Source organism: Phasianus colchicus, chromosome 3 (genome assembly GCF_987193195.1).
Source record: "Phasianus colchicus chromosome 3, bPhaCol1.hap1.1, whole genome shotgun sequence".
NCBI lineage: Eukaryota > Metazoa > Chordata > Aves > Galliformes > Phasianidae > Phasianus > Phasianus colchicus.
Window position 1 is genome coordinate 10,096,263 of NC_143438.1, and position 144,179 is coordinate 10,240,441.

General features: G+C 41.6%; 1 protein-coding gene across 6 annotated transcripts; it reads right to left on the minus strand.

Moving 5' to 3' along the window:
- Positions 1–4,148: 4,148 nt before the first annotated feature.
- Positions 4,149–120,862, minus strand: HIVEP1 (HIVEP zinc finger 1). 6 transcript variants are annotated; one of them, XR_016464973.1, is made up of 10 exons: positions 84,804–85,092; positions 58,160–58,213; positions 34,983–40,918; positions 28,310–28,443; positions 26,833–27,008; positions 24,311–24,415; positions 14,769–15,286; positions 10,057–12,012; positions 8,110–8,218; positions 4,149–4,854 (listed from the first exon to the last, which is right to left on the minus strand). XR_016464973.1 is itself a non-coding variant. In XM_031589365.2 (9 exons), the coding sequence occupies exons 2-9, from the start codon at positions 118,490–118,492 to the stop codon at positions 10,843–10,845; spliced, it is 8,133 nt and encodes a 2,710-aa protein (XP_031445225.2). In that variant the 5' UTR covers positions 118,493–118,599; positions 120,775–120,862; the 3' UTR covers positions 9,654–10,842. The 6 variants fall into 6 exon arrangements, 5 of the variants coding, with proteins under 5 accessions (XP_089993063.1, XP_089993064.1, XP_031445225.2 ...); XM_031589365.2 differs by lacking the exons at positions 4,149–4,854; positions 8,110–8,218; positions 84,804–85,092 and adding exons at positions 118,453–118,599; positions 120,775–120,862 and having other exon boundaries at positions 9,654–12,012; XM_031589366.2 differs by lacking the exons at positions 4,149–4,854; positions 8,110–8,218; positions 84,804–85,092 and adding exons at positions 118,453–118,599; positions 120,028–120,208 and having other exon boundaries at positions 9,654–12,012.
- Positions 120,863–144,179: the final 23,317 nt, after the last annotated feature.

A 144,179-nucleotide genomic window follows, 5' to 3' on the forward strand; every position in this document is an offset into this window, starting at 1 on the left:
GTTAAGAGAATGCAGCACCAGTGACTGCCCAGGTCCAGCAGGGCCCAACAGTATCTTCCCCCCTGTACTTGTTCTGATCCTTATAGGCCTTGAAACTTCATAAACTTACTCATGTTGCTGAGCTTTGATCATAACAGCAGTGACTTGTCCCTTCGACTTGACATACGCTTGATTTTATGGTTTGTGATTGACTTGGTGACCATCCCCCAGTCTTGCAGTGACACCATTTGTAGAGTGTCAATGACATAAATCATTGCAGGTTTCAGGCCTGGGCTTTAGGATGCAAAATGTCCCCTTAAAAGTGTGTTGAAAATACTCGGCCAGGGATGCTTTTGAGAGGTGGAGTGCCGTGAGAGCAGTAACAGTTTGATGTGCAACACATCCACCTCTAGGTGGTACCTGTTCTTCCCCCAGGACAGGCAACCAGCCATAAGCTCTGGTCTTACAATGAAAGGAAGCTCCAGTCCCATAAATTCATATGAACATCAATTTTGCAGCTATGGGGACAATTTAGACTCTCTCCTGTCTTTTGTTTAATACAGACCGAAAAGTCTCATTCAATAAATTCTGTGTTGAGCTCAAAGTACTGCCTGAGCCATGGAGAAAAGTATCCAAATATTGACATAAGACTGAAAGGAAGGGGGAACATCCCACATGAAACTGTTCACATGTCAACTACATATCCTCATTTGCCTTCTGTCTTTACAACAACACACATGTCTAACAAACTTCCAGCTTTTGCATTTTGCTTCTTTGCTCAATGAAATTGCTCTTTCCTTTCTGAAACTGATATAATTTATTCAAAGAGGGAGCTAGTCACCTCTTAAGCATCTCCTGGAAAAACAACAACAAACTGATCCACCCTCATTTGGGCTCTTCTAGATCATTTCAATAATAGTTTGGTATTCAGTGCTGCTGGCCATAAACAACGAGGATTTGAACACAAAGGCAGAGATTTCCATGGCATCTTCTTTTAACTTTACTGCAGCTGGTGACAGGAACAGAAACCTGGATTAAAAATGCCATTTCATCAACATTGGCAATCCAAAGCAGAACAGAAAGAAGGTGGCAATGAAACCATTAGAGAAATAGCTGGCAGATTTATTTTGGGTTGGTTATAGCTCATCCCACGTGTTATGAAAGTTCTGGCAGATCTGTTTAGAAGACTAGAGGCACCCCAAAAATCAAGGCTGGGGTCTTGCTGTTGCAATTGCTGCCTTTGAAGAAGAAGAACTCTTCGGGAAGAAGAGAGAGAAAATGGTTCTGAGGGAGGAATGTCCTGTACAGAAAGGGACAGAAGAAAACCCAGAGGTACCATTTGCTGTATGACAGGCAGCTGTGGGATCCTCTAAGTAGGTAACAGCAGTAGGAAGGTCCTCTCCTTGAGACACAGCTAATCTGGCCAGCAAACACTGTGAGGAAGAGTTGGCAATCTGGTAGGTGTCATAGCCATCAGGAATATCCTGGGCAGCCCCAAGTTTACCCAAATCTACCAACAGTAGAAATCTCATTCCTGGATAGCAGCACTTCCAAACTCCAGAATAAGGAACAGAGAGCTAACCTGACATTTATGGCCAGTAAATATTAAATGTGAAACTGAAGGTATAAAGCAAGCAGCTGGAGTCAGGATGGTGCTTCTGAGCATCACTACGTGTTGTGCCAAAGCAACATGGCTGCGTGAGCCTCTCTCCAGCTCCTTCCTCCCACAGCTCTGTGCTAACAGGGCTTACCCAAGAAAGAGCAGCCTGCAGTCTCCCTCCCCATACTGTGCTCGGTGCTTAATAGCCTGTCACACAGTCCACTCATTTCCAGATCTCTGAGCCCAGCTCAGATCTGATTTCCAGGCTTCTTGCCTTTTGCAGGCTGCATCCCATCAACACTGGGGTAAATCCTCTCCACGCTGTTCACACCTCCCACTGCTCCTCTCAGGGATGAGGTGACAAGCGTGCCCTCCCTGCTGCCAGCCCCCTCCTCCCCTTGCAGACATGGCTCACTCCACATGGTGCTGCTCTCCGCGGGCCTGAGATTCTCTCTCCAATGACCGGAGAAGAAGGCTGTGCAGACTCCTTCTGACTCACATAAACCAAAAGGACACCCTGCTGATTTTTAAAATACAGTTAGCAGTTTTGCATGCAGTCACCCTGCCTGAATTAATGAGTCGTTCCCTCCAAATACCTCGCATTAATGCGTTTCCGTGTTTGCCTGGCTGGGCTCCCTCCGGAGCTGCTGTGGGTTCGGGTGCTCACAGCAGACCACGCTCTGGCAGGTTGCAGGAAGGAAGGAAGCCCTCTGCTCCTTGCAGCTGTGTCCCCACAGCGAGCCAACCTTGTCTTACCAGAAAAGAGACGTCCCATTTCATTTCTTGACTCTAATCGCAGAATCATAGAACATGAGAATCATTAAGACTTGTATGCTCATCTAGTCCAACCCATTCCCACCATGCCCACTAACCTCACTGCCACATCCACACAGTTCCTGAGCACCTCAGGAATGATGATTCCACCACCTCCCTGGGCAGCCCGTTCCAGTGCCTCACTATGATATCAGGCTCATCTCTGAGATTGCTGCTGGGAGATCTGCACATGGGAGGCTCTTCCTCACTCTTTCATCCCTGTGCCAGGTAAACTTGAGTTTCAGTGCTGGATGAGCAGCAGTGGATACGCAGGCAGGGAAAGTCTGCTCATCTCCTGTACCTTCATTATTGGAAGCTTGCCGTGAAATTGGATTAGCACTTAAACATTGTGTGACAAAGCTTCATGTCCCAGGTTTTGTAAATGCTCTCAAGATTAAAAAAAAAAAAACCACTTGTCAAACTCTTTCTGTATCATTTGGGGACAATTATGGTACTGCCGGATTAATTACAGTGTTTCTACACTGCTTTCCTCTGATTCTACTATTAAAACACAGCAGAAATCAGAGTCTGTTGTGACCTTTATTCAGAACCTCCTGTTAAAGTGACTTTCACAACAGAACCCAATTTGTCACATTTTATTTGTACTTTAATTTTATTATTAACAGATTAATGAAGCCGGTAATGGGTTTCCCGATGCTCCCTTTGGAAACGTGAACTGTGTCCCTTCCTTACATCAATCTGCTGTCAGCAGATGAAGCGCCTTTGCAGAATGCTATTAACTGTTACCAGAAGCAATTAGTCAAAATAGCAAGTCAGCTCCAAACCGAGAGAATCCAAATTCCCTCAGTGTGTTAAGAACGTGAGAGAGCAGGATTTAGCCTTGCCAGCAGACACAAGCTTGTAGGGCCTGCAGTATGCATCTGGGTTAATGACACGTAGAAATGCAAATGTATCAGATGTTAATTTGCTTGAAGGAGCAATGCCAGGCTTAAAAAAAAAGAAAAAAAATCACTTCCCTGTGTCATTAACAGCAATCCCCATTGTGCCAGAAATAGCCACGTTCTGTGCTTGGATAACCTCCCTGCTTCAGCCTTTGAGATCCATGAGTGAAATCCTGGCCACCCTGCAGGCAGAAGGACACTGCTCCCCACCACACCAAGGTCATGCTCTGAAAATGAATTATTTCAGAAGTATTCAACCTCCTCCTCCAAAGCATCGAATTCCAGCATCATCCCAGATCCCATTCCTTTTTTGTTGGTACCAGAAGCTCAAAAGGTACTCAAAAGGGATATGGGAAAGCAGGCTTCAGCTCAATTGCCCATGTTTGGCACCACCATTGTGCAGACAGCTTTACTGGAAAACCAGCCATTGCCCCTCTTTCTCTCCAGCACTGTAAAGTGATGTGATCAGGCACTACTTCTGGTGCACTGATGATTGGAGTAAGTTACTTAGTTGGAGTAAGACTGACGCAGCCTTTTGTCCACCATTTGGCTATTTGCACTCACTGGAGGAACAGCTTCTTGAAAAATCACACTGGATCGTCCAACACTCCCACAAAAATGGGCTCTCATTATCCAAACACATCGTCCGCTGTCCCAAATCAAACACAGCTCTTGTTCTTAAATAATAAGGATCAAAAGGCACACATTAAAAGTTTAGAATTCTATTGGAAAAAAACCCCACAAAACAGGAACCACGTTCAGAATCTTAACAGAATAATTATTTGTGCAGACTTCAAGATCAAACACTGCTGAAATAAAGACTTAACCGACTTAGCCCAAACCTGTGTTCAGACACTGCAGGGGGAGAAGGGGTGATTAAGATAATCAATGTTGACCTGGTGACCCCAAGCTTTGGCATTTCACCCGTATGGCATTTTCTCAGTTGTTCATATCACTAAATGGACCATCGAATAAAACCACCAAGAACACAATGAAACGCATACACTTGAAAGAGGCAGACCACGTGCTTTCATGTTCCTTTAATTGTGTGTTTGCAGGCAAGGCTCAACACTGAGACCAGCACCACCAAGGCCTGCGCTGATGCTGTGATCTCTGCTGACGCTCACAGGTGTCCTCCATCAGATGACAAGTTCCTAAGTGCAAGGAAGAACAAAGTACAAAATGCAAATACTTAGAAAAGCTAATTTGTAGCAGGCTCTGGGTAAACTACATAATTTCCAAAGTCTCTCTCTTTTTTTTTTTTTCTTCTTTTTTTTTCCCTGTCTGCTGTTTCTATGTTGCAAATGCTTTGCGCTGTGCCCATTTTCAGCAGGACGCAAGAGAGAAGCTGGGATGCATTTCTTTGCGTGTGCTTTTTCTAATCTGCTTGAGCTGTCTGATGCCTTCATACCTAATATATTCTGCGTCTTTGATCTGAGCTGGAGGATGTATTGAGGAGGAACAGTGATTCACAGGAGAACAGGATATCCACAGTGAAGCCAGGTACCCAGTCCAGCAGAATTCATCAGCACTAGGTGTGGGAGCTCTTGCTCTGAAACACTGTAAATAAGAGAGAGTCAGAGGATATTATAAGGATGGGGATAAACAAAGAAACATGATTTAAACCTCCAAGCGTCAAAAATGGTTTCTGAACGCCCACTGGATCTGTTGGCAAAGCAAACTCTGATGTCCAGAAGAAAACATCAATATCTACATTGCAAAGAGCCTCTGTTTCAACATTTGCTTCTGTTTTGATTTCTGGATTGTTTTTCCAAACTGGGGACACACCTAGCATTGGCCAACGGGGCTGAAACACAGGATGCTGCCCTCCTGTGCCCAAGCACCCCAGCGACTTGGTCATCCCCAACCCTCAGCATGGAGCACTGCCTGCAGGGTGCCTGGCAGCCCTGTGCTCCTGGCAGGTGGGTGGATGTGAGCAGCAACACTCCCTGCCATGAACATCCTTCTAATAAAAATAAGAGAGATGCTATCTATTGGATGCAACTGGCACCTCTGCTAAATTCGTTTTTGTTTTTCAGGAGGAGGTATTTGGTGTCGACACTGAAGAACCTTGCTCACAAATGCCTGCAGTTGGCTTAGGGGTGGAACTCCTAAAGCACAAGGAGGATGTTTTAAGCACCTAACTTAACAAACAGAGGACATGGTGGATATACTGGAACTCACAAACAGCCTTCAGCTGGCCTATTTCCAGCATCAATGCCTCGTGCATGGTAATGGATTTCAAATTCACTAAGAGAACACAGCTACAAAACCAAACAGGCCTTAACATTTGACCTTCTTAGGGAAAACAAGCCTCCTCTTACCAAAGAAAACTAAGGATGCCTGGCTAATTTACTGATCTTAGGGCAAGTTTTCTTTCCATGACAGAACCTGAGGAATGTGAAGCCTGCTCATCTTTCAGCTAGCATGGTTTCCTTTGCTCTCACATGGAGTATCTGCAAATCACCATTCATCTCCTAACACATGAAGGTGTCCTGTCTGTGTGGAGGGGAGAAGCGGACAGGCAAACATAATGCCAGCAACATGTTTGCCATAAGGCTTTTTTATGATTCAGCATTTCTGGAACAAAACACGAACATCAAATCAAATAATTACATGCTGTTACATCCTTGTTGCTGTTTGCTCATCCACCCACAGCCATTCCACTTAAGATTATCTAATAAACAATCTGAAGTATTTTAGAGTAGCCTGTTTTTATCCTCAGCCAAGAATAGAGTTAGCAATCCAGTGCTATGCTAACAATTGCAGGTCTATGACAGCGGTCTGACCCTCGACACAAAAGCCATTAATGGTTTCTATGTGACCTAAGGCTCTAATATTTTCTATATCATTAAAGATGGCCATCCATAGGTGTGGAGAGCCAGACTAGGCAAAGGAGAATTTCTCAAGGCGTGGAAGGACGATTCCAGCCACATGCTTTTTTAAGACATTCCTAATTTAACATTCACAACTACAGACTGGCCATGACACTTAGTCTACGATGGCTGACACCTGGTGTTCATCTTACAAAGCTTGACAGCAAGGTAAGGATTCCCTGCTAGGGGATGTCTCGAACTTTCACATGCAACAGAAGTAGGGGCCCTGCAGATGAATCAGCTGAAGGCTGTCCCAAGCAAGCACTCTTCATTGTAGATTACTTGGTTTCCCTGGCTTTTGGCAAGCCAGTCACACCAAACCCGATCTTTTTAGGTTTTGATTTTGAGGAAACCAGCCCCATGCTAAGAGCATCTTTGAAGGGCTGTTCATGGTTTTAAACTGAAGTGTTGATAAAAGGTTGGTGAGGATTATCTTGCAGAAATGAGGGCTTCTGGAAAAAGTATCATGAGAGTCGTTTTGTGTTCTGTTTAACGTACGTGTCAGTACACTGAAGGCAAGATAGATCTGCTATTGCTACATTAAGAAGCCATTCAGAACTTTTAGTTGAATGTAAAGCAAAATAAGTCTTTGTTTTAAAGTATATGTTTGTTTTTGTGTGACCCAGGCTGTGTTCAGCCAACGAATGCAGTCTGAAATAAAGCACATTCAATGTGTGTTTCAATTTGTGTGTATGCAAAATGCTTCTGTCAGGCATGGGGTTGTAATGCTACAGATAGAGAGGCCTCAAGCTGACTACAGCAGTAGTGGCTGCTGGTGTTCTAGGTCTTGTACTAAGAAGGAACAGGTAGGTTATGATGTAGCTTATTAACCCCAAATACAGAATACAGTCACATTATTTTAATAGAGTCCTAAAACCAATATTGTCACATGGACTGCAAGAGAACAAACTGTCTTCAAAATCTGATATCCACCTTACCAGCGAACACCACGTCCTGCAATGAGAAATCAATTGCAGTCCAAGCTGAAAGGAGAGCTCCAGGCAACCGCTCGATTCTTTTTCTAGGGGGGGGCTCCTGGCACTTAACAGGGAAGCATCTGCATGTCTTTCACAGAAGCTGACCATGTCATGTCCTTACTGTAGCTGTATTTGTGCCCAGTCTTTAGCCAGCACCTGTTTGCACCCTGTTGATGGGAATAGGTTGTGTGAAGATGCCAGACTGTGCCTGGGTGCACAGAGAAGCACTCACCCTGGCCTTTTCATGTTTGAACAGCTGTCCTGGATTTGCCAGCGGATATCTGACAGTCGTTAAAAATTGATCCCTGAGTAAACAACCCAATGCTATTTACTCCAATTCAGCTGTGATAATTTACACCATCCGAAGACTGCCAGTGCCTAATCCTGAACTGGCAAATCTCTGTGATGTTTGCTACTAACTTAAACAGAGGGATCCCTGTGGCACGGGGAGTGCAATTGTGCACTACTACTGCAGTGCACTGCTATTGATTTGAAAGAAGAAAATGCAGTTAAAAATAGAAAAAGAATTCAGATTGAAAATATAATTGCTAGCAGGTTTGTGCAAATGCAGGACACCTGTGTGCAGGTGTACAGTATAGATATTGGTTACATCCATGATAAAAATGGAACTGATAGGCACTGACAGAGGAGAGGTAGGGAGTGTAACCTTCTCTCTGCTCTGGTCATTTTCCTAGGATTTTTTTCCCTTTGCCCAGTGCTATAGAAGTACCTCAACGAAAACTCATTTTGAAACATTTTAGAGAGAAGGAAAACAGTACAGCCATCAGGGTGGCAAATACCACTTCTAGAAAAGTGTGATGTCCTCCCAACTCCATTTGAACAAAGTCAGATATATCAGAGATCCTGCTTCAAATGAATACTTCCTCATCTGCTTTATAGGGTGAAGTGTGGTGACTGCTGTCTATTGGTCCTTTTCCTCTATTTTACTGCTGTCGACTTACCAAATGACAGACATCCTAACTTTCCTCATTATGACATTATCTGTTGCCTAGTCGTTCCTACTCTTCAAGATACCACTTCCATCTCTTGACCTTGTTGTCTTCAAAACACCTGGAACAGAAAAGAGACACATGTAGACAATCTGATTCACCAGGATGAGTTTTGTGTTAAACTGGTGACTGCTTCTCTGTGCCAGTACAGTATTTCCTGGTATTAATTCTCAGAACAAGAGCACAGAAAAATTGCAAGTTAAATAACTATTTAAGATACGTCTATGGTAAATCTCTGGAGTTTCTAAATGTTTAGTTGAATCAGGACTTCAGGGCATGTGGAACAGCTACTTCTTAATGCTTCCTGATAAAATTCAGAGAAACACTAATACTTGCAATAGCCATCAAAATGTTGGTGATAGGCTTGCATTGCTGTAAATCTGTGTGATCCAGTCATCTTTTTGTCACGCTATAAGAAAATAGGCTCAAATTAATCAGCACAGTTCTAGTTTTCTGGTATATGCTCACTCTGAAGAAGTTAAAACTAATGCAAAGTTTCTAGGGTTGATTAACAACAAACCTTCCCCTGGTTCCAGTAGCAAGGCTCTCAAATCATATGTAATGCAGCAATGGTTTTGGGCTGGTTGAGGTAATTTCACGTTTGGTATAAATGATAATGATGTAAGTAAGACACACTGACATCACTACACGCTTATAAAAAGAACATACAAAAGCACAGTGACACTTTACACGTGGCTGCACACAAGACGCTCACAACTCTGAAGTCCGACGCTGCGGAGTGCTGAGAACTCTTAACTCTCATTAACTTCAATGTGAGTTGAGAGTGCTTCATGGTTTGGGTGCTCAGCCCTCAGGGGAGGCTCCACACAATCAGAAATGTGACGAACGTTCATGTCTGATCCGATTTCTCATTTCTAGCATGTGCGTTTCTAATCGCTGGATTAGTAAAACTGGCAGATGATCACAGTAATACAAATGATCTGTTGGTTCTGAAGTGCTCTGAAAGTTAATAAAGCTCACTCAACATCGCCTACAGATTCACAACACACCTTCATGGAGTAATGTAACGAGCACAACGCAAGCACAGTACGGAAGCTGAAGAAAGGCTAAGAAGGGATCTTGAATACTGCCGTTCCTGAATACGAGCACTACAAGGTGTGATTTACTTCTCTGAGCTGGATGCAGGAGTTGGTCTGTGAACTACACAGCTCAGCTCTCATTCAGCTTTGCTCCTGATGTTTTTACGCTTTGCTTCCCACCCTTTTCCTCCAGCTGCTTTGTGTGCCCTCATCCTGGTTATTTTTATTATAGGCAATCCTGCTTCTGATTGACATCCTCCAGTTTTTGACTGGAATTAGTTTGTTAAAATAGTTTTATAAACTTTTTATCACTGCAAGAATGTGATGTAAGGGCACAGCATAAAAAACAGCTCTTTGAAGATCACAGGTCAGCTTGAAACTTTCACAAATGCATTTCCTTAAAGCATGCAAGGCTTCTTTCCTCAAGTAGCTGAACACATGAAAATTTTCACAGCACCCTTGAACTGTATTCACTGTGTGCAAACACAATTTTTATTCAGTTGCAGGACTCTGGGATCCATCCATGTCTTGTATGCCCATGAGTTTGTCAATATAAGGGCACATGAATTGTATGTGTAAAACCTGTTTCCTTTTTTTTTTTTTAAATCCTGAATGAGTAAGGCAAAGTCAAATTTAGGGAACAATTAACTTTGTCTCGTTTTACCAACTGCTAGGCAGATTTTGCAATTAAAAACAGACATAGGACTATTCCTTTCTTGTTTAACAATATTTTAATTTCAATAAAAAGTGGCTTTATAGTTCAACATTACAAAAATATGTCATCTTGACCCTCTTCCCTCAGGGAAGCTTTCAAATTTAAGGTATGAAGAGGAAAAAAATTGGGCTGCTGGATGCTTACTGTAAAAAAATCTTGAGGGACTCCCTCCCTGCTTCATCATCGCCAGATGTTTTGCAGTGGAAGCTTTTGTTCCAAATGCCTAAAGGTACCCTTTCTCTTACAGCAGGTGAAATCACGTGGGCATATGCCATCACCAAATCCTTTTAAGCTGAAAGCAATTGGAAAGACACTAAAATGACTGAGTCGAGCACTTCTCCAACTTTGCATCAAGAAGGTACAACGTAAGCAATGATAAAGTCAGTAAACAAAATTTTACTGTAATATTTCGTAACACAGATACTGTATTTCTCTTTGAAGTGTAAAGCTACCGTCTTACACAAGAAAGATGGACAGACCCTTTTCCAAGACTAATATGGATACAATAAATATGGAGTTTTACATACTAGATCTGTACACAGAAACTTTGTCCCACAGCCATAAAAATTTACATTTAACAGTGCAACATATAATTTAATCATTTATTTATCTGACATAAGATGTTTACTTACTAAACACAAGCAACTACCTGGGTTTAATATACATATTTTATATATATATATTTTATATATATATATTCAACAATCTGTACAGGTTTCTAAACATAAAACTCCAAAAAGGCACAATCGTCTATACAACATGTACAAAAATGGCTGGAGCTGACAAGAAACAACAATTATTGGTCAAGAGTTCATGATTGCACAAAGATTAGTAATGGGTTTGTGTCAGAAAAATGTGCTTTAAGGAAAGGAAGGTTTGCAAAGAAACCTGTAAGTGTTATAAAAAAATAAACACAATGGAAAACAAAAACTAGGTTGCTATTATGAGTCTATCCTCATCGTCACTGCTGCCATCACTAAACTGCACCGTATTTTGCCTCCGGGGCAATGCTGCTGGCCTGTGTACCTGTCTATCCGGAGAGACAGTTCGATGGACCGGGGACTTGGTTAAAATGTCAGAATTCACCTTTGAGCGGGGCTGTACCGGGGAAGCCCTTTTGACCTGAACCGAAGAGACGTCGCACTTTGGCTTATTGTGGTCGGCGAGGTCAGTCTTTTCAGCATCACCCTTCCCCGGCCCATCCAGTCTTTCATAGTCACTCGCAGGGGCAGGCTCTGCAAGGCTCTTCACGCTGTACCGCTGGCCGCCGGCAACCACCTGAGGAGAAGCAGCCCTGGCCACGTGGCCCACGTCGGGGAAGCTGGCAGGAGCTGGCTCTTGCTGGACGTCACCAGCTTTGCTGCCTGAAGCTGGTGGTTCGGAGGCTCCTTGCCCATCCGCGCTGACCGGGCTGATGGAGGGGATGAGGGTGGGCAAGGCAATGTTCAGTATCTGCAAGCCCGGGATGTGCGCCTGAGGGCTGGGCTTGCCCTGGGGGGCAGCGCTGGCAGTCAGCACCTGGAGGCCCACGGCATTCAGAGTGATTCCAGGCGGGCGCATCTGTGGGGCTATGTTCGTGTTTGTCAGACCTAAGATGTTCACCGTCTCCATGCCGAGGGGTGGGAGAGGCTGCAAGCTGGGCGTGCTGAGACCTTGGATGCCTGGCACGTTGATCTGGCCAATGGGAATACACGGTACCACGCTGTTCACTTCGGCAACCCCGATGGGATTCGTGGCGGCACCTGAGGCGGTGCAACCCACCTCGCCGAGGCCACTCGTAGTTCTGTGGATGACGCCAACGGCGGGAATGGTGAGTTGCACCGGGCCCGCTTGAATGGGCACAAAGGTGGAGTAGGTGGCCAGGCCGGCAGGGACCACTTGAAGCCCCCCTACTGGCACCATGCTGTAGGGTGCCTTGGCCTGCTGCTGAGAATGCAGCGGAAGGTGGCTGAAGAGGTGCGTCTGGCTTGGCCTCAACTCGGCGGAGCGCAGTGGGGCGCCGGGCAGCTTCTCCTCCTGGATTTCAGTGTAGGGCGATGCCGTCGTGGTCCGCAGGCTCTGGTCCGCGGGTGAGGAGGGAGAGCTGGCAGAGGGCGTGCTCTGGGAGAGAACGAGAGAGAGGGACGTGTTAACAGGATGGCTGCTGTCGCCCCCAGGTTATGTAGAATCTCGAGGTTGCTTGGCATGCTGCCCACCCTCTCACACTTCGTTTTAGATGAAAACAACAACAGACTGGTTCACGGTAAATGCTGCCCAGCTTGAACAATGAACTGATTTCCTTCCTTTCTTTTCCAACTCCTTCCTCTCCCACTAATTGAATTTTCCTCTCATGATTATCCTTGCTCGTTTCTCTGGAGCACTAGTACTCAAAAACACTGCTGAATATCCTCTGTACATGGCTGTTTTTTTCTAAAGGAGGAAGGCAGCTTTGGAGAGCTGTTTATTGTGAAAATCACCTCAGGCAAAAATGTTAAATAAGCCGGCACTTCTGATACACCAGATCCACTTACCAGAGGCACTGCAGCCTCAGGAAGGCAGGGATAACATCACAACCGTTTGTCCATTTATTACCCTAGCCCAGAAAATGGGTGACAAGAGAAAGATAATAACTGCAGCACCCACTGAGGCTGAGGTGATGGATGGACACTGGAATGAGGTGTGAGACCCACATCCCACAGCTGCCCCATCTTGCCTTGGTTTGGTACACAGACCTGGACAAACAACTGTATTATATACTCTCTTTTCTTCTCATATAGACTCGACTACTGGCCAAGGCTGGCAACTCCTTTCCTAAAAACACCTAAATCAAGAAGTCTTAAACTGCAGTTGAAGTTAATTTTTAATTTTAGGCCTGTCTGTAGTACACAAAGAACAGCACAACTTTATTTAATTTACAGAGTTCTAAACTGTTATTCAGTGACTTTGACCAAATTCTCAAAAAATCCCTGGAGCAGGCACAAAAACAAATTACTAACAGAAATGTTTCTGAAAACAGCTAGTAGGAAATGTACTGGTTAAAGGTGAATAGAATTTATTGACCATGCAGTGTCATCTATTCTAAATGGGAAGACGTGTGTCAGAAGGAAGTGAAAGTCCTTCTCAGGACTAAGTGGTGTCTGACATTTCACTAGAAATCTTGATAAGCTGCTACAGATACTTTTGAAAGAACATACAGCCTTCCTAAACTTTCTCGATCCCTTGTCTCAATGGCAAGAAGTTGGATCCACAAACATGCACGCTGGGAACAGACTGCACATTAAACACTAGAACCACAGCTACCACTTCATCTGACTGGGAAAGGAGGTGGCAGTCTGGCATGGAATTACTGCCTTTTATTACTTACATGCCTTTTTCATATTAATGTGGAAAACTGTTACATATAAATTTAAGAACTTTTCATGATTTTATCTGTGTGAATATTTTCTTGAGCCTTCAGTGGTTCTGTTTGATTAAGAGAGTAAAATCAGTCAAATGTCTTCTTGGCATCTCTGGATAACAACTGAACACACAACACAAATATTATGGTCCTACCTTTTGTGACAGATGTCTGCAGCGACCAGAGACCACTACATCTTATTCCCTGTCATACTACAAAATCGCTCCAACTCATACCTGCCACACGGCCCTCACAGTCCTTACAAGCAGGAATGACAGTACGTCAAACAATGAAATGCGGCAATAATTTTTACTGGTTTTCCTTGCCAACAGTTCATTATCTGAACTCTTTTAAAAAACAAATTTGGTAGTAGAGATTTTCAAAGAACAAGTCACTAAGTACTTGAACTATAATCAAATCTTTACTCGCTGTTTATGATTTTGAAAATTTCCTGCCGCTTATTTTTCTGTAACTGCATGCATCTATGCTGAAGTCATCACAGAGAGGGAGGTAATTACTACCCTACTTAAAACTATGCAATATTTTGCATCATATTTTTCTGGGCATTACTTTGGGAAGCCCTATTGCCCTCATGGTCACAGTAAGAATTCAAAACTTTCAAGAGATATCATTAGGGTCAATGAAGTATATGATTTATGCTGTCCCCATTAAACTCCATTAGAATACTGCTGGACTGTAAAATGCTTAACACCTGCTGGCTCCCCTGTTGCTTTACAAGCACTGGTTGCAAACGTTACTGAACGCAACTGCAGTCTTGCACATAGACTGACTTCATCTTTCCACATGTCTGTCTGCCCAGAATAGGCATGGGCAAAAGTGATCCTTTTCCTATCAAAATGCTCCTTCATTTGGAGAAAAACTGGGAGCAGAGGAAACTCAGGTCTCAGATCTGTGCTTCTATCTCCTTTTGTTATTCTGCAGAGGCAATCCCTAGATTCCTTGAACATATGGTGCTCATTCTAAATTTACTGCTAAACATATTTGGGGAGAGATAAGCAACTGCCCAATTTTTTTTTACAGCAATAAGGCAAAAACCTTTGGGACTACATTAGTCTTTCTTGGGAGTTACCAATGATTCCACCGTTGTATTTCAGAGTAAAATGACTTCTGAATTGTATCACTTTCCACTGAAAACTTCATGACCCTGCCATACGTCCACTCTACATATCTGTAATATCCAATCTCATTTGCAATACATTATTCCAGCCCCAAACTTCATCTGAAATGACCACATTACAATTAATCCTTTCAGAAACGATGCAGACAGAATTACAGCTGTAGTTAAAAAGTAGTGCCACTACAACACTGTTGTCTCTGCAGTCCTACACATTTGTGCTTCAACTATTTTCAACTCTTCTAAAGCATGAGCCAACAATTCTAAGAATGAAGGGCAAGGCCTCTGAAAAATCACCAACACGATCTTTAAATAACACTCTCACCCCCAGAACTGGACCCCTACCTTTGTAAGGATTGTGGTTGCTACTGAGGAGTGGGCCACAGTTGTTTCTGGATCGGGGTAATCCACAGACATATGGCGACCTGGAGATGCAGGAGCAGAGTCCACCAGTGTAGTACCCGCACTGTGGGGACCAGCTCCTCTCTCCTGGCCTTTGTCTTCGTTTTCTTCCTGGTGGGTAAACTCTGCTGGTGACCTGGAGGTCCTGCTAACTGACTGCGCTGCGCTAAGGACAGTCATCTTTGTGAGCAGTGCTTTTGGGAGACCATCCATGGAGTCCGTGTGAATCCCACCAAAGCAGTCCGGCAGTCTGCTGTCCTCATCAGCACTTGTGGCATCCTGCAGGCCGTGTCGAGAGGGGTGATGCTGGGGGCTGGCTGTCACTGAAGGGGTTGTGGATAGGACTGACTCAGCTTGGCTGTCTTCATCATCGTCTTCATTGTCATTTTCATCTTCATCTGCACCATCAGATTCCTCCGCATCAAACCCTGACCGATCACAGCCTAATCTTTGCTTCTCACCTGCAAAAGCAAGAATCAGAAGTTAAGCCAATGAAGGTTCCAGATTGATTAGGAAAGAGGTGGGAGGGAGCGATTAGAAACGCCAAAAAAACGCATGCCATGTGCATCTTTCAGCTTCTTCCCATGTCATCAAAGCAACAAGGAAGATTTTTACTTTTGTTTTCCAGTATACATATTAAGTTATGCAGTTACATAATCTTTCATCTCTCGTTTCCCTGTTGTTTTCCACCTTCTGGGTTTGGTTGTTCTTTTAAGCCATTTATAGCCTTTTGCTCAAAGTCACCCTTCGCTCTTTCGCTCGGGGAGAAGTGAGCAGATTCCTGCTTCATTAAGTTGCTAGTGACGACATGCGAAGCTCGTCTGCCAACCTTCACAGTGGGATACTCTCTAGCTGGTTCTGACTCATAAGTGGGTGTCCTTGTACCCAATATGAATCACTGCTGCAAAGGGTTTTGAAAGATACAAACAGAAAAGACTGGAGGCTGTTAGTCAGGAATCTGTCTCGTTAGCAGGCAAAAGAGACCAAATTAGACCTTACCAGATTTCTCACTTTGTTCACGTTTTGAAAGAATTATGAGCAAGTCACCCGAGATGTCCTAGGAGACAAGAAAGCCCTAATCCTATAAAAACTTATTTATGCATGAAATTTTACTCCTAAGAAGAAGCCTTCCTGACTTCAACTCTTAAAGATACTTTGTGCTGTCTATCGGTAAATTTTTCTACGTAATATAGCCCTACTGCAGCTTTTCTCCTTCTTTTATACCACAACTTGGAAAGAAAAAAATCTTCTTTAGTGAAGAGACAAAATCCCATCTGCTGTATCTGATTCCAAGCCAGACTGTCTGGGATCACATTTTATAAAAAGACAAAATGCTTTGGATGCACTAATATTTCATACTTGATTAAAGGTCTGTCTGCTGAGCTCCCAGAAAAATATCAGCATAAAAATCATTTGGCTCTGCAAAAGCAGGGATGGCTGGTTAGCTGAAAATTTAGAGATTCTGTTCTGGGGAAATCTGCACAGCAACTTACTATCAAAATGAACGACTCTGGGAAAAAAAAAGAAAAAAAGAAACCTTTTCAAGAAGTAGAATGCATTACAAATACATTAGGCTGCTAAGTTACCAAAACGAAAATAAGCATCTTGAGCTGTAGGTAAAATAAATGGGTTTAATTGAGCTACCTCTCAACAAGCTACCTACCATTATAAGCCTTTATGGTTTCAAATGAGCAGTGCAATTAGGAACAAGACTAATAGCTTCTTTGAAAAAATCCCTCTGTAATGATTTTGCCCCTCTCTTGCCTACACAGTAATTTGTACATTAACTAAATATGGAAAATATAGATTTTCTACATTTTCTACAGCAGGCATGAAACCAAAATGTTATTAAAAAATACGTTAAACCCTCCAGATCATTGGAATAATGCTAACAAAAATATGGTTTAGGATTTTATCCAGTCTTCATTTTTAACTGTCATCTACAAAATCATTCAAAGAAGAAAATACATTATTTGTTCAACAGCATTTTGTCTTCATTTCTGTCATTTCCATTCCTCATTTCTTGCTATTCAATACTTCTTAATAATTAATATGCAAAGCAAAACAATCTATGAAGTTAGAATGCTCACATATGTTTGAGTTTTGAATGGAAATAAATTCCCTCAATGCCTCTGTGACAGATGTCACAAACTGCTCCATGTTTTACATCTAACGGGTGACCTGTGCATTTCTTTCATCTTTTTAAATACTGCACGGGGCATTGCAAAGTCTTGGGTTTCGTGCTGTAGTTTTTATTGGATCTCTTTGTAGGGTACCTTACTGACACCACGCGTCTATCTCCTCTGAGAAACTGTACTGCTTCTTTTCTTTTTTTCTCCTTCTCTCTAAATGAATCACCTTTTCGATCAAGTTGGACGGCCATCACAAATGACTGTTTCCATTGGCAAAAGAAACTACTTGAAGCAATTAGACTGACACCACATTTTTAAAACAGGCAAAATATATGCTCGAGCATGCCCCGACTTAAAGTAAGAAACCTAATTTTCAAATCAGCATTTAGAAACACTACAAGATTTACTATAAAACCCTGCTTGTGCAGAGCGTTTTCTGCATTCTAGAAGCCTTCTGGAAGGAAAACATGGAAAGGGAGAAGGGGAACTATGCGTGGGACACAGACTCCTTAAATGCAGTGCTCTGTGGGATATAATTTCCCTCTATTGTTTCTCTGTTTACCTCCACCCCTTATGAGTTTGCCAGCTTCTATTTAAAAGTGGTTACCTGGGGCCAGAGCCTGCAATGTAGGCGAGGTGACAGCAGTGAATACAGCTCCCTTACTCCCACACTGCTTTGAAACATCAGATGTGAAAAACAAAGCATTCCCGACTTGCTTGCTCTGGCAATGTGAAAAGGACTGCTCTGCCTTCTAAACCTGTGTGTGGATCCACTGAAACAAGAGGTGCCCAAGCTTTTGTAATCAGTCATCCCTTTAAGCATCACTGTACATCAGTGGAGTTGTGAGAGGACCTGAATCTGGAGTTTAAGGAGCTGGCAAAACCAGGCATGGTCTACTTGAAAGTGGTACCAAGGCTGTGACCACTCATGGTGAAAGATTCTTCCTAAGTACCATCTTGTTAACCTAGGACTGGTGGCCCAGCTCCATTTTGATAATTCCACTCTGCCTACAAGTTACCTTGTTTTAATTAGGCTTTAATTTTTTTAAATTAGGCTTTTAAGTTTTAATTAGGAAAAAAATAATTCTTTGCTTCCTGTCTTAAACTATGCACAATTACAACTGTATGATTATGTAGCTGAAATATACAACTACAACTCAGTTCAACTTTGTATGAAGTTGTGGGATGTGCCATGAATTCAAGGGTCACTGGCATTTGAGGAAATGGCTTTTGGTGTGAAAAGTCCCTGATTTTTCTGAAAAAAACAAAATCAAAACCGAACAGCAACAGCAACAATAATTAAAAACAGGAAAAAAAAATAAGGTCAGAAAAACACTTAATAAGGAAGAATGCTTTTCTTTCCTTCAATGCATGCCTGATCCAAAGCCTCTTCAAGTCATTCTATACATACCCTTCAGCATGGACGAAGCAGCTGCCATCAGCAAAGCACGCTCCCAGTGGGGCTCCCAAAACACTTTCCTGGCCGTGCTGCACTTCTCTCATTCCTACCCTTTGCTTTGAGAGCTTGCAAACATTACTGAAAATGCATATCCAAAGCCCTATGTGATCTCAACCTGTAATTCTCATGTCTCAGAAACACCCAAAAGCTGTTGTGCTTTATGAAGGCTACTTCTCTTTCAAATTTTAGCATTTAAACAGAAAAGCCATTCAAGACAGCCTCAATCTTTGATAAAGAATGTTTTTGAAAAAAGAGGGAATGTCTCCCATTCTCTGTCAGCTGCAAGGTTTCTTTAAAACCTTTAGAAAGACTTCTTCTAGGACTTCACAGGAGAATTTGGTACTTTTAGCTTCAGATATTAACTCTGCAAAAATTAGGCACTACTGGAAACAAAGTTGTACTAGAAAGCCTGACAACTTTTGATCAGAGATTTTGCAAGCATTCCAACTGTAATTATACTTAGTAAAATTGGTGTTCTAATCCAGTGCAGTGGTGTAAATGCATGAAGATCATAGGCAGAAATCTTATTTCTTTATTTCTTTAGCCTTTAGTCCTCAGTTTGTTAACCAGCTCAGTATTTTGTTTCTGTCTGCAAAAACACTTTTATACTGATATTTACCCCAAAGCAAGAAAGAAAAATGTTGAAGTTCTTTAGCATGATAGCATTAGTTGGAATTATCATCATCCTAACATGTCCATTAGCAAACTGCTTTTTAAGTCCATGCACTGCTTTTTCTGTGATGCTATTAGGTAACTGATACAGGGGTCTCTATACAATTTAAAGTTCTTTTTTTTCCCTACAGTAATGGTTATTGCACATGCTTTTACCAACAGTCATCTTGTCACTGCTATACCACAAAGTACCAATCAGACAGGTTCTTCAGAATCTAAACTTACAGCTTGTAATTTTAATAGAGATATTCATATATTAGTCCATCACATGACCCGACTCATCAGGCCCTACAGACGAGCCATTTCTGCACTAGTTACAATGACATTAAGTTCAATGGCTTTTAACTTGATCATAATCAGGTAGATTTTCTGAAGAAAATAAAGTGTGCATTCTTGTTCTTTCACTGCCAGGAAGACCTGGAAACACACGTCCAGATTACTTAAGTTTTACAAGTATATACATAAATGGAAACAAGTATATAGACTAATTATAGGTATCACTATTAGCTCTGTTTATACAGATTAAAGATATATCTTATTACATATCCGTTTGTCTGTCCACTAGCTATTTCCATGATTGATTATACTAAATTTGATGGCTTTTAGCACCAGAGTAATTCAAAGCAGGACTTACCAGATAAAATTGTGTAGTTATCTTCAGTTAGGGATTAACACAAAATTTATATACTCTATGAGCATATATAGTAGCTAGTAACGCATGCATTTGTTCTCTTTCTGTGTATGTTCTTCATCAGATGTAATAAAATACATATACACTAGGGCAATGAAGGCAGAAATATTTTGAGTATGGCATCATATTATTGTGAACTTGAAAATAAGGTCTGTATGTCCTCAACACACACTCTGTTTTGCTAAAGAAATACAAGCTCAGACTTGCCTTCTGCCTATTGTATTAGTCTTATAGTGGACAGTTTCACAACCATTCCAACAAATTTAAAAAGAAGTAAGGGTAAACGAAGTACTGTTGGGTGAAACAACATTAGCACCCACATCCAAGTTCTCCATCTACTTGACTTTTCAACTGTGCTCATTGGTTTTCATTGCCTGATTTCAGTCTTGCTTCAGCTGCTGTCCACTGCTCATCACCACCACACAGGACTCACAGTGACATCTACTGGGTTAAATTCAGACTGGTAATAGCCACTGCTTCTCAGAGAAGAGAGAAGAAAAAAAAAGTGGGCTTCTGACTTTCATTCCTAAGAGTATGGAAAATAACTAGGCAAAACTAAACTAAAAAAATAAGAGCAACCTCTGTTGCTTCAAAGAGATTATTTATCCCTAAGTGCTCCTGGGTATCCTATATATTGTAAAGCCACCCTAGAATTAGTTAGTCTACTCACAGGCTGTAAGTGTAAGGCTCCAGCATATTTAATGTATATCTAGTTGAAGACAAGGCAGTGCTATTAAAAATTTTTTAAAAAAAAGTCACGTGAGTTACATAGACCCAGCCTTCCATTCTACTTGCAAAAGGAGGATATCACTGTAAGAATTTCCATTTATTTTTACTTCTTATACGCAGGTGCAGTGCAAACACAGACTGAGTCATGATTAAGTTAATGAAGAGCCATGGAAACTAATTTAAAATCTGCTATGATAAGTAAGGTATAGCTAATTAACTTCGAAACACTGTGTCTTTAGAAGGGTCTATTTAATACTGAAAATGAAAGTTTAAATATATATGTGGTTTTATATATGTAATATATGTATGCATATATATATGATACGCATCTGAAACTTAAAATTAGGATTTTTTTACAGGTAAAGTACTGATTATTTCTAGATAACTTTTTTTTTTTTTTTTTTTTTTCCCAGAGACCACTTAAACAACTTCTCCACATCTATAGATTTCATTGTTAAATAACTCTACTATTTACATTCATTCAGACATACTCTACCATTCACTTTTCACATTCATATTAGCTTACATGTGAAACATAATGGTTTCAAACTTAAGAACTATTTTAATTTGAAGACAAATTGTTGTTTTTAAGACTGAATAGCAAAACGTCCAGTCAGCATGGCAGAAGAGGATATCCCCAGTTGCAGTCCGTCACACTAAATAGTTCACCTCGCCTGACAATTTAATTCAGATATTAACATTCCTTACATTGTAACCCTGTATTCTGGTGACAAGAACATTCCACAGAGCAGAAGATGAAAGATAAATGGATGAGGGAATGGTTTCGAATACAAAAACCCAGGCCAGAAAGTATTTACTAATACCCAAATGATGACAAGTCCAAACACAAAGAATGCTATGTTAAAAGCTCTGATCACATATATTCTCAGACAGCTAGAGAGCATCTCTTTATTTTTCCCTCGATGTGACAGCACAACAAAATTTCAGCTTCTCAAATTACTGAAAAAGCAGGCTCTGTGTTTACATGCCTGTGTTCAGGATCGTGCACTATTTTGCACTCCTTACTCAATATGCTGATGTTATTGATCTGAATTACAATCAGGTCAAAGCTATCTTCTGATGTCAATCTATCTGAAAAATGATATATTCCAATCATGACAGCCTGTGCTTAAAAAGAACGTACAAAATACTTGCAGAACTGCTGAATTCCTTAGTAAATAAAAGGCCGGTGGCTTTGTTACATTTATGGCCAACTTTCCAAAATTAATTCTTTAATTCCACATCTGCTAGAAGAAATACAACTTATTTATTTGAAGAAAAGTTGTAGAAACTACTATTGCCATCAGAGAATAATCAGTATTTGGGTAAAAAAAATAGAGACAGACATTCTGTGGGTCAGGAAACCAGACAAACTTGCACAGCTTATGGGAAAGAAGAAATTTGATTTCTGAGGTCAGAATTATTTCCTATTACATTTTCTGACATTCCTCCACATAATCTCCTGTTGCCTTTCAACTAGGAAAAGCCATCAGACCCAGCTGACTCTGGCTGCCAGGGCAAGCTCCTTTCCCAAGGCCAGCCCTACTGCCAGAATGGGGCTGCCTGGGTAAGGGGACCAAGGGATGGTGAAAGGTATTGTATGCAAGAAGATTACCTACATGCCTCAAAACAACCCCCACTCACTTGTATTCAAATGTGGCCAAAAATTTAGTATTTCAGAGAGCACAGCAGAACCACCTACATTTACAAAGCTCACATGGAAATAATTCACACTTCTTTTTTTCCCTCCTCTTTGCCTTAAAGATGGGCCAACAAGCAAGTATCTGAGTTACACAGAGAAACACCCTCCAGCATGGCTGGGTGAGGTGACAGATTCAATCATATTTTTTAAATGTTGAGCTACTCACTGAATGTCCATGGATAATTGCAAATGCACTGTGTGGTAACTGGCGAGGCTGGATGGTCCAGCTGGGGCAGATGTGTTTACCATGAGCTTAATTACCCTGCCTCTTGGATGGGACTTTTAGTGCCAAGCCTTGTCCTGAACAGCTGGTTTTCCTGTGGGTATCCGAGTTGGATCATTTAGAGAAGACAGGGACTTTATCACTAAATTGGTTTTTGTTTCTGAGTTCTTAGTTAAAAACAAGAGACCAAAAAGGAAGTGTTACCTGTTTTGTTCTGAAAAAAAAATGCACTGCAGCCTTACAATTCGATATCTGGAAGACCTTCATGGATTTACATGGCAAACCCCAGTAATTGTTTGCCTTGTTTTGTGGCTTTTATTTATTTCTCCTCAAAAAATTCTAACTTATTAATTACTGCGCTGAAACAAAAATTATATGTCAGGGAATGTAGTTTTTTTTATAGGATAGTTACACACACCTGTAAAAAACCATTACACTATATGTAAGGACTCTTTGTCTTTCAGTTATGTAGTCCTATTATGTCAATTGGGAATATCAACTTATCAATCAATAAAATGGTTTCATTTCCTAGGAAAAAGATAGACCTGTTGTTATTTAAAACCAAATTAAACACAGCTACAGAACAGTGCTTACAGGAGTCGCAACAATTTTTCTGTCATGTGAAGGCTGAAAATGTTAATGAACACTGTTTGTGTTTGAAGGAATGATCACAAGTTGTTTACTGTTGCTTATCTTCTGTGTTATTCTTTTTGGTACCTCAATTGCAAAGGAGGATATGTTTTTAGCTTACCAAAAAAGAATATATCTAACAATGCTAAAAAAGGAAAAGGCAGATTTCTTGGTACCTAGTGCACTACTGAATCACACCAGTTGAGTCATATTCCCAGAATTATTTAGAATTAGATTCAAGCCAATTCGCTTATTCTGCTAGCAGTTGTCATATGGGAGCAAGTGCATTCATCTTTCTTGCCCTTTATTGTTTAAATGAAGATCGCCACCGCTTTCTTTTCTCAAAACCTCATCCGCAATCTAATAAACTATTCCACTTCAAGAAGAAAAATACAATGCAAAGCTCGCACTGCTGCTGAAAAGCAGGAGCCTGTAGAAAATGCCACTGCTGCACCGAGACATGTCAAGACTCCCAAAGAGTGCTAAGCACACAGTCCTGTCATGCATCTCACGGCATCTGCTACAGATACACATTTCTTAACATGCTGAGCAAAACCCATGTGAACCCAGCGTGGCCCTCCTCAACTCTTCTCAACCTCACCTCCATTTCAGTGGAGCTGTTTTGGTATGTAGGACGTACAGAATTTCAATTATTAGCAAATAATTTTGATAACACTAAGAATATCAATGGATGAGTAGAACAGATCCAGATGAAAATCTTTTGTTTCTACTTACTGATTTATGCCCATTCATATTTGTGAAGAAGGTCAGCACTCTGCATCAGAAGACCATCAGCCTCCCTGAAAAGCCTATGCAAAGCACTCAGCAAATATTTATAGTCCTGGGTGGTGAGTCAGTAATACAATTTACAAAACATGTATTCAAAAATTTGACAATTTTATGCAAAGCTATTTTAAAAAAATCCTACATTTTACTATTTTTTTCCTAGCCAAACAGCTGTTTTTCTGGTATTTTCAATCTTCTCAGATTTGTCTGTGAAACTGATAAAGTTAAACTGCATAACACTTTGTGAAAAATTCAGCAGCAACATATCTTTAGCATATGCTCATCATTTCTTTTGGTGAAGGTTTTTCCAGTATTTTTTGCTCCCTCTGACTACTGTCTTAAATTTTCCTCCCTGTATCTTTTTCCTGTACATTAATTTAAAAACTTTGGAAAAAAGGGTAATAAAGAGTGACATTAAAATAAATCTAATAATGCAGCAAAGAAAAGATTTAAATTCTTACCAAATTCTTCTTCTCCATCCTGGTCATCTATTAAGCCTACTGAGACTCCCAAATCCATGCACTTCTTGCTATGCGCCTTTGACTTCATATGTTTTGTCAAATTTCCTTAAGAAACAAATAAAAGCAAAAATGAACTGCTCTTTGACTACACAAATGTATGGTGACAGAAACACAGCATGTCCAGATCTCATTCAGCTACATTTACAACCACATGTACAATTTGATTTCACATCTGGCACAGCCTTGCCCTTCAATGTAAGTTGACAAGGGCTACAGCAGGTTCATCATCCTGAATGCTACTAGCCTCTGGCTCAGCTCTTCACCAAGATAAAATAGAATAAAATGGAAATCATAGAAGATTATGCGTTTTGCATATGTGTAAAAAAGTCATTTGTTTCTGGCAAATATGAAAGACGGATCCAGTCTTCAAAATAATATTGACAGAAAACGACTATGTGGAACTAAAGTTCATATCTTGCAATTTTTTTAATATTGTATGGATTCTATTTCAGTGCAATTATTTCCACTGCCAACTTAGACAAACACATTAATTTTATTCAAAACATGAGCCTGAAAATGTTTGCTCTGAATTTCGAAAGTGAATGCATAACTCTTGGGAAGCTTCATGAGCTGCCATTCCCTCTTCCTCTAGAAAGAAAGTATGGCAAATATCATCATGAAGAAGTTAAAAGTAGATCACAGTTTTAAATGATGAATATGTGATATATATATAAGGGCCACTCCAAAAGTAACGCCTCCTATTTTATTCTGTTGGCCCACAACATCCCAGACAGATATTGGTGGTACAGCAGTAGAATGTGAACCAGAATTCCCACCGATATCCCATTACATTTTCCTGCCACGTGACAGATGGCAGCCAAGGGGCAGCCTGACAAAATGACAACTGACATGGAAGTGCAGGTGAAGCAAAGGCATGTCAATGAATTCCTCCATGAGGAAGAAATGGCACCCGCCAACATTCTTCAATGCTTGGTGAAACTTTATGGAAATGAAATGGTGACGTGTTTCAGCAGTGGTGACAGAGATCATTACGAGTGGCGTGCAGGCTCTTGTTGGTCACTGGTGACAATACATAGCTAATAGTGATGACTAGTTGAAAAACTGAGAATTTGCTCTACCAAGTAGTGTGACCGTGCTCTTTGTATCTGTTGTAGTTTCCACGGAAATGAACAGGAGGCATTACTTTCAGGGCAATCTATGTATATTATTAGAAGTAACAGTCTATTTCAGACTTAACATTATCTTACAAAATCCAGTTTCTTTGAGGTATTCAAATGGAAGAAATTATAGTGGGTGAAATGCTTCCATAGCTGTGGAATATTTAATTCCTACTTTGAAAGAAGACTAGGATTTCACTCCAAATTTTGAAATGATTGTTATGAAGCTATGTGGTATTGCTATTGGCTCACAAATAGCAAAATTCTTGGTCTTACATGCTGTGTGAAATTATTGCCTACACTGGCTTTTCATGAGGGGTAGTTTAACAAACTTCAAGCATCCAGGCATAGGCCCAACTCTGTAAGCAGTTGCAGTAGTCATGGTTATCAACTGCAGAACATTAAGGAAATACAAATACCTTCTACACCTGAAGCATAAGAGAATTTTAAATGGGCAGAGCTTAATTAACAGAATTGGGCCAGCAAGCCTACCATGCAAAAATCCTCATCAGAATTTGTTGGGTTAAATCCATATTAAATCCAGAATTTAATTTTAAAGATGGTGCAACAAAGCAACGTGATGCCCTAAGGTGTAAGGAGGCAATGTTAATTCATCACACATCTGAAGACTATCAATCCTATTTTTTGCAGTCCTGTGAAGCTTTCCTCCTAAATGCTGAGTAGTCTCAAACCCACTGTAAGTACAAATGTTCCTGAGGTTATAGCTGGGGAGATTATATCTGAATGATGTTCAAAGCTGAAAAAAATGTGACTGTTTAGAACTTTTCACTAAAGGTCTTTTGACTGTGAACATACCCTAGCTCTTCTACTTACTTATTACAAGTCCTGGATCTACCATTGTTTAATATACATATTTAAATTTGGATGTAAATCTGTAAACAGACTTTAAACACCATCTTTGGGTTACAAGACTAAGGAGGAAAATGAACTCCATTCTTCCAGGGTCTAAAAACCATTTTAATACAGTAATTTGTTGAGTGCTAAGAGCAGCACAAAATATGCCCATGTCATATGTTCAAATAATCAGTGGGGACTTAAAACTGTGTTCTATCTTTGCTTAGGATGAGACCTAGCTTTCACCATACTCCCATATTTTCCTTTTCCATTTCAGTTTCTAACCTAGATGAGATGCCACAGTTTGTTCATATAAATACACGATTATCTGAACAAGCAGACAGAAGGGACTGCAGACACTGGAAAACATTAGACAATAAAACTCCACAGCAAGGTAACTTCTTTAGCATGTGGGCAGCCAGATTTGAGAACTGTGCTTTAATACAGAAGGAAAAGAGGGAAAAAATGTACACAAAGAAGTGCTTCTACCTTTAGTTTTGAAGGAGAAGTTGCAGTAATTGCAATGGTAAGGACGGACATCTGTATGCGTGCGAATGTGCTTCTTCAGCATACTGGGTTTCTTGCAACGTATTCCACATTCTTCACAGATATATTTCCCTCTTCCTCTCCCCCGGACATACACATAGTCTTCATTTGATTTGTACCTAGTAGCAGCACCATAAGAATAAGGCAATTGTAGTAGGGGGAAAAAAAATCTAGTTAGAAACCATAATCTATCAAATTTGAAAAAGCTATAAAAAACATAAAAACAACCTGTGCATGTATTTGTTAAACTTACAATCATGAACATGCTAAGAATCGATGGTGTATCTTTTAAAATAAAGGTACCATTTGAGACTAACCATTTCAAGATTTCAAATTTTATCTTCACAACACAGAATCATACTTTAAAGAGTCAGCTCTTGGAAATAAGTTTGAGGACCACGAGAGAGCATTAAAGGAGCATCTTTGAGGCTTCACGATGGATACAGAGAAGGAACAACATCAGTTATGACAGTGGGAAAGTCTTTCAAAAACTCTGTTAATGCGCTTCATGCTCAGCTTACAGGGACTGTCTCTTGATGGAAAAAGTCCCTGATGGAATCCCAGCATTCATCTCTTTGCTCAAGGATGCCAAATGTTTAGCTTTTGCAACGTGTTCCCTGTAACATTTGGGGCTGTGCAGAGGCACATAGTGATGCTCTACCAGAGTGGCTGGCAATAGCCTACTTGCTGGCCAGGACTGGGCTCAAACTATAAACCTGTAAATGCAAAGCCCTATAGACTGTTACCAATTACTAGAACAATAAAATATGCACCATTTGTGCCCGAACTTTTACAAGTGTTATTGGCACATTCTTCTACTATAAATCCTGTTTTATAAGACGCTGTACACGGCACAACATTGTGGCTAAAGCTAAAACAACTGTTATTCAGATCAGGCAACTGATTTAAAACTATTGCAGTGCGTGGACTAAGACTCAGTAAATATTTCCATGGCACTTTTCAAATCAGGGCTTCTGCAGCCGGTATATACCCCAGCAAACTGCCAGACAGCAAGGGAACTGCAGTCTGTTGCTGAGCCCTGGATTGTGTCCTCTCTGGCTACAATTACACTAGCTTACTGTAGAATACACATTATTTATCACAGAAGAGAAATACAGGAAAAGAATTTACATCTATGGCTGTATCTAGCTGCCTTTACTGCTGATTAATGTTTGCCCTTTGGAAAAAAATGAATCATGCTGCCTATTGTTCTCTATTTCATTACTTTCTCCCAACTCTCATGGCTCCATGCTTCTGATGAATTTCCATTTTTCACAGAAGCATAAACCAACTTTCACAGAGCACAGAATGGGAACTGTTGTTTAAAATAAATCTAACAGGAAGCAACGTCTCTGCAAGGTCTAAAATCAAGATAAAATATCTTCCCAGCAATATCTAATATGTGAAGTACAATACTTGCCCTCCATCAAAGATTTTCACCCTTCTTGGTTCGCTTTTGATAAAGGAATTTTCTTTATCATGCTCAGTGCTCGATTCGGAGCTTTCCTTATTGCTGAATTCAGATGCAGTTATTTTTTTCCTATTTAACGCTCGCTGAAAGAAAATGAGATATTCATACATTTATCATTAAAATTAGTATCTTTCATACACCATTCAAATATGTAAAGCATTAGGAATAAATGCATAACTCCTTTCACAAACCACCATTATAATAACTGATTATTTTAACATATTTTAAGATACAAGACTCAAAAAATATCTTTAACTAAATTTCTTTTCTACTACACGCTGACTATTAATGGAGTGGCAAATCTATATGGAGATTCAGCTGGAAAACTGAAATGCTTTGAATCTTCAACAGGAGTTGCCTCTTCTGTCCTTTGGGAAGGTACAGGTGACCTTTTTTAGCTCACAGCCAATTAGTGATGCTTTCTCTTCAAGGCTCAAGTCCCATGACATCTCACTAGCACCCTCCCAGCTCCAGCTGCCCATTGCCTACGAGGGACATGGAAAGAGAAGGAAGCCCATCACTGAGGAACTAATTTCCTGTGGCCCAGCAAAGAAGAAAAAGGGAAAACTAATGGGAGGTACTAATTAGTAACATGTTTGTTTTCTAGTATTTTTCACAATATATTCCTGTTGTGTGGGTACTGTCTGTTCTGTTTGGCAAGGTTAATAATGGACAAGCAGAACCCTTCCAGAGCAGGACTCCATGGCTAATCCTCACTGCTAGACCAAATTGTAAGAGAAAGTGTAGCAGTGGTCTAGCAGAACAAAAACATGTTTCTCAATTATTAATGAACTTTTTTCCCCTCAAATATAAAAAAAAAATTAAAAATTGCCAAATAACATCTACTCCTTCCAGAGTCTAGGATATTTATAAAATGGGCAACAATGAAAGAAAGATCCAATTAGGCAGCAATTATTACTGTTGTATTTATAAACTGTTCTACCCACATAGCTGGCATACTCACCACATTTGCTCATATTGATAAGTGAATAAAATGATGGGAGAAAAAAGACTGGCCTTATGTTTTCTACTCATTATAAAATCTAATGCTGCAAGCTTGAGAATTCTTGCCAAGAGGAATGGCTTTGCTGGCTGACTTGAAATGACTGATGCATTACAAGCATTGAAGAGTGATGCTGTTCTGAGACCCGGTCCCTGCTCATCATCCACCCCAGGATCTCAGCATCCATCTTCCCTTCTGAGGTGGACCATGGCCGACAAGGAATTAACACAAATCAGAGGAAAAGCGACTGCCTATCAGATTCAAAGACCTAGGAATATGCACAGGCTTGCATGCACAGCTCCAAGCCATATGCGTTCATGTGGTTCTGACATTGATTTGGGCTGGATTTTCAAGCATATGAGCAGTCCTACCAAAGCATAAATGACAACCAGGCCTGTGTGTAGGAAGAAAGAAATTTCACCCTACGTGTTTTAGCAGTATTCATACAAAGTTGAGGGAGGTGATGTTTAGGATAGGAAATATCAGAAGATGAGCTTACTCTACCAGTTGCAACTCAACTATGTAATAGTTCCTGTAATACTTTCTAGCACATGAATTGCTTTTGTTTCCACTGCAAACAAAGAGTAACCAGGTGACATTTATAATTTAATAAGGAAAAGAGTAGTGTAAAAAACAAAACATATGCAATAAATCCAATACCACATAAATATTCTCTGCAGCTGGAATAACACAATCATTAAGTAACTGATCAAGGATAAATACAAAACATTTTTTCCACATTTCAATTTCAGTAATAATAAGACAAAGAAAAAAAATAAAGATTCCAAATGTATTTGGTCCGTGTCACTATATAAATTATGGTGAAATGCTGTTATAATATATTATATATTCACAAAACTACTTAGAGTGCAAAAGCTAACACCAGGCTAAATACCTCTGGGATTTTCCCCTCCTCTTCACCCACTTTTTTTTTTTTTTTTTTTAATACACACAATTATGTACAGAGATAAGACAAGCTAACATGTTCAAATTACTATCTACCTCCCACTGATGTACTTTAATTTACTGGTTATATGCTACTTTTAGCAGCTGTTTCAGTGTCTTTAACATGCAAAATACTGCCTTCCCAGAAATGCTCTGATAGAAACACTGAGTTTGCCAAAGAAATCTGCAGAGGTCCTCACAGGTAATGAAGAAAACATGCTTAATTTTTATGAAAACTTACACGTTGAAGAGGATTTGCCCCCCCTGTAAATCTCTAAGTGCAATCAGTTTGTAAGCTGCATGGGTTTCCTGCATGAAAATTCTTTACCATACCTCACCTAAAACCTAGGAACACCCCACACATGCCAGTGGGAAGGGCAGAAAAATGGCCATGTTGTAAAATGTTCCTCTCCTCTCCACAATTGTTTACAGCTTCCATTTCTAGCAGTTTTCTCTCCTACCATAGAGACAAAGACCATGATTCATTTCTACTTTATTCGTTTTGATCCAATTTCACCCCACAGTCTCCAATTACTGGTATAAAACTGGAAAAAACCTGCAGTTAGGGCTGCCCAGAGACCAGAGTTCAATAGATACTTCTGGTACTTTAAAACATAACTTGGAAAAAAAAAAAAACAACAACAAAAAACCCAAACATGCTTGGAGCCTGAATCATTGAAGTTATAAATTTCAGATTATAGTATTTACTAAACATTTTTCCCACTGGCACAAAGCCACTAGAGGGAAATGTTTTTAATATCTTTAAACTTTTACTAGTTCACACATAAAAATCTTCTGCATTTAACTACTTTCCAGCGGTGAGTTGGACTGTTGTGGCTCATTATCCAAGAAAGGAAACCTTTCCAGTCAGTAGAAACTTTCCATTCTTCAGCCTATTTACACTGGGAGATCTTCACGTTGGCATACTTCAAACTTTACTGACTCATCTCAGAGAGGGAAGCCAAAATCAATGCAGCACAGAATAGAGAAAGAGCCCCTGATACAACACCAGTGATTTCAGGCAACAAAACCATTCAGAAAAGAAGAAAAAAACAAACACAAGGAGATGAAACAAGCCTTTTCCATACAGGTGAACCTCATGTTATATTTTAACATGCTGCATTCATTCCAGAAACTTCTTTCACAGTACCATTTTGTGCTTTGTTCTTTGAACCACTGGAACGTGGCAACTTTACCTATTGCCTCTGAGCACTGAATTGTGAAGAGCAAACAACCTGCTGGGGTTCCTCCTTGTTTGCATTTTGCTCACATGGCTCTTCGTTCCCCAATGCTGAAAGAACTGCCTTCTTTGTGGCAGTGATTAGTAGTGGTGCAGCAACGTGAGCTCTCATTAAACACAACCAGGTTCTGGGGGCAAAACCAGGGGTTGCTCATGAAGTCGCTTTATCTTTGTAAGATTTGCAGACACAGCCACCCCCAGCAGAATGCTGTACATTGCTCCGAAAAGAGTTGTGACTGTGTGAGAAGAGGTGAGGGATAATAGCACCATTTTTCTGCTATTACTTATAAACTGCATTGTCATCATACTTGGAGCCGTCTGGGTTAAAATTGCAAACCATCTGATAAAACATCTCCTGAATGATGGTCACAAACCCCAGAAAACTGGCAGCCCAAACTGTGGTTCTCCAAGGATCTTGGTACACTGCCAAGCTTTTAAGCAAGAAATCAATCACATTCTTCTTTCTTTTCTTTTCTTTTCTTTTCTTTTCTTTTCTTTTCTTTTCTTTTCTTTTCTTTTCTTTTCTTTTCTTTTCTTTTCTTTTCTTTTCTTTTCTTTTCTTTTCTTTTCTTTTCTTTTCTTTTCTTTTCTTTTCTTTTCTTTTCTTTTCCTCCTCTCCTCTCCTCTCCTCTCCTCTCCTCTCCTCTCCTCTCCTCTCCTCTCCTCTCCTCTCCTCTCCTCTCCTCTCCTCTCCTCTCCTCTCCTCTCCTCTCCTCTCCTCTCCTCTCCTCTCCTCTCCTCTCCTCTCCTCTCCTCTCCTCTCCTCTCCTCTCCTCTCCTCTCCTCTCCTCCTCTCCTCTTCTTTTTTGAGCTAACAAGAGAATTACTTTGTTAATTTGTTTTCTTTTCCAATTCTCATTTAAAATGGAATATTAACTTCCCAAAGGACTGTCAATGTTCTCTACTAGAAAAGCCACTGAGAGAATTAATGGGCATGAACAGGATGGGGAAGTTAGTTTTTGTTTTCATCCAGGACAGCTTCTATGATGACACTAACTAGACTCTTCCTTCAAGGCACCAGCCATTCCATTACCAGGTCAAACTGGAGATTAGTAACACAGAGCTGTCTTCTGACAGCATCCTCATCATCGTGGTAAATGGCTGAAATGCTACTCCCTGAGTCACTGAAATAAAATGAGGCAAACTCTGGAGGTCTTAGGTCATAGTACCTATCAAGCCTTTCATTTCTTTTTTCCTGCCTTCTAAACCTTGCTCGTACAATCTGAGATGCCATTTAAACTTTAATTGGTCATTTCTCTCTGTACATTCTTCCTATGTAACAACCCTGAGGGAAACCTGTAAATCAGCCCCAAGCAGAGCTTCAAAACTCTTCATCTTCACCGTGCCAGCACACTTCATTCAAAACGTCAGCAAGAAAGAATGAAGCAAAATTGATAACTATGGTTCTTTTGTGGAAGAAGCAGTATAAATGTATCTGACAGCTGCCTATTACAGCATTTAAGAACTCCTAAAGTGTTTAAAAGGGTGCTGTCAAAATATTTTTCAGAATATTGTTATCTATTACTTATATTCTAAACAGAATTTGTTTGTTGACAGAATTTATTCTTCATGAAGCACACAACAGCTCTGTTATCAGAGCATTTCTACTAATAGGCCATCCTTTAAAAATAAATGTGAGTCAATGACAAAACGAAAGAGAGACTTGACTCACCTTCCTCAGAACAAAATGCTCAACTATACACAATTCTTTTTAATAATTAAGCATTATTTAAGTACATCTCATAGAACACATGAGGAAGCAGGCTGAAAAAGTTAATACGAGTTCAAATAAAAGGAGACATGCTAACATGGAACCAGTACTTCAGTCCACTTACAGCACTAGCACCAAGTCAGCAGTCTATTTATCTGTAACGTGTTATACAGAAAATAATGTTTTGAGCTCCAATATGAATGTTAGTGAAATCTCTCACTGATATCAAGATGTACCAGATTTAACTCTAATGCTCTTTTGGCCGGAAGAGTTTCTGGATATCATCTCAAATCTTCCTGTAATTCTGAAACTATTTCTTCTTCTTACACGCAGTTTCTCATTTTGCAGCTCTTTTCCCCACTGACAACTCTGTATTTTAGCAAAACATTTAGCAAACACAGGAACATCCTGCTGTGACCTTTAACAGCATTGGTCTTCATCACTCAACATCACCAGGACTATACATCTTTTCCCAAGGCTGTGGTATGCTTCCTCTAGAGTGACTACATGCCCTATGGGTCTTGATTCCCAGCCTGATGCCCAGAAAGATTTTCTGAGAGCAGACTGCAAGATTAGGGCAAGCAATAATTGTGATTACTCTTACATCCCAAATGGTTTATACATGGTTTGTATGAAATAGGCAGCCTCTGAGTGATTCTGGAGGAACAGCGCTCCATGGCCTATCCTCAATTTTTGCAGGTTCAGAAGAGAAGCATAGAAAGAAGTATACCCAATGCATGGCAGAGAAAGAAGAGCACAAAACCACACTGCAGACCAAGGCTCTCCTTTGAGCTTTATGGCTTTGATAGGTGAGCCATCGCAGGCTAGCGCTTGATCCATTAGACACTGACACCCATTGCCATACTACAGGGCCAAGTGTTGCATTTACCAATTCACAGAGGCATATCAATTATGCAGGAAAGTCAAATTCAACACAAATCACCATATGGTCCAGTAATGAAATCCTGCTGATATCTGTGCAGCCCTAAGGTGGTTAATGAAATAAACTACATTTGACTCTGGAATTACATAGTGTTTTATGTACATCACAAACATTGCCCTGAATATATTCCAGTGCACAAGATTTAATAGCATTTTTGGATTCATATTGATCTAAGAAGTTGTCAGTATTTAAATGGAATTTAATGCAATTCTGTTTTAAACTTCATTATTTTTGGCATTATTTCACGCTGTCAACTAACCTAGGTGGGAAAAAGGGAAGTGGTATGCTGTTCCTCCCACACTAAATGATCAGCAATGGTGAAAAATATCTTTACTACGTATCCATGGACACCTGTTCACTCTAAGCACTCTCTTATAACAGAAAATACCAGCAGATTTTTAAGGCAAAATATGCAATCATGATCTGAAACTAACCTGTTTTAAGTTGTGAGTGTTTAAAAAAATACTTATAACAGAACTACTTTTATTATATCCTTTGTACTTAAAAAATAGCCAAACGCATTTCTGCCATAACAAATACTTCACATACAAATTTAAATCCAGGAACTAATTTCCATGAAAAGAGATCAATGTTTATGAAGAGGTTTCTTAATGGAATTACTTTGGATCTCTTTAGCGGTTTGATCCAGCATAACTGAAATAAATAAGCACATATATTATACATGTCAGGCATATTGCATTCTCCAAAATATGAAGTAGCATGATTTCCAAAGCAAATCCTCTGTAAATGATAAATATACATCAAGCATAAATTAAGTACCTTGGTTAAGCTGTTCTTCCACTTGCTTGAATAGACCAGTATATCCGACCTGGGATGAGTAGTTCTTGCTTGGGTGTACAGCGGTTTTTCCACTTTCTGTTTTGAGTTGAGGAGAGAAAGAGCTACCTTTGTTGACAAACCTAGTGGATTGGGATTGCTGGGACTAATGGTCCACGTAGAATAGGCTGAAATCTTCTGATCACTTTGCAGCAGGTGTAATGGTTTCCTCTTCAAGAGATAACACCAGGTAAAACTTGTTGAGGTCTTGAGGCTTGGAAATGACAACCTCTGCATTTCTCCTGCATTCATCACAGCTAGCGTAGTCAGTAGCTTTGCTTGGCCCTGGCTATTGATTAGCTCACTCTCATGACTATTACCTGGGGACCTTCTTTCTTGACTGCTGTTTACTGCCTTTACAATAGAACTCTGACTACTCACTGGAGATGGTTCAGATGGTTTTCTAACTACAAACACGGGTGATGCTGAAGACTTAAGGTCTTCTGCTTCTGATGATTCCTTCAGAGTTTCCGAAACACCAGTTTCAGATGAATGACGGTTAGGCAACAGCAGGTCTGAAGTACTGGCTTTGCTGCTTTTTTCATGCTGTGCAACACCATCAGGATCTAAGAGGTGATTTTCGAGAGGTTCTGTGGTGCAAACCTGTCTCACCAAAACAGGTTTCTTTTGCTTACCGATTGGGTCATTAGATCGAACATTCAGTGGATGCAGTGGCCTAGCTTCTGTCATGCATGCAGCTCCACTTTCATCTTTAACACGTTTTTGCTGTTTTTCCATGGCAATATCTAAACTGTTGGCTGGGGAAAGCATCCGTTTACTTGAAGCCGTAGCTTCTTGTTGAGGGAAGAGTCCACTAACTGGCACTTTCTGAATAATATTCAAAGAGCTTGACAAAGGTGAGTTTCTGGTTCCACTTTCTGGTAGCGGATTTTCAAATTCAAATGAATTTGGCAAAGTCCTCTTATGATCTTTGTGAGATTTTGGCAGCTGCGCTTTGCCTTCAAGTGTTGGCAATGTCACAGCATTTGTTTTGCAAGCAGATTGGCTTACCTGATCCTGAGTCACTAAAATGTGAGGAAGGGGTGTAACAGTTGCAAAGCCATACGATGGCATACTACTGTGAATACGGACAGGAACTACAAAAGGAGGAATCTGATGTAACTGACTGCTGCAGTTGTTAGGGATAATCTGTTTCAGAGGAGGCACAGAGTATGGGTTGGACATACTGTCAGATAGTTTAGCCTGCAGCTCAAAAGAGGGCATGTTCTGATCCACCCCAACGTGACTTGAGACAGACTGACTTGACAGATTACTTTTTAGCAATTTTGAAGAGTACGGCTGACCTATATGTAATGTTTTAACTTGGAGTTGATATTTTGGAGCAAAGCAATCTCTCTTCTCATCAGGATGACAAGACAGTGTGTTCGTATTCACTTGTCCCCCTTGGGCTGATTTTTTGGTAGAGGTCTGGGAAAGCTGATGCACTGAAGATGTTTGTCCTTGATTATTCAAAACATGATCCAGAGGCTGCTGAACCAAAGACATATTACCTGGATTGCAATTCTGAACTGCTGAGTGAGGCCTTGAGTGTGTTTGCGAATGCTGAGTACTTGAAGGAAACTTCACCAAGGATTTGCTGGAGGTCTGCAGCCTGTGAAATGGCACATCAGTAGCATGGGCTGTCTGAAATGAAGAAGTTGATTTAACTGGATGACTTTCTGGAGCAATATTTAAAGATATTTGTCTTACAAATGGCCCCCTCCTCCTTTCTAGCAGAGGCACATGTCCAGTAACTCCGTTTCCAGACGACAGTTTTGGAGCAGCTATCTCTGCGAGTGAAGCAGGTTTTGATGGAGATATGTTTCCACAATCAAAAGACTTACTCCTGTAGTCTACCTCCATTGAGGGCTGCGTGCAGCTGATCTGCTCTGATGCAGCGCGCCTCATTTCCCTGTAATGAGGGCCAGGCACGCCCAGAACGTGAGAGCCAGCAGGTATCATAAGGAATTCTGCTGACTTGTTAACAAGCTCTGTTTTGGAAGGATTGTCCACCTTTGAAATTTCGTCTTTATCTAGTGAAGCTGAAAAACTGGAGGCATGAGACAAACTACTTTCTCGACTCAGACTTCTCGAAAGAGTGGAGTCAACACTGGATTCAGCAGATGAATGCTCCATTTCAGCCAAGCGAATTCTTTTCTTCTTCGGTGGGAGTTTTTCTGTTGGCAGCTTGGACAGCGTTTCACTGCGCTGTGGCCAGTTAAATCTTTCTGTCTTTTCTTGATCGCTGCACTGGTTTTCTTGATCCCTGTCTGGTTCTTCTGTGACCAGTATTTCAGGAACCTGGATGTTATGCTGGCGAACAAGTCTTGATGGCTGCACTGGGATGCTTCTCTCATTAGAAGCTATTTGGCTTCCCTGCACTTCCCCTCTAGCTGCTTCTGATGACAGTGGCTGATGATGCTGGGAAGTATTCAGATGCGAGTGTCTGTCCTCTTGGACTGCAAGTGTGTTCAAAGAGAGCTGTTTTGCAACCTTGTTGGGCTCTTGAGATGAAACTGGTGATACTCTTTCAAAGGATTCAGATTTCTCAAACGAACTATTTCTGCTCAGTGAATTGGTGTGCTGTATTACCGAAATGCCAGTCCCTTGTCTTTTCAATTCCACCTTTTCTTGCATAACTGAGCTTGTCTGCTTTTCAGAGAGCGGAGACATCTTTGTCTCGGCAGTCAGATCTGTGCCTTGAGCCACAAGCTGAATCTGTGAACTCTGAAGTAAAAGGTTGCTTGGTTGTTGCGAACCTAGTACTGTTGCACTGTGTTTTGACAGACTGGAAGAATTTGCTGGCTTACTTTGGCTTTCAGCATTCTTTGATGGCACACTTGTGTCATTCTGCTGTGGGTCATCATCATCTCCGACACTTTTCATTTTCCTTCTTTTCCTTATTTGGGGTGTCTGTTCCCAGACACCAGTTGAAGTAGTAACTCTGTAGTGCAGAATTTGAGGCTGTGTACTATTAGGAACAGTTTTATGCTCAGGCTCTCGGATTGCTGCTTTAGTTTTAGGTCCATGCAACTCTGAGCAGTAAAATTTCTTGTGGTTTTCAAAATTTTCCAGTTTTCTATACCTGTTTCTGCAGGTTTCACACTCAAACATTGTTCCTCGTACCTGAGGGGTCTTCTTTGTTTTTTCTAAATTTGGTGCCTGTGCCAGGGACTTGCTTCTCTGCAATAAAGAGTCGTTTGATAAATTACATCCCAGGTAACTTTCTTCTACAGATCGCGCTGGTCCAAGAACTTGGCTTTCACCAGTAGAAGAATCTTCTATTGCTGCCTGTCTAACGAGAGGCCGAGGATGTCCACCCTGGTTCAGTGGAGCAGCAGGTCCAGATACAAAAACATCATCGTATAAAGAACCAATTTTATCATCAAATGACTGACTTCCTCGAAGTGGATGAGAGGGTGGTATTACATTGGGAGGTACTGCTGAATAACTGGTAGTAGGCATGGAATTACTCCGTGTAATAGGCAAACAGTCAAGAGATGGTACAGAGAGGAGAAAAACTTGCTTTGATTTTTCAGTGGGTGTGAAAGGGGACTTTGGTATATCAGAGCTTGAACTAGTTCTTCTTCCCATGGGCTTTAAATCAAACTGGAAAGAATCTTTAAATATGTAGGATTTCGGTGAATCTATGCTACCTCTTCTTGAAAGAGATGTTCTTCTTGGTTTCACGCTATCTAACTGTTTGTCATCCACAACAGCTTCGTTATCAGAAATCAACTTTGAGATACGCTCCTCGAGGGTTTTTGTTGCCATGGGAGGTCGCATTTGGCCAGAAAGAATTAAATTTTTCTCAGCACAAACGGTTTGCACCACTGATGCTACCACTCCACTTGTTCGTGGCACAGAAGGCAAACTCTTATTTGAGTCCTTCTCAGAGGTCAGCAGTCCTCTTACGAAAGGAGCTGGTGGACTCATTGTTTGATCAGCACTTTCAGAACGAGAGAAATAACCAGAATCAGTACTACCTAAACTTCTAGGGCTCAAAAGACATTTTCCTTGCTGCTCTTGGGAACAATCTGTTGCCTGCTGTCTCTGAAGCTGAGCATGCACTGCTCCTACTGCAGATCCCAGCTGCTCCTCTAATGAGCCCATTTCTGTTTTCTGATGTTGCTTTATGTCACTGTCTTTGAGTGACACTGTATGTGTTAAATTTGACTGAAGATCTGTTGCTTTAAAATCTCCTTTTCTCTGTGTTGCTGCAAGCTCAGGTGCTGGGTCTTTTACTTTGGGGCTATCAGCCCTTAATGGAGAAACACTTACAGGGTGAACTACTACTTTTGGTAAAGCTGCCCTTACTTGTGGTTCTGTATCATGTAATGAAGAATCACCTGGTATACAGTCTGGATTGCTTAGTGGAATAGGGCTTTCTTTCTGTAACATTTCTGCACTTGAAATGACTTTTACTATTTGTGCAGGCTCCAGTTCCTGATCGTCTTGTCTTTCATCAGCAGTGCCTTCATCTTCACTTTCACCACTTTCTTCTACGTCTGAATTAATGCTAAGTGCTTTGTCTGAGTCATGAGATAAGAAGAGACCAGCAGATTCTGGTTGTAGGACAAGTCCAAGTTTGATAGCATGAGCATGAGATTTTTTGTGCTTGTACAGATTGCTTTTGGTTTTAAATGAAAATCCACATGTCACACAAGGATAAGGTCGTTCTCCAGTATGGGATCGGATGTGCTTTTGGAGAACACTGGGCTTGGCACAGGCCCGATTGCAATACTCACAGACATACTTCCCTAGCTTTTTAGGCTTCTGGTCTTTCAGGAGGTTACATATTTGTTCCACGCCATGGTTTACAACTGATGCTATCTGGGCTGAATTATACACGGGACCTATAGACAAATGTGTTGAACTAGACGTGTTTACTGACAAAGGTGAAGATGAACTTGTTACTAACTGGTTTTGAGGAAAAACCTGAGTTACTGTGGAAGATGAGGTGTGAATGCCAGACGAAGTTACTGCTATGCTGTATATCTGCTGGAGCTTGGGGTTTTCTTGGCTCTGCTGTTGCAACACAGATCCAGTGAAACTTGGACACACAACAACCTGGTGATTTTGTTGACTGGTTTTAGTAACAAGATCCTGCGAAGGAGAAATGGTCTGGACCTGTGCTTGTGCACTCTTGGCTGCTGTTGCTACATGCATGTTGTTTAATGTACATGGGAAATAACGAGGTCCAGTTGCAAACTCATTCTGTGATAAAGTGGACTGATTCTGGACGCTCACTGTATTGGACACAAGACTAGCAGAGGTGCTTACAGTTTTATTTGGTCTCAGTTTCTCTACTTGCATCCCATAAGGGGGACCCTCTTGTGCTAAGGTGTTCAGTTCAGGCTCCATAGCTTTTAATAAGACATCAAAAGCAGTACGTGTACATGGGGATGATGTACTACCATCAGCAAAAGTAATACATTCATTACTGTCAGTCTTTGTTTTACTTGATAAAGACTTGGAGAGAGACTTCTTCTCTGGCAAGCTTAACTGGTTCACATCAGAATCCTCCACTGCTTTCTTACTCAAGTCTAAGGACTGAGGTGTTGATGAAAGCTTTGTCCGCATTGGTATCTCAGATTTGGTTGTTTCAGTGCTTATCTCGCTACTAAGCACTCCCCCATTTTGTTTGGTACACTGATTTCCATTTTGCACAGGTAAGTGATCCTGTGCTGTGGCATGTTCTGAGGCATCCTGAAGAACTTTCAGAGGTGAAGGGTCTATACTTTGTTTAACCTTGGCTTCCGTAGGGTTTCTCAAAGGCGATTTTGGTATTTTTTTTAGATGGTTCTCAGTCACAATTTTTTTTCTTTTCACACCCTTAATTGTATCTTGGTTTCCTCTAGTACCAGAATCTGTGATTTCTGTTAAAACACAAAGAGAGTAAGAAAGAATATTAAAATGGAATAATGCAGTTATATTTTTATTTATACCATTTTATCATCTCTAAGCTTCAACTGTAAGAGCAGTTCACAGAGAAAGCCCTGGAACAACAGGACTGTCCAAATATCCTGCCTCCAATATTTCTGTAATTGTAAATGTATCTTACCAAAGGTCTGTTTTGTTTTCATCTAGCAAGTGTAATGTTTATTGATGTTGTAAAACATTACAAAAGTAATTCACTCTAGGATAGGTTTCAAAAATATATAAAAGAAAGGCTACTGAAAGAATATTTTCGTATTCATAGCAATTCTTTTTCAGATGAAGCAAAAAGAAATCTCTCTTCTGCACTTGCTCAAAAATTGAAACCACTGCAAAAAGAAAATGAAGAACCGAGACACAGATCCATTTTCATGTTGTATTTGTCACCTTTTCTGTCTATATGTTGCACTACTCAAGGACTGCAGACATCTTCCTCGTGGTTATATTTGTAAGTAGATTTATCATGGAAATGACACAAACCACCCACACCATCTGTCAGATACTGTATTTCAGACCTCCAGTTACTGAACTTCAGTAGCATTTCAGATGAGCAACTACAGCAGATAAATAAAATCAGTCACACTTCAATGATTTTCTATTTGTGCATCATGAATCAAAATAAGCTAAATTTGAATTATTTCATTACTTGCTACACTTGTTGCTGATCTTAAGCAGGTATGCACAAGGGGCTTCAGGAATGCAGCAAAGAGCAAACAATTTGAAATATTATTCAGCAGAATGATTTTGTAAGGTAGATGTACGCGAAAGAGCCCAAACTCCCTGTAACAAAAAATACACTTAGACTCAATTTCAGAGTTGATTTTTATGAGCTTATTTTTCAGTAGATACCTGGCATTACATACCTCTAAATATGATGCTGCTAAGATAAACAATCTGTCAGTTGATTATGTTTAACCTACTTCCTAGCATACAAACACTTGATCAGAGCCACTGTCTTAGCTAGCATCACTGGCAGTTACTGCAGAAAAAGCTAAATATTAAATGGGTGTAAATCCATTCTATCCAACTTTTATAACTGTTTGGCTGTTAGCCAAAAAACATATTTGTCTGATTGCCAGAGTTCAATGCAAAGTAAGGATCTGATGTGACAAGAAGTCTGATACCTCTGAAATATTCAGCTGCACACAAACTTTGGGAAGTAGTACTGACTCCACGTAGCACGGTTACTTGCACACAGAGGTACTCAGGTACAGAGGTTTATGTACATTCCTAGGTAAGAAAATCCTTACGACTACATACAAGTGGACAGATTCTCACAGTTAACTTCTCAAGCAGATTCACGGAGAAAACTCAAATTTCCCAGTACCGATCCACCCTACAACTCCCTTTCAGTGGCACAGAGTATCCTCCTGCACAAACACCAGCTGGCTTCTATACACGGTGGGAGGAAAGCCAACACACAACGTGCATCTGACAAGAGATACTGGTGCTGATGAATCCAGCATGAAATTCCAGCTCCATTTAAAGAAAGTTCAGGCAATGTCTAAAGCCTGTCTAGGAATGAGAAAAGAAAGTGACCAGCGAGAAATGAAGGATAAGAAGATGTCATGGCTACTTGGTGCAAAAACATAACCCCACTGGATTGTGTGTTAAGGCCAGGGCTTGGGAAGCTCAAAATCTTCTTTTCAACTCATTGCCAACTTAACGCACACATACATTCAGGTAGAGCAAATGACTATTGAGAAGATTTCCCAGCAAACAGAATGATTAATGAATAAACATCATACGTAATGAAATGCACATGTGGAAGTCCTGTGGAACCTGACCTGTTGCTCTCCCAGCCCAAAGAAGAAATTTAACTGTGAAGAGTGAGACAAGGCTTTGTCACATTCTGCCATCGTGTAACAGAGGTGCTAGAATTCCTCTCTAGAAATACTACCTCTGAAATCCTGGCTGTGAGGAATTCACGCTCATCTTGTGCACACAGGAAGAAATTTCCGTACTGACTGTTCATTTAACCACTAAATGAACTTTGCAGTTATTGCTTTAGCACCAGAACTTATGTGTATTAGTCTGGATTTAGCAAATTCAAAGCAAAGCTGTCCTCCATCACAATGTTTTGTATTTTCCGCCACTTTCCAACTAAATGTGTGTCTTGCACTAATATTATTAGTGGCAATTTCTTTAAAATTGCTGATAGTCTACTGCATCTGTTTTTACAATAACAACAAAAACAATTTCACATGAATCAGAGAGAAAACAGCAAGATAATTATGTCAAAAGGTGCTTTTAGCCATGGTTTGGTGATCTCTTAGAAGCATGACCGCATTAACTGACTGTAAGTAATTTGGTTCCTTTTATGCACACACTGCAGCTTTTTATCCAGTCACACTCGCCCCCACAGCCATCATCACATTGCTGGTGTTGGTGCTGGACTGAGCACTCGGGGGAAAGCTGGGAGGATTACATATGACTAGGAAGAGAGAAGTGCCACGAACAGCAAGCATCCAAGTAGACACACACAGAGAGACTAAGGTGTTTTATAATGAAATAATCGAACAATCAAATGATGTGCTCCTCCTCAATGCCTTAGGCTGTTCAATAGCTATCATGCCTGGGCTTCAGTGCTACAGTGCAGAGGAAAAAGCACACTTTAAAAGCACCACGATGGAGACTGGAAGCCAACAACATGGCTGAAGGATGTGGTGTGGCTTGAGAAAGCCTTAAAAACAGTATTAAATCAAAACAAAACAAACAACAACAACCTTCTATCTTCAATCTACCAACTAAGCAATTAAAAACATGAGTCATTATGAAAATAACACCAGCATTTTCTATAATCTATTTACTGCTTTACTTTTAAAAAAAGTATCATTCAATCACACCAACTCATAAAAATTATTTGAAAAAGAAACAAAAAAAAAATATAGGAAAAGGCAAATTATGCATTACATATGGTAATATTCACTTATTTTAGTCTTCATAAATTCATAACTGTGCTCTGTCTATACCTATCAAATTCCAGTCTGTGGAAATGATGAGAATTAGTTTCTTATTTCTACATCTTTTGCAATTCTAGAGATGGGGTCTCATCTTTACTTCATTATGTCTGTCCATAAAATCCTGTTAAATATACTTTCTTTACAATGGCTTTGCAAAACTTAATGATAATGTAAGCACTGTGCTGAACTTTACTTTTGATAGCTTAGAAATACTTATTGTTAAAGGAAATACTCTCTTCATGTTTGCTAGCAATCAAATTTCTAGCATATTTAAAAAAACCAACCAAACAAAACAAACATCTGACAACATATTTTCACCTATTTTTAACTTTTTGTTCCTTATAAGTCGTCTTTTTGTATTCCCTGTTTAAGCTGAAGATATTCCATTATGCACTTGTTAACCTGCAGCTAGATGGCTGCAGAAAGATCAGCTGCATCAGTATTTCTACAGGAGATAAAAGGAGTGGCAGAAAGCACGGGTCCCAGAATGCTGAACGTTCCTGTGCCTTTGGGAGCCACAGGAGGCTGATATCTTGCCAGGCTCACAAACCAACAAGGTGAAACTAAACAAAGGGAATGCAAAACAACCTGATGTGAGGGGGGAAGCTGATTTCCTTTTCTTACTCTTTCCCACTCCATGCTCTGCTTGCCTCCCCGCGCATTCACAAAGCCCTTCAGTTGGAGGTGAAGCTGCTACAGCAATTCTTCTTTTTAGGTGGTGAAGTGGTTTTGTTGCCAAGTGCTGTCACTTCAATCAGATGTCTAAAATGCATCTTATTCATGTCATCAAATAAGATCAGGTCACCCAGTCTAAGAGGAGAGGTAACAATGCCATTATGCATAACATACCACTTTTCAGATACCACAGCATCTCTTTCTCGCACTACCTGGCTCTGCTTTGTTCTGCTTTGCTCTCAGGACTCTTTTAATTAATTTGTTTCAATATCAATTCTGCACTCAAAACATTCCATATTTCTAAACATGACTTTGTTCATCTATAATTTCTTTACTGAACTTTGCTCTGTGCACAGAAAATAGAGCAAAAGAACACAAGTGTGATGGTGTCGATAGCAATTTAGAGAAGTAACTCATGCAGCAAATAAAGGAGAGGTATAATAAAGATCTGAGTTTTTCTTCTCTAGCATTCACTGGTGAAGTAGGCATTGTCTTGACAAAATGTTCTCAATGGTTTTGTTTAAGCAACTTTCAAAAACTGCCTGTCTCAAAGCCTGTAAGTTATTATAACACCCACTCTCTTTCTTTCCCTTCCAGTAGAGTTCTGTGCTTGTACTTAAAGAACTGAAGCAAACCACCAAACTCCCTTTTTTCCCCACCAGAACCCTGTGAAGCGTTTAGCCAGCAACCACTGCATATCCCTACAGCCCAATGAATGGCACAATTTCCATTCTCTTTTGTGTTTACTTAATATTGCAGAATTTTTCAAATAATTGCATACAAAGACTAGATTTTCAATATATGTACCTAAATTTCAGAACCTGACCTGAACTTCAGCTCCCTGGGAACTGCAAGCAAAATCAACTTTTTCAGAATGCGTTTAAATATTAATGAATTAATATTGTATCTTAAACACACAGCCAAAAGGTTACTGACAATTAACAACAGTAGACATTCAAAGATGGAAGGCTCTTCAAAAGAGAGAGACTGTAACTAAGGATCTTATTCTGATTAAAGCTAAGCTTCCCAGTGCTCTAAAATATTCAAAGTATTCTTGTATTTGACATCTGATGCTTATTTAATTTTGATTTCAGTGAAACTATTGCAAAGCAGTCATAAATCACCCCACTGGGCCTGTTTCCATGAATAAGTAAAAGAACATGATTATGAGATAAAGAAATAAGTCTAACCAGCAAATTTAAGGCCACCAGAACTTACATTAAACTCAGCAGGGCATAACTAAGCTTTCATTATGATTTTTTTTATTATTATTAAATGACCTCTTTAGCTTCATACAAGCTAAGTACTGCCACAAGTATTTTTCCTGAAATTACAGTTTGTCCAAAGTGTTTAAAAAAAACCCCCAAACACAACATGATTACATATACTGCACACATAACTATGAAAACATTCTCAGTCAACAGGAAAACGTGAACAAAATTAAGCCTAGTGCAATGCTTAATTTTAAGCACAGAGAGGATCTTAGAGTCAATTTTAAAGTCAATCACAGTTGTACTTCAGGTGGCACACTTCATACTTGTTGGGACAGTCACAGGGCAGTTACTCACCATTTCAGAGGTCAGGGTGCAAGTCAATGAACTTGAAGCACTCAACAGTGACATCTGCAAATCTGCCAGTACGCTTAACCTATGCTAAAGTGCCCTTATGGCTGGGGACATCAGTTCAAGCATATACAGAGCAGAATCTCAAAATCCATTTATTCTGTATGTAAATCATAATTTGACATTAATTCATTTTAAAAAGGGGGGAGGAGAGCTGACATTCAAACACTAAAGTAGTCTGATAGGGACTGGATCAAAGGTTCATCTGTGCTGATGGCTGTCCTTTCGTTCACATCAGCAAATACTGGATCATTCCATACAGGGTAGATAGGTAAAAGTGAGTTGATAGTTTTGTACTATTTGTAAATATATGATTTTTTTTTTCTTGGTGTTTTTAAGAGACAACACTAAACTCTGGGTTGAATTGTGGCCCACCAAAGGTATTACGCTGGCTGTCAGCAAGGAAAAGGTTTCCCAGTCTTCTTTTAAAAGTCATTTCAATCCAAACTTTCATGCAGAAATAAGTCTTTCATTATCCAACACAAGACTCAAGGAAGGTGCAGCTATGCTAATCAGCATTCATTGGAATAGTTCCCTTAAGCACAGTGACAGTATTAATTTCTGCAAAGTCAAATTAAATTTTAGTGCTCCTTTCCATCACAGACTGATAAACTTATAATATCAGTGTCTCTCAAGTTACACCAAGAAACCTAGTGCCTCTACCACTAGAATTTCCTCAAAATTAAAAGCTACTATTTCAGAAGATAATTCAGGCGGGAAGGGACCTCAACAGGTCTGTTATCCAACTTCTCACTCACAGCAAGGCCAGCTCTAGGAGCCAGTTGGGTTGTCAGGGCTTTGTCCAGTTGGATCTTGGAAATCTCCAAGGACAGAGCTAGCACAACATTTGAGAGTAACCTTCAATTCCCTGGGGGGAAAAGGCAGTGATATTCCATGAAACACTCACAGTGTTGGCTACCAAAAGTGAGCAATAGTTAAGAACAGGAAAATATTGTTTAACAATGTTTAGCATAAATTGCAGCATCTCAACTATCCAATCTACTGTTCCCAATAATTCCATATTAATATACAACATTAATACAGAATACTAATTATATCAATATTATTGATATTAATATTATATTAATATGATGTTAATACAGAATTATATTAATATAATAAGCGAATTGTAACTTTGGAGATAACATTAGAGAAAGGGAGACACTTTTCTCACCTTGGAGTAACATCTTCCTGAAATACAAGGCCTGCAAGACTTTAAAATTGCATGAAGGAGAAAAGAGCTGGTGTGGGAGTGCTGAAAGAACTGACCAAATCTAAGCTACGGAGACACAAATGTTCCACTGGGTAACTGAAAACATAAGCATGTCTTCCATGAAAACCAAGAACATATACCAACTGAGCAAAGTGAAGTGAGTGACAGGTTTAAACGTGCAGCCACAGAGGAAGGTGTACTGTGGGCTGCTCTGCACAGACTAAATGAAACACTCTGCAACCATTAGCAAGTGCAGAGTGGATTAGGCTTAGGCATTGAGCAATAATACCTCAGCATAAGGAAAGCAAGACACCTTTGCCTCGGGCACACAACCTGGACTTATCAGGAAGCTCTGCTGTGATATAGTTTCATCCAGCCTGAGAGCCTGCCAACTTTTTTTTTTCCCCCCCTTGGGACAGGTAGACAGTAAATGACATGCTGCAATCCAGGGCTGCCTGTATGACAGCATCTTTTCAAGTCCTGTAGCTACTCGCATCAAGTAAGGCTCGACAGAGGCAGATCTCAGGGGTGTAAGGACTCTATGTAAGGATTCTATACTAATGACACCAAAGTCATCTTCAAAACTTTTGTGCAATTAACTTCTTGGCTTGGGTGAAGAAAATTAACAACCAGTATATATGCTGGATATTTGGAAAGAATTCTTCTCAGAAAGAACAGTAATACATTTGAATAGGCTGCTCAGGGAGGTGGTCACCACCCCTGGGAATGTTCAAGAAACATGTGGATGGGGTCCTGAGCGGCACACTTTAGTGGGCACGATAGTGATAGGTTGGCAGTTGGACTAGATGATCTTAGTGGCCTTTTCCAACCTTAATGATTCTATAATACTGGAAAGAGTCCAGCGGAGGGTCACCAAGGTGATGAAGGGACTGGAGCACCTCTCCTAAGAGGAAAAGCATCAAGAACAAATAGCAATAAACATCTGATCCCTGAGGCAACACAAGAGCTTCAGCTGAGAAAGGCCAACATCCATACAGGAAAAGGAATGAAATGTAGATGTCAGTGCATCTGCGCTCACCTGACTGACCAGTCATCAAAGTGAAAGCACATCATTTTTTTCCTAAAAAAAGTTAATTTCCTGCCCAGCATGAAACACAGTAAATTAAAATGATGCCTGGTATCAGTCGAGACTTCCCAACATTATATGTGTTAAGGGAAAAAAAAAAAAAAAGAGCAGAGATTGAATCACTGTAAAATTTCACTCCAGCACTTCTTTGAAAAACAAACAAAAGGTAACGCAGGAACAGCAATCGCCTACCATACTACCAATGTTTAATGAGTAGCTATGCACACAAAATGTCAACACACAAACACTCAAGAAGGTCATGCACTAGTTTTCATTTAAACATGCTGAAATATTAAAAAAAAAAAAAAAGTGCTATATTTCTAGCCCTATGAAGTTTATATACTGCTCTACATTTCAGCCAATTAACAATTGGACTAAGTTTCCTAAACAGAAGCCTTACTTAACACTGAACTACGGAAACTAATCACCACTTAAATGCTGTTAAGGTAAAGCATATCAACTGCTAGCAGGTGGAGAGGCAATGTTGTGATAGCTAATGTTACCTGCAATTTCAGTCTGAGAAGTTCTTTGCTGGACAAAACAAAGACATGAAAAAAGATAGGATACCACCTCCCAAAGGCAAGTGAATGGGCTCTCAGACAAAGCCTAAGCAGAAGCCAGTTTCACCCAGTTATTCACAGAATAAAAATGTTTAAATATATCTAGTTGGAGAAAGTGTGTTGTTAGAAATGCCTGGGGGAGAGGTATATGCTGGGGGAATATGGAATTTCCTGAAGGATAAACAAAAATTGGATATACAAAAAAACGTTCTTAGAATATTATTCAATGTTATGAACAGCTTTACAAATAAATTAGCAATTTAAGGATTATCAGTTATTACTGATAAGATAGGTTTGGCTAATAAATCATTAGAGCAACTTCTACCCTAGCACATTAAGGCCATTAAAAAAGAATTACAGAGCAGCTCATGAAACGACGACCAACGTATGGGTTATCAGCAAGCAGCCACAGTTAGCTGGTCAGATGAGATATTGAATATAAACTCCCCAAACATGAGTCAGAAGGGAAAAAAACAGAAATGAAAGGAGCAAGATGTTAACTACACTGTCTTTGCGCACAATGATGTTCAAACAGAAAAATTTTCTTAGTCATATTCTATGCATTTCTTTGACATCATCTTCCATTTGAAAAACAGGGATCAAATGAAGAAATTTCCATACTGCCTATAGCAAATAAAACGCAACGAAGAGCAGCAAAGAGCTCAAATCTGACAACAGTACTATCTAAAAATACAGAAAAGAGAAAAGAGTAAGAGCTCTGGCAAAGTGAGTAGAAAAAACCTTACATAACAGACCCTTCTTCTAGAGCTAAATGGTGTTGTGCACTTGACAAAAAAACAAGAAAAGTTGATTAGCTGGAAATGTGGAAACCAGGAATGTCCCAACCATGGAAGCTCATTCTTCTGTGCCAGAAGTGAGAAGGATGATCTTCCTTCCAGGGGGCGTTTGCTTCGGACGTCTTCAATGATCAAGCTCACTGAACTGCTCAAAGCTCCTTCCCCATCCTGGCTTGTCTTTTTCCAAAGATGTGAGAGGGTAAAAAGAGAATATGCACATGTACACACACTTCTAGGAGATACCTATGAAAGACTCCATCGAGTCAGCCTATAGCATACAGCTACCAAAAAGGTATCTAATTCTCTATTCATTTATGTGTTATATTTCTCCTTTAGAAGAAGACTTAAGGAAATTATCAACTCCGTGAACTGAAGGATTACATCTGGAAAGTACCAAAAACACAGTCATTACTCATACACTAGAAAGACTACAAGGAAGCTAACAAGCAAAAAATTTTGCATTTCCACAGCTGGCTTGTTCCTAGTTCACACCAACTAAAATTAGCAACCCTAGAGCTAACAACACACACGTAGGTATGCCACTTGAATTAACTAGTTTGTTAACATCCTCCCACCACAAAAATGAGCTTGTTCTGTCCTCAGATGTTGCAAGAGATCCTTCTATTCACTACGGCCAGGCCAACCTAAAGATGGTAACGGTGTCTGTGTATATAGCTATTAATTTAACAATATACTGTACCTACACTGGATCAACCTCTTCCCATTTACTATCAGGAAGATTCTCTTTTGACAATTGTTTTTGAATAATAATTTCTATAATGCCCCTTTGAAAATGATACTTGCAGGATGGAATTTCTCTTGCTGAAATGTCACTCAAGGGATGTGCTACATTTGTGAAGAAGAGTCAAAATACTATTACTTCAACATCATATTAACATTTTAATTCCCAGTAGCTTCAAAGGATGAACAGTTCAGTTTAAAACAGTAAGTCTGTTTGTCTGTCTGTCAAAACAATACCAGTTCTTGCTGCATCTAGCACCAGCAGTGGACTTAACTGTGTAGATTTCAGCTGCTAGTAGTCTAAACTAAAAGTACTAACAGAACAAAGAATGAGAAATAACAGATAGACATTGACTCACAACCCAGGAGGATTACAGAAGCCAGCAAACTCGCTGGCTTAAGCTCATATTCTCATAATGTTTCTTAGCGTAAAGAATATGTAGACATCTCCATTTTTATCAGTTTTCCTGCACACAGGCACCATGGGGACATTAAAATGTATTTAACTATTGAACACAGAGAGAAATGGGGATAAATGATATCAGAGACTATTTCTGCTCCCACAGAAGTCAGCAGTTTTCTCACTGTCCTTCCTGGGCACAAAACCATGCACTGAATGTGCCTGAAAGAACCTTTGAAGCCGTCCTTGTTACTATTAGCAGAATACAATATTCCCTTAATTTGCAACCATCAGAGATTTTAGGAATGGTGGGACTTCATGAAAATGTGAGATCTTGTATGACATGAGTTACAGACATCAAGAGTTCCCACATTAAGCCAATCACTACTGTCTGAGCTGCTGTAAATATTTGAGGAAGATAATTCAGTCTTGATTTAAAGCTTTACAGTTCAACGTACACAAAACAATTTAAATAAATTACCTCTCAGACACATGTATTGACATATTTTAATGGGGATATAAACACTATGAAATCAGTCATCAAGTAAATGCACAACTGAATTGCATGAAATAGCATTGTTAGCTGTCATCTTGAATCTGGAAAGTAGAAGGTAGGTATGTAGGTAGCTCTAGTGTGCATCAACAGAAAAATAAAAAGGCCACCTAATCCTCTCACCAGCATTAAGTAGCAAACAGGACAGTGCTGTAACCTGCAACTTCTGAAGATTATGTACTTCCATTTAGAGTAACGACATTTCTAGCCTGTGTGGCTGTTGAAGATAACGACAGAAAGATGAAAAGAATCAAATATAACTTTGGATGTCAGTTATATTTCTTGTCCAAAATGTAAGGCTCAGTTTCATACAAATACAAAATGGAAAGAAAATATCTGGGGCTAATCTGGGAAACATCTGGGGAGGATGAAACCACTCTAAGACACTAAATCAAAATGCTTGTTTACTGCCCCATTTCCAGATCTTTTTTTTTTTTTTTTTCAACCTATCCCCTTTTTATTCCATTCCTGGTCTACTATTTAGATATGGAGGTTGGCAGCTCTGCCTGAAATGGGGGGGTTAGAGCTTGATGATCTTCGAGGTCCCTTCCAACCCAAGCCACTCTATGATTCTATCATTTCCCACTTCCCCTGAATACTGGGATGAAAGAATACAACCCTGACCACAGCTGACAAACTGTGAGGCAGGGTACATCACTAGCATGCAGTGTTCCCACCTGCTTTTTGGCATGGAGTGCGGCAGTGGCAGGAAGCAGGATAAGGAGTGCCTGCAGGGATGGGAGAGGAGGGAAGGGACCTGGCTGCTCCTTTGAGGCCAGATGGTAGGCCTATAAGAGTCAGCTGTAAGCTGGGACATGGCTACATAAAAAAGGCACTCAATCTTAAGATGTATGCAGCATTTTGATTAACTAGAGAGAATGCTGGTATATTTTTTTAATCCTGTATTTGAAACTCCCCTTATAATTTTGTCAGTAACACACGCATTTAACAAGAGGGATAAGGAAGGCTTTTGAACGACTCAGAACGTACAAAAATATGACTACAGTCCATCTGCAGCAGAACCTACATTGCTGAACTAATGTCTCCTGCTTCCATTTACAATGCCAAACTTTCTCCCATAAATCTCAGTGCAGTGCAATTTACTAGAAAAAAAAAAACAACATTCTAGTTAAAAAAAAAAATAGCAGATGGGCAAACAAGGTAAAGGGCATTTGATTTCAGTTGCCTCTCCTCCATGCCAATATGCTACTTTGAAGGGGCTGTAAGTGTGGGAGGGGAACATATGTGCAAGTAGATTGTGCATCTCAGAGAATGCTTGCTGCTGCTAAGGAATCTTTCTTTATCCTTTCCTTCCACAGTAGTTCAAATGTACATTTGCACCATGAGTGGTTTCACACTCTAAGTGTGGTCATAAGCCAATAACTGGTGAATTTCATAATCCTGTAAGCTACTACTGACTAAAGAACTGCTACACCAAATGCCAAGTCAGCCTGTTAAGGCTTGAGACTGACTAACACCTATAAAAAGAGTGGACAGAGGCTTCAGGTAGCTTCAAGACAGAAGCTGGAAGTACGGGGTTTTCTGGTTTCCCCCCCCCCCCCCCCCAACATCACCACAGAAATGGCTTGGATTTTGCTGGAGTCCAAACTATGGCTTTGGATGGTTTTATCTAGATAGTTTCTCAGCAAATATAGGTAAGACCCTGCTGCCATTTACACAAGCACTGATCAAAATTAAGCAAAACTCTTGATCTGTCAAGAATGTTTCTATGTCTAAGGATGCAAGTGAAGAGGGTACTACTAACATTGAAGCATGAGGCCCCAAAAAGAGAGCTGATTTGGGTAAAATTCCAATACAACCTTACGAAGAAAGCTGTGGTGACTCTGGAAGGGAACACTATCATCAAGACAGATCTGTCACAACAGTTCGAACTTCTGAATGTGGCAAGGACAACTTCCTAGACCAAGCAGTGAGTAGCAATGCCAAGTATCTGAAAGGGAGGATTCAATGAGAATATACAGCATTGTGTTCAAATTACACTATGAAGCATCTCCAGCAGAAGTAAAAAAAAAAAACTGGAGAAGTTCTCTGAGAAATCAAGTGTGAAAGTAGAGAAATGTGGCTGATTGCTGGTAAAACAGATTGAAAACTACCTTTTCCTTGAAGCTAGACAGAGACATACCTACCAGTACTGGGAAGAGATCAGGAGAGGAGTCTGGCAGACGTCTGCGTGCCATTAGAGGGACTGGAAGTCTGAATCCAGGATGGATTTGTTACACTGCACACAGCTTGCAGTGAGAGTTAATAAACTGTTTACAACTTCATCTGTTGAAGAAACTGGTACTTGAAGTCTACTCACGTCAGAAGAAAGTAAAAAACATGAGTAGAGATTCAAACAAGAACAACAGCTTATCTAAAGGGATGAATTTATACCTGACAAACAACCATGACAGCCTGCAAGTCTAAATTGCAATGAAGCCGAAGAACACACAGACATTCCCAGATCATCCCATATCACCTCTGCCCTTACGCACTGTAAGATACAGCCATCACCACAATGGAGAAGCAGAGTAAGTACACCTATGTTCCCTGTGACACAGCCATTTATCATTGATTCTTTCTTTCAGCAATGCAGCAAGTAGCTATCCAAAATAATACAGCTTAGTCCGGAATCATATTCTTAAAGAGGCAGAGAGCTTGTGGGATCAGTGGGTTTTGTGGAGTATATGCTAGGCTACATCAACTCTGTTGAGTGTCTGTACAGGATCTGCAACCCCTCTTCATGGCAAATCTTGGTGTAGCTGGAGTTTGTCACCAACTTTAGTCCCCTGAAAAGTTTCAGAAGCAGAATGAGAGATTCAGCAGCCTTAGCATCGCTGGTGCCAAGTATCAAGATAACTAGGTTAAGTGCCACTAGCCCTACATTAAAATCCTATGACAGTGCTTGTGGAACTGATGCCCCTAGGATGCAGCCTGTTGTGATAAGCAGAGAACTGCTGCAATGGATAAAGAAGAAAACAAATGCTTACAGTGCTTCATAAAGACCTTCAGTGGCTGAACTGGTTCAGAGGATGACCAAAACAGAAGCCTCTGTGGTAACCACAAGGATGTGAGAGGACTTGACTTTATCAGTCCGGAAGGGAGAAGACAAAGAGACCTTCTTGGGATGGATTTCTTAGGAGGAGGCCAGTAGTAGATCAAAGCCAAAGCAGATTCAGCTAACTGCTTTCCAGACCGTGATACCCAAATGGGTATCATCAGAGAAAGCTTTCATTGCCTTCACAAGGAGAAAGTTTTGGTTTTCCAAGACCACATCCCTTCCAGGTATTAAAGGACAACACACAGACCACTCACGGGAAACAAGACTTTCTCTGCCATGTCAACAACAATCACAGTTGAAGAGATGCTGAGGTTCTCCTACTAAAAATTCACACTGGCAACTGAGCAATTACGAGAAGATGAAATGATGAAAGAATTATCCACCTTACACAATTGATGAGCAGGAAAAGAGGGTGGTCCCTAAAGAATACATTTCTGATATCAACTTGCAGGTCACTTATCTGCAACCTGAATGTCTTTGTGGACTATCACTCAAAATATATGTGTATCTTCCAGTTGCAAATTCATACTATCTGAATTCTGCTAAATTCAACACTACATCTGTTTCTTTACTGCCTTTGTGTTTAATAGAGATCTATTTCAATTTGCACTTAATTGGATTATTACAGCTAATGGCAAAATGCATTAAATACATATCTTTTTGTAGTCAATTAAATTCATCTTAAATCCCACACATGTATAAAGTTATGACTGATCAGTGTACAATACCAGTCAGCAGAAAACCCAGTATGATTGAACTTATGAAGAATTCCTCCCCACAAACATGCTACACCTCTAACAGCTCCAGTACTGACAGGACAGTATTTAATTTGCTATAAAAATATACAACCACTCTTAAGGTGAATCTGTATACACTGCATTGTGATTAAAATACCTTATGTGAGCGTGTTCACATTTTGTTTACTTGTTTACCTCAAAATATACTTTCCTTTTTCTCAGTGGCCTTCAAACAAATCATTTAATTTACTTCATATTACAAACAATAAAAAATAAAAATCTATTTAGACACTTAAGAAAGTGATGAAAATGGCAGAGGACAATTCTCAGTTGAAAAGAGAAGGTACAAAGTCACCGTATTATCCCAGTCATTTCTGTATCAATTTTATACATAATTTTTTTTCAACAACTAGTCATACAAATTTAAATTAGGAGACAAAAATTAAGCCATAATCTTTCTGCCTCCTGAGCCCATGAAAGGCTTGTGCCATCATCATGCAAATCTTTGCAACCCAATCCCTGTCAGAGCACAGTGGAGGTTGCTTCCTTTGTGTGGGATCACAAAGATTGTACTGGTGCACAGCTGAGAAGAAAATCCTGAAAATAGAGGTCAGTTCATCTTCAGCTTGAACGAGTCTACCCAAAAATAAATAAATAAATCCGGAGAAATATTACTTCTTTAGGATCAACATCAACAAGAGCAGACAGTAATACTTTACACACTGAGCTTTTATGTTTGGATGACAATGCTGCTTTCCTATGATACGCTAAACAAAAATACATCACAAGTCTATTCAGTTGAAGGCCTAGCTTGTTGGAAAGTCTCTGTAAATGTTTAGAAGGCTTCTTTTATCCCCCACCCACACATTTTTTTCTCCTTCACCTTTTACAAAGGCATAAAGCAACATCATAGTCTTAGTACCCATTCAAGACAGCCTGTATCAAATCTTCTTTCGAAAAATTAACTCAAACGTGAGTCTGAAGAGAACAAAGCTGAGTGGGATATGGACAAGGCTTATGAAATCACAAAAGCAGCTGGTAAGGTGAAAGCTGAACTCTTATTTAATAAAGCAGACAATGCTTGGACCAAAGGACACCTATTAAAACTAGTAGGAAGTTGGGAGAAAAAAAAGATATAATAATGTACTTTCTTAATGTGATTGGTAGTGAACTTCTGCAATTCATTGCCAGAGAATGCTGAAGGCAAACAGCACTGAAAGAAAAGGATTCATGGTAACAGGTCCTAAAAGGGATGAGGCAGAGATCCCAAGGACAGCCTAAGGGAAACAAGTTGCAGAAAGTGGCCAAGCTGAGGCACTGTCCTCAATCTGCATGTTCTATTGCCTATGCTGTAAGCAGAATGATGGGTCAGATGGGCCCTACTGGGATCCAACAGGTTATTTCTTTTGTTCTGTAATGTTCAGCAAGTTTTTAAATTCACCGTTTGAAAAGGTAAAATGCTTTGAGTCCAGGAGTGAATATCAACAATTTACAGTGCTATTCACAGATGTGTCAGAGGTCAAAAGGACAGGTCACTAACATGAGTGCAATGAGTATCTACCCAGAGCAAGACAAACCAGTGAAGTGTGGTACTGACAGAGGAAAGTACAGCATGCTGGACCCACCAGGCTTAGAAAGGTGAGGCTGTTGCTTCATGACACCAGGTCCGATCACCAGAGAAGCTGAAAATGTATTCCCAGTAGGCACAAACACAAAGAACACACATATGCACCATGTTCATACACATACACAGAGTCACAGAATGGCCAGGGTTGGAAGGGACCTCAAGGATCATGAATCTCCAACCCCCCTGCCACAGGCAGGGCCACCAACCTCCCCATTTAAATACTAGACCACGTTGCCTAGGGCCCCATCCAATCTGGCCTTGACACACAGATCTGAGCCCCCGAGTTGCTTTCCTGCATCCTCTCATGTGTCCCCTTTCAAGTACTACACCTTTAGTCCAAAAGGTGACCCGCTGAGCTACTCCCTATGGCTCGTGGTGATGGGTTTCACATCTGGATGCTGGGGCTGTGGCTCTGCTGCAACGGCCCTGGGAGGGTACTGGACAGAGTCTACTTTCTTCAAGTCTTTCACTGGAGTTCTCACCTACCCTCATACCCCTGTGCTCCTCTGGGCTCGTGGAGAAAAGTCTTCCATGGCTCTGCCCAGGGGAGCCTAGCCAGGGATTATTTGGTCTCCCCCTCCCCATGCTGCTTCTCTGCACTCCTCTGTGGGTGCACAGATGAGCTTTATCACATAAAACCTAACAGGTACTCCTGCAGTCAGCCAGCCTTGAAATACAATGACTTTTCACCAGCTTTCTAAGCCCTAACATACAAGTTTAATCTGTCACAGGTCAACTGTTTCTTAAAATAGCCTATGAGGATCAATCTCCATTCAGCATCTGCTAGAAATCATCACATATTGCTTGTCATAAACCAGATATGGTTATTAACGATTAGGTAAATCATATTATGAACCAAACTGTTAGTACAAGGCTTTAGTCAATAAACTATGCAGTTTCCAGTGCTGTAACTTCAGCAGCCTTATCAAGGTCAATACAGCTACTCAAGTGGTTAGAACAAAGCTTTTGTGTCTCCACAAAATTGGGGTGTTACAGATCACAGCACCTGATCTGCAATACACATACCCTGGGCTTCATCCAATGCCCACAGCCCAGTGGAGCCCAGTTTCACTGATGCAGGAAAGCTTTACATCATCCTGTAGAATCACAATGTGCTTTTTCTATTTCATTTTGATTTGTTTATTACCTCTTTGTTGGTCTTCTTTTCCATTAAGTTGTTTTTGTGCTTCTTCAATTTTGTCTGCAAGAGAAAGAAGTAATTATTAAAATATATTAGAAAAGAAGCAAGTTTTGAGAAAGTCATTTACCAAAGTCTGTCTCAAACTAGCTGTTTATATTTAGGAATAACACCATTCACACGTAAATATGCAGTACATTATGAGTAATACTGTCATATAAAATTTCATCATGTTTTACCAGCACGGCTATTGACATGTTAAATTACACGGAACTGCAGAGAGAAAAGCAATGGCATCAGATCTGCAGTCAACAGCTAATCCCTCTGTAGTTCCATGCCATCTGTAAGAATTTATGCAGTCAGGGGACTCTTCGGAATAGGTATTATCATGCATTACAGAGTATTTTAATATGCACACGGAGTATTTTAATACGATCTTGAAAAATGCTGTTAGAACAAGACAATGCAGCATTAAGCATGGTGATCTAAACAGCAAATGGGATTTGATACACGGAGTGGCCACATGGGAGTGGTGGGGGGATGAGCAGCAGCCCAGCACTCATTCCTCTGCAAAACCACCCATCGTTCATGCACACGCAGCAGGAGCAGAAAGCAGCCTCGAGCCTTTATGCTCACTGTTCTTAGCAAAACGCCTGCTGCCCCCAAATTCATCAGTGCAGGAGAAGGAATTGCGTTCCGGCTGCTGCCGCACAGCAGATCCTGCTGGGAGGAGCAGCTTCCTACTGTGTATGCCTGTGCTTGCGCGTGCAGAGGAAGAAGCAAGGAAAAGTGCAGCTGGAATGAGCAAAAAATTTAAGATCCAGTTCTTTTTGGTAGCACACTGCCCTCTGAGAAGCATCAGGAAAAAGAGCTCATGTTGGTAAGGACGAGGAGCAGCAGCACTATGGTGAGACAGACCAGCTTGCTGAGCTTGGAACGTGGCTTTCACGCATCACTGATATCTCCCAAAATGCCTGTGAAATATTTTTTTTGGGGGGGCTACAGTTTTTATGAAATGAAATGGAAAGAACAGAAGAGAACTGCAATCATCCTAAACTTCTCTGACAGTACTGCTCCAGTTCAGGAGACACTGGGCTTCTCGGCTGCCATAACGAGGAGGATCAGGATGGCTCCACACTGGCCTCTCTACTCTTCACCAGTGGGAGGGCTGTTATTTGATCTGTCCATTTACTCACCATTCCTATGTAATGCAAGGTTACAACCCTTTCTTCCACAGGCTTGAAATAAGTGGTTTTAAATGACTTCTCCAATATTTATGAGCTGAACCACTAAAGGAAGTTGGAACCACTTGTTTTCAGTTAAGGCCCCAAATTGTTTTCCCATTATATTATAAGCAGAACTAAAAAAAAAAATGTAACTAAATCAAACCCTTCTCAGAGGTTTTAAGACTGAGTTCAACACGCTTCAGTTCCATGTTTCTGCCTTTTAAATCTAGCCCCAGGTTCTTTTTCTCACTGAAGCTCAAAAACTTCTCTCCTTTATACAGAGAATGCAACAAACTGACCCACACAAATGGCTGCAGGGCAGACTCCCACAGCTACGAGTGAGCTGAGCTGCTGATAAGAAAGAATACCACCTCAGTTTTAAAAGCCAAACTCCTTCCAGGGCTAGCAATATGTATGTACATACTTAAAGCACAGCTTCTCCTATACATAGCTTCTTCTAAACCTATATACTGGCCACTGAACACAGACACAACTCAAAAAGAAAACCACCTTCTACTAGCTCATTATTAACCTGGTTACACAGATATGCTTTAACCAACGAAGACTTGATATTTAAGGGCTTCCTGGATTAAAGAACAGCTGAAATACTGTATGAATCTATAATTTCATCATTTTATGTAGGCTGCTTCAAAAGTAATGCCTCCTATTCATTTCCATGGGAACTACAACAGATACAAAGAGCACAACAGCACTATTTGATAGAGCAAATTCTCTGCTACAAAACAATAGTTTTCAGGATAGTCACCAGCATGAGCTATGCATTTTCAGCAGTGATGAACAAGAGCTGCATACCATGTTCTGGTATCTGAACCAGTGGAGATGACCCACTGCCACCACTGCTGAAACACACCACCCACTGCCTCCCATTGCTCACATCTACTGTTTGGTCTCCATAACATTCACCAAGCACTGACAAAACAAACAAAGCATCTTTTACATATGTATGTCGCTAACGCTTTATCAAAAAAAAACAAAACAAAATGTGCAGACTGGTTATCAAACTCATTTCCCCTGTTTAGAAACATACCTAATGCACTAGGGAATGCCTAGCTCTTGAGAAGACGTAAAAGATTTGTCACAAAAATGTATATGCAGCTACAAAGACAAATGCAATTTCATTATTAAAAGTATTATCAGCATAGCTCACATAAATGGTACCATAAATCCACGTGTTTAAATTCATAATCATTCTATTTTATACAGATAAAATTATTTACGTATTTTGGAAGCCTGCTACATTAGATTGCCAGAAAGATAAAGTACTTTGAACTCCCAAACTGAATTATCTCTGATTTCAAAAAAGATGAAAAGAAGAGTTTGTATCAGAAACTGCCGATTGCTTCTCTGTCAGATTGATTCCAAACAAAGAACCACAGATAACCAAAACAATAACTAGGTAAGCACATACTCTGTATCTAGCCAAAAAGTCTCCTATACTTTGTGCTTTCCTCAATGAGTAACATCTATTGCATAGATGTTTTCCTACCTGTAGAAGCATCTTTGTGCAGCCACTACCTGCAAACAGCACTACATCCTTGGCAGCCATCTGATAAGGGTCACGACCTTTCTTACCAAGGCACTGAGGCATGTTTCACAACCCAGCTCTAGATTTACGTTGACAACCCACTGCATTTTACAGCTCCAGACGCCATACTGGTGGCCGTCTCCCTCAATGTGTGAAGGTTTAAGCTGAAAGAAGAACTAACTTACCCTGAAACACCACAGAACTGGAAGAAAAGCACACAAGTGAGTGAGCCACTCAATGAAGTTAAATGAACTTCATTTGGTTTTTGCTAGGACAACAGAAAATAATACAACTAATGGAAATTCTTGCTATGCTGCAGTTGCAGGTACCTCTTTATTGCCCATACAATGACAGAACATCCCAGGTGTGAGGCTAGGCTGGACGGGGCCCTGGGCAGCATCATCTGGTGGGTGGCAACCCTGCCCACAGCGGGGGGCTGGAACTGGGTGATCTCTAAGGTCCCTTCCAATCCAAACTATTCTGTGATCCTATGAACAGTGCCTCGATGGACTGGGGTCTTGTAAGATACATTCTAGTGCTGCCAGTAGATGTTCTGCTGGAGTGGTGCACATCTAAAGCAAATGATGAGCGAGAGACACACAAACTCTTATTTAAGGGAGAGGACACTTCTCATGAAGTGCTCACTAGAGAGGAATGATAATGAAGTCATTGTGCATTCGTGATGTGAAGAGACCGAAGATGCCACATCACATAACAATCATGGAGTCAGCTGTTGATTATCAGAGACAGGTGCATACCACAAAATAGTAAACTGTAGGTAACACAGCATAATAGCAATATATATAAAATACAACGACACGACATGAGTACAAAGAGGAGAAAAGAAAAGCCAGTGAGTGCCTATGAGATGTAGCAATTCCCGATTAAGCCTGGCATAGCTGCAGGTGCCCACAAACTGCAGCACTGCACCAACACCTGCACCCACTCCAGCTGTCTGTCTGTCTGTCCTGGCTGCATTCAGCCCATTCCCCTACAGCAAGACAGATCAAGTATCTGCACCAACAGTGCTATATTGCAGTCCAGTTGCCTGAGCTATGAATGCAACCTGCTCAGGACCATCAGTGTCACTGCCATCACGCTCCATCCAAACAAGAAGACTTGTAGTTCTCTTACAGCATTTGCAGCAAAGGAATGGCTTTTCTTTCTCCAGTTTTAAAGGCCTTCATGCTACTGCCCAACACATCCACCAGCAGATGTCCACTGCATAGAATACACAGTTAATTCCTTGGGGTTTTAAATACGTAATGCAACCATGCTTTCTAGGAATGTGAGCATGGAGGCTTACACACAGAAAAAGATGGTTGCTGATTTATATGTCTCCTGCTATAGAAAATCCCTAAGAGGATACCAATAGAGTGAGAGTGAGCTACAGAGGTAGGGCTGTGATGGACGAAAAATAAAAGCAAAAATGAATGAAAACTTTCACCAGCTTTATGTTCTCTATTTCCAGTATTCACTGAGGACATAACCACATGGATTTAAATACATCACAAACAGAATATAGTCTAAAAAGACTTTCAGATTTTTTCAAGACATCAACACCAACAAACAGAAAAGTCATTACACGTGTTAAAATTTTCATTTCACACATGAAAAATTGTGGAGGCACTGTGGTCAACGAAGAAAAATAAATAAAGGTTTGATAAATAAAGGTTTAGGAATTTCAGCAAGTAAAGCAAAACTACTGAAAAGCGTGAGGTTTGCAGAATACGAAACCAGTAACTTCTGTCAACAATTTAAGATGAAGCAAGTGCAATCTTTCATTTGTGGGTCTGATTATGGCTTTGGGTTTGTTGTTTTTAAACAAACTAACAAAGGAAACAATCCTACTTTTAAGCCACCAGGACATTTTACTAGGGAGTAGGAGGTGGTAAATATTCACTGGCATTCACATATAACCTACTTCTCTATGGATAACTGGAGAATTAGCAGTTAATACGGGGCAAATATGTACCAGAACTTAAAAATAAAAAAATCCTTTTTTGCCCAAAAGGTTGGGTTTTTATAATCAAATATTTAACCAAAACAGCTGGAAGGAAAATGTCAGCTTTTTTTTTTTTTCCCTTCAGTTAAAGGCAAGAAGAACTCTCAGACCTTACGCCTGAGTCATCCTAAAAATACCTCCTGCAAAACAACTTCAGATGACAAGTGCTTCGTGCGGCTTTCTAAAGAAAACCCACTCTCTCTTACCTTTCTCCATCAGATGACATTTGAAACATAATTTTAAAAAACGCTTTGCGTGTTTTTCAGTGGACACAATGGAAGATATAAATCCAGTTTTTCTCTGTTGGATCACTGGGAGAGAAGAAAACTGCTAAGACCAAATATTCTTCTGTTGAAGTGCATGAATGTAATCATGCTACGTGCATGTATTGCTGAAATCAGAATGTTAAGTGGGATTTTTGTGGTTTTTAGCAGGGGGAGACACAGCTTGAGAACAGTAAGTGACGTGAGGTTGAGACGCTGTGCAGAAATCTGCATCTTCTGATTATCGAAACTCATCAGACTAAAACCACTACGTCAGTGCTCTGTATTTGACTGTGTAAGAATTGCTTCTATAAGCATTAAGAATACTACCAGGTTAAAAAAAAATAAATTACAATAAAATAAAATACCCAGCTCTGCATGAACCACGCATACTGGCGCTGATAACAGCTCAGACTTTCCATGGAGTGACCATAGCCCATCTCCACACTCACGTGGAGCAACTCTCCACCTCTCCCAAAGAAAACCCTTGTGCTTCAGGAGTTTGCGTCCTAAAGCTCACCCAGGGATGCAGGAGTTGATGGCTGGACTGAGCTTGGATTGTTGCCCCGGGTGATGATTTCACTCCACTCCAGCAGGCCACAGCAGGATGCAGGGGATACCCATGAGCTCTTCCCTCAGCACTGCAGGCATCATTCAGTCCAAATGTTAAGTACATGAATCCTAACTGAGATCAATCCTAAGACTTCCCTGCAGCTAATTGAAAAAAAAAAAAAAAGGAAAAAAAAAAAAAAAGAACAAAGGAAGCGTACGAAAGCAAACACAATAGCAGGCTATGATGGTAGGATGAAGGATGGAGAAAAAAGACAGAGAAAAGAGAAGCCTTCTGGTTTTCCTTCAACTCAGAGGTGCCTGCCAACACCAAAGAAGCCTGCCCTTCACTGAGGGTGAGAAGGAGAGGTGGCAGCAGTGGTGCTGGTGCAGGATGAGCTCATCCCTGAGCAAGCAAAGGTGGGAGACCTGGCAGAACACTATGCCAGTTGTGCCAAAGACTTCTTTGATGGCCCTAAATTCCCACCGTCGCCTTTCTGCTGCAAAATTAAATCCTGCAAAGTTGGCAAACAGCAGCAAAAAGACATTTTGCAAAGCCTATATGACATTCAAATTTAAATCTGCTTCTAATTAAAAACTATTCTTCTGTCCCGAAACGTTTCACTTCCCTCATTTAATGAGGAATGTTCAAGATTAAAAGGGAAAGATCAGATGAAGCAAAAGCAGTCTCTAAATCTTCTCTTTAATTTTACAGTGTGGGAACCTGACATCTTCTGGCGCTTTCTTTGGTTTCTCCTTTCCACTTTGGGGGCTCGGAGAGTCAAAGCCCAGGGCTCAGTAGGTTACCAAACACTGGTATGAGCCTGACAGCTGCTAGCAGGGCTGATCCCAGCCCACCATACATGCAAGGTGAAACAGATTAAATCTCCGTTTGTCAGTCAGCAATAGGTTTGAAGGTTCCTCATGCAGCTGTAAGATACGGGGAAATCGAAAAATCTTCCTAAAAATTAGGAAATGTGAATTTAACACTCTTCGTAATTAGCATGAAGATGCAGGAGCAGTTTTTTGTTTTTTTTTTTTAATACATTTTAAATGAGATTTAAAACATGTTCTTCTAGTCGTGATCATAACCTTGACTGATGACCTATTTTATCAGCTTTTCAGGAAAACTTTATGCATTTTCATTCTAATGTCAACTTTGAATGCTCATCAAGCTCCCTGCCATATATAATTATTTGCATCTAAAAATGAAAAACTGATGACAGATACTTTACGTAACTCCCTTAAAAATAGAATATAAAAATCCCTATTTTTCATATAACAAAAAAAAAAAAGCTTGCTTGCATATTTGAAAACGCAATCTGTACTCTAGACATTAGATTAGTATCAGCAATGTATGGTTATACTGCATATACAATAAAACAGTCAATGCAGAGGTTGTACATAAATTACGTATATAATAGCTCTATCCTTGCCATCACATACATATTACTTAAGCACAGCAATAACTCCTGATGAGACTGACATGCTGTATGTGCATAAATTACATACACACTTAGCTCAGTCTCCATCACAGACGTATGACTGTGGAACCATCAGCTGCTTTGGATACAACTGCTGTTTGTTTTTGTTTGTTTTTTTTTTTTATCATGTAGCGTTTAGACTTATGAAAAGCTGAGCATACAGGGGTTGCAGGGAAGGATTTTTGGATGCCTCCTTCCGGGGCCAGTGCCGGAATACAGGGCACAGTGAGGCACCTATGGGCAGAGGCTGGGTAACCATCTAGCACAAGAACTGACATGCAGGTGAGGCTCTTCGTTGGAATGAGCTCCTGCTCAGCATCTTTCCACGGGCATCTCTTCACCCCTGGAAGCAGCTATGCTTCTGAAGGCCAGTCCCTGCTCCTGTGTTTACTCCCAGGAGAGATATGAGCCTGACACAAGAGATAATTCATTTACACATTGTTTCAAACAAAGCAGGAACACAGGTACTGATTGCATTTACATTTGCATAGCTTCTAATCAACCATCTAGTACAGTAATTACAACATTGCTATGCTGATGTTTAGAGCATTGTCAGCCAGGTTCTACCGGTGTGATTGCTATCACTGCATTTTGCTTAATAATTATTTAAGAGCCTCTTAAAACATTCACTACTCCAGGCTTCATTTTGGCTTTATGATTTTTTCTATACTTACCCCAGTATCGAGTTAAAAGTTAAATTATTAAAGTTGCCCTTAGCTCACTGCCTTCTCTAGGCTGTTGGCACGAGCACCTGCACACCTCCTGTGCTGTCCCAGGGTCCCTTCTCCTTCCTCTACACTGGTCTATTTGCTGTCTTTTGATTTTATGCCCCAAAACTGGAAAGAAAAAATATGTGTTTTTCATTCATTTATTTAAGAACTGACACAGAAATTAAATAACAATACATGGAGTCTAAAAGATTTCTTTAATTTCTATACTGTCTCAAACACAGATTCTATGCCAAGGAGCCAAAGCAGCCACTCCCCAGCCAAACATGGAACAACTTCCATTAATCTTTCTGGTACTCCAAAAGCACTTGTACTTGACTTCAGGTCTGCTGCAGGAAGGCTCACCAAACCCAGCAAGTACCAGAACTGGTTCTGCAAGCAGAGCAACATCAAGAGCCTGTGTTTCATCACTCGAGACAACACGTTGGAGACTTTCTTCAAGTTCTCCGATGAGTCAAACTGCTCTTTAATTTCTCCTTCTATTTCTGGAGTTCCTCAAGCGCAAGGAGTTTATGAGGCAGAAACCATGCAAGCAGACAAACTCAGTATTTAGGAACCTAAAGCACCAGCAATACTATTGAAAACATCTTAATTTTCTTAAGATTGGTATACTTGAACAGTGAACTCTTTATTGAGATCCTAAAATTCTGACTGATGTAAATGGTTGAAATAATCAAATCTTCAGTCGGATGTTAGATACTGAAGTTGTTATAATGATCAGATATTAAGTAAATAAGTGGTATTACTAGCTATGAAAATGACCAAAACACCATTTTGATGAGACTCAAAAAGTAAATAATAAGTACAAAGAAGTCCCCTACAATTAAAGCCCAAAGTCCAGTCCGGTACCTTGCCTCCAGCAGCTGCCAAGAGCTGGAGTCAAGGGAAAAAACAGAGCTGAGCAAGTGGTAAGTCTTGGAATCACTAAGGCTGAAAAAGACCCCCAAGATCATTCAGTCCAACCATCCACCCAGCAACGATATTTTCCCACTAAACCATGCCCCTTACTACAGTATCTAAACATTTCTTGAACACCTCCAGGGACTGTGACTCCACCACCTTCCTGGGCAGCCTGTTCCATTGCCTGATCACTCTTTCAGAGAAGAAATATTTCCTAACATCCAACCTAAACCTCTCTTGGTGCAACTTGAGGCCATTTTCCCTTATCCTACTGCTGTTATCCAAGAGAAGAGGCTGACCCCCACCTCACCACAACCTCCCTTCAGGTAACTGCAGAGAGCAATATGGCCTCTCCTGAGCCTCCTCTTCTCCAGACTGAACAATCCCAGTTCCCTCAGCCACTCCTCGTAAGACTTGTGCTCCAGATCCCTCACAGCTTCATTGCCATTTTTGGAACAATAGCCCTGGACTGTAGAAATGTAGCTGTGGCACAAGCCCCAGAAGCTGTATTTGCATGCAACAGGTCCCACAGATAATTCTTATGCTAATTCTTCCCACTTGTTCTGTGGCAAGGAGCTCCACAGCTAGGTTCCTGCCACAAAGGACTGCCTTTCTGGGCTGGCCTCATCCTGCCACCTCCCACTCCAGAATATCTTTACCTCCAGGGCCTTTGCACAGCTCTGCCACGTCCTGAACCTTCTACCCCTCCACTGCCCATCATCTCTTCTCCAGACCGCAGAGCTGCATGTACTTCATATCCCTTACACAAAGGCCACTCAATAGCCTTTTTCTGCAGTACTATTTTATGTTCTTTGTAGGTGGAAGTGAGGAAGGAGAAGAGAATTAGGAAAAAGATGTCAGAATCAATCCCACTATTCAAGATGAAGGCGCATCACAGATGCATACTGTGACAGATACGTTTTTCCTCTATTTTTCCTCTACAGTTGCCATAAACATTGCTAATGTTTTATTTGCTTTTTGACAGCTACTGAGTATACAGTTGACATCTCCACACAAATATATGACCTAGAGATCTCATGCCTGATTGTTAACTAGCAACTCAATTTAAATGAAAAGTTGGAATTTTTTTTTTCCCCGTGGACATCACTTTGCATTTATCTGCACTGAATTTCATTTGTCATTTTATAATACGGTTGCACAGCAACCTAATTGCATTTTGAAATCCTTTGCATTTCATTTTGCATCTTCATCTTTACTACCATGGCTAAGTGCATCAAATCAGCAACACTGTCACCTCGCTACCGCTGCTCTGCCCCGAATCACTTGGAAGAACTGGAATTGACAGATGCACATTTTTATTAACTGCAAAATGACAGGCAGTGTTTGCCTGCTAAGGAATAGGTATTAACTGCAAAATGTGTAAATATCAGCCACGTGATAAATTTTGTTTTTAGGGGAGAGCTCACTCAATACTCCATCTGCTTTCAAAATCATACTGCACCAAGAGAAGAGTGGCTGGTAGGTCGAGGGAGCTGATCTGACCCCTCCACTCTGCACTGGTGAGACCTCACCTGGAGTACTGCATCCAGATGTGGAGTCCTCAGTACACAAAAATGGTCCAGGGCACAGAACATCTCCCTTATGAGGACACGCTGAGAGAGCTGGGGCTGTTCAGCCTGGAAAAGAGAAGGGTCTGGGGAAATCTGAGAGCCACCTTTCAGTATCTAAAGTAGGGCTGTAAAAAAAGGAAGGGACAGAGTCTCGAGCAGGATACGATAGGACAATTGGGCATAAGAAAAAAACTTTTTACAATAAAGGTGGTGAGGCACTGGAACAGGTTGCCCAGAGAGGTGGTGGAAGCCCCGTTCTTGAAGACATTCAACGTCAGGCTGGACAGGCTCTGAGCAACCTAAAGTAGCTGTAGGTGTCTCCATTTGTTGCAGGGGAGTTGGACTAGATGACCTCTAAATGTCTGCTCCAACTCAAAAGATTCTATGACTCTTACCATTGTCCTTTGTCCCCTCATTCCCAGCCACACAGAACATTCTTCTCACCAGCTCTTACCAGAACCACAGTATCTGCATTAATTGGCCTTATAACTGGGCCCACTCTAGAACAGTCTGAAGTCTTTTCTAGAAGAATGTTCAGTTGTTTCTGCTCCACCTTCTTTTGTGTTTTTTTTCCTGCCTGACCCCTGTACTGATTGGAACACAACATGTCAATAGTTGCTTCTCCAAAAAGTATCTCATTTTTAAATTCCATGCTGTTCAGTAAATCCACTTGGAACACTGCTACACAACCATGTTTATCAAATTTATCTTCAAATTCAATCCCTCTTTAGTAAACTATATACTAAATGAAAATTTAAAGTTTTCCATTATTCAAACTAATGCATCTCATTTTTTGTTAGCTTCTTTTTCCAAGGATTTAACAGGTTACCTGCTGAACCGTGCGAATAAACTCTATCATACGACACTCAGTATGGCATCAGCTGGTCTTACTGCTAAAGAAAACCAAATTACCAAAATCTCACGCTCAAGGTCTTACTCTAGGTCTTCTTCTGTGGACTTTTCAAGTTTATTTTTCTAAAGTAATCCTTTTTTTTCCCCGTCAACCTTTTCTTTAATATCTGAATTAAATGTTACGGGTTGCCGCTTTCTGGAAAAAACAGCGAACAGATACTGGATTGACAGAAAGCAAAATACTTTGAAAAACTGTTGAGGCTACAAGGTGATGTAGGAGCAGGAGCACCCGAAACACAAAAATTAAGCAGAGGCACAACGGAGTGATGTTCTTGTCAGCTGGGAGCTCCAGCCATGAACATGGGATCAGCCATTCAAAGTGGCTTGCAAACATCTCTGACATAAGGAGCACACATTTGCTTCTCTGGGTAAACAGTTAAAATGCAGATGGGAATTCTGAGCATGAAAAAGCGATAGCCTGTTTAGGAATATTGTGTGAGCAGCCTGGGTTTAGGAACACAGACAACAAAGCACCAGGGGCAATATGGAAGTCTGGGCATGGGAATCCCTGCAGACCTGTGAGAAGGATGTGAGGAGCCCACGGTGTCCTGCAGTGCTTTCTGGCAATGCATTTCTAGGGGCAAAACGGCTCCCAGGGGAAAAGTACAACACAGGTAGGAGAAGGATGAGGGAATTAATTGGAGAAAATTAAAATCAGCAGGAAAGTCGTGGGCAGATTGGCTTAAATTGTGCAACTCTACCAGACTCTTCCCAAGCTGCTACTCTGAGAAGAAGGGGGCAATTTAGCAGACAGGCATACATGAAATCAGATGTATCAGGGAGGAGTTCGGTGCGGCCTGATTCAAAGCAGAAAGGAATTAAGAAAGGATTAGATTGTACATTCACCGATACGCTCCCAGCAAACCAGGATGATCTGAAATTACAAGCAATGCTGCAGCTTTTTGTTTCACTACCTTCTAGAGCTTTTAGGAATGAGTTCTAAAGTTACAAAGCCACTAATCACCAATGAAAGCAGAAACTGTACGTTGGTCTTGCAGAGTGCCTGAAACAGATAGCAACAGGTCCTTCAGCACGACCTGGAGTGCCTTTAGAAGGCATTGTTGGTAATACATATTTATACGTGTATAAATGAAAATCCTCTATAGCCTCAATTCTAATCAGCACCAAATCTGAAGGAAAAAAAAAACCCAAAACTTCCAAAAAACCAAAAACCAAAACAAATCAAAAACTGCTTCCTCCGCTTCTCTCCCCAAGAAAAAAAAAGGAAGTAGGCTGAGGAATCTTCTCAGCATTCCTTCTTTGATGATTTCAAAGATATCCCTGAACAACAAACAAGCTCTCAGGGAAAAACATCCTGGAACGCTGACACTGCAAATTTAGTTCATTAGTCTTTTTTGTTTTTTTAGTACAGAAAACTACTTATTACAAGAAACTAGGTTTCACCTAGTAAAGAAAGGAAAAAATGTAGTCATATACATTATAGTCATTTGCATACATGATTAACGTGCTATTTCAAATAGAGATCTCTTTTGAAAAATAAAGCTAAAATTCTACAAAACTACTTGCATTATTTACCTCCTTCACCATTTTAAAAGTCATCCCATACAAAGCACACTTCCTGCTCCCATGCAACAACAAACTACTATGATTTCTTACAAAACAAGAAAAACGTGAACTGAAACAAAAGCTTACTCCTTTCCCAAGCACGCTGCTGAAATTTTCTTTATCTGCTTGCAAGTTTGGAAAGGTAATTAACTCGCTGCTTCTCAGACGCCTACAAACTGATGGCACTCTGCAATCTGAACACCACCCCATGTGTTTTTTCCTTTCTTATTTAGAATTCACGCTCCGTTTTGCGTTGTCTGGTTGAAGATGAGGGGGCGGTGAGGAACGCGTGGCAGAAAGCCATAGCAAGCTGCCGCACACCCAACTCCAAGTCGCATGGGGAAGCGAACAACAAAGCCTGCAGGGAGCTCGCTCCATCAGCCCCATGCCAAAGCGCGCGGCCAGGGATGCAAGTCCTCGAGAGCTTTGTCCTCCAGCAAGAAGATTTTACCCATGCAAACCCTGCGCCACAACAAAGTAGAAAGACTCGCACCCTACTTTGTTAACTCATTTATGGTAAGAATTATTGTTTTTGGAATGATGGCTTCTAAAAAATACGGCGAGTGGGAAGAAGAATTAGAATGTGTCGCTTGACTGGAATAATGAAAATTCAAAAGCAGTACAATGGCCTGGAACTACTTTTTGTGTTTGTTTTTAATATGCCTGCTCAGACATTTCCACGGTTGCACTAAAATTAATCCCTTAAGAAACAGCCTCAAACGCATAATACTATTAAGCTTTTAAATAGCCTTCTTTCCATATATATATATCCCAATCTGTTAATTTCAGGTTTAAATACAAGACATCTTACCTATTTACAGGACCATTTTTTTTTTTTTTAAACAGCTCATAAAATAATTGTCTGCTCAAACTTTTCACATTTCCAATCAGAGGAAGGGCAGTTGAAAGAAAAATTTTGCATTGTAAATAGAAAGAAAAATAACATCGCAAACTTCACATATATGAAGAACAAAAGAGTGAGAGAGGGAGGCCAACCAGACAACACTGTGCTTTTTAAGTTCTCCAAGAAGAATCACACCTGCCAATAAGCAACTGGCTCACCCAAGGCTCCCTGACCTGGAGCTGCTCGTTGATCACAATGGCTCAGGCAACCCCTTCCCTCATCCGGTGGCAGGGCTGGGCCAAATGCACCCCAGGGTATGGTTGTCCCCTTGGGCTGCCAGGGCATGCTGTTTTATCCAAACCTAAGAAGCATTACACCTGGAGAAAGCAAAAAGGTGTTAGGTGAGAGGAAAAAACAGTCCATAGTTGTCAGTTTGCCATTTCTCCCGATGACATGTGGTGATGAAAGACAGAGATGCATCACTTTCCACCGGCGCATGCAGCTGGCCTGGTGGGAGATCTCACTGGAGATGCCTTCTGGCCCTACAGGATGGGTGTTATTCTCCTGGATTTTCTCAACAAACCATTAATGATCACCTGCCAAGGACCTAGTCCTGTTTTCCTAATAATTAGCTGTCTCCGAATAATCTTCTCCCTAATACTTATATCTTCCCCAAATTTGTTCCTATAAGTCCACCACAGATGGCAGTAGGCCAGAGGCTTCTGCTGTCTCTAACACGATATGTAGAGGAGGACCTCGGTTCCTTTTTGTGTTTTCTTAGAACAGCAGGGCAAACACTCTGCTCTGTATTGAAATAGGTGAGAGAAAAGGAGAAAAAACAAAAGCAGGAGAAGAGACAGAAGTACAAAGCTGATAAGTATTGTCTACACAGCAGAAATTGCAATTTTTGCCTCCTCTTAAGAAGATAATAGATTAGCTTACACTTTTATGTCTCTGCTTAGGAAAAGATACAGAAAATAACCACATGATTTCCCTTGGAAATAACCTTTAGACACTATTTTACTGGCAAGCAGTAGTTAACCTGCAGATACACTCTCACAATGGATGCCCTGATGATTTCACACCTTTGGCAGTTCTTCTGTCCAGCTCCTCAATTTCTGTAATTACAATTCATAATCACAAGTCAAACTTAATTGCTTATTACATGACTCAAGATTAAGCAGTTTCATATTTAGACAGGTATTTCACTTCTGGCCTCACACTATAGAATGAATTTTAAGCATCCAATACCTTTCCTCCAAAAATAACCAAACCAAACAATAACAGTACCTCCAAATCAGATCAGTTCATGGTTTGATTGTTTAAATATTATTACTGATAAATAATAGTTCTCATCTGGGTTATCCCATTTAGTGATTGCATCCAACTACATTAAACTCTGTTTTCTTCTTAAGAACCTCCAGAAATTAAGTTTTATTCAAATTAAATACTTAGCAGATATTCATTATGAACTCAAGCCAGAATTCAGTAACAAAATCTGACCTTAACTGCTAATTATCAGCTGGATAAAATTTACACCTTCACACTCCTAAGCAGATAATTTTGAAGATTTTGGTGACAGCAATTTCATTAGCTTACACGTTATGGTAAATGATTGGATATTGTTACTCCAAATGTAGCACAAAAGCAGAGGCAACCCAACTGCATTCATTAAAAAACCTTTAAAAAGCAAGGCTGAAATATGGAAAAATAGATACAATTTTCAAATTATTAACAGAATATACTTCTCAGTATGCAAATAATTTAAGTACCTAACTTAATCCACAATTTAAATACAGTCTATTACATGACACCACAGGAGTCACCTCCTTATAAGACAGCATGAGCAATGCAACCCAACCAGTACATCAGAAGCCTAAATTGTGAATTATAGAAAAATGCTTTTATCTGGAAGGTTGTCTTAAAATTATGCTAAGGGAGTAAAAATAAAAAAAATTAAAAAAAAATGAAAGCACTGAAATAGAGAAGGAAATGAAGATAACGAATCCCTAATCTGTTTCAACTACTCACGTAATTAATTTATAACCTGTTGGTGTATGGCACTGAAAAACTGACCCACTGTTCTTGCCAGCTCTCTGAAAACAGTCATTTAATGCACAAGGTTTGTTGTTGTTTTTGCTTGTTTTTAATAATTTTGGGGCTGTATTAGGAAAAAAACACTGGCAATAATAACAGTAATCCAACTACTGCAGTGCTGTGAGCAAGGCCCACGTTCTATGCTGATTGCCTCATCTTGAAAGGAAAGTACCAGAAACAGAAAAAGTTCAAAGGGCAATAAAATTACTTAGGAGATGGCTGAAGAGTCTGTATGAGAAAAGTCCAAAAGAGCACAGCAGTTTAATTTACAGAGAGGTGGAAAATATTTGACTTAATACAACTATCTAAAATAATAAATGTCTTAGGGAAGGTCAAGCTGAGCACTACTGGAAAAAAAGACCAAATCGAAAACTCATAAATCTTATTTGTAATATCAAGATGTAAGCCTTAGCAGCTGAACTTCCCACAGGCTTTGTTTAACCAATTTATCTCAACTCTCATTTTCCTCCCTGCTATCAGGCAGATATTTATAATATGTGTGTTTTAGATGTAGCTTTCGTACCACAAATGAATTCATTGATCAATTCTGTCTGCTGACATTGAAAAGAAATCCTTTTAAGCACAACAAGGTGTAGGCTCTTGGGCTTTTGTCACACAATACTGAAGGTATGTACAGGAGAATCTTGATGCTCCTATTAATAAAATCAGACCCTGGTAAGGGCAAACAGGCAGCGTTCTTGACAGAGATCAAATGTGATCTTCAGAACACCAACCAGCTACTAATTGCATGGCGTGGAAAGCTAAAAAACAGCAACAGCAAAACAGAAAACAAAATACTCATGGTCTACAGCTGTTTCTTGCAAAGCTGCCCACTGAAACACTTGGTGTTCTCCCTCAGAAACACTTTGCTTAAGTCAAGGATAGGGATAAATCAGTCCGGCTTTGCTCTGAAGAAACAAGGAAAGAGTTAAAAATTATTCTGGCTGCGTTAGACACTGAAATCCTTTGTTTTGCTTCAGATGAAATAACATTACATGCGTGCAATACAGTTTAGACTTGCCACTATTCCAACAACAACTAAAGCTATTCTGAGAAGCTACCACCCAAAAAGAGGTCACTGCAGATTTACAGTAAGTTTGCTGTAGCAAAGTTAGGAGTATGCTCTCTCAGTATTACCAAAAATGCTCAGCTGCATCTGCTTTGGAGCAGACCTGACTGTAACTATCAAAATATAACTCATAGCCCACTGAGTCAAACAAAAAAACCACCGATCAAAATAGCAGTGCAGGCTTTCCTATTTTCAGCAGCAACTCTTCTGTCTCTAGCGGTGGGCTTATCAGAGATCTGCAGTATTTTAGTTTGTATAAACCCATTCACGGGACCGTCCGTGCTGAGCCAGCTCCTGCAATCTTCCAGGAGCCCCATGGACAGCGGATGGCTTGGAGAGAAAGCAAACTTATATGCTGCCACTCAGCCCTGCCTGTGTAAGCAGCAGTCAAGGGACCACACCAGGTAAAACAAGAGTAACTTGGCAAAGCAATATACCGAAATAATTTGGTACAGTGGTGCTTCCTAACATCAATATACAGTAAATGATATGAAATATGTTAGCTTGTCCCTGATTTATGAGTCATAGTTATCTGAACATCCTGGAGACTGTCCTGACTCAAAAGAAAACTAAAAGCAAAACAAAGCTCAACAGCTTGCAAACGAAACTGCCATCTCTCCCTCTGTATACGTGTAGGAATGCACACATTTTTCATGATGCTGAATTAACGGTAAGAAAATAGTTCTCATGGACCAGAAAGCTGCAAGTTTGTTTGTTTTAACCAAAAACTGAATCTCTCACTCCATTTGCACAAATAAAGACACTGAAGTTGCTGACTTCTTACTGAGCAAGACCAGCTACCAAATGTAAATCAATTAAAGCAGTCAAGAAACCTAAAAGTTCTGAAGTTTCTTTAAAATTTCTTACAGATTGCCTTTGTCATTTTGTCATTGCTTTTGTCTGTGGAAACACGTAATACACATACAACAGTTTTTGTTAAGGCCACTTAAAAGCAGAGGAAGAGTATGCAATTTCCAGATAGCATTGCAAGGGTGATTTGGAGGAACTGGAATGGGGGAGTGCGAAGGGGAGCTGGTCTTACTGTTTCAAATTCCCTCCCATCCATGCTGATCAGAGGGCTCTAGATGATCTTTTGTTGGGTTTTCTTTGGCTTTTTCGTTGTTTTTTTTTTTTTTTGCTTCCAAATCTTGCTATGTATTTATAGTCCTAAAGTGACTGGATCTGTGAGAGGCACTACAATCAGACAGATCTAAGATAAAAATAAGACTCATTATCTATAAGGTTGTTCTCAAAAGTCAGCTAACACACTGGCATCATAAGAAAATAATTCATCAGTATATTTCTGACAAGCACAGTGTTTTTCTCTGAAAGGTCATTTTTCTAAATTAAGCAAAGTATTAAATATCTTTGCTGTTCTGCTGCACATCCCAAACTTAACTCATGAAGTGTTTTCACAGTCAAAGCAAATTACATTTGAAATAAATATAAGAAACACATGAAACAGTTCCATATTCATTTAAATCTGCCATATGTAGCACAAGCAACATAAGCAAACAGTTAGGCTCTGCTCATATGTTTCATAAACCACGATAACTGAAAATATTCATACTTCTTAATGTAGCATAGCCTGGAAAATACATATACCTTTTTTGCCCCAAACCCTTCCTTCTTTTAAAACTCCACTAAACCACACTGCTAAGAGTGTAATTTAGAGCTGGATGTTACTGTCCTCTACTTAGAATTCGTGTGGGTTTTCCCTTCTGCCCTGGGAACTGATGCACAGTGCTGTCCCAAGCACTGCCCCTAACCCGGTCCTCGTCCTTCCCCTCTCCTCCTCAGGCAGCACCGGGAAGGCAGCCAGAGCTGCTGCCCAGAATTCCATTCCCAACTACCACCCTGCCTCTGGAAGGACTTTACCTGGGTTCTGGCAGCAGGAGACCGGTGCTGAGCTGCAGAAAATGCCCACCTCCCCCCTTCCGTGATGGAGAAGGAGACAGAGACTCACAACTCCAGCAAGAAGGAGCAGCTCCCCAGGCTAAAAACCGGGACTCCTCCAAAACCAAGCAGAGATGCCAAAGACAACAGCTCTCTCTGACGAAATGCAACACGAGTGCTGGAACTTCCCCATTTTCCAACCTACCAGAGTTCTTTGGCAATGAGTGAGTTTTCTGCTGTGTCTTCCTGCCAGGCTAGGGTTACAGGAGTGTCTTCACTTATGTAACTTCATTTCTTGTGCACACAATTACCCAACACACCCAAAGCACTCCAAGGCACTTTTTTTTTTATTTTTTAAATTTTTTAAAAATATAGTTTGATTCCAGTTGGAACTTCTTTTCAGACATAGGTCTGAAAGCAACGTTAAAGGAGTGCTCTGAACATGGTGGAACCGAGACCCTCAGTACCCCCACAAGTGTGTAAATCAGCTCATCGGCAATGCCTCGACACTCTCAGGAACCTCCTCCATTTTCACCCGTGCACCTTCTTCCTCCTACAGCAGATCATCAAGTTTCGATGGAACATTCTTCTGGAAGCCATATAAAACAGCGAGCTATGCCAGCAAGCCTCACCACCCCTCACCACCCCAAACAAAGGCCCCGTCTGCCATTTCACAGAGAAGAAAACCGCACCAGCTTTCTGACCTATCCCATTTTATATGAAAGCCTTTAACTCACTTTACAAGAGAAAGAAAGTGGCAAAGGGCAGGATACTAAAAAGCCAATGGGACAGAGCGTTTGGGAGGCAGCAGCAGCCAAAACAACGCAGAATATTCAGCTGTAGCAAGATGTAAAAAATTGCACCCTGCATTTAAATAGCTATCAACAAAGTCAAATCGGTGTGGCACCTACACACAGGTCACAAGAGCCTTACTACAAGGATGTGTAGCTCCCCACAGCTTCCTTAAAATACATTCCCCCTTCTGAACAGGTTTTCAGCTGAAGGCCATGCAAAACCTATGGAAACCTTCAATTTGGGTAAATGTCAAGGAAAAACACAACACACGTACTCTGAAGATACATATCACGTCCATCATCAGTAGATCTATGCCATGTAGCATCCAACAGATCTCTGATCACTCTTAAGTAGGAATGAGAGGTGGTGACCTGAGTATTTAAAAGTATGAAGAAACCCAAATCACCCCAATGCTGGTGCACGATTATAATGGAAAGGTCTGGAGACCACAAATGGAAATCACTATTAGTAACACAGCCTGCTAAGCATCAAGACCTTGTTTATTAAGCATGGTACCAAACACTACAAAAGGGGGAGGGGGAAACAAGTTAGCCCGTCTTCTCCCGAGAAGGTTAGATTAAATATACTATCAAAAATAGTTACTTTATTTCATAAGCATTCCATAATCCTGAAATCCATACCTGTGCTCAAGGTCCTACATACCATGACAAAATCATCGTGGCTGAGATACCATTCATTCTTTCATCCAGAACACTATTTTTAGCCATCTTACCCAAAGGCAAACGTTATAAACATCCTATCTTCTAAAGTATTGTAAGGTTTCCTGACTTCATCTCTCAGTTTTCACAGCCAACAGGCCTGGCACAATAGACACAATACATCACTACATCACAGCCTGCTCCTTGCAGCACTCCTCAGCTATTCCATGTTCTGCAGCAGAACGACTTCATTTCCACAAAGACTCAAGAACAGCCATCAGACTGTATGAGAGCTTACAGACCAGTAAAGGAGAAACTGAGGCTAAGAGGTTTCTCCATAGGCTAAAAACAAGCATAAGTGACTGTTCAGGGATTAGTGGCAAAGCACATCCTGATATTTTAATTATGTCTACCTCTTTCCTTCTTTCTAGCCCTGTGGCATGCTGTCCATCACCAGCGACAGCCAGGGCTGCTGCAGGGTTCCTCCTGGCCTCCGAGACACCAGTGGGACCAGCAGGTTGAAGAGACATTGACAAATATTTGTTTTGTCTTTGGCATCGCTTCAAGTGGGAGAAAAACATTCAGTTGTCTGAGGGAAATCAGACAGTTTTATAGGAAGGAGAGTAAATATGAAGTTGTCAGGATTTAAAAATGCAACCTCCAAAAAGTTGTTCACGTTTTGATCTACGTGACCACGAAATACACTCTAAAAATGAACGCGCTGTGTTTCTCTCCAATGCTGCTCAACTTAAGATCTACAGCGAAAAAAAATCAAATTTAAGTAACTCATTAGATTCTTACTATACTACTGATGGCTGAAGACACCAATGGGAAACTGCAACTCTTTATTGCACCATTTAACAAGACTCAGGCAAAGCAAACACAAATTTTATTGGCAATATGTTATTTCCTGTTCAGATTTGAGATGGCTGGCCACATTACATTTACAAAATTTTGCTTTATAAATATATCATGTCTGATTTACATTTTAAAAGTAAAACTCGAAACCGAACAGTCTAACAGTAAAGCTTAATGCCAGAAAAACCCAGAAGGCTGCAGTAAAAAGCACTAATAAACACATTTTGGGAATACCCTGTAGATGCCAATAAGAATTTCTGCGCTGTGTTATCACAGGAGCTTTAAGTACTGTACCACAAACCCTGTGTAACACGAAATAGATGAAGCACATCAAACCATACACTGTCCTTTAAGATTCTTTTATAAGAACTCATTTTCAAAAAGATCAGATTGATATCTTAGTACCGGAGAGTAAAATGCATTATATGGTACATTATCCCCAGAATTATCCCCAAATCAAGGAACACGTGTCCATAAAATGATAGCAAAACAAATTGAAACACGTTATGGTGGGTAAGCACGCTGTTAAGGTACATGCACATCCTGCAACTGAGCATTATGAACACAAGAGTCAATACTCATTCCAGGATTATGGTGTTTCAAAACCCTAAATGAATTTAAATTTTATTTAGTCATCTACTGGTTATTTCTCCTATACTAATATTACCAGAGGGCACTGCTAGCACTGTAGAGTTGTAGTAGGTGGCCAATTTTCTGTAGTTTAGGAAATGGCATAGGCTAGGCTGATGCCCTGCTTCCCCAGGAACACTGTAGGCTGTCATGCTGATAGGAAGAAGCTGTTTTGAGGAAATCTATAAAGAAACACTTTCTGTCAGAAAACACGTTACCAAAATCTAAACTGCTTGTGGAATGCAGGGCTTCTGCAAGTCCTGCATTATGAAGTATTTTTCCAGAACAGTTTCATCGTTTCCCAACTGAAGAAGCAAAAAAAATGTGTCATCCAAAACTTTCTTACATTTGTTTGATTAACTTATGTGAAGAACAGGCCAAGTGGACTTCAAGAAGTGAAATTCAAGTCCAAGTGTTGAAAGTTTATAACAGTTAAATACTCTGCTTTAATACTTATTTTCATCACAAACTGCAGAAGCACGGAATGTTGTTTTCTTTTAAATGTGAAAATTAAAATCACAAATGTTGTAAAGAATAACAAAAACACTTCAAAAAGAAATGTCACCAGTGGACTGTGAACATAATTCCAATGTATTTTAAGTGCAGATACAGAAAGACTCCAAATCTACTACTCCAATCATCTGATATACCAACAAGGAACAGTTTGGCACATGTTTTCCAAGTGTGGATTTAACATCTATTGTTCATTCAATTCAATTAACAGCTATACTGATTTTCAGAGGATTCATTCTGAAAATACTTGGGTTTTAAGTGGTTTAATAGGGCCATGTTTTGCTTTTTGCACAAACAGCACCACATGCATTGCAAACCTACCAACTTGATGGAAGATGCTGAAATTCTGAGCTTTTTCTTTGTTGTATATACACCTTCCAATACGCTTGTATGCAGGTAACTCTATGCTGCATGGAATAAATGAGGTGAAGCTGATATCCCACCCCTAACTCACTTCTAGACACTGCTCCTCCATCAAGATGTTACCAGAGGACCAAGAACAGTGATCCCATGCTTGGAACTGGAGCATCTATAAAGCAGAGGGAATCCTAAGTATCAGAAAATTGTTAACTGTGCTCCTTCACTGAAATTCAGACCGTGCTCAGGCCAGCTGCAATGCTCTGAACAGTTTTAATAGAATGAAGACTTCATCTCACAGTTTTATTAGGAAACCAAACGTCCTGGCACAGCCCCACAATATCCATCCATCTGTGGGAACTCCCTTGTTATTACTTCCATTCCCCTGTGGCAAGCAACTCTGTGAAGCAGCCAAATCTCACACAAAGGTTTGCTTCTTCACAGCTCCTCTGGAATCCCAGGGCATAGATGAAAGCAAGGACTTGGCTGTATTGGAAAGCATCCAGGAATGGAGCAATGAAAACAGGTAGCAATATGCCTACCAGCAGCACAGTGTTCCTTGTCAGACGGAGAACAGGGAAGAGGACACCTGCTTTTGTGCAGTTCGGTGAGAGAAATGAAGAGAACATGCAGGATGAGGCTGGGGAGGTGCATAAGGGAATATTTATGGAGGGAAAATCCTAGTCTCAGAGTTAAGGAACTTGCCTTGGATCAGGCGGGTTCAGTGCTGGCGCCAACCCCAGCCTTCCCGTGCGTCTCGGCTCACAACAGCATTTCCATGCCGCCGTGATTTATTGTAATGATGAGTTATTGGATGTTTCTAAGGAACACATTTGCTGCAGAGATGAAGTCTCATAGAGATATTTAGACAGCTTATTGCCAAGAGCTCACATAAAACATTCTCTCAAGTTAACCCATTATACACCCTCCTTAGCATCTTCTCATTTAGCGCATGACGATTTAAAGGAAGCCTGAGAAGTTACTACTTCATCACATATGGCTGTTGTAACTAAAATGGGGGCATGAACTCCTCCTGCCCTTAAAAACTGGCAGGGCTTGCTAAATAGTTGGGCCAAAGGCTTCCAAAGCAGCTGGTGAGTGAAGGTAAGCAACCACAGTTCTCCTAAAACAGCTTGATTTTCAGCAAAGCGCGTTCTAAGAATCAGATCCTATTAAATTGTTTTCAGTTGGACCCATGCAAAGTAAACTGTCAAAACCTCTTTTGCAAAAATACTTGGCTTCTGTGCGTGCCTCCTAAATACATGTAAGCTAATTATTGCATGCACAGCACAAAATTAGCGTAGTTACAAAACATTCTCTTCTTCTGACCTGCAGCAATTACTTCTACAATCAAAAATCTTGAGTATCTTCAAAATCCTAGTGATGGGCTTTAACTAATTTTCCCAAGTTTTTACAACAGTAAAACACCAATTAAAACAGCAATCATCCATCTCAACTTCAAGGAGCTCCTGATGACTACACTCGTAACTTCCAGGCGTGGTTATAGCCTATTTCAATCTCTCTGAGAGTGATCTTTAAAGATAAAACTTAATTATGAAGTAATAAAAAAGTGCCATTTTAACTCAGTAGCAATAAAGACCTCATACATAAAGGCATGTTCAACCAGAATCAAATCTTACTGTGCTTAAAATGAACTAGTTTGTGATCCAGAGAGTCAAGATCTAAACAGTATGTACGCCCATAAAAAGTCTCAACTGCACAGCTAGACCACACCAAAAGAAGTGGGTGCACTGCTTTAAAGCCAGCCTCCACCAGCCCAGTTAGCAGAATGATGCAAAGAGAAAGCCTAAAAGACTTCTTTCTGCTTCTCAGTCTCCCTGTAGTAACCCACTTCCTAGATTAAAGCTTGTAGATCATATTTGGTAAAACACGCTTCATGAACTTACCCATCAGATTTGATATCACAAAAAGATCTCCAAATATATTAATGGAAGATTTGATGTTGGGTTTTCTTGTGGCTTTTTCCTTAAAATAAATCCCACTGTTGTACTGTAGGCGCCTTCTCAATGTCTTTTCACAATCTGAGCCAGGAACGGATGAGTTGATATTAATAGCTGACTCTCTACATCATACTGTGTCCTGTCATCTGTCATTTCCAGCACCATCAGCACGGCTGGGATTAATAATCAAATCATAATACATAACAGACAAAGGAGAAAAAACTCTTCCTAATTTAAAATGTCATGAACTCCTGTATAATTACATTGACTGTACTAAACAACTGCTGTTTGTAAGTAATGCACAGGCACTCGATTCCCTGTGACAAGCATACCTACACCAAGACGAAGATCCCTGACACTAGCTATGTGTCATGGCCATGCTGTTCAGACATTTGCATATCTATACAACTGTGCTGAAGGCTCTCTGTCAATCCTGGGAGCTTCAGAAAGGCTCCAGGAGGAAAGCAGATGACAGGGCAGGTGTCACTTCCTCCACGGAGGAAGTACATGGTGAAACATTATACAGTCAAAAGTCACTGCCAAAACAGCAGCGACTCATTCCTTCAGCTGTGTGTGCCCAACCTATCCAAAATAATATCAAAGCTTCATCCATCTTCATTTGTTTTTAGTTTTGCCAAGGTAACTGTAATTAACTTACTGAGTTTCAGCCTGAACTGCTTTGGGGTCAGGGGAGGTGAGGGAACGAAAGGTTAATGCAAATGCATATATTTGCCTTACAAGCCTAAATAAATAGCTGCTGTGATATGGAGTAATGCTGTCTTTTAAAATAATGTGTTAAATCCCTAGAGCTGAAATAACTAAAACGTGAGTTACTTCATCTCTTGAAAAGTAGTCACCAATACTAATGAGCACCAGAGAAATGAAAAAGCTGAATTAAACACAAAGCTGCTTTCTCATAGAGAAGCATCCTAAGGAGTATCTTCAGTACCCCCAAAAAAACAGCTGTATGCTATTCAACAGTCAGCCAAAAGCACGTAAATGCCAGCACTGGTTCTGCAGGCTTCTTCAACAGGTAGTGGGCCTGTTTCACCCACCAGACCACATCAGCTGGCTGTTTCCTGCTTTGACACGTCCAGCAGCTCTGCTCAGGAGCAACGCACACTCCCCAGCACACCCCTGGGGCTGAAGCACCCAGCTTACCTGCCACAGCACTTCAGCTTCCAGCACACTTCTCTCCATGCACGGCCCACAGCCTGCTGAACTCTTGCATCATACCACAGCAATAAATGCAAGGCTGGGCTTCACCCTGCTGCTCGTGTGCTTATATCTTGGAGTGATGTTAGTTGGCTGGGCGCACTGGCAAGCTCTGACATCACCGTCAGATGCCCATGCACACACCTGTAACACACAGGCAGCGTTCTGCTGATGGAAACAACAACACTGTTTCAAAATGTCTTTGTGCAACGCTTGAGCTTCCTGAAAATAGGTTTGTGGGGACTTTGCTTCACCCTCCCACTTCAACCAGGGAAATAGAAACCGTCCCAGCTGTAAAATCGAGCGCTAAAGCTGCGTTACAGCCCTAGGTCAGGCTTTCCCAATTTATATAGCAGCATTTTCGCTTTAATTCTTAAAAATTCTTCCAATCCATTTTTGTCTTTTTTTCCTACAAATAACATTTGCAACAAAGTGCCTTTGCTCGCGCACACCAACAGAGCCTTTTCCCCCAGTAATAGCCTAGGAGCTAATAACTATTTTTGAGCTGCTCCAGCGCAGCCAGCTGCTGTTATTGGCTGTTTATGTAACAGGGAATTAACCCCCACCGACACCTTTCAGGAATCCATCCCCAGAGCGCTGCACAAGAGCTCATTAATGCCGTAAGCCCAAGGCCGCCCGCTCTGGAGGGCCGTCTCAGAGCAAACACGCTCAACCCGCAGTTTCAGTCACGGAAGAAATTACTCAATTAATTGCAGACAACAAAAACAACAGGGTTATAACTAACGTACAGTAAACGCTCCGTGGGTGTGCTGCAAGCTTATTTCCCAGTAGCACGCTCTCGCATCCTAACGCCTTTCTCACCCCTCGCTGGAAAACAGCTTCAGCAAGTTCAATCCACTTCGGTTTCCCCCCCTACACGCGTTTGTTTTCCGGCAGCGCAGCTCGACACAACGGCGCTATTAAGCAGGGCAGGGTTCGCTCTCCTCACACAGGCTTTCACAGCAGAACGCTCCGCTTCCAGACGAGACATCGCCTTTTCCCAACTTACAGCCCGGCCGGGAGCACGCCGTCCCGCGGCGAGCCGGGAGCCGTCCCGTCCCCAGCTGCGGGAGGAAACGCAGGCGGCGGCGGCACCGAGCGGACTCACCGGAGCAGGCGCTGCCGTCCCCCTCCGCCATGCCCGCCACGCATGTCGCAGCCGTCCCAAACGGGACCTCGGCACGCGACGCCGGCGTGCGGCTCGCGGCGCAGCACCTACGCACGCAGCGCACGGCTCCCAGAACCGGGCACGCTCCTCCGCGCGCCCGCCCGGCCCGGCACCGCGCGCCCTTCCCCGAGGGCGGCCCCCGCGCCGCCGAAGCCGCGGGGCCGCCGCCCGCTCCGGGCTCGGCGGCCACGGAGGCGGCGGTGAGGCCGCGGGCCGGCCGCGATCCCCGGGCCCTCCCCCGCCACTGCGCCATGGCAACCGCGGTGCGGCGCGGCCGGGCCCGCCTCTTACGCAAGAGGAGGGCGCAGGAAGCGCCGCCGCCGAGAGGCCGCGGGCCGGTGCCGGGCTAGAGCCGTCGGGAGCCGGCCGGGGAGTGGAAGAACCGATACGGCCAGCTATACTCGGGAGACTGAGGTCTTCCTTCGGGAAAACACTTCAGCGTGCTCTTAAACCCACTGCTACTCAGGGCAGCCCGTAAGCGTGTGCAGGAGGTTAAGCACAGCGTTCTCAAACGGCAGTCCTTAAGCACCGCGTTGACTAAGGACGTACAGTTTTTTCCTAACTCCATCCGAGCCCCTGTGAACCAACCGAATGAACCGCCCTCGTGTGCTTTTAACACCCTCTCTGCCTTCTTTCAAATTAAACCAGAGAATGAGAATAGAAAAGAAGTTTCACTTTCCGTTAAGAGGACAAACCCAACTTCACATTTTCACAGAATCACAGAATTGCCAGGGTTGGAAGGGACCTCAAAGATCATGAATCTCCGACCCCCCTGCCACATGCTGGGCCACCAACCTTCCCACCTAATGCTAGACCATTTTGTCCTTTTTTTTTTTTTTTCTCTGTAGAGCCAACAGGCTGCACGCTGCCCCACATCCCTACCACTGAGTACCTTTCACAAGGAAGAAGCCTGAAGCCAGCAGAACCACCGGTGCCCACGACAAGCCCACACGGTTCCCTCAATGCACAGCTGCAAGCCAGGAGGGATCACACAGAGCAATGCATGCATCTTCTTTATCCACTGATGATCCCTTCGAAGCCAACTTTAAAACGCTGCAGCCGGAACATATTTCTGCCATTAACAGCCGCAGATAAGACGGCTGCTTCTCAGTTCAGACGAGGTTACAGGCACAGGCTGAGGTCTTTGCCTGTTGCTCAAGTGACACCCAACCTCCTCTCGATGCCCCCAAAACTTCTGACAGGTAGCATAGGGAACAAGTTCCATACCTTACATACAAACATCGCAGCTCATTAACGTTCGGCAGTGAGGTGAAACGGCTGCAAGTGTGTCAGTTTCTCTTTCACAACACACCACCAGCGCTCTCAGCTGCTGATTTCCTATAAAGAAATTGTATCCTGTGTTGGAGGAAGAGACCTTACTAAATAGTGAATCTATGCCTGTCGCTCTCCTTGCTATCATTTAGTAATATTGTGCCCCACATACTAAGTTATTGCTTTATTCATGTTCTTTATACATGCAGAAAAAGGGACTTTGGGAAACAGTTTGCACACTGGTTTTAGACACAGCTCCTCAGAGTTTTGGATGAGTTTTATAATGGAGAGTTTTGAAGGCAAACATTTTTATGCAACTCTTCTGTTCCTTTTTGCCTTTAGAGGAGACAGCCTTAGGAGGAGATCTTGTGGGAGGCAGACTGATCTACTGCAGGCCTTGAGACAGAAGGTTACGTTAGGATCAAGGTATCTCCCATTCTTGTTAGCTATATCCAAGTGCTATGGTGTGCAGGAGCATCTTTATTACCCTCTTTACCTCTTCTCCTCACCTGCAGTAATTAGCACTGTTCAATCCCAAGCTAAAGGCTCCATTACCTTCCGGCAAACCCCGCTGTCATAAATGGGTAGGGACAAATAAATGAGGAAGAATCTCAGGCATCTGTCCCTATTTGAGTCACCATCCCTGAATATGTTTAAAAACCATTTGAATATGGTGCTCAGGGACATGAGTTAGCAGAGAGTTGTTTGTTAGGGTAGTATGTTTAGGTAGCAGTTGGACTTCATAATCTTTAAGGTCTTTTCCAACCTGAGCAATTGTATGATTCTATGATTTACCTTTCAGGAAATAATGGTTTCACCAAGCTCTTGCAGTTATGCACGGAGCTGGACAAAAGAAATTAATCTGAAATGCTGCAACTGCCCCAGCATACTTCTTTAGGCTCTTAAAAAAGGGACTAAAGCCCAAAGAAGAAGGTTAATGATCTTGCACAAATACTTTTCTTTCATAAAGACATTTAAGAGAAGGCCACCATCACCCTGCAAAAAAAAAAAAAAGACAGCTTATTCAGCAGCCTGTGGGTAGTAAAACTGCCCCAAGAATTTCAAAAAGAACCTCCTGGGGCAAATGTGACAAGGCTGCTGCTAAATCAGAAGAGTAATGCAAAAAGGGACAGAAGTTAAATGTTCAAGGTTTTTCCCACTGTTCTCACAGTTTAAATACATACAGGCACTAAATCAACACACTGGATCAGGCTGCCCACAGAGCTCGTGGAGTCTACTTCTCTTGAGATATTCAAAACCCACCTGCACACTTTCCTGTGCGACCTTCACAAAATGGGGATTACCACGCAAGCCTCTCTCCCCTCCTCCAAGAGCACCAAGGATGTCAGCTGTTTCCAGTCATTAGGCTGTAGGGACCACAGCACTACTGTTTCTCTAGCTCCTTTTTGGAGTAATGTTATGGCGTATTACAAAATTAACCAGTAATGAAACAGATTGCAAAGTGACAGTCTGCATTTTCTAAAGTTGAAAACCCAACCTATTCCACCAGAGTGAAAGTCCAGGTGATGAAATAAACCTTGAACTGTGTCCCACTGCTGATCTACTCATTGCTTTTCGAAACAAATGAGTGCCTCATCCCAGACAGTGCAATTTAAGCAATTTAATCTGTACACGTGTCCTGATGACAGATGTCATGAAGAGAGAGCAGAAAGCCTGCAGAGAGCCAGCAGCCAAACAAGAGTTTCCCTGATCGATGTCACTGACTAGAATTGCAGTTGAAATCACAGGGGAAGCCGGAGCTTACTGGAAGAGCCCTGTAAAGCAATTCCAGGCAGAGCCAGCAGCAGCAGCTACAGGGAGGTGGTAGTCTCCCAGAGTGGGTCTCACGAATATCAAGCAGTCATCCAGATAGCAAGTGAGCAGAGTAATATACAGGAGGAGCTGTTTACCATCTACTTGTCCAGCATAATTCTGCCTGCACCATCTTGTTGGCTGTCCCAGTGGTTTCCAGCGGTGCATGAGCAGGGAAGATGACAGAGAGGAGTTCTGAACTGCAACTCACTGAGAGGGAGAACAGGGGTGGGGAGAGCCACAGTCCTTTTACCGTCTGAGTTTCCCCATACTAAACATAGCTATCTTTCGTATACATTTCGGTTATCAGTCTCAGCTCAGTTACTTCCATCTATTGCCAAACTCTAAATTCTATTTTCATTAAAAACTGAAACAAAATGTGCGCATTTCTGATGTGTAACATACAGCTGTCACAAGTAACAACACTGCAGGTACAGGAAGAGAGAGCTAATTAATTCTTTTTCCATTTCTAAATAACAAATTCCAGAAATAAAAAACTCAGTACAATATGTAGTCTTCAACCTAACTCAGATAGCAAGACATGGTAGAAAAACATGGCACTTTGTGGGAACTACTCTAAGAATGACTGAATAAAAAGAGTTACCTGGTTTTGAAAAAAATCTTGCATAGTCTATCCAGTGGTTTTGTCCCATTACACTGTGATTTAAACCGGGTACAATGCAATTTTGAACCATGTTCAAAGTATCTCAACAAGTTTAAACTATATTTAAACTACAGTATTTTTACTACTAGAGAAACCTAACAGAGGAACAACATGCTTGGAACATCTGTCGCAGTGATTGAAAGAAGTCTATGACAGGAATAGCAAACACTTATTTTCTTTTCTGAGATGCTGTCAATCTGTTGAAGCTAAGAATCAGTAAAGTAGACTGTCTAAGAGCTAACTCACATTGGCCTGTCTCCTCCCAGACAAAGATGATTAAAATATTCCCCTGTTGTATAACCCTGTCTGGTTGCTTATTATTATCTGCCACCTCTGTCGGGGTGTGGGGGGGAAAATCTTTGTCAAAACTAGTATGCATGTTACAGTGTGCTATATAATAAAGAATTCATGTGTCTACGTCTAATACCTTCACCTAATGAAATTCAGATTTTCAAGTGTGTCAATTATTATTTACATTTAAATAATCAGCAGCATGACTCAACAGAATCCCGAAGATACAGCCCCCTAAGCAAGGCTGTCTGTCAGAAGGCATTCTGCAGAGCTGATCAAAGTCGCATGTATTTATTACACATCTTTTCAGCAGCTTCATGGGAGATGACAACAGAATGGTTGCTCTCCCCATGCTGATGCTGGTTCTCCAAGAAGGACTTCTGTGGTGCTCATCCCTGAGGTGACCAATAATCTTTCAGGGTCTTGTATGAAGGTACACAAAAGGTTCTTTTATACCACAACAGTGTCCTGCTGCACAGACTAACTACCATAAGGTGCCTTCCTCTTCCATGAAGATGAGGAAGGGAAGAGCTGTGTTTGAGCTCTCCCTGAGCACAAAGGTAAAGGAAACAGATTCACCAAGCACACAGCTAAGGTGAGCACATATCTTTCAAGCTCAGGAAGAATAAGCCTTGAAGCTCAGCTGGAAGACAGGCCAGTAAGCTGCTAGTATGAGAAAGTGCTTGAAGTGACCAATAACAGTATTCACTGACATGGGACAACACAGCCTTCAAAGGGCTAGACATAGATGCATGACCTAAGCAGTTTCAGTGAGCTTTGTGCTCAGCAAGGTTCAGGAGAGCTGACTATGAACACTCCTGATGTTCTCAGACCAGCTGCTCACCAGGTCCCAGCACCACCACAGTGCTGCAGGCTACAGCACTGGGATGTTCAGCCAAAGATGGCAACATCACCAGTTTTCTAGCTGAAACCATGAGATGTGAAATGATTTAGGAAATGCTGTGATAAATGCTAAGAATGAGATTTAAAAAACAAGTGAACAGCAAAAAAGAAGAAGGAAATGAGCTGAGCAGTTTCTGACAGTGAATATGGGTGTAAAAGCTTTCTGAGAAACTTCAGTACCTGACAGCTAAGATAGAACCAAGTATCAGCACTCAAGAGCTGAAATTACAGTGAGAAGGACATGAAATACCAAAGGCTTAAAGTTGTCTGCTGACTATTTAGAAAACAAAAACAAAACAGGGCAGAATACTTGCATATTCAAATAAATAGTTCAAAATTCTATTTTTGTATGTAAAAATACGTAAATATTCATGTTAACTTATATTGTGCTAAAAAGATTCAGACGACATCTATATACAAAATACAGACTTAAAAGCAGAATGCTTTCTTCTGTTTAATGTTTTCTTCTAGATACAGGGCTCTTTACTTCAAAAAGGATCACTATGCAAAGTAATCACTGCTAACTTTCAAGATCTGTACTGAAAGTACTTAGTACACAAATCCAAAAAAGTTCACAATGAAGGTACAGTCTGCAGTTCCTATTAGGTTCTTTTGCAAACAATGTGGAAAACATGGTTGTGTAACTTACCGAGTTGACACCCAATGCCCACCTTAAGTTTTTGCATCCCACCTCCTACTTGCACATGTGGTGCCTTCATTGAAACTGATGGATGCAGATCTCATCTTACTTAGATCAAAGCCCTGATCTCACCTCACATCCACTTGTCCTTTCCAAATGGCCTCTAAACTCTCTATGACAATGCTATCTTTGTTCCTATTCTTTCTATCCCTTCTTAAACATCAAAGCAAGGACTTCAGCCATGCTATCCATTCTAAACTGCTCCTATAGAGACCTAGAGATACATATCCAGTACATTAAAAAGGTAGGGCAGAGTTTTCTCTGTAGGTAGCAGGCAGGCAGAGCTCCTCTTCAACTAATTTATTTTAATGCTGCTGTGGTTTTGTTGTAGCATTAATTATGCAGTAGGGCACCCACAGCTTTGTATAAGCATCTTTTTGAATTATTTACAACAAAATAAAAGAGAATCAGTAGTTACTCAGCATCTCTGAGAAATGTGTAACTCTTGAAGTTCAGCACTGATCACAAAACGTGCTCAAGAACAAACAATGTACTTAACAATATGCAGGCGTTGCAAAGCATGGTAACAGGTCAACGCTACAACCAACACCCCTTAGCTACGCAGCCAATGACACCTTGTGCAAGCATTCAGAGCAGTACACTTATTCAAAAATAAAAGCAGAAGTTTTGGCTCAAAACGACCCGAAGCTTAGTATCAATAGAGAAATTAAAGCTCCCAGATTCTCGCCTTACCAGTTGGGTTTTCTCCCCATCTGAAAGGCAGGAGTCAATGAGGCAGCAAGTCTCAACCCACACCTTCCTCCATGGAGGTGGGTCTGTCGGGGAGCTTTCCCTTGTGTTCTTCCTGCTGCCCCCCGACCTAGGATCAGCACCAGTCCCCACCCAGCTCTACTCAGCTGGGAACTTTCACTGCGATGGAAGACAACGAGTGGGCAGCAGGTTTCAGGAGAGCGCCTTCAAGGCTAATGAGGAAATATCAAAATGAACTACAATGTGCTCATGGTTGCGTGCATCTCCAAAAGAAAGCATTTAGAGGCCGATTCATAAACAATGGGAGTGTGCCTGTCAGTATGAGCTTAAGGCCCATAATCAGAATCAGACGCTACGACGTGAACCGCAGTGCTCACCACAGCAGTTGCTACATTTCTGTCCATTTTCCAACAACTTCTGCTGATTCAGTTGCAAAAATTGCTGACATCCCTCCCCAGAGTGCTTATGCACCAAACAAACTCCTCACACACACATGCACACACGAAATAAATAACAGAAACATGGAAGGAGGTTTGAAACAAGTAGTACACGTCAACTTCAAAATATATATATATTCCTTGCTTTAGCCACCTCTCTTTTTTGAAATACTCATATTAAGTGCTACACTGAATGGAAGCAGCTGAGCAAACAATCTTTGGATTACTGGAAAAAATACAGTGGTGAGATTTTGCAGGCTTTTAGCCCACTACAAAGACCCACAGTTTTTTGCCTAATCTGAAAGACAAATTGTTTCAATGAGTGAGGATTTCCCCTCTTTTCAGAATGCAGAAACTCACTATGCATGTGTAACATAGCCTAAGCAGCCAAGAACATCCTATCCTGCACACGTACCCACACGTACCCACCCCAGACCATTTGTCTCACATTTGGCATTCCAAATGTGAGACAAAAAAATTCAGGAAAATTGTAAGATGCCATTTCTTCAAACGTACCAAATTACTATTACTATTCAAAAGAAGACACGCACAAATAAAACAAAGCAAATTTCTTTAGCACTTGATGTAAAAATTACTTCAGCGGAAATGTTTTTTGAACAAACGTATGAAAAGGTCAAACTACTTGGGCTATGAAGTGACAGCATTCAGGCACACAACCAAGGAAATGTTAACATTCATACTTTTAACGCTAATACCAATAATAGTACTGTCTTGTACATACCACAAAAACAGATTCTGTTGGCTATCTCCTAGTCTAAGTCAGATCATATCATTTACACCCAAGCTAGACTGCAGCACATTTATTGCTGAAATCCTTTTGGCATCAAACTCAGTGACCATGGAAAACATATGCATGAAGTCTTCTAAGCTTTGTCCACTGAAATATTTTTGCACTCTTTAGTCCATTAGTTTTCCTCCAACTAACTAATTGTCGTCCTTCCTCCCATTCCATGATCCCATTTCCAGCCTCACAACCAAATTTTCCACCTTTTATCAACCACTCCATCTCCACTCTCACAGCTAGAGAGAAACTCTGAGAAAGTGAGCTAAAAGCAGCAGTGCACAATAAAAAATCCTTGCAAAAAAAAGCTAACGTTGTGTTGGAATGCACAGACAGCAACAGAGGTCTGTGAGGAAAGCCTTCTGCTGTACCCCCTATAAGTGCTGTACTGAGGGACATGGTTCAGTGGGAAATATTGGTGATAGGTGAAAAGCTGGACTGAATGTTCTTAGAGGGCTTTTCCAACCTTGGCAATTTTATGATTCTATAACTGGGCGTAAGCAGGAGCATTTTGGTCAACTTTTGTTGCTGCAGTCGGAAAGGCACAGACAAATCACAAGATACTTCAAAAAGAGCAGAGATTCAAAAAGAGCAGAGAAAGGGTAAATTACTTATCTAACCTAAACAAAAGAAAACCAAAGAGAGCCAAGGTAAAGAGTCTTCAACTGTGCAGAAGGATAACACCAAGAGGAAAGAATCTTTTCCTCATCCACGGCCAGCAGAATAACAAATTACAATATCAAAGACTGTACCAAAACAGTAGGAAAATGTTTCTGACAAAGAAATGCACTTCAACAGAATATATGTGCGATATTATATATCGTATGGGGTGGGGGTGAGGGGAGGAGGGGGGCAAGAGAGCATTCATGCTGCTCATTTCATAAGTTATCTTCATCTTGTATATATATATATGTATGTATGTATGTATGATGAAGAATATATATGCATGCATGAAGATGCTAGATCCAGTCAGAAGTGATCAAGCCCTAGCCAGCTTTGTTTCAGGGCAAGCTGTTAGATCATTTCTCGGGGATCTAGTTCAGCCCCTGTGACTCTGCACTTATGCAGACCTCTTCACTCTTTTCCCAGTACCAAGTGCCCGCCGTGAGAGGAGCAGTCCCTTTAATTTCAAAATACAGAAAGAGGAGAGGCTTTGGTCTTGATGTCCCTGGCAATCCTGGGCGAAGGTCAGGTACACTCAGCACTAAGCCTACAGCTGAACAGTAAACAGTGACGTAGCGATGCGAGTCCTGCGAGTCACCTGAACCAAGGAAAAAACCAAAGTCCATGTAACACGGTACAGAGAAAACAGAACAGAGTAGTTCATAGTTAGATACCACAAGGTCTACATAAAGACAACGGCAAAAATCTACTGGAACATCACCTCTGACTTCTCTATGCTGTACCAGCAAAGAATGCATATTGTTTGCTGAAATTAGCTTCTCTGCACCTCTAAGTTAACAATACTGCTTTCCCCTCTCACGGGTGCATTTTGTCTACACAAATTACTAGCAGTTGGGGCTAAAAACTAGCTTGCTTCTTTACAGCATACCCAGCAAAACAGAGATATCTCTCTGTTGGAGCGTAGAGATCCATCACCCATCAGATGTCCAAACAAATGAGTCATATCTCTCATCTCCCTGGGATTTAGTTTGAGTTTATCCTATAAAAAGTATTCTTTTTTCCCTATTTCACAACTAAGCTTTCTTTTTGTATTTAATTGTTATTATTTTAATTCTGTTTTCCCTTTATTTCTCTCTGCTCTCTCTTTTCCTTCCAAGCTTTTTTGGTTTTCACCAGCTACTCTTCTCAATTGCTGCTCCTGATTTCCCTATGCCACACAATAGGGGAGAGAAGAAAAATGTAAAGGGTCAAGTGTATTGAACTCCAATAAAACAGGGACACTCCCAGTGCCTTCCTGCTCCAAACAAATGTCTCCAAGCTTCAGTGATCCATAAAGACAACATTAAATTTTGCTCTTCTATCAAAGTTGAGTAAATTAAGAAATATTTCACGTATAGAGGGTGGAAAAAGGAAGTAAGACTGAAGGAGTGATGAGAGATGCAGAACACTTAGTAAGACTAGGAAAGAAGACAGACATTGCAGTAATGTCTTAAAAATTTGGGATACAACCGACTGTGCCTCTAAGGGACAAAGCACAGAACAATGCAGCTGACTTCAAAAACCATTTTGTGTTCTCCTGTCCCTGGATTGCTCCAAGGCTTGGAGGGGCCCTGCCATCACCTGAATGGCTGGAGCTCCATTTTATGGAGAATTTTGTTTACTAACCATCATGCCTTAAAGGCAAGAGTACCGTCACATATGTGCTATCTTTCACAGTATGGCTTCCAACAGGAGTCCAGAGATGAAATACGTTCTCCAAGTCTGGTAGATTACAAAGACCCTGTTAAAACTACTGTAGCTTTATGAGAAGTTTGCAGGGCTACAGCCTTGGCAAAGATCTCAGCCATAGTACTGACACGTCTTTTTGGCTTTTACTGGCAACACAGTGAGCGGAAGGGTTTTAAGAACTGCAGCCTTCCAAGGAAATAATTCAGACAGCACAGAACACCTCACTACTTACAGTATTACCATACTTTTCATTTACCAAAGCCTTGTTCACAGCACATGCATCACTATCATTCTGGACTCACATCTCATGCAAAGCAACTGTTGAGTTTAGATACAACAGCTTTTGCCAATTTATTAGAATCACTGTTGGACACACACTTTTTGTTTTGTAGTACAGACAGCCTTAACTGAAGGGGTTATTTCCTTTTGTTGTTCCATGGAAGTAGATTAGGATTGTTGTAATACTGGGCTTTGCTTGATGGAAAGTTTCTATATCCCACACATGCACATATGCTCCAAAGCTCAAGAAAAATAAACAATGTTAAGCTGTGGTAATACTTTTATTTATAACTGTCACATCAATCCTCATTTTTCTCGAAATATCCAAAACCTTAAACAAGTCCATGGCAGATATGGCCTTTGGCTTCACAAGATGTACTCGACAGGGTAACAACAGCTGGTACTGAGTGAGATTTGTATTGGCTAGCTGCATGAGATGTCATGATGTACTCATTTGGAAAGTACCTAGGAGCCATGCTTCAACTCATTTTGAAACAAGAAAGGCAAGCTCTTTCTGGTTGTATAAGGTTATATACCAGAAAGCCACAGAAACCTCCCACATTAGCAACTACAGTTTTCTTAGCTGAATAAAATATATATATATTAGGGTACACATGCATATACAAAAAGCTGTTTTATTACACACAAAGTGGGAAAAAAAATTGAACTCTGAAAGATGGGTAGATGTTTCACAGTAGCCACTGTCATCAAAAGAGGCAGCTAATATGGAAGATATCTTTTATTTCCTAAATGGAAAGTGCACTAGTATCAACAAACTATTGAGAAACTAATGGCAAGGGGGGGTGGGAAGGTGTGGTTCAGATCAGAAGTGCTGACCATCTCATCTTACAATTTCCACTTACCAGAACTAAAAGTGCTTACATAAGCACCTAAAAGTTAATACGTATATGTGACTACACATTATTCTACAACCAATTTCTTTTCTTCTACTCGGAGCATTAGGCAATTATAAAATGTATTCAGTTCTTTAGTTATGTCATAAACCTTGGCAGTGTTTGATAATTTCTCTAGAGGTTTGACAGAGGAATCAAAAGGTTACAGAAATCTCACATTTGCTTCTTAAGTTCTCAACTTTCACAACAGTACAATCATATGGAAGAAGCAAGTAACAGATGAAAGAAGGCAAACAAACACATTTCAGGTTCCCTCCTTCTGAAATTTCAAAAATCATATAGTTTAAGCCAAGTTCAGAAAGCCCTAGCTCAAGACAGAGCCCCTGATGTTAAGAACGCTACTAAACAAGCCCTTTGTAATCAAAAGCCCTAATTTTGTGTTGTGTTCAAGCTAGCAGTTGCTAACTGAATTAGCTCCCTAACTCAGTGCTACCCAGGATGGGCAGCAAAGAACTGCAAGCAAGGTTGGCAATTTGCTGATGGAAGGAAAATTTGCTCTATCCCACCACGCTCCTTCCCAGCCTGGATCTGCTCCTCATCTTTTCCAAGAGCATCCAGTAGGTGGTATGGGGAGGGCAGGGGATGTAATGATAGTAGCTTGCAGTTCCCACCATACAAGCATCCTTCCCTATCAAGGAAATATATGTGCAGCAACAACAGGTTATTTCCCCAGATTTTTAGCAAAGTAAAGCCAAGAGGAGGAAGCAGAGTCAAGAAAAACTCAGAAGGGGATTTCTCCTGCAGCTTTTCTTATACATGAAGTATATGTATGTACAGCAATATTTTTGTTTTAGTAGCTCTGATATTTGTTTTCCATTAGACATTATGAAACTTACTTAAGAAAGTATGTTTTGTGGGTTGTAATCCATAGCTTGTTAACCACTATATTCATTTAAGGTCTACACATATGTTTTTTTTCAAATATAGACATAAGGGGAAGTTAAAATCATGCCAGAGAGCATTGGTTAGTTCCCAGGAAAGATGGCATCTAGAATTTGGCAGCCTTCAGACATGGGATGAATACACACACATTCAAGCTCAACAATTTCAAGTAGTTTGTGTGCACTGTTGCTTCTGTGTTGGTGAACCCAAGTACTTACTATGTTGCAAGCACAACTGGTATCTGTAGAAAGAAGATTCTTATTACCATTCAAAAAAAAAAAAAAAAGTATTGATATTGATACTGACATTACAGGAAAATTCTTTGGAAAAAAAAAGCCTTCAAATATGTTAAAAACATTAAACCAAAATTAAGAGTTTATTCTGTAGGCTGCGATTGCATTGTAGAAGGGAAATAAAATTGCTCAATATCCTTCAGGTCTAAGAACATAAGTGCTGTACAGATCAGGATATTTAACTGGACTCCATTTCTGGAAAATAATTCAACACACAGAGGGACACGATCAAAATTCTGATCTAGTCTGCACAAAAACTATTTAAAAGAAATATTAGCTGATATACATTGCTGAATCCCTCTGCCAACGCTTGCTGATTATCCCAGCAGTCTTCCCTCTTATTGATGTATGAAAGAAACAGTCAACTAATTCATTAAACAGGAGGTGCTGATTACATACATACTGTTATCAAAAGCATAAACTACACTTTTTGCTTCCTTTCTCTCAGTTACAGCAATTTCAGGAGCTTGCAAAACAAGCAAACTCAAAATATTCAGCCTGGAATCTGATAGTGAAATAATACTTGGATATTGCCTCCTTAGGAAGCCAAGCAAACGCACAAATTCCATACACAAAGCCTAGCTACTCACAGCTAGAAGCTATTCTTGATTAAATAGTTTAAAAATGGGTATTGCTAAACACACACAGAGGACTAGTTTGTCCCAAAATAAGCATGTCCATGAAGGTGGAGCACTCCCTGCGTTTTACAGCCATGCCTCCTTTACATCCTAATTAGTCTCCAAATACAACAACTCCTCATTCATTTATTTACGCGTTCCCTACATACAGAAGACTTGATTCAGCTGGGTATTTTCAATTTTACAGTCAAATGAAGAAGCCCCCCAAAACATCAAGATGATCTGAACTCTGTTATCAGGCCAAGTCTGTCATGGATTTAATGTGTCAGGTTTGGTTTTGAAGTAAAACTACCAGTGCACGTTAATGTCATATAGAATCGCTATGAAGTGTGATAGCTCTAGGAAACAGCGGTACATGAACTTAGTGCCTAAGAGGTAAAGCACAGGAATTGTAAAGCGTCCTCCTACTCATCATCAAGACTTGTTCCCAGATAAGCTTAAGGAATAACACACCACTGCTATCATGGTTGCCATGTAACTAAAGGCAAGAAAACAGGGAAAAAAAGGAAGCTCAAAAATATCAACAGAAACGTGATCCAAAATTCCTTTAATTCCACCTTTGAAAGTGAGCACTATAAAGAACACCCACACAGAGATGAACCCTCAGGTTTCTGCAACTGAAAGTACCTCAGACAAAATCCTAAAGAAACAAGTGAAACGCAGTATATGACATCAATCTCCCAGTCTGTGCTTGGTTGTTAATGCTGATTGTTTTTTGTTTGTGCTTACTCAGCAACGAACAAATTAACCCATCACTTGGCTGATAAAAATGTTTTTATTTGAAGTGTCTCCAGCATCTCCAGTCACTTTGCAGGATCACTTTGAGGACTTGTGGTAACAAATGCCAAGAAAAATAAACTTTTTTTTTCTTGCCAAGAACACATCCAGTGCCTTCCTAGCAAAGTTCAGACAAAACAAAGCCAATCAATGAGTCTGGGAAACGCCTGCTTTTATTTCTTTATTTCCCTTCAAAACACAACGCACAGACTGCTCACTTTAACTGAAGAGTCCTGTGCAGCATTTTACTTCTTTGTTGAGCAGCATACAGTATAATAAAGCAGTTTTTCCAGTATCATCATCAGCTGACGTATTTCAGGGGCTCTTTTTAACTTGTTAGCACTGCCTTCCCTTGCAGTCAAAAATATTCTAGTTCATACTGTTTTGCATGCTCAGAATGCTAATTGCAAAAGGCAGGTGGATATACCTTCAGGACAAACAATGTCTAATGGCAGCAACTTTCCAGAGCTCAATGACAAAATTCTTATTCTGTAGTTCCTACAGCTCCACTAAACACTAAAACACTGCTGTTATGCCATGAGACCAGTAACTCACAGTATGTATTTCCAGGATAAACTTTCTCCTACCTGTCTATTCCATCTATTCTACCTGACAAACCCCCTGTGCTGGCAGTAGGTTGATGAAGGGTAAAACTGTATATATTTCTGCAAGTAGGACATCGACTGCACTCGCACATTATTGTTGTTAGCGCTTGCCATATGATGTTGCCAAGGGAATGGGCCAAAGTATTTCAATTCAACAAATGTTTGAGGGCCTGTCCCAGAGTGCAACAAGGTATTTTTTCTCCAACTCAGCAGCACAGCAGATATTCATGCCCAATATTATTCTGTGCGATGTCCCAAATTATACCACAAATGGCTTGTGCAACAGAGGCACCATGCACACAGCTAAAACAAACTACTCCACAACAATGAATGGGGACTTTGTTATTTAGGTCTTTGCCAACTGCATGCATCATTGTTGGTTCTGCTAATGTTGAATAAGGACAAAGGATATATTCTGTCCTTCAAGGCAGCACAACACAGTGATGATGCTATAAATTAAAGAAAACACAACACGCTGACAACAGACTCATTACTACTTTCTTACTCTCAGTTCCAATACGTGAATGTAGGAGAATTCCTCACATTGTGCTGGAAATAATGGGAAACAGGGATAAACATTGGACAGTCTTTCTGCAGCTAAGCAATATAGATCCACTTCCTCCATCTGGATCCAGTTGTGTTGGGCTGTGTTTGTATTTTGTTGTTTGTCTTTGTTTTGGGGGGAGGATTTGCAGGCTTTTATTTATTTATCATTAACTGTCTGTCCTTGGTTCTTAGCTTTTTAGTACATATTTTCAGATCTGCTGTTCAGTCACACCAATAATTTTTAAAAAAATTTCTTCAGAACAGGACAGTCTGTACTCCTATAAGAATGTACTCCATAATACCTGGTAACATCACATCTCTCTCCACTACCTTTATTTCAAGCAAATACAAAATTCAGATTTGCAAAAGGCCTTTGAAAGTTTCATTTATACACAGATGTGGACATTTCTCATACTGGGAAGTAAACTACACAGTGCTGATTCCTCCACAGACCCTTGTCATGCTCCTGCCCCCTTCTATCATTCCTACACATATATATGACCTATCTTGCTTCTATATATATATGGGCTATCTTGCTTCTACATATGACCTCAATTATGACTACAATATCAAAGACAACCTAGTTGGAGAGCTCAGAAAGCATATCTAATAAAGCTGCTTTTCAGAGAATACTACAAGCCCAGAAGTATAGGTACGTATAAGGAATAACTCAGAATGAACTCAGTGCTGATGCCCCATGAGAAAACACTTGTGTCAATACTGTGTTTGCCTTAGGAATTTCTGTGTTCCTACCAACATCATTATCATATTTGGAAAGAAGATGATGTTAGCATGCACAAACCTCTGACTATTTTCAGTGAGTTTTAGCAGGACTAAACAGAATAGCATTAGCCACCACAATGATCAAAGGCTGGAAGGCACCTGACCATCCCCAGAGTAGCCATCAGTGCCTCTGATCCAACAGCTGCACTGCCCCTAGTCTAGACAAGGCATTGATGGAAGAATGAACCAAAAAGAAAAAAAACAAACAGCCCCCTGACATCTCATGAAGACTATTACAAACAAATACAAATTAGATCAACTAACAGATTTAGAAGAGTGAAAAAAGCTCTTTTTCCCAACAAGCAAAGAGAAAATGTATAGGTGGTAGAAGCATCTATACCATCATTTTTATCACTATAAACAGTTTCTCTACATCACCTTCATCTATGGTCACTTGACTAGGATGTTTCCAAAGGCGGCACAGTAGGGCAAAACAAATAAATAAATTAGGGTTCTTAATGCAGCACAAATACATTTATGCTACTACTTGACATAAACACCAACAAGTATCTGAACTCATAATCCCAACAATTTTCACGCTGAACTTTGTGCTCCAAATTAGCAGGCACCCAAATTTTTGTCATGTTGAAACCTGAAAATGAACCAATTCAGGTTCCCTTCTACAAGATTTTGTACTAGTTCAGAATACATTTTGCCTGTCCTGTGTTATTTTGTTCTATGTTTCTGTTTGTAGCTCCCATGGAAATAAATAGGAAGCATTACTTTTGGAGCCCTAGACCATTCCTTTTTACTCAGTGTGACCAGGTAAGCCAAAAGGTTGGACACCCATCTCTATCTTTTGAATTTGGACACCACTCTATCTTTTGAATTTCCTTTTTAACTCCAGTCACATTACAGAAACACAAAATTCGCATGCTGAACTCAAAAAGAAGTCTGACAACTTTTGTTTACGTGCCTTAACTTGCTCATTTGCATTCTGCAAAATATTTTGAAGCCATTAGCTGGAAGATACCGTAATCACATCTATGCCATGCAAAAGTCTTCCATCCTGCAGCAAACAGTCATTTTGTGTCACTAAGCTGCGTGATTCAAATGCATCCGGATTTCTGGTAAAAAAAGCATACGACCAATAATAAAAACTATATATAAACAAGCTCAGCTTGGACTCCTGCATTCATTTGGGAAATTGTCAGTAGAAACTCTCTCCTTATTGTAACCATATTACTCAACATGCTGTGCACAGGAATTGTTTGTGGAAACATTTGATATTTTTAGGCCTGGTCTCTCAATGGGAATTCCACACTTATGAAAGGTATAATTTATACACTCAAACCAGGCCTTGTGTCCTCCGCTCTGAATTTACATACAGGGAATAGAAGGTGAATTGTTCTGTGATAAGCTGGAACTTACAAATGTGTTTAAGCACCTGCTGAAAACAAGCAGGAATTATGCTCTTGACATGAGTACACGCTTCTCTTTTCTGTGAAAGTAAGAAGGGAAAAAAAAACAAAAAACAAAAAACTCAGCTCAATACAGGACAGCAGTACACATAAAAACAAATCAAATAAAAAGCCACAGATGCACTTTCCTAATTTCCAGATTTCCATCTAAGGAATTACATAGCATTTCCAAGCAGAAATGGAAAGGGATAACTAGGAAGAAGGACAACTCAGCTGGAATACTTACTCACCTCTTCCCCTTAGCAGCATGCTCCAACATCAGCAGCTACAGACAGGTATGGACAAAGCAGTGCTTCCGCAGTGTGTTTATCTACCTAACCTCAAACTAATACTTGTTTTGTTACTGTATCAAGGGTGATGGGGTGAGTTCCAGAGCATTTCTTCACTTCCTCACAGTGGGTTAGTATGAAGGGGGTGAAATGAACACTAACTTGGAAAGGTACTACTGTATTAATGATCTCTGAGATGTAATTTCTGAAAAGAAAGGAGGTGGAAAGATTGGATGCATCTCTGGAAAAACACTCAGCTTTTTTCCAATGGGCTTTTCATGTAAAAGTCTGTGGTGTTGTTACAATGATTGTTTGATATGACTTACAACAGCTCCAAAAAAAGCAAAGCCAGTTGTTATCTATCAGAGACTTACCAGGAGAGCAAAGGAATAATGCACCAGGAGAGGTTCATCCCCTGTATCCTCCCCACTAGAGGACTCCTGATTGGTTTGCTAACAGCTGTGCAGCACAAGGACACAAAAAGCCAGAGCATGGTTTCACTCAACCCACGCTGCATCACCGTTAGCCCTGTACAGCTTCCAAGTGCAAAGCTAGCCGATATGCAGTTCCCACGTTTGGATTTACATATGAAACAGGAATATATTTTAGAATTCATTTACAAAAGCACCCTTTTCTCACACAGGCACATTAAAAAAAAAAATAATCAACTCACAGCAACATTCACCGCATAGCCACGCTAAGTTCCTTCACACACCTGGGCACAGAGATGGCAACAGCAATGAAGAAAAGCCTTTCCCACCTTCACACAGCCAGCAGCCTGTTCCCTTTATCTTCTTCTGAGGATCTAATCCCCGTGATTCATGTTCTGTGGTTCCTAGGCTAGGAGAGCACAGGTCCCCAGGCACAAAGTGGAGGCTGCAGCCAGATGGGAAACCCACAGCCCGCGCTCCCAGCACTTGCTTCAGAAATTGAACAAAGATGAGCCTGCTATATGCAAGGTCCACCACATTTACAGAGATACGTGCCATGTTTCTTGCCATAGACCCAACTCAGCTGAAGAAACACTGATGTAGTTGCAGGGACACAGAGGAGAACCTGGGCACTACTGAAAGGAATTAATTCTCAGCGGGGAGACATCCAGCTGTTAATTACTTTTCAGCATGAGCTGAAGCCTAACTGTACCTTCAGGCACTTCATTTCAATAATTCATTCACCATGAAGAGCCTCCCTCAAACGAAAGGCAATATAACCCTGCCAGCGGTCAGAATGAAGAGCATGTGAAATAGATCTTAGAACGCACAGCACTTTCTGCCTGTTCATGCCCTATGCTCATGAGGCAAAGAAATAAAATTTATAAGGAGAGCCATGCAGCTCAAAGACTTTAGGAAAGGGTTCTGCTGGAAAACAACAAGTCAAGCAGGAATGCTGCTGCATGGGACAGCCAAGAAAAACCCGGCTACAATCTCCAGCAAGACCCCAAATGACCATCGCAGGGCCTGAGCTGACAAAGCCCTTGGCCACAGCAGCTCCTCAGGCTTTAGTGGCTAGGAGGTATCCACACAGTCAGAAACCCACTCAACTCTTCTGCATCTCATCTTCTCGCCCTGCAGTGGATGCAGCAGAATCACCTTATTGTGCAGGGCCAGCTAAAAGAAGCACAACAGAAGAACAGCGGAGCCCAAATGACAGATGGTGAAAAATGTCACTCTTCAGTTGTTGCTGATTTTGAACCACTTTGAGGACAGTAAGGAGAAAAATGACAGGATAAATGCATAAGTCAGTTCTGGTGATTTTCTTCATTGCTCTCTGGCAGAGACAAGAGAGCAGGCTGTATGAATGGTTCTGTACCAACAACAGTGTACCAACAGAGCACTGAGAAGTTTGGAGATTGCATATGCAGAAAGATTGACAATTGCAAATTACTTATTTTTGGTACTGCTTATGTCTAACAGTTTTTAAAACATTTGAGGCAGAAGGGGAGGGGAAAAGAAAAGAAAATGCCTACAAAAAAAAAGTTGGCAAGATCAGTTACAGACTTACTTGCTATGAAAGGCGATTGTTTTATTTGTTGCTTGCATGTGTTTTCTTTCCACTCCTTCTCAGTTCTCAAAACCTCTGCCAGTTCACCACAAACAACAGAAGCCCTTCTGTGCAAACAGGGGAAGCCTCTGCTCCCTAAGCCCAGGAAGAAGGTGGAACCTTCCACAGAGTTTCAAAAGTAACCTAACAAAAACATACCTGGGGACAGGTGAGAGCCTGAGTAGTCAGAAAGCACAGGAATAGAATCAAGCATCCTTTGGAAGACTATACATATAAGCTACAACATTTGCAAAAATAAAAATAATCAAAAGATTTTTCTACACAGGACTTTCCTTTCTGATGTGTTAGTACAGCATGCTCTCTCTTTTTGGGTAGTTAGTGAGCAGAAAGGAAACCATGTTTTTTTCCAGCGTGCCTCACCTCCCTGATGCTATCTCCATGTGAACATTTCCCTTTCAAGTTCAATCATTTCGCCTCAAACTCTTTGAGGAACTGTTCAGTATTTGCAAACGATGTTGATTTTTTAAAAATGAATCATTTAAGATGCAGAAGATGAGAAGCAAACAATACAGAAAGCAAGGGAGGGAAGAAGCGAGGGAAAAGCCCTGGGTTTGCCTCTCTACAGGATTTGTTTTGATACGGTATCCCTGTTGCATGAATTTTCCATATGCTTTTGTCAGATCCTCTACTTAAAGCCACAGAGCTGCCCAAAGCTCATTTTTTACTGCGTGCTTACGTGGCAGGTCAACCTCTGCTCAATCAGTCAGTCTCCCCCGAAGCCAGGATCTATAACCCAAAAAGATATACATGCAAAGTTGAGGCTTTTGGTCTTTTGACCAAAGGAGCAGCACAAGCGAGTCAGCAAAGCGAGCCACAATACTCTGGTACCAAAGAACTGTGCTTTCACAAGGAAGAATAAAACATTACCAACAACGTAAGAGTAACTATCCTGCATACACATATGAAGCAAATATCACAATGAAAGTGCAGATTTAAATAGCAGACGCTCAATAATCCAGAACATCTCTAGTTTTTGTACATGCTTGACTTTCTTTGGCATTAAAGAGAAACCAAACACTAACAACATCAACAACCTACTTCCACACACACATACACACACACACACACTTACTTTCTTTTTCCTTATCTGATTAGGAAACCCCATAACCCCATAGCTAACTGAAACTACCAGTCCCACAGATGCCGTGCCTAAGGACTGGTGTTGAGGGTGGGTGCATCTCCTGCACATTTCTACCTCACATCCTCAGCCTTCAGCATTCAAAAGGCTCCTGTTCCCCAAGCACCACATTCTGTTTATACAGAACTGCATATTTAAACGCAGCATACAGGCTAATCGAGTCATTTAAATCACTGAATGCAGATCTGTTAATCAAATCTGATTGCTAGCTTTCCTTCCATTTACTGAGGGTTCTTCTGTAAGACATCATCATAGCTACCGTCACCAGAAAGTGCATCTTCAGAGCTTCATGGAGAAAAAGCTGATCAGTTATCTTACTGGCTTAAGAGAAGAGTTGTGTGTCAGCATTTGACAGAAAAGCAACGTTCACATTAACTTGCAGGTATTAAGTACGTAACTGTGCACAAACATTAACCCCTCCGAAGCAGATTTCTCTGCCCTTTTTCCATGCATTGGTAAATTTTAAAGCATTTCAAAGTTCTTCATGCCCTCACAGAATTAAGTGGTTAACCAAAAGCTTTCAAGCTCAGGAAAACACTGACCACTACATGATTGTAGAGCTATTTTTTCCTGCCAAAAAGGCATTAACTTTCAGACTCCTCCCTGCTCCTAAGGATTTTTAAATAGCTTTTTATAATTGCCATATCCAGCTACAGAAGCCCAACATCACTGAGCTCAGACTATCCCAGCCCAACTGAAAACAGGAAATTTGCAAGCTGCATGCATAAGCTTTTAACATCTGGCCACAGACAGCATACTAAGGTTCTCTAGAAAATACCCAAACAGGTTCAATACCTCTCTTGCCCTTGATGTTACACAAATATACATGGAAAAAGCAGCTGTGAGAGGCACACCAGCCTGCTCACCACACACTCCCCTTATACTGAAGTTCTTTTGACAGCTCAAGGCAGCAAATAGGAGCTTATCTAGTGTGCAAATCTGGGCAGCACTTTACTGAAGTGCAGAGGCTGCGCATTCAGAGGGAAAGCTGCTCAAGTGTGGACCTTCAACTGAATGGAGAATCAGGAACTTTTAAACAAGATGGAAGAAAAGCACAAAAAATGACTGTGGGTTGGGAAAGCGTTTCAATATTCATGCACCTTTCGCACTCCTAGCAGTTCTAAGTGTGTTGATAGACATACCAGAAATACAGTCATCCACACGCTCACTCTTATACTTTGAGGAGACTGCAGAACTACCACTTAAGGTCCATTTTCAGATATACTGAAAATCCATTACTTGGCAACGCTTTCTGAGCATGTTACAGACAGATATCACATTCTTCAGACCTCTGAGCCCTGGCTCGTAATACACCATGTTTCTCTATAGAGAACTCCTTGTTCTGCTTTCTCCACGTGCACTATGAGATGCTGTTCCTGAGGAACACACCTGGTTAACTGAAAGAATTCAGTAATTCTAAAGCCTCCTCATATAAACTCAGGGTCATTTCCTCTGAAGCATCTTTCTATCTACAAATCTGATCAGCGAGAAAACCAGAACTCGTAAGATGTCAGCAATATCAAAAGTTCTGTGAAACTTAAGAACAGGAAGAAAAGTATGGGAAGAATAAAAAGACAGTACGGTTTTCCTGTTTTTAAAGCATTCACTTGATTGCTAGGAGGCCAAACGGCAACGAAACAATATCTGTAGAAAGTGAGAATTTGTTACGGAGAAACAGAATGAGAGAAGGAAAAAAGGAACTCACTTAGGAGTATTTAAGTCAAAAATGCTGAACTGATAGTCTTAAAAAAGAATTTTCTATTCACTTGTTTTTGAAAAAGCATGGTAGAAGGCAGCCATAAGATACTGAAAGAACATTAAAAATTAAAACCTGCTTTGTGCCATGGCCATATCCTGCCTGTGAAAGTCTCCCAGGAGCACTGGGACATGCCGGGCTCTGCCTGGGGTGCCCACCCATCACTTGGGCAGACAGCATCCCTCAGGCAAAGGCCCCCAGAGGGAGATTCCTCCTCCAGCCCACAACTTCAGAGTTTGCCTGGGGAGCCTTCCTGCATATGTTAATAGCGTATTGAGGCAACCGAATGCTTCAGAAAAGGAGAAGCCTGCTTAAAGAGCTTGAAAGAGAGAAGATGGACCATTTGGGCAGGAAGCAGGTGTGTATTCAGCAGCCAACAACAAACACAGGCTTGCTCTTGCTGTCCTTGGGGTGATGGGTTTTTTGCCTGTGCAGAAGGCTCTTTAAAGATGCTGTCATCTTGGTACAGAACTTTGTTGAAGCAGCTTTTAGGACGGTCTCTCCCAAAGTTACATCACTGTTGGCACATTATATTCCAAAATTATCAGAAAAAAAATGAAAAAATCCACAAAGAAACATTATTTTCAAACATACTGATGAACAACTATCTGGACTTATTAAACATTAGAAACCATTTTAAAGTAAATAGATGATTTCACGTACACAGCAATATACTGTCTTTTATTTTTATTTTTTTTTAAAAAGGAAAAACAACACAAGAAAACTTACTGAAATGTTCCATAAATCAGTGCCATGAAAAAGAATATACTGACAAATGTGTGCAAGACAAATTCACTGTGTACACCACACAAAGATTTATTGGAAAATTATTAAATCAGCCCTGTAATAAAGTTCTGTATTTTCACAATTCCTAATCTGCCTCACAAAAGCATTGTCCTTACATTGAAGGAGGCAATTCTCTTTTAAGATGCAATGCATTAAGCTATCACAACATGCATACTTAGCTCTGCCGCTTGACAACTGAGAATTACAGGAACATTTTGACATAGGATGTATTTTACTAATAAAAATTACAGAGTAAAAATATTTTAAACACAATTACTACATACACACCACTGTGTTTCCTTGATAGAACCGGAACAGAAATACAAACACTTCTTGCTGTATGAAATCCTGAAGCAGGGAGTAAAAACTGTACATCTGTTGTCTGAGACGTGCTCCTCTTCAAAAGACACAACTGCTAGAGATTCCACAGAGGTAATGGAATAGCAAAACCATCAGAGAAACTGTATTTTACGTGCCATTTCTAAACATTCTTTTCTTTTTCCTGGCTCGGTATCACAACTGCATCACAATCTTTAGGGTAAGAGCAAGCGTTTGATCTTCCATCTGATTTAGCAGCACTCAGCAGTTAAAAACAATAAAGCTCAGCATTAACTTCTGCTTCCTAGCCCCCAAAATTAGGTCAAAAAAAATCAGAGGAAATCATGTGGCATGCTCTGGATATTCCATGACTACCACTGCTTGGCAGGGCTTGAGCCACATATTTCATAGGTAACTAGGAACACATACACAGTTGTTTTGTAGCTACGTTAGACCACAGGATCCTGCTCAACTACCACTTTTTCCTCTCTGCACCTCTTTCCAAACTTTGTGCAGTTTTAGCCCAAGAGAAGGATTTACAAAGGGGACTGAGCACAAACTTATCTTTTAAACACATAGGAATTTGGGGGAAAACGGTTCACAGGGCGTTTTAACATATGGGTTCATGGCCCTCTTTATCACACATTCTCTGCTCACTGCTTCAGCTGTCAACCAAAGATGTTAAGTGCAGTTTATTACACAAACCAGATGCAATTATGAGTACAGACAAAATCTGAAGTCAAAGATTAAAGCTACACACACACACTGACTTTCTCAGCCTTAGTCTTCCACTGTTCACACCTGCGGGTCGTTACAAAGCCATTTCTTTTTCAGTCACCAGAGGTCATAAGGGAAATGCAATGTCAGCACATTCTCTGAGCCGTCTCATTCTGAGAGAAACTTTACAGACATCTTATAAGTTATTGTACAAAAACAAACAGTCCTGCCCAGCCCTACTAAACGAGAGCTTCCCCACTCCCTCCACAAATGCGTCACTGAAGGCTTCAAACATCTGCTGTACTTTTTTTTTCCCTCCCCCCCTCCTCCTTCTTAATGTAAATATTCTGAGTTATGGTACACTTAACAAGTGGAGGGAAAGACTGCACCTTGCGCAACTGGGAAATGTAAAGTCCAGCTGATTCACCTCCTTTAATACAGAAAGTCTTACTTTTCCAAACGAGCAGAGAGCCTCAATTTCCCTCCTCATCATCTCGAAAGCCGTTACTGAGCTAAAATTCTTGCTGCAGAAGGCTGACATACCAAAGAACGAACAAGCCTAGGAAGCACATACTTGTATAACCAGCTCCTCGAAAATGTGCAGCTCTGGAAAGTCTCATTTATGTTTCCTGGCATAAATATTTAGAGCAGTCTGCAATTTGAAATCAAATTGTCTGATCACAAGAAATTCAAGCGACGTGCCTTCTGCACCAAAAGGGAACAATTTCAGGATTCAAACACAAACACAACGGAAGCCCAAAAACCAGAGGACTATTCTTTTCAAGTCAGGCTACAGGGAGACTGTTCTGATGCTAACAAATGACAGTGGCTACAGCAAGAGTTTTCACCTTGTTCACCTTCAGCAGTTGAGCAAAGTGTTCTGTAAGACCAATGCTACTCCCCACCACCAGCCCTGGGTGCAGGCAACAGAAGGAGGCCCAGCACACCTCTTCTCCTTACCAAGGAATGGGAAATGCATCCCAGAGCCCAGGGGTGCTTGCCTGGAGCAGCAAGCAAGCACTTCCCATAGCATTCTTTTCTAGCACCATGGAAGTAGGATCAAGGTTCAGTTGGAAGGAAACTGCTGCATATTCCTTTGTTACTTCTTTACTTACAGACAACTCATCGCAACTGAGTATTTTTAAATGCTTACAACGCACTCGGAAAGATGAGTTTGCTAGATATAAAAGGAGATGTGCACTAAAGCAGCACACAACTACAAAGTCTGGGAGACTGATATATAGAAATTTTGAAAATACAGATGCAAGTGAAAACTTGTAAAGTTTTAGAGCAAGAAAAAAAATTGAGAAAATGTGACACCATAAGCCTGTCTGTTCCCTTTTGTAACAGATAATTCAGGGTGTCAGCGACCATAAAACTGTGAGGAGGCTCTGATAAATAAGCTCTTCTAGCCTACCCAGATTTTGTTATCTACCTGCTCTTTTCTAAAGGTGACATCCTGAAAGTAGCTATTACATTGTTGTTTGTGTGGGCAAGTTCACTGCCTACACAGGACATTAAAACAGCTCAGCTACATACGCATCCACTGCAAACCAACATCTATTCTAAGCTGCAAGGGTGATATAGGTTGGCAAAGATATCTAAGTTCTATTCTTCTAAATGCTCACAAGAAAATGTCTCTCACAAAATGTAGTTGTTTCAGAGTCCAAAAAAATTGACTCAGTTACACCCCAAAGCCAAATGCCTGCCTTAATAGAAATGTTTGAAAGAACAACTGTGGAAATCTTACTTTTTGTTTCTCTTTTCACAGCTACAATTACATCTTTTTTTCCCCAAACCCTCTAAACACACTGGAGCTCGTGCTTCAGCTAATGCCCAGTCCTGTAGCATTTCACACACTTTGCTCAATTAACAATCAGCAAGATACAGGATGCAAAGTTAAGACAATTATCTATCAGCATTGTTTCCACTTCACTTTTACCCCTCAAATCTAACTTGCTGCTAAGGTATATTCAAGCCCCATTCTGTGGCTGCTTTTTAGTTTGTATTAATTATTTTTTTAACCTTTATTTTACTCTTCAATAATTTCTTCAAGCTTCATCATGATTCTAACTGCAATGATAAGATTTCCAGTCCATACAAAACAAACAATTTGTTCTGTTCTACCATCAAGTGAACAGAATTATGTTGTTTCCTCCATCTTTTTTTTTTTTTTTTCTTCTTTAAATCAACAGTCATCCTTGCAGATGTATCTCTGCAATCCTTTTACCTGGAACACCATTTCTTTATCCACCTTTCTAATTTAGCTCCCTCTGAAAGCACCTATTTTTGCTACTGTCTGCATCCAGCAGGCTCGCTCTGCATTATTCCTTTTTCCTAATATTTAGCACGTGCTACACAATAATCTATATGCAGAAATAATCAGGGTTGACAGTTACAACTGTATTTCAGTGTGCTTGTGTTTTGATTTTTTTTTTTTTTACTTCAACTTTAGTCACACTTTGTCCATTCTGCATGACAGTTGAATGTCAAGTTTTAGGAGCAGGTATTTTTTGTTCTTCGTATTTTCTTGTGTTTTTAATTAATGTGTTAACTAGGAAAAGTTCAGTTTCCTCTTGGTTTACCAGTATACTGAAATTCTTAGTCACTCCATTAGCAACTTCCATTGCTTCTCAGTTTTGAAATTTGCTAAAAGAAGGAGGCTTTGCAGGGAAAAGCAAATAGCCCAGACGTAAGGAACAGATCTAATGTTATCCTGATAAAAATATATACTCATCTTTCAGCAATTTAAGACTCTCAAAAAGCCTGCTTATACATGGCAAATACACATTTCCAGCATAGTTTCACAATGAGTTCAAGTTGCAATTCAATGCACTGAAAGGAATAAGGTTAAAAAAAAACAACACAACAATTCAGTAATCCTACCTGCTCTGCTTCAGGCACTTTTTTTTTTTTTTGCCATTCCCCACTCTTAGACCAGCACAAACACTTGTAAGCCCAAGTAACATGGAACAAGGAGGGTTTTAGCTACACCTGCCTTTGTGCTGTCTCTCTGTGGACACAATCCTGCAGGCAGTGGGGTGTATGGGATGGTGGGGGGCTGATCCAGCTTAAAAAAAAAAAAATCACTCCCTGCCCTCGATCTTAGCAGAATTAAAGCAACCTCAGTACCACTTGGGAAGCTATGACCTTAATGATGTTCCTTCTAAAGGCTCTCCCTGCACCCAGGGGCTTTCTCAGGGACGTTATGCCAAGCACATGAAGCAGGCTATTACAGAAAATGGTACAAACATTTAAAACCCGTAAGCCTTATTCTCTTCAAAGGCCCCAGCAGCTCTTAACACCAGCACCATTCATCAAAAAGCTCACTCAGAGGACAGGTTTCCTCCTCCATCCCTAATTCTGTTCCATGAGGGCACAGCCTGCGTGCTGAATGCCTGCCCTGCCTCACAGGGTCCCAGCACAGCACTGACTCAGATGGGAAGCGCTGTGGTTAAATACGATGGAATTTCTTGGGGTTTTTCTATTTTTTTTGTTGTTGTTATTCTTTTTTCTTTTTCAACTTTGCTTTGTTTTGACAGCTAGGAAGTAACATTTAAGAATATATTTGAAATGTTAAGATGGTGAAGCAAAGCACTGAAGTTAGAGAGTGACAAAAGTAAGGTTGCTTACCAAAGGAAGCCAGCTTGGCTCCAGGCCTTGCTTGCAGCACACCCCACACACAAGACTAGACTGGCAGTTTCTCCATCTTTTCCGCTATTTAGGCACTTGCAATACGAACAACCTTATCCTCTAGGCCCTCAGAAACCAATGTGGTATCTCCAATTTACAGGCAGGAAACAGAGATTAAAGGATGTACCAAAAGCGTTGGCTAATCTTGGGTCTTCAACTTGAGTCACCTAGGTCCCAATTGAATTAATTAATTTTTTAGGGTGTCCAGCATGACCACGGCTACAATTTGAACACAAAACACAAACCACAGTTACAGAAACTGAGAATTTGTGCCGTGGCACCTCAGCTTCAGCAAAACACAGAACACAGTTAGCAGCTGGCTGCAGAAGCCTGGTTTAACAGAATCACTCAACCTCACACAAGAAGCTTGGAGGCTGAGGCAAGAACAAAATGCAGCTCTCTTAAGGCAGTTCAGTCTCATCCTGCCAGTCTTTCTTCTGTTGCAATCCACTCTCAGCAGACATTTGACCATTGCCTGTGGCCAATGACAGAAGGAGCCCAGCCGTCCTGAGCAGTGAACAGGATTAGACCCTGTCAGAAATGCTTACACAGTCAATTTTGGGGATGTATACCAGGAAAAGGCCGGCAAACTATAGCTTTCAATTCAGATTTTCTTACACTGCAGAATATCTTAGTTTTTTAAATATAAAAATATATATATTATTCACATTACAGTGGACTTCAATGGCTGCAGCCAAGAAGCTCTCTTATTAAGATGCAAGCTCACACTCACACTTCAAATACATAAAACAAAACCAAAAACAACACAGAGAGAAATTCTATCACTCCACAACCAGGCTGAGAAACACAAGGCACAGAGAGACTGCTTCCATGGTCTACAGGAGATACGGACTACACGTTGCATTGCAAGCAGGCCTGGCCAGCCAGCTGATACCTACAGAACGAGGCGATTCTTTTATCTTTATGAGGGAGATTTTAGTTCAAAGTGAAATTATTAGAAACAATCTGTTGCTTTTGTGTATCACTTGCTGCCAAATCGATGCATATTTCTAATAGAATCACCAAGACAAAGCTCTGACTTCTTGTTCCACCTGTGTCACACATGCTCCAGAAATTTCAGCAAGATACATGTTTGAGCTGCCCTAACATGGTACATTATTTTTATATCAGAAACAGTACTATGAGCTGAAAATCAAGTGTTACACCTGCAGATTTCTTTTACACAGACCAAGCACAAGTTACAGATGTGAATCCCATAAAATCTGTGTTTTTCTTCATTTTTTTTTTAAATGCAAATCACGAGTTACAGCACAGCACAATGATCAATTCCCAAGTCTTACAGACTGCATGACTAAGCACTGATACAAAATATTAACCCATCAGCTTCCAATGTCAACAGGCTTATTTCAATATTGAAAGCATGTTATAATTTTCAACCAACTCTACGTGCCCTTGCTAAATTCCTCTTCAGACATGGCAGACACCTCACTCTCCTGGCAATCAGACACAGAATGTAGCCGACTTCCCAGCAACTTTAGGCACACTTTTCATTTTACAACAAAGCTATCAAGTTATTGAACAAACACAAGTTCCTTAACAAACACAAAGCGTTAAAAAGATTTAGACACAGTTCTTGAAGTTTATGGGCCCATCCACCATTTGTGTCAAATGGAAATAATCGACAGAGAAGGAAAAACTGAAACAGCAGAATTTGTATTTCAAAAAAAAAAAAAAAAGCTTATTCAGGAAAAAGAACGAGTTCAAAATATTTGCAACAATTTTATATCAGTGCATCACAATTCTGCTAAACAGCACACAAAGAATAAATAACTTCTCAGTTTAATCTCTGCAATTGGATACACCAAAGCAAACAAAAACATGAGCTGTTTTTCCTCCTATATCCTCACAACCATCTGACAACAAACCAAGCTCACTCTGTACTGTTAAAAGCGTGATTCTCTAATGTAGCTGTACCTCCGGGAATACATTTCTGCTTCTGTGAAATGTTTGCTACATCCATGTACCCACTGGTCACGTAAATACATATTGTGACTGCACGCAAAGCACTCTTCTACCAGCTGCCTAGAACATGACACAACCAAAAAGGTTAATTCTAAGAAAGACAACGCTCTGGATGTCTTGTAAGCAGTAAGGACTGCAACGATCCCACTGTTTCCAGCCCACCTCCTGAGCAAGACGGATGTTTTCCTCTTTGACAGCACACTCATTTTCTGGAGGATGACAACACTTTCGTTAGCAACACGATATATGGCTGAAACATCCGAGGGGCTAAGACAGCATCAGGAATGTCTGCCTATGAAATCCATTCTGGTTGTGTGGCTGACAGGTAACTCATATCTGGTTAGCGTTTTGGTTTTTTTTTTTCCCCCCCCTCCTCTTTTTTCATCTTAAGCCTGATACCACGCACGATTCCTCACCAAAGCAGTCCCCTGCTGATGCTAATGCTTTTAAACCTAAGGACCTATTTGCATTGAGAAGCAGGGAAGACTGACGTGACAAAACAAAATAATGAAACAAGCATAGCATAGCTGATGCCTCACTGACATAAGGCATCAGATATAACATGCTCGTTCAGCTGCAGTCGAGCATTAAAACCATGTCACTAGCACATAATCATGAAAACAAACGGCTGACTTATTCTGTTGGTTTTATACACGCATATACAGATAAATAAATTTTATTTGCAAAATAATGCTTCCCATATCCTGCCCTCTTGACACAGGTTCTTTCCTGCCGTAAAAAACAGGTTAGTATGGCACTATATATTGACTCATCTATAAACAGAAGGTGGAAACCAAGACAGAGGAAGAGGGTACAGGACCTCATTACACTCCAAAACAAAAATCAAACACACTCAATAAATAAGTAAGCAAATCTGATCTTTACAGAGGCCATCCATGCTATTAAAGAATACAAAATAAGTAAAATAAAGCCATGTCAAAAAAAAGAAGAGTCTTCTTGCCAAAACCTTAAATTTAGCTCTATCCATTAAACAATGCAATTTCATTTTCTTCAGACAAAAACATTACTTACAGTAAACAAAGGCAACATTAAAACCTTCAGAACTTATTTCTATGCTGCAGAAACACAGAAAAATTAACTTTTTTTTTGGGGGGGGGAGGGGGAAGGGAGGAAGGAGGAGGAGGTGGTGAAGTTATGGGTTTGGTTGCTTTGGTTTTCTTTTGCTTCAGAATTTGTATACATATTTTAGGTTCTTGGACTTGGTTGTTTATTCTTCAGGCTGACTTGGAAAGCAAGTGCAAACCCAGCAACTCACCCAATGCACAACAGAGCAGCCAAGGGTTGTTAGACAGTGCTCTCTTGGAAAAGTTAAACATTGATGGATCCCAGACAAGCCCAGGTAAAGCCACTGGCCATTCAATCACTATGGGGCAACCAGAGGGGTTGAGACAAGGAAGGAAGAAGCCAGGTGGGGGCATGGGGCATTCTTAGCACATAGAGCAGGAGGTAATAATTAAGTTCAGACAATGTAAACATGCCTTTTATCCTCAGAACAAAAACCACTTCATATTGCATCTTTATTTCATCTTAGATCACAGCCACGTGTTCTTTTTTTTACAGATCTTGTTATTATCTGTACCAATAGCCATAAATTAAACACCACAGACATAGAACATGTTTGGTTGGTTTGTTTTTTTTTTACTTTTAATTGTTATAACTCTCAATTTGAGGCTGGTCCAACCTCCCATACACAAGAATAAGCTGTGGGAGAAGAGAAATACAAAATCTTGCAGCCTCTTTCAATTCCATCAAAAACTGATGTTTTCAGCAAGCATCTTCTGATACATTCTCAGAAACAAGTAAAATAAACTGAAATCCAGCTTTCCTCATTATCTAGACTAAAAATGGAAATAGGGCATAACTAATGAGAAGTAAACTGATTCTTCAAATCACTTCACCTCTAATAACCCATTTAGTAGCAATACATGCTCACAACGTGGTGAAGTCTGCAGAATCTGGGTAGTTTCAACAACCATTTCTATCTGTTAATAAAAGGTTTTGTTGTCCTCTCAAATCATGGGCTCATTCCCTAACTCTATTTCTTTTCCCAATGTTTAACCCATCTTGATTTATTTGAAACCCCTATTTGTTATGGAGAAATATAAATTGATGAAAACTTCTATAATAGGGGCAATAAAAGCTAAGTGACTGGGGAAATTACACAAGGAAAAAAAAAGTAATTATTTTCTTACACAATTAAGAATTTAATTAGATTATTTATTTTAAGCATTTACTGAAGTGAACAAAAAGCTAGAAAGAACTTCACATCAGATTCCACTCCTTTTCAGTTTGAAGCAATACAAGAGTAGATAACAGAACACTAAAATCAGATCACCTTTCTATTTGACTGGAAAACATAGCATCAGCTGTATCAGCAAGCTGGTAAGCAGCAATATTAAAAACTGAGACCTAATTTATTGCTCAGAAGGGGAAGCAGCATCAGCAAACATCAGGCACTGCTGAGCTGCCCACTGTTGCTTTTCCTCTCACAGGATCTGTGATGGAAGTTGATCCATCATGCTGAACAACACTACTCGGCACTTCCTGAATGAAGACACTGCTAAAATGTCTTCTACAGCAGAGCTGCCACGTGGTAGCAGTGACACAGGTCACAAATGCAGTGCCTTTGGTACAGCTGCATACACCAGTGCTTAAAAGCCTCTCAACTGTGTGTGAAACATATGCTTACATTTGCTGGGTGTTGCTGTTTAAAAAACAACAACAACAACAAAAAAAACCCAACCACCCATCAAAACAAGATGTAGCACAGAAACAAATGCCCTAAAACTTCACGTTGATATTTGTGGTTTGTCGTTGCATTTATTTTCTAAAGGGATGTTTCCCTACTGCAGCTGTGAAACTCACCTTAAAAGGGCTGATCACAGCCACACGTGAGGGTGCAGGTGGAAGCCTGTCTCCTGACTGCTGCTGATCAGAGCAGCAGTGGAAGAGCGCTTACCTTCTGCACACGCATCTGCTCTTCAACTAAGCTGTGTTTTTCCCCCTTATTTAATTCCTCCAGAGCCACTTTGACCAAGACGGCAACAAACAATCGCATGATCAGACTGCTGGTGTTCATCTGCCACCCCATGCAGTGTCCTGGGATACTATTCAAGGAGTTGCCCAGTTTATGGGGAGGTCACTCACACGCCTGCTCCTCTCTGAGCTCAGCTGTGTGTAAGGGAGTGCAGCAAGGAGACCAAGGTCAAACTCAGAGATTCCTGAGGCAGCACAGTGACAGAGGTGATAAATAGCGTGGGGGCATGCCTGGGAGAAGAGCCCGATCCCCCCCAGCAGCAAGGCACACTGATTACTATTAAGAAAAACAACCCCTGGCTGACAGCTCTCACACTGCCCCTACATTACACGCTCACTTCCTGGTATATTTCAACTGTAAATTCTTTAGTAAGGAAACAGCGTGTTTTCCAAGCTCAAGCTGGCTACTGCTTTAAGCATAACGAGAGTGCTGTCATGCACACTGCAAGAATAAGAACAGATTCTGCTTATTTCTCTCAAAATTTGAGAAGCCTCCCGGGTTACTCCTAGAATTGCCGGCAAACAGCGTTTGGATCAAAACAACCTCCTCAAGCACGTATTCCTTCAACCTCCCATAAGCACACCCAAGTTCCCCAAAAAGCCCTTTTTCCTCAGCTGACAGCAACATACCTCTGAGATTTCTGGGATGTATCTGCTTCGTCCGAGGCATTTTCCTCTAATCTCGTACACTGCTTTCTCCTCCCAGAAATGAAAAGTACAGCAAGCAGAGAGGTGGCAGCTCCATAAACTTGTCAGAGGGGTCAGTTAATCCATAGGCTAATTAAAAAAAAAAAAAGGTTAAGAGAGATGTGAATTAATAAGGAAAAAAAAAAAGAACTCTACCTGCCTAAATCAGCTATGGAAAAGAGTGAGGAGCACAAAACATTTCTGCACCTACCTTTCTATGGAATAGTGTGTTCAAATACAATAAGAAAATTAAAGAAGGGGGACACTGCTTTTGGGATTCCTCAAGAGGCATGAGAAAACCAAGATCCTTTTTTTATTTTCCACATTCATCAGCTGTTTCCTAGCCTGAAAACGACTTCCAACAACTTGTGCCCCACACAAATAAATCCAGAAAACTAAACTAAACTTGACATCGGGCTTCAAGATAAGAGATGTTCATCTGCAGGGGGAAAGGCAGAACCAGCACACACAGGGAAACCCACAGTTCTGGAGTGCAGGTCTGGAGGAACTCCTAGGGAAGCACTATGCATGCAGCAGGGAACAGAACGCACACAGCACTTTCTCCCTTTTCCAGCGATATGCTGTTATACTTTCAGCTTGCTTCATTACCTGAAATCCCTTACAGACCTATGGCAAAGTACTTACAGAACTTATAGAGAGTATAAGTGGAGCTGTTGCACTGTTCCAGCTCAACAGAACGAAATGCCACTTATTTTTATAGTCATACTACCTCGAGTTGAGACATTTTCTTAGTTAGCAGCAGGAAGAATTTACTCGGATTTATATAAACTTCAACACAGCTCTTAACACAGGCACAATGACTGCTGATAGGAGAGAGCGTGTCGGGTTTTTCACGTTTTCAAGCCGGACAACGACGTTTCGTTAAAAACCGAATTCAGAACACCTTCAAGCACTCCACTCGCACCCCCCCAGCTCAGAGAAACATTAATGTTTAACGCTGCTTTTGTCTGTGGCTGCAGCCACGGACCCAACGAGGGGCAGGCACGGACACAAAGGGAGCAACAAGAAGGATCTGAGGGATCGGGGACGGAACACCGAGCGGGGGGCTGCTTTGTGCGAAGGACGGGGGAGGTGGTGGTGGGGAAAGGGGGGGGAAGGGGGAGGCCGGGCGGCACCGCGGTACGGAGGGAGGGAAGGGAAAGGAGGAGGGAGGGGGGGAAAAAAAAACATGAATGAATGCGGAGGGCGGAGCCTGGGAAAACCCCTCCGCAACGCCGCGCCGAACAGCGAACAAAGCGCTGCGCGTGTACGCGTCGGGGGGGGAGGTTAAGGGGGGTAACGGACGGTGGCGGGGACGGAGGGGGATGGGGGGAGGGGGGGTCAACGCAAGGGAGAAGAAAAATAAGAACAAAATATTGAAAGAAAAAAAAATGAAAAATTAATGTAAGAAATTAAGATCAGGTTTAGAGAAGCACTCGGTCCCTGCAGATAGGAAAGAGAAGCGCCCGCCCGCCCGTCCGTCCCCCCCCCCGCACTCTCCCCCGACCCACTACAAACCTGGCGGAGGTGCCGTGGCGGCGGCGGCCGATGGCGGCGCGCGGGGGGGCGGGCGGGCGGCAGCCTCCTTCCCCTGACAGCCTCCAACACAAACATGACCCAGCGCCGCCACCGCCGCCTCGCGCGGCCCCGGCCCTCCTCTTCTCTTCTCCTCTCCTCTCCTCCCCGCGCCGTGCCAAACCCCCCCCCCCGCCGCTCCCGGGCCGGCTCAGGCTCCGCCCCCCCGGCGCCGAGGGGCGGGGCGTGGCCGGGGGCGGGGCGGGAGGCCCCCGCCGGGCTCCCCTCGGGGAGAGCCGCGCCGTGACCGGGGCAGGGCGGGGGGGTGGGGCCGAGCGGGGGGAGGGGGCGGGGGGGGGTGTTTTACCGTCCCTCACTTTCTATTGCAGGAAGCCGGGCCGGAGCAGTGACGTCACCGGGTCTCCCGGCCACGCCCCCACGCCCCGCCGCCGGCCCGAGCGGGAGGGGGTGGGGGAGGGGTCACCGAGGGGGTTTCCGTGCCCCCCTGCGGGCCGTACCCGCGCTCCCTCTCCCTTAGCCCCGCTCCGCCGCCGCCGGGCGCTGTGCGCGTCGCGCTCCCCCCTGCCGCCGCCCGGCCCCCGGGGCACCGGCACGGCCACGCACACGCAGCGCCGCGGCTTGACGCGGAGATCCCGGAGGTTCCTCCCTCTCTTCCTTCCTCCCTCCCTCCCTCCGTCCGTCCGTCCCTCCCCGCCCGGGCTTCCCCGCGGCCCCGCCGGGGGAACTCACCGCCGCGCCGCGCATCCTGCGGCCGGGAACTTTTCATGCCGGGCGGCAGCCGGCGGCGGCAGCGAGCCCCTCCGCCGCTGGAAGTGGGCGGGGGAGGAAATACGAGGAGGAGGCGCGTCGAGCTCGCCGCCGCGGCGCCCCTTTTTTGGCCCGGGCCGCGGGGAGGTGGGAGGGGGCCGGGGGCTGCGCTGCGCCCATCAGCTGTGCGGGGCGGGCAGCTCGGGCTGGGAGGGGCTCCGGGCGCCGCGGTTGGTGGGGGGGAGATCCTCGGGGTCTGTCCTGGGGTTCGTGCTTTGCCCGGGTTGGGGGCCAGCGATCACCGTCTGCAGAGGTGTTGAGTTTTGCAGAGGTCCCTTTATCTAACGGCGTTTAATCGCACGAAGCTTTTGTGAGCGAGACGGGAGAAAGCGAGGTGGGAAGGTGCGGAGCAGCGGGCTGCAGAGCTGCGTGCAGGCGTGAGACCGGCCCTCGGCCACAGCCTCGGCCATCTTCCCTCTTGAGCTCGCTTAATCCCTACGTTGAAAACGCTCAGGGCTGACGAGGCGCCTCGGTGGGCTCCCTGCCTCCTGCCCGGGAGCAGCGCTCCTTCCGCAGAAGACAAAAGCCCAGGGGGACAGCGCGCCTTCAAACCACCTGGAGGTGGTGTGCATCACCATTGCTAATGAGAGATTGATGGGAGGATCAGACCCTCAGGGAGCACCCCTAGGAAGAACATTCCCCTGCTTCTTGTCAGACGAGATGAACTCCCCGGTAAGGGGCTTTGTTCGTCTCCCTCTGGCTTTCAGATTTAGGGCTGCTGCTAAAGAACAGAGTTGCCACCAGGCTGATCATATTAACGTGAATATGATCCAGCAGGTGCTGTTGGCTTAAACTAGCCCTCCAGATCTGACCGGTTGCTAACCTGAGATCAAGTGACCTCTGAAATTATCTCCAGACTTTGACTTGTCCTGTTCAGCTGTCCTATTGAATCTGTCCCACTGGCCTTTGCAGCACGCTGCATTCTTCCCTTCCTACCCACTCCCTGAAAGCTTTAGGTTGTTGTTGCCTTGCCTTAATAAGGGAGGAAGCACCAAATGCTGCCCTTCCTCATACAGTGCCTGAGAACAGGGACATAGTGCAGCTGCTGCTGGTGGTGAAGGAAGTCCCCCGGCCACATTCTCTTTGTGAGGTCCCGAGCAAGTTCAAAGCAGTGCTCCCATCTGCAAGATGGAATGGTGGACAACAGCAACCCCACTGGAGCCAGCAGGAAAGTGTTTTACTGAAAGAAGTCACCCAGCAATGTGAAAACCCAGTCCTCTCAGCACACCATTATGTACAGGAGAGTGATAGGTGCCTTTCCTCTGCAAACAAGCACTACTGTCTTAGAATAACAACTTAGCGAGGTGGCAAAGAGAAGACGGGTCCTTGATAGGGGAGAGGAGACAAAGAGGACAATGGGGTGATAGTCCTGTGTGGGGCCAGGAGTTGAAGTCCACAATCCTTATTTATGAGTCCCTTCCAACTTGGGCTGTTCTGTGATTCTGTATCAGATGGTGCCAGCTGATACACGCTTCAATATGTACAACTTCCATCTGGAAGGCAGTTTGGGTCAAAGAACACAATGCAAAGCCAAGAGTCTGGCCCCATGAGATTGTTCCCACCATGAGCTGAAGAAGCATCCGGAGAGGTTCCTCAGCCTGCACACCTCACATGGGCAGAGGTAGGGGCCAAAGAATGGGTCCAGCTCATCTCCAAGGTGGTAGAAATTACAGTCCTGAGGGCAGCTTCGAGAAGGCAGCCAGACAGGCTGTGTGTTCCCTGCCCGTGTCCTCTGGGCACACCAGACCGCTTCATCCTCTTCTGTCTGTTTTTCCATCATACAAAGGAAATGCATACCCACTCAGTACAGAACTTTGGGGAAAGTGCTATGTATGCTTGCTTGTAGGAGGCAAAGAGTAATATCCTCCAACCTGCAAAGGAGGGATGTTTTTTAAAAAGTTTTCAGCAACATCTGAAATGCCACATTGATGTGCACATTGAGAATATCTTCCGTAGCAGAATTTAGACACTTTTAAGAGTTTCACCTACAAGATTCCTTTTAAATTACTCTGTGTGTATCCGAATGGGGGAGATTAAGGCTTTTTTCCTGCTAAAACTCCGCTGCATTTTCAGGAGGACACCTATTTTTAAACATCCTCTAGATTTACACTTGAAACCCCTACGCTCAGAAACCGGTATTCTATAATGGCTCATAGGTATTTTATGTGTAAGTATATACACACGCACACATTAGGCTCTCAGGAAACCATGATACATTAGGTACTCTTAAATAATTCATTGTTAAGCACCCCATGATAAATCTCTCATTGAACAGCGTGTGATTTCGCTGGAATTCTCGGTATATATTGAATGTGAAGCACTGTGGTAAATTTAACTGCACTGAGCATCAAATGTAAAAATGTTATATTGTACATTACATCCTGGCACACAACAGAGAATCTTTATTATTAAGGCTTCGGGGAATTTTTTTGAGGTAACTTCTGAAGTTCTGAAAAGGAAGGAGGGGGAAAAAAAAAAAGACCGAGCACCATTTCTCTGTAAAAGTTGAAATTTTCTCAGAGAGGGGAAATTCTGTAAGTAGTCTGTACTGAATTAACATAGAGGCTCTGTCAAGGAAATTGCTATCTAATAGCTTGCGCTCTGGGGCTCCTCATTCAGTGCCATTCAACTGGAAGGATCTTGGCTTACCTGGTGCCAGCTGCTGCTCAGAGCACTTCCAGGGCTCACCGCACTTGCAGCCAGGCCAGAGTGTTAGGGCTGCATCTGCTCCCACTTTCCTCCAGCAGTAGCTGTCACCCCGTATGCTCACATCCCTCCCCTGTCAGCAGCATCCAGGTGCTCTGCTGGAGGCAGGCAAGGACCTGGCAGCGCCTGCTGCCCTGAGCACCAGCTTCTTGGGAACCTTCTGCATGGCACTGCCTTCTGTCTGCCCTCCCAGGGCATCCTGCAAACTGATTCACTTCTGATTCGGACAAACTGGCACTGTGTGCTAGAAAAATGCTTCACTGAGGAACTGTGGTCCAACCTTATTTTCTGCTTCTCCCAGGTACTGCAGCTGCACGTGGTGGCCACTGAGGAAAGTGTGAGCCTGTCCAGCTCCAGGTTAACAAAGTGATACGGGGTACAATTTACCGACAGATCTTCAAACTCTACTGAGTATTATTAACCAGAAATTCAACAGGACATTCAGTTAGCTTCACAGTCGCTGATGCCACATCTAGTTAATTGTACCACGTTCATCATTAGTGTGGAACAAGTACCTGTGTTTATGATGCCATGCTAACATCTGTTTGGGTCGGCGTTTGTCCTCTCCTCAGAAGAGCCCTTGCAGCTGGGCCACTTCCTTACATGTGTTCAGTGGAGAGCTTCCTGGTTGGATATTAGGAAAAATTTTTTTCCGTAAAGAGTGGTGAGGCACAGGAACGGGCTGCCCATAGAGGTGGTGGAGTCACCACTGCTGGAGGTGCTCAAGAACCGTGTGGATGTGGCACTGAGGGTCATGGTGTCTTGGCGTTGTGGGGATGGGTTGGCAGTTGGACTAGATGAGCTTAGTGGGCTTTCCGACCTTAACGATTCTGTGATTCCCAGCTGTAGCTCCTGTGGGCATGGGAAGCAATGCCCTCCTACCCAAACTGCCACCATGGCCTGGCATCAGCCCTTTTTCCTTTCAGCACACCAGACCTCATGTGTCCAGTCACAGCCACAGAGCAAATGAGCACATGAGACCAGTCCTCGCTTCAGAGGAAGGTGGTGAGGCCCAAGAGCTCCTCAGCACCCTGCAGCCTGGTTGCACGCCCTGCTTGGCCAAAGCTTCCATGATGGTGTGACAAAATCTAAGAGGAAAGAAAAAAAAGAAACAGAAATAGCAGCCAAGTTAAACCAGTAACACTCTTTTCTCCAAAAGGCAGCCCCAGTGCCTGGGGTAGGCTGCACCCATGCTGCTGCTGAGCAGGCTGGACCACCTCAGACTCAGCACACCACACATCTAGCAGAGTTTTATGAGATGTGATGTTAAGCCTGTCTGGGAGGGAGTTGTTTCCAAGCAGAATTATGAGGAGGTCAAAAGAGGATCTGGGAGAAGGCAAAGGCTCATGTGCTATGCAGGGCATGATACCATTGGGGTTATATTAAAGGGCTGAGCCAGCTCTGAATCCCTTTCTCTTCCCCAAGATGGAGCTCACCCAAGGCCCTGAGCACAGTCTTGTGTCCAAACATGAGGCAAGTTTGAGCTTGGGCTCGTGCTCTGAAGCTAGCGTAAATGCATCCAAAAAAGTGAGTCTCAGAGCTTTAGGCTTTCCACTGAGTATTGCTTTTGTCTTTTCAGAAAGAATTATATATCTGTAGCTTGGTAGATTCTGTATTTTGCACCATTTTACTTCCTTGCAGCCATGTAGTTTTACTTTCAAGTGGGCTAGACAGGTTTCTTGCTGCCTCTGAACTTTTTTGTAAAGTTGCTCACATTTTCCACTGTATCTCCCTCTGCCTCAGCTCGGAGGTTTGCTCTGATCTTTCTTTTTCAGCATCTTTAAGTTCTGAACAGTTCATTTAAATACAGCGTGGTTTGCCAGCTTTTTTTTTTTTTTTCCTTTGCAAAGCCTTTAATTTTATCTATTAAAGAAACAGAAGGCATGTATGCACTTAACGCATATTCACCTTGCCAAGGTGTTTACAGTAGGATACTTTTTCTTTACATTTATCCATTAAAATTTTAATATTTGGCTATTCAGTGTCACTCTATTATGTTTGCCACAGATGTGTATGGCAGAGGTCTCTTTAAATGTCGCTTTCTGAAAACATAAAAATAGTTTAGCAGCTCAAAGGTTGCAGGATTAGTGATGTTTTAGCTATTTCCTTACTTTTTTCTCTGTATTTTTTTTCCCTTCATACCCTTTGCAGTACATATATGAGTATAGGAAATCCACAAAGATGAAAAAATCCCTCTTCCATTGAAAAACTCAAGCTAAAATTTCTGATTACTGGGATGTTTACTTTGCCAGACATACTAGGAATCATTAGCTGCAGATCAACAACGAAGCTTCAAGTTCCTTTAGCCTTGTTTCCCTGACTGAAATGGCATTCAAGTAATACACAAAGTATTTGCAGTGGTGCATCACAAGCCAGCCATGTAGCATGTTTTATAAGCTATGGTATTTCCAATCATTTCAAGTTTTGCAGTCTCTTTTAAATCCAGAGGACTACAGCAATAACTAAATGACCTTGATGCCTTTCTGTTAATAACCTTGCTGTGTAATTTCTCTCTTTATGGGGTCTCCTGAGAAATCAGTTCCTCCAGCTGTGTTCAGTGAGTTTGTTAAGTCTTTATATATACACATTTTTTAAAGTAAGGCTAACAAGTGTCAGGCTCCAATGCTGAGGAGCACAGTTTCAAAACGTGCTTTAGCAAACAAATCCAAGTTAAAAAGGTGGCACTTGCAGTCTTGCAGCTGTCCCAAAATTTCACAAGGCCAAGGGAGTAAGAGCCATGGGTCTCATTCTCTAAAATCCTATCAGAGCAGCATGACTGCATCATATACCAATTTTCACACATGGATGAACAATTACCTATGTAGCATAAAAGACAGGGGGAAATTAGGCGGAGAGAGCAAGAGTGATACAAATAGGGTACCTGGCTCAAGGCTGGCTTGTCACTCCAGTAAGCAGCACTAAGAGACATACTTTGTTCTTGTCTGGCACAGAACAGCCCTGCTGACTAGGCCACTTCTGTCTGGGCTTCTTCAAGTCTGGTTACACCCCTTCCAGGAGGTTGTGCTCATCGCGTCCTGGTGGCAAAGCTCCTTTTCTCTGAGAAGGGACAAAACATTTCAGAACTGACTATATCTTCTATTTAAACAGTGCAATGTCTTAAAATGCAATATCAAAACATACTCTAGGGCACAATAGGAAGTCTCACAATTGCTCATCTATTGGCTTAAGTGGTACAACAGAAAAGGCAACGCTTCGTTTCCTTCAGAGGTGAATTGTTCCCCAGGTACCTCTTTGCAGCCAGTGCAGAGGCCTCTCCTATGTCACAAAAATATAGCATATATTGTATTTTGACTGAACAGTGGAATAACCATACCGATGAATTGAACGTGTGTGCGTTTGTGGAGAGGAGAACAATGGCACTGGAGCACAATTAGCCTTGCAGATACGCTCAATCAAGGAGAAATTAAGACATCAGATCCTCCATGGTTTTAATTGGCACAGCTTCAATGAGAAATATAAATCGTATCGTTGCTATCAAGATCCTACTGGAGGTTGCAGTGTACCTGGCTAGTCTGTGAAATCCCAAACATGGCCTGCTGGAGGTTGGCAGGGGTGCCGAACGCCCAGGTTGGTACTTCTCCAGTAAGGAGCTCAGCATGGAGGCCAGGCCTACAGAGATAAGAAGACACAGCCACATGAGGCAGATGCTGGGCACAGATAAGAGAGGAGCTTGCAGAGAGCAAACTCACTTCCATGAGGCTCTGGGCACAGGGGTATGAGAGGTGGGGAGGGTAGCACAGCTGCGAACCCTTCTTGGGGAGATACACACCTTGTGGAGTAATTCTTTCTGTGTGTATCATCAGGAAAGAGTTTGTGTGCTTGTTAAGTCCCACTGATGCCAGCAAGCGTGCTTTGAGGAAGAGAGAGCATATGCTTAAGTGCTCCTTGTATCAAATTTTACAGGCATTATTTGAACACATGAGTTATCCCATTGGCTTAGTGAGACCACTCATGCATAACATCCCTGACAGTCTTACTGCGGCCTCAGCAGTAAACTTCATATGAAAACAAAAAAAACCCATAGGGAATATTACCAAATCCAGAAAGCTCAGAGAACTGAAACATAACTGACAGCCCTGCCACCATTTCAGGGTCTATTTTGTGATCCAATCCTGCAAACAGCGTGCACAATGTGACTGAGATCATGGCTAACAAACCAGAGGTTGTGTCATTTTTTTCTTTTTCTTTTTTTTTTTTTTTTGAGTCAGAAGCATTGTGTGAAAAAATTAAGAGCTTGTTCTGCAATGCTTGCTATGCATGATCTTATTATCAAGACTGTACTGCCATTCTGGTATAATGCTTTAGCAATCCTTTCCAAGTAAAAAACACAACTGTGCACTACTTTTGTTGTCTCTTAAATAAAAATACACAAAGCTGTAAAATCCCTTCTAATTATGTTACAAACCAATCGCATTAAAACCAAAGCTGATGCCAAGAACATTTTAATCACACAAGTCAAGAGATGCGGACTCGCTTCCCTGCATTGCTATGGACTGTAGAATGAAGTAAATGAGACAGTCTCAGTTAGGTTTATGGAGGCCAAACTCGTGGTACCCACCTTTTCATTTCTTCTTTCTTCCCACAAACTGCCAATAAGACTTTGTTATTTTAAGCATCCCTTTCTCATGCATTTTAATTACTTCTTCATTCTCCACTCCCATTCCCAGGGCTCACTGTGCTATGTTCTGTCTCTTTATCCATTCCTCACCATACTACTTTTCTCCCAAACACCTTTTCTTTATCCAAGTCAAATGAGGAGACACTGCACATTATACTTTATTTCCTCCCAGACTGGATGCATCTTTTGAGAAGTTGTTGGTTAGGAGGAAGAAGGAAACTTCCTTCATCACTTTTCTATCTTCCTACCCTGTTGGCTGACCATCTGGTGCATGCCTCTTAAGCAGCTCCCTACAGGAGCACAATTTAAATGCTAAGCTCTCAAAATACTCCTATGAACTACATTGGTAAATGCTTCTTACCTAGACAAGCAATGCTTTGCAGGCTCAAGCCCGTGAGGTATAACACTGAATATAGGATTATCTTTAGTTGTGGTCAAAGTCCTCTAGCCAAAACTGAGCCACAGATCTTCACATCTGAAAATAAAAGTATTATCTAGATTTTCTGTGTGTTGGAACAGCAGTGTTACTGAACATTTCAGTTCCTTACCTATGCCATCGTTCACTCCTTTGCTTCCTGTGTAGGGGAAAAGAGGTTAGTTAGAGACAACTTCATTAGACGTAAAGGTGACTTCAGTTAGCAAGCTTCTGCACAAGGGACAGGAGTTACCACCTGCTATTATTTTGGTACCAATGTCCACACCAGCTCATCCAACACACTCACATATGTATTTCAAGAGAGTGTCAGAGAGCACCAAGAGCAGTTTTTCTCCTTTAGAGAAGAGGAGGCCAGGAGCTGAGGTGATCTCATGGCCAGCACCGAGCTGCGCAGACCCAGAGCTTTGGGTCCAACAAGCCCAAAGCATAGTGATAGAACATGGCTGAGGTCAAGCCAGTCCATAGGTTGTGCCCAGTGAACTCCAGGAGGGAACGTGGTGGTGAGGCAAAGACAAGTTCAAGCTGTCAGGCCAAACCACATCATAAACTCAAAAGAAAAAGGAGTCCATAGTCAGGCAGAGCTGAGCTGAAGACCAGCATTCCTCCAAATAGTTCGTGTTAAGCTTTAAATATTTTGAGATCTTTTAAGACTGGTAGAGGTTTCAAGTGAATCCAGTCAGGACATTAAGACCTGTTAGTGCCCCTCAGGGTGTGACCCAGAAAACAAGCAAAGGAATTGGCAAACTTGTATATGTACTGTATATCTTTCTGTATATGTATATATATATTAAAAAAAAACCACATAATGTCATCATGTTAAAGCTGTGTTTCTTAAACACCTTCTCTTCATTTCCAAACATCTGGCTTATGATTTTAGACTCTCTATGTCTTGGAGCAGTCTCAATTTCTAAAAATGTATCTAATACCACAGTGAAAGAAAAGACTGAAAAGTTAAAGAAACACACAGCTGCAATAAAAAGATTGCAAGTTTAAATTCCAAGCTGCAAATAATCTTGGCCTGCACTTGGACTTATATCAAGGCTACATTAAAATCTCTTAAAGGACTTTTTATTTTGCCTTGCTACAAATTATTATAATTCCACAGAGACTCCTTCTGCACTTCCTGCATTCTGCCTATATTTTTATTTGCATTATTGCTTTCTACTCCTGCTACTGCACTTTATGTTTACTTTTCAACTATTTTCCCCAAGCTGATTTTCCATTTGATGATCCCAGTCCACATGGGTAACCTTTGCAAGCTGCTCTTTATACTTGTAGTATTTCAGTGTTGTTGTCCAGGTTGTTACAAGCAGTGTTCACAGAGATGTGCATGCACGCACACAGCATCAGGCTTGCAACAGCTGTGTTTCCTGGGACAAGGATTAGATCCTAATGATCCTACACAAGACCTTCCAGGGCTGCTGGAAAAGTATATCAAATTAAAGCAATTGTTCTTATGACTAACTTCCTCTACCTCATGTCCCAGCTTAATTTGGTTTTCTCTGCATTTACAGTCTGTTTAAAGCCATAATTATTCCTGGACAAATTATTTTTTTAAACATTTAATTTTACAAATGTTTCCATACAAATGTAAATCCTTTAACAGAGTTCAGATATTGCATTTATTCTTCCCTCTTCGCTGCAGATTTGTGTAATTAGATTTTAATTTAGTTTGTGATGGAATTTGCTAATATTTAGAATCCCATCTGTGCCCTGGCATCACCTTTACCAATGATGCAGGTGGAAGTCAACTGGTTGTCAAGGCTGTGTATAAATCTCTGCTACCCACTCTTCCTTTTCAGATGCAGTTTTATTGTCCCATGTGAAGATTACAAGTTGTATTCTTCACAGGGGGTGGTGACGCACTGGAACAGGTTGCCCAAGGAGGTTGTGGATGCCCCATCCCTGGAGGCATTCAAGGCCAGGCTGGATGTGGCTCTGGGCAGCCTGGTCTGCTGGTTGGTGACCCTGCACATAGCAGGGGGGTTGAAACAAGATGATCTTTGTGGTCCTTTTCAACCCAGGCCATTCTATGATTCTACGATTCTGTGATTCTGTGATTCTATGATTCAGGCAGCAGAAGAGGTTATGTGGATGCTTCCCTAAGCTGCCTCACTACTTGTGGGGGGATTCTGACTGCCTTCTTTAGTGGTTCAAGTGAAACAAGTTAATTTTGTAAAGCAGAAATGGGGTACGTAAGCCTATTTCCAGCTGCTGGCATATCAGTGGGAATGGTGACCTTTGGCACAGGAACAATAATGAATACCTGGAGCAGCAGTATCTTCAACCAGAAGAGATAACTGCAAAGTAAAAACACGTTCACGACCTAACTCACTTAAAACCAGGAAAGCAAGAATACCACAAGAGTGGGGTTAAGCTTTGGAAAGAGTGGTGGGGGTGGCAAAGAAGAATTGCACAGGGTATTACATGTGAGCATTACAGGACACAGTGAGCGATTACACAGGGCAATTCCCTCTCGGTTGTTTTGGAGCCAGTGCAAAGCAAACTCTCCCAGATTGCACAGATGACTCAAAAGAACTTCAGAACCATCTCCGCGTAAGAATTCACCCAGGGTGATTCGTGACCATTGGCAGAAGGGGATTATCTAGGGAGAGGAGAAGGGCAGTTTCACTTTCTGCAGCAACTTCAGAGAAAATGAAATAGACTCACAGTGAACTCAACCACCAGGAGAGCCACCATGTTCTGAATTGTAGGATAGCAGTTGCACGCTATATTTAACCAGAAGTCTGAAATGCTTTAGAAACTACAGAGCAGCCTACTGAAGAGAAGCAGCAAGGGCTCTTCTTCACATTACACGAGCATGGTTGCATCAGGAAAGAGGTTTCATATATAAGAAACTAAAGCTATGAAGAGCGGAAAAACAAAACCTAACTTGATGGAAAATGCACTGTTCTGGTACATTTGCGTCCAGGCAGCTTCTTGCACCCTCACCCCTCTCCACTGTTAAGGAGAAGCTGCCAGGATCCAGCCCTCAATAAAAGGCATTTGTTTTTGAACTGAAAACTGCTGTTTAGCTGCTAATAGTGCAGATTAACTCTGCACATCAATGTGGAGCAGGAAATGAAAAATGCCTTTTCTGACTATGTTATAATGGCAATTTTAGGTAGATAGAACATTCAGGGCAGATGCCAAGCTGGAAGCTAGCCACCCCACTGGCTTTTCAGCAGTAGTTTTGGCTTTGGAAGCTTTCCACAGGCTGATAATGCTTCAGAAGTGTCTACTTTTGTCTGGGATTACAAAAATCAATTGCATACTTGTACATATCATAAATGGTTACCATGTGGATAGCCTCTCCAGCTGACTGACACTTCTCCAGGTTATCACATCCAGCATGTCTCATCAAGCTCTCTCCAGCTTTACGGCGCTTTTCAGCAGAAGACCATTTCCATTTTTAAACTCAGTTTTCTTCTTCAAAGGACAATTGATTATTTTTCTTCCAACAGATAAAATTAGTTCCCTCAAGGAAGGTTTACGTGTTGGTAATGTGTCCCAGACCCTCTTGTTCTAGTAAACCTGTGTCATTCATAGTGTTGCACATTTTTCTGTCTTTTAAACTGAAACAAAATGGATCTCAAGTTGTAACTACCTTTCAATCTCTTTTGCACTGGTAAAGTCTTGTTAATGAAATCAAAAGCTTTGCACGTGAAAATTACTGAAAGAACACCACAGCAGAGGAGCAGGTTTGCCGATTCAGCTTGTGTACTTGCACTGCAGACTTTGGAACTAACAGACACAAGATGAAGCGGCCTAAAAGCCATCCAGCTTCATGCTGGGGTCATTGCCTGACTTGGTACCATGAAGCTAACAGAATCATTTCTAGATCTGCACGTCTTTGCTGAGGATGACATATTGAGTACAACTAGGACATCCCCACTGCCAGGCAGTGCTTGGTTGCTGCACTGAGCCCATTTGCTTTCTCTTTTCAAACTGTTCTTGGGTCACAAATGAAATAAGCCTTCAGACTCCGGTTTAGGTTGGGAAAACAGTTTTGCATCCAGCCAGCCTGCAGACAAAGATTCAGAGTGCAAGCACGGCTTACAAAATTTCTCTTTTCTACTTCCACCCCCAAGTTATGCCATGTGCTGATCTGCTGCAGCGAGACTTGGGACACAACTCTTAGCAACTCCACGGTGAATCAGACATGTTACACAATGATTCGATTAAAGGAAGCATTCCTATTCAGCTGAGACACACTTATGTCATGGATCTGCACAGAACGCTTTCCAATCTATCATTCACCCAACAGTCCAGAGCAGCTGTTAATATTTAAGGAGTACCAGAAGTTACTAAGTGTCTCTCAAATACCTGTGGGATTTAAATGTTCCTTGTGAGGTCCATTTGATAGACTTATTGTGATTCTGGCCATGGTATAAGACTGATTCATTTGCACCTTGAGTATTTCCAGGTAGATAGCAAAGAATGGATAGCAGAAAGATACAGCTTGTTGTGAAAAGTCCAACATATGCACAATAACATACATTATACGTAACGTGTATACTTAGGCACAAAAACCTTCTCAGAAAGCATTATTTAGACTATAAAGTTCATCACTCAGTAGATAAGAAGCCCAGCAAGGAAGGCTGCCCACGCAGCAATAGCGTGGTCCTCAGCAGTGGGCATTAAACACCAACTTTGTGATACTTATCTCCGAGTGGAAACCCCACTGTGCACAGTGGGGCTGAGGATGGCCCTCCAGAGGAGCAGGGTCAGATGTGTTTTGATCACAGCTCATTCCAAGTTAGAGTCCTACTGCCCTGGCCCTCCCGCCAGCTGCTCATCACCCCTTCTTTGCCAGGCATGCAATCACACTTTCTGATCTGCCAGCACAGATCCATCTGTAGTCATTTTCTAACACAAATTCTGTCAAATGATCTGTGATTTGTTGTTTCTTTTGTGGAGAGTGTATGTATTTTTAAAGGGCAGGCAAAACAGTGCCCCTACCGAGCCAGACCATTTTCACAAAACTCAGGAGCAGCCAGAAGAGCTGTTCCACTAGCAGATCTGAGGGGTCAGCAACCTGTGAGCCAGGATCTGCTGCAGCGAGAACATTGTGTCTGATTGCACCATTAATGAGCTCCTGTTCAATATTTCTTTTTCACCATATTGCTCAAAGCGTGGTACCGAAGCTGAAGTAATGGTATCTGTCAAACCCTGTGGTGAAGACAGAATTACTACTACCTGCAACACCCACCGCTGTAGTATCACAAATATCCATTTGTTCATTAATTTTAAATGCCCGATTTGATTCTCTTTTTAAAAATTATTATTTGTAGAAGCTTCAACATTATACAGCACTTCAATTGATCACAGAACAACAGATGTTGACTTTTGCTACAAGCATAAGCATCAGCACCTGAAGTTTGGAACATGGAATATAAGAAATATACTTTTTAAAATAAGCTGTCAAGACCTTACTAGCATCATACAGGAATTAGAGCAGAACCATGGAGAGATTTTTATTTTCCAGGGCAAGACACAGCTCTGTCAAGCTCTAGTCTCCTTCCCTAATACTTCATTTCATGTAATATATGTCTGCTGATTTCTATGTTAAAAAAAAGAGAGAAAGAGGAAAAAAAGCCTGAATCCATCCCACAGGAGATCCATCTTGCACTTTCAGCTATGTCCCCTAGAAAAAATAGTGTATGATCATCAAATTAAAGGTGAAAATCTCATGTGTGAGAGTATTTTGCTCCACGGACAACTTTAATTTTTATATTATTAGTAATAATAATTAATAATATTGCCCATAGACGAAGTACTTGATCTTTAAATGTTAATATAAAGAAAACAGAAAATGACATAACCATTATTCCCTTGTTTTATAAAAGCACACTGAAAGCCAAATGTGCTGCTGCTGTTTCTGAACACTTCAGTCATTAGTACACAGGAACCTGCACAATGGGTTGGAAGATGTCTACCACTTGAACATCTTCCACCAGTGTTTGACCATTGCCCTGTCTATCAGCCAGGATGTCTGTGTGTGTGATTGAGAGACTTTTCCATTGGGTTTCAGTGCTAGTAAGCACGTACCAAAAAATACGTGTTACAAGAGGCACATACTCTTCTGCTTTTCTTTCCCAATCTTGATTAACTCTGCCCCACCCCACTATGCCATTCCTGTTTTGATTATTCTCCATGGATGCAACCCTTCCTTCCTCTCTTCCTTCCTCCCTCCTATGGGCTGCATATCACCATCCCTGCCTCCTTCCCCAACACTCTTCTCTTACTGAGTCCCTCCCTCCCTTCAGTCCTTCTTCTTTGCCAGCCTCCCCTTACTTTGTAATCTCCCAGCTCCAGATGCATTCTCTGCCTTTGCTCTCCTTGCCCAGGCAGTCCTAGCTCTACCACCAAGCTCTCCTAAAAACTATCTGAGCCCACTGGGATTCCCCAACACACGGCTTCACCCAACCTTAGCCTTCTGTCCTGTCTCATCCTAATTCCTTCCCCTGTCCCATTGCTAAACCGGTTTTCCAACCACGCTGTTGGACCAAGGCTGACTCCTCTCTCCAGTCCTCATTCTAACCCTTCTTTCTATGGGCTCCATCTCCTTAGCAAGCCTGATATCTTCCTTCCTCTTAGCTTTATGTCTTCTCTTAAAACCTGTCTCCCAGTTTCCTCTTTCTCAACTTCTCTCTCCAAACTGCTTGTCTACTGGCATATGGATGGATTAGCAGTGATGGAGAGATGAATGCTCTGAAGACTTCGGTAGTTTGCTCTGTCCAAAAAATTGCAGCAGGAACTACAGACACAGACTGCTTTTGTCCCTGTCACCCAGGGCTGAGTGGGTGCTGCGTCCATGCACAGAGTGGGACTGTGTCCATGCAGATATCCTAAACTGCTCTCAGACACCATGAGTACCTCAGCTTGTCAGCTGCATAAATAAAAAGTATATAGCTTACATACAACTTAGATACAACAGGGTTTGAACTCTGGTCCTCTGGGAATGGCAGGCCAGACTTTGGGGTTAGAGACCTGGAGATTAAAACTCGCCAGATCAATCTTTGTCCTTCTAACCCTTAAACACTATTATAAAACATTTATTCCGTATCAGCTATCTACTCATATTATATTAGACATAGAAGAATCTGGCCTAGAGGATGTACAATCTAATTAGATGTTAAGCCATTAATGGAAATGCTACATCTCAGACTATTGCTTTAACATAAGTTTCTGCTCTTGGACATACTCAGTGAATGCTAATAGCTTGCTCTGCAAGGTCATTTACACAGTGCTCTGAAAATCCTCTGAGGTTCCCTTGTGAGCAGAAGCTGAGTAGCTGGGAGAAAGTAGTAATGAGGTCCCACCTGAACCAGTGGTTCTTAAAGGTGCTTAATTAGTGATGGAAAAACACCACTCATATTCCCTGCTTTCATCTTCCCTTTCACCACTGCAGTTGAGCTAGGGGAATGGTTCAGGTAATGCAGGGTTTCCCGACCAGTGAGGTGTGCCCACAGTGCAGGTGAGGCTCAGCAGAGTGCAGGAGTCCAGGCAAATGAGCTCTGCTGGTCTCTGCACTCTTGTTCCCAGAGCTGGCAGCAGGAAAAAGCAGCAGGAACGCAGGCAGCTGGGACATGGGACAGTAATCGGCAGAAAATCTCTGGGTGATGGGAGGCTAAAATGGGAACCTGTGGCAAACATGAAAGTTAACTGCTAGGTACAAGGGTGGGGAAGAAAAAAAGTCAAGGTGCCAGTGCAAAAGCTTGCTCCAAAACTGCTGGCAACTGCTGGCCTAGAGACACTGGCAGCTTGCAGCAATTAATGTATTCCATTACCTCATGGTTTTATGCTTCAGATGCAGATTAATAACACTCATTCAAAGAAAGAATGATATCATCTGCATAAAATCCCTCCCAGTGCTGTAGAATATTCTCTGGCTTTCTGATCATTGCTGGTCCACTGGGTTAGTGATGATATTTCAATATTTATTTTCCTTTCTAATTTCAAATAAGAAGTAATTCCATCTTCCACTCACAGAATCACAGAACTCTCCTAGTGCAGGAGGGACACTGCATCCAAACATTCTTTCTATCATCTCCGTCTTTTCCTTGTGTCTCCTCCTCCTTTCATGTATTTATCCAGTTCTCCCCAAGCTCGCTTTATAGCAGATCCTCCACTGTGCCTAACTATGCTGTTGATTAGTCATAAGGTGAGCATGTGCAGCTGCTGATGACACAGTTCAGCTCAAGCACAGAGCCTTGACCCACTCTGTTATGCAGAACCTATCTCTCTTGCACTAGAGGCCATGATTTCATTATTCCCTACATGTGGCCCAGCATGGCTTGCAATAAGGCCCAGCACAGCTGGCAATTCAGCTCACCCCCTCCCCACAATTTAAAGGCTGTGGCTATTTGGGCACACGCCCATTGCTCAGCAACAGCCAAACCATCAATAGGCTATTAGTGCTGTGTCCACTGAAAGCAGGGCACGGGGAGGGCAGTGCTGGCAGAAGTGATGGCAGATATTGCATTCATTTTGACACACTGGCTGAACTCATGGCTCTGAACAGTGAGAAATACACAGCGTGCTTTCCGTTTTGATAAAGGAATTTGAAAATAAAACCTTAGTCTCATAGAATCTTTATAGTTGGAAGAGACCTTTAAAGGTCATCCAGTCCAACTTCCCTGCAATGAACAGGGACATCCCCAGCTCATTAAGCCCCATCCAGCCTGACCTTGAATGTCTCCAGGTATGGAGCTTCTACACACAAATACACAGTCAAATTACCCACTAGTTTTACGTTTTTGTTCCTGAATTCCTCCATATGCAGAAAAAGGTTGCACCCATTGACATTCAGCAATGCTTGCTGAACATTTATGGAGACCAAACAGTGGATGTGAGCACAGTGAGATGGTGCGTGGTGTTTCAGCTGTGGTGACAATTAGTCACCTCTGCTGGTGCAAATTTTTATGAGCACAGCATGCAGGCTCTTGTTCATTGCTGGTGAAAATGCAGAGCTTATGGTGGTTACTGTGTTGAAAAAACAGTGTTTTGTAGCTCAGATTTGCTTTATCAAACAGTGTTATTGTGCTCCTTTTATCTGTTGTAGTTCCCATGGAAATAAGTAGGATTACTTTTGGAGTGACCTACATATATGCAGCCCAAGACAATTTTTATTCACTAAATGCAGCCCAGGCACACCAAAAGGCTGGACACCCATGCCCTACAGCTTCACATCTCAAGTAACCACCTGTCTGTCTCATTCCTACAGCTGTCTGTAAGGGGCCTGGGCATCTTCAGCCTTCATCCTACCTGTGATTATCTGGAGGCAAGCTGTGAGCTCATGGGACCTTTTCTTGAGAAAAACAGCCATTCGATTCCTATATAAAATTCTGCAGCTCAGTGCACCTTGTGCTTTTTGGTACCACGGTCTCAGTAAACATAATCAACCATCAGAGATACTAGAGAAAAGGAAATAAGACCGAATATTCTTTTGAAGAGAAAAAAAAAATCTCTCATATACTCTTGTACAAATAGATATCAAAGCACCTCTTGAATTTTGCAGAAGAGTGGTCATTTCTCATCTTTTTCACAAAGCTTCCATGGAAGACCAGTTGGGTTCTCACATATGCAATAGAAGGAGAATATAACCAAGAGCGATTATAGACACTGAAACAAATTCTAAGAGTGAAACCAATTCTAAAGATTTTATTGTTTTGTCTTTTCATATTTTGATCCATTTCTAATCTGAAACATGCAATTAAGAACATGTTGTGCTATCTGCAACAATAGGCAGGGTTTACATATAGCTGTTAATTATCACAGAAGGTGCTGGGAAACATTTTGTAAAGCTCTGTCTACACTATGCAGAAAGAAAATCACAGCTGCAGCTAAGCAAGCAACATAATAATAATTACCCTGAAATCATCTGCTTGAATTTTCAAATGAATTCACCATGAGCAGGCTTAGGCTCAAATATTCCTTTTCTGGCAGCTTTCTATCAGTTCAATAGCACAGGCTTCTTATAGGACCTTAGAGCTGGAAAGATTTCCTGGGTGTCTGATTTTCGCTCCCTGCTGTGGCTGGCAGACATAGTATATCTGAACCACTTATAAGTGATAAAGCTTTATCTTTAAAAGGAAGGGGGCGGGCAATTCTATCATTCCCCTTAAAAGTATGCTTTCCATTTATAAGTGCCTTGTTTCCAGCTAGATCTTGTCTTAGCTTATCCATTAGCACCAATGATCTTTCCACTATTTACCAGGTATTTATACACCGCTCTTGCAACTTGGATTTTGATTTGTTAAACAAGCTAAGCTCTTCTGATCTCCTATACAAAGTTTCTAGATGGTCAAACAAAAAAGGAAAAAAGAAAACAAACTCAGATCTCTATCCAGACCTACATATGGAGATTTCCATCAAGTGTCTGCCACCATTCAAAAAAAATATAAATTCTTAGTACTAGTTCTGTATTGTTGCAAGAAAACAGATTGCCCCAAAGCTGCAGAAGGAGAGAAAAGACTGTGCTTCCTAAGCTCTTGGCTGAGCACCAACACAACCCAGTGCATGCTAGGCCTATTTCCCAGAAATGTTAAGCACCAGCAACCCTCTTTGTGTTCAGGTGAAGCTGAAGATGCCCAGACTAAGCCCTTAGAAGTCTAATTTGGCTCTTGAAGTAGATGTAGAAGTGTGTCTACATTTGTCCAGTATTATAACATGACTCCTAATGTCCTTGGGCACATTTAAAATGGGGAATGGTGGCAACATTTCACATCCTTAGAAACCATTTTCCCTCTTGCAGTCACTTAGCTTGGCATATTCAGTCTCAAAGTGAATCACAAGTACAACACTTAATGGTCCTCTGTGGTCAGAAGCTGTCTGAAGATGCTGACTCATCTACATCACATGCTCTGAAGATACACTGATTAGCAGATGTCCAGTTGTTGACTGCTACCTGACCTCTCACATTTGGAGACCTTTCCTGGGGCTAGTGCTCAAACAGTAGATGGATGAAGCATGAATGTATATATGTGAAAGGAAAGTACAGGTCTATCTGAGGTAAGGGACTAGATGGGTCGCTGACATTTCCAACAGGTTTTGACAGTGTGAAAGGTGTGTTAAGGAAAACAGTGTCAAGTTCTGTCATTCTGACTGATGTTAATCCTGAAAGAAGGAGGAAGGCAAAGGTAGAGCTCACTAAAGGAAAGGAAAGCTGCTGTGGTCCATGGTGTAGGGTCAGGTCCAGAGAGAAGATGCTCTGACGTTCCCAACAGCACAGCCCAGAAAAGAACTCAAGAATGTTCATGACATGGTGAGAAAACTGAGGCCCTCTATGGCACACAGACATTTTATTGTTTTGTCTAGATCTGTACTGCTCTCATGCTGCCTAAAATAAATAGTGTCGAGGGGGCAGGAAGGGAGTGTGGGGATGTGGTTGGAAACCTTTTGCAAAGGCTGCTCTATATGTTGCAGCTATCATGTGTCCCTACAGAGGCAATCTGCCAGAATACCCACAGAGCTGTGCTCTGGGAAAGGGTTTGATTAAGCTGTCAGGGAGTCTCTGAGACCTGACACCACTCTTAGGGCCTGCATCAGTGACAGCAAATCACTGCATGGAGGTCAAGTTCAGCTCTGACAAAGATTTGAGCTGGCACCAAAGACAAGTCAGCTACATGAATTTGGCACTGGATGCCAGAGCTCTTACAGAGATGGGTGCCAAGTTCTTGGTTCTCAGAAGGGGATGTTCGCTTCAGGAATATGCCTGGAAACCCAAAGCCGTGAAGCAAACACTCTACAGACTGGACCAACTCATGCATGGAGGAGGGAAGGCAAAGCTAGGCGTACAGCACTGAGTTCTCCAGGACTCACTATGCAAACTGCTGGGGTGAGGAACTGAATCACCAGTCCACAACCTCCTAGCTCTGCAGGAAGGTGGGAAGCACTGTGGTTTGCAGGCCCACTGCTCCTGGTCCTGCTATTCACATGTAAAGTCCTGAGTTTTCAGCATCCTCCCTTCTCCAGCAGTCTGCCAGAAACACAGTGACCCCAAGGGTTTTTCTTTTCATGGAAAATGTTGAAATTTAGGTTTCATTCCAATCTGGAAAGCAAGCAGATTTTGCAAGATCAAAATCCTCCACAAAATAAAAGGACTTTTCACGGCACAGCTTTACAGATTGATGCAGACTGCATCCTACCAAAAGCGGCCTCCTGAATGAGTGTTGCAATCAGAATTTCCTGGTCTGTCACTTTCAAGAGCACAATTAGCTGCAAAACCAGTGCTCACAGTTTTGCAGAAAGGCACAGAGACTAAACAGATCAGACACAGCATCAGCAAAAGGGCACTCAGGCTGCACCTCTCCTTGTTGTGCCTTGTCTGATGGAACCACGGTAGAAGCCTATGTCACAATCCTCCCTTGACACAAGCATTGGGAGCTGTTTCTGTCAGCTCTGAAGTTTTCATGCTGCAGCCAGCAATACTGCAATTATTTCAGTTTACATATGCTATGGCTGAGTTCAGAGCATTTGACTGCTTTGCACTTTCTTTTTGGGAAGTTTGCAACATTCTGCCTTGTGCTATCAGCCAGAAAGCTGGGGAGATGCTGGCAGGTTTGCTTCCAGTTTGCTCGCTCATTTTGATCACCCTATTTTCCCCAGTAAGAATATCCAATTTAAAACAGAGAAGAAACACGAACTGAAGATGGAGTACCTGAAGGAAGACTGCATCACAAGTTTTTGCACAACAATGACTTCTGCTTGTACCTTTCAACACATGTGCATGGCTCTAAATTTTACAGCAGTTGCCCAGCTTACCTACTGCATATAGATGATAGGACTGTGAGACAAGTTCCATTAATTCTACTTTGCAGTTAGTTTGGTGAATTCATCTGGTGCTCTGATCTGAATGACGCAGTCTTATTAATATGTACAGGCACAGGAGAACGCTGCGAAGTAATATTTCTGCAATAGAAAAGCTCTAAGGACGTGATTGAGACAATACAACTTTTCCCTTGTTGTACAAAATGATTACTGTAAACTCCCTTTCCATTAAGTATCAAATGCTGGAGGCATAAGGAAAAGCTGAAGAGATGTATTTTTACTTGTTGTTTTTTTGGGAGAAGATTAAAGAGAATAAGCATAAACTTTAAATGATCTGTTTCAAATAATACAACTTATATAACAAGGAAATAGACTTATATGACTTTTCACTTCTGGAAGAAATCTTAAGCTACATGCCTATGCTGTCCTTTTTGGTGTGGGTGTCGCTGGCTGGCTGTAATTTTCCATATTTGTCTATGTTATCCATTCACTCCCCCAGCCCCATGGGGGGACCAAAGACCCCCAACCCACTCCCAGTCAGAGCAATTTATTTGTAAAGCATGCAAAACTCAAATGCATGGCCATAGCACCCTCCTCCTCTACCCCACCAGCACTCTCAGTCGTAGGAAAGCAGCAGTCATTAACACAGTGAGCTCATTCCAAAAACATCTCAAAAGTTTCTAGGAATAATTCCATTGACCTGCTCTTTCATACCAGACATCTTGTGTCCCCTCCCTCTCCAGGCAACGAGCTGTCCGTGAGTGCTTACATGTGAGTAGGAGTTTACACTGGAACAATATCAGTTATTTATCCTGGGATTTCTGGGTGTCTGCACAGAGAGTGAATGTTGGGATCTATCCAAAGAGGACTGGTTTCAGAACAGATCGATTTGCTGGAAACGAGTAGATTTTCTCCTCTCTCTCTCTTTTTTAAAATGTCTTTTATTTTTTACCTTTAGTTTTACTTTTTATCTTTACATTGACAAACACCTCCCATGGGACTTCTAAGAAGTGAGAGAAAAAACACTAAAGAATGAGAGAACAAACTCCAGAACTTAAAAAAAAAAAAAAAAAATAGCTAAATAACTTTCTCAGGTATGCTGGAGTAACACAGATGAAGTAACTCCACACGATAGAGTCAGTGTAAATTCAGTTCTGTGTTGCTGGGAAGGATCAGAAAAGAGGACTGCACAGGCAGGAGTAAGGAGGATGATGAGCAGACCTCATGCGTAGCAGCATAAGAAGAAAATATAGAAAAATGAATAAACTGCCTTCTTGCATAGAGCTTCTGAAGAGTAAGCTCTCTTTATATTACTACTGAGATTAAATGCTCAACATTGCCTTATGGGGTGTGCATGCCTGCAAAGTTCAAATATTTTATGTGGGACTTATCTGGCCTGGAGGGAAATTCCTGATGCCCCTATATTTAACTTCTAGCACAGCAGGCCAATAAAATTCTCTGTAGTTTTAACTCTCACAGCAACGATGGCCAAAATTAGCAGCCTTTTTCTTTCCCCCCTCCTCTCACAACAGCACAAAACTATCCAGAGGAATTTCACTAGATGAGGTAACAGTTACCCCGTGCTAAAGTCGGATGACCCTAACAAGGAGCTGCATCCATTTCTGCTTTCTGTAAAGTGGGGAAGCCACTCGCATCAGATTTTGACACTATTGCAGCCCACAGCTCTTGTGGAGCAGCGCCAGCCTCCAGGAGTGCAGAAGCACCTCTGCCATCAATGGTGAGGTTCTTGTCAGCCATTTCTCCAGCCTGTTGAAGTCCCTCTGCATGACAGCACAGCCCTCTTGTCCTGTTATCCACTCCTTCCAACAAAATTGTACAGCGTGTGCCATATGCCATCATCCAGATCATCAGTGAAGAGCATGAACAGCATTGGCGTATCTGTCAGCCTCTGGGGCACATCGATTATACCAAATTGTGTCATCAATCACATTAGGTCATGCCAGTGTACCTGGAGAAAGCCCTCCTGTCACCTTTTGTGTCCTCCATGAGATTCAATTCCAGGTGACTTTTGGCTTTTCTTTACCACTACCTGCATACTCCAGCAGTGCCCATACATGCCTTCTGAGTCACCTGTCCAGGTGGTGCCCACCTTACACCTCTTGTACACTTTATTTTCCTTGTTCATCCATGCAGGCCTCCTGACACCTTTTCTTATTTTACTGCTCATTGGGATGGACCGTTCTTGAGACAGGAGAAGGTGATCCTTGAAAGTCAAACAGGTCTCCTGGACCCTTCGTGTTTCCAGGGCTATTTCCCATGGGATTCTTCCAAGGAGAGCCTGAAGAGGCCAAACCCTGCTCTCCTGAAGTCCCAGGTTGTAATCCTGCTTTTAGCCACGTTTTCTCCCCTCGGGATCCCGAACTCCCCCACCACAAACACTGAAGAGCAGAAAGACGCCTTGTTCCCAGCTTGGGCTCTGGCACAAAACACATATGAAAAGCCAATCCTTCATGTGCTTGAGTGAGAAAAAAAATGAGTCTAAAAATAATAAAAATGATAGATCTTTCTTTGGAAATGTTGTCTAAAACATTTGTTTTTGTCTCTTTTTCCTTCCCAAATGGCTTCTATGAGAATATTTCGTAGTGCTTTTACATAACATTTTATATTGTGTTAAATCACCGATCAGATTTCTTTGATGGGAATCCTTGTGGGGCTTTTGCAATGCTAGAAAAAGAAGAGAAGAGAAAAGCATATTCTTTTCTTTCTTTCCAACTGGAAAAAGCCAAACCAAATCAACAGGGAAATGCTTTA

Bases quoted from the DNA above. Each gene is read 5' to 3' on its own strand.
- HIVEP1 (XM_090136937.1), bottom strand. From the start codon at position 84,933: ATGGCGGAGGGGGACGGCAGCGCCTGCTCCGGTGAGTCCGCTCGGTGC. The intron at 28,444-34,982 runs GTACTTAATTTA...ATTTTCTTTCAG, and splicing joins GGAAGAACAGCTTAACCAAG to CGAGCGTTAAATAGGAAAAA. The intron at 15,287-24,310 runs GTAAGAATTTAA...TTGCTTTTGCAG, and splicing joins GGATGGAGAAGAAGAATTTG to GTGAGAAGCAAAGATTAGGC.